General features: G+C 41.0%; 2 protein-coding genes and 1 long non-coding RNA gene across 5 annotated transcripts; 1 reads left to right on the top strand and 2 right to left on the bottom strand.

Annotated features, from left to right (window-relative positions):
• Positions 1-12,357: 12,357 nt before the first annotated feature.
• Positions 12,358-24,589, bottom strand: FKBP14 (FKBP prolyl isomerase 14). 2 transcript variants are annotated; one of them, XM_077775458.1, is made up of 4 exons: positions 24,241-24,589; positions 20,859-21,010; positions 17,260-17,387; positions 12,358-14,597 (listed from the first exon to the last, which is right to left on the bottom strand). In XM_077775458.1, the coding sequence occupies exons 1-4, from the start codon at positions 24,435-24,437 to the stop codon at positions 14,439-14,441; spliced, it is 636 nt and encodes a 211-aa protein (XP_077631584.1). In that variant the 5' UTR covers positions 24,438-24,589; the 3' UTR covers positions 12,358-14,438. The 2 variants fall into 2 exon arrangements, with proteins under 2 accessions (XP_077631584.1, XP_077631586.1); XM_077775460.1 differs by lacking the exon at positions 12,358-14,597 and adding an exon at positions 15,855-15,982.
• A 2,108-nt stretch (positions 24,590-26,697) lies between these two features.
• PLEKHA8 (pleckstrin homology domain containing A8) lies at positions 26,698-88,335 on the top strand. Of its 2 annotated transcripts, none has more exons than XR_013337892.1 (14): positions 26,698-26,738; positions 48,223-48,339; positions 49,590-49,745; positions 51,392-51,516; positions 55,110-55,268; positions 56,251-56,291; positions 57,932-58,089; positions 59,967-60,126; positions 60,522-60,607; positions 64,995-65,053; positions 65,941-66,030; positions 66,703-66,773; positions 77,166-77,227; positions 82,478-82,503. XR_013337892.1 is itself a non-coding variant. In XM_077775328.1 (14 exons), the coding sequence occupies exons 1-14, from the start codon at positions 26,699-26,701 to the stop codon at positions 82,673-82,675; spliced, it is 1,563 nt and encodes a 520-aa protein (XP_077631454.1). In that variant the 5' UTR covers position 26,698; the 3' UTR covers positions 82,676-88,335. The 2 variants fall into 2 exon arrangements, 1 of the variants encoding a protein (XP_077631454.1); XM_077775328.1 differs by having other exon boundaries at positions 65,941-66,071; positions 82,478-88,335.
• LOC144240905 (uncharacterized) lies at positions 54,986-73,294 on the bottom strand. Its single transcript, XR_013337893.1, has 4 exons — positions 73,128-73,294; positions 62,696-62,758; positions 56,170-56,320; positions 54,986-55,289 (listed from the first exon to the last, which is right to left on the bottom strand). It is a non-coding gene; the product is annotated as an uncharacterized LOC144240905 (long non-coding RNA).
• Positions 88,336-108,693: the final 20,358 nt, after the last annotated feature.

The raw sequence follows: 108,693 nt of genomic DNA, 5'->3' as shown, positions 1-108,693 counted from the left end.
CCCGGGAGGGGAGGGCGCCCGGGAGCAGGGGAGCGTCCGGGAGGGCGACCGTCGCCGCAGAAAGTAGCTCCCTCTTTGCTCGAATTTTATTTCTTGGTCACGTCCTGGGTTGCGGCTCTCTCTCAAAAGGGGGAACTCAGGCTTTAGGGAGCCAGGCCCCCACTCCCAGCCAGCGCACTCCCGGACTTGGCAGTTTGGTTGCTACGGGCGGGCCTCGGTGCCTAAGCACAATTTCCCCGCGGAAAAGAGTGCCCTGTACTTTGTTGACAAACATGTCCAAGCCGATTCTCTGGTTTTAAAGGTGCCTTCCTGCGCCCTGTTGATAAACGAGACCCCATCCTGGGTACTTGGACATAGAAACCCAAAGAGGTTCAGGAACCCGCCCAAGGTCACAAGGAAGTAGTAAAGCCCAGATCCCATACCTGGCTTAATAAATCCACAGACAGGTGACAGGTGTATCAAGGTCATTGGTCAGGACATGACTATCGTCTGTTATCAGAATACAGACTCTACCTTTTATAAATTGACAAAAGCCCAACTCAAAAGACATGAAGAGAGAATTCACAAGAAGAAAACAAATGCAATACCACTCAGGCACATGAAAAGATAGTCAAGCTCACTTAACTACAAATTAAGTGAGAATTTACACAAATTCAAATACACAAGGTAGAATTTTCCATCTATCAGATTCGCAAAAATAAAAAGCTTTTGTAAGCTCAATAGAGAACAATTTTGCAGTAACAAATAACAAAAAAACCCCACATATATATATAATCTTTAATCCAAGGATTCCACTTCTGTATTTTCCTAGAGATATACTGATACAGGCGTGAAATTATATGAGTACAAGGTCATCCATTACTACACTATTTGTGCTAGTGAAGACTCAAAGCAAATGTCCATCAATAAAGGACTGTTAAATATATCACAGCACATCAATATAATGGAATGAGAACCAGCTATAAAATTTTTTTAAATGGGAAGGATCTGGGACACCTGGGTGGCTCACTCTTGATTTCAGCTCAGGTTATGATCCCAGGGTCGTCATCCAGCCCCGAATAGGGCTCCACGCTGAACATAGAGCCTGCTTGAAATTTTCTCTCCCCTTCTGCCCCTCTCCTCCACTTGCTCTCTCTCTCTGTCTCAAATTAAAAATAATTTTTTTTAATGGAGAAAGTCTATCCCTATGTACTGATATAAAAGATTTCCAACCTATACCAAGGGAAGTAGGGAGTCAGGACCATGTGGAGAATATCATGAGTTATCATCTGGGGGTGGGGGGGGGAATATGCTTGTACTCCTATTTGCAACTTCATGGAAAATCTTTGGAAGAATTCATAAAAAACTGTAATAGAAGATGCCATCAGGGAAGAGAACTGACAGAATGAAGGGAAGGGGAGGAGATTTTTTTCATGTGTTTTGAATACTATTCGTCTGCTTGTGGTTTGCCACACAAGAGTGAATGGAGTGTGGGCGAAGGCTGAGGGAATCAGTGGGGACACACTGCAGGATAGAGCACTGGTCACACACACTTGGAGCACAAAAGGACCTTATTGCACATTTAGTCCAACCAAGGAAACTGTCCTGTTACTGTTAACATATTTCTGTCTTTATATTAGAGTAGGTGTTTTTTTTTTTTTTCCAAAGACATAATATAATTGGATCTTGCTTTTCATTCAGACACCCTTTGCCTTTGAATTGGAGCGTTTCCATCAGTGGCTCTTAACATTTGGCAATGTCCGCAGATATTTTTGGTTGTCAAAATGGCAGAGGTGGGGGAGGTCTCTACTCGTATCTAGGGCATAGAGGTCAGGGATGCTATTAAACACCCTAGGATGCAAAGCACAGTCTCCCAAAACCAAGACTTATTTGGCCCTAAACAGTACTGAGGTTAAGAAACTCTGATTCAAAAAAAAAAAAAAAAAGGAAACTCTGATTCAGGGGCGCCTGGGTGGCTCAGTCGGTTAAACGTCTGACTGCAGCTTAGGTCATGATCTCACGGTTCGTGGGTTCGAGCCCAGCGTCGGGGTCTGTGCTGACAGCTCATAGCCTGGAGCTTGTCTTCAGATTCTGTGTCTCCCTCTCTCTCTGACCCTCCCCTGCTCATGCTGTCTTTCTCTCTCTCTCTCTCTCTCTCAGAAATAAACAAAACATTAAAAAAATATTAAATAAAAAAAGAAACGCTGATTCAGATGATTGATATTTAATGTAATCATTGGTATGGTTAGTTATAAATGTAATATCTTGATATTTCCATTTGCTCCATCTGTTTTTTGTTTGTTTGTTTGTTTTCAATTTATTTGTTTATTTGAGAGAGACAGAGACAATGTGAATAGGGGAGGGGCAGAGAGAGAGAGAGAATCCCAAGCAAGCTCTGTGCTGGCAGCACAGAGCCCAGTGCAGGGCTTCAACTCATGAAACCATGAGATCATGACCTGAGATGAAACCAAGGGTCAGTTGCTCAACTGACTGAGCCACACAGGGACTTTTTACCTGCCTTCTTTTGAAGAATTGAGGTTCTTTTTAGTATTCTATTTTATATCCATTATTGGTTTACTAATCATACTGTGTGTTTTACTGTTTAAAACAATTCTTTTAATGTTTGTTTATTTTTTAGAGGGAGACAGAGAGACAGACCATGAGTAGGGAAGGGAGAGAGAGAGGGTGACACAGAATCTGAAGCAGGCTCCAGGCTCTGAGCCGTCAGCACATAATCTGATGTGGGGCTCAAACTCACTGCGACTTCATGAACTGAGCTGAAGTCAGACGCTTAACCTTCTGAGCCACCCAGGCATTCCTGTGGTTTTACTTTTCATTGCTCTAGGGTTTACAATACGCATCTTAAACCTATCACTATCTACCTTCAAATAATAGAATTTCAGGTACAATTGCAACAGTATCCTTCTATCCACCACCCCTCCTCACCTTTACTACCATTGCTGTCATTTATTGTAGGTGCAGGTTTGATGGTAGTGAACTCTCTCCAGCTTTGTCTGAAAAAGTCATTACACCATTTTCATTTTTGAGACAGTTTCATTGGGTATACAATTTTTGGCTGAGAGCTTTTTTTCTCTCAGCATTTTAAAGGTACCATTCTGTTTTCATAAGACATTGTCAGAAGACTTGCAAAGTTTCTGAAGAAAAGTCTGTGTTTGATTATCTTTCTTCCTCTGTACATAATATATCCTCCCCCCCCCCCCCCCGGCTGTTTTTAAGAGCTTTGTCTTTATAAATTTTTTTTTTAATGTTTTATTTATTTCTAGGAGAGAGAGAGCATGAGCAGGGGAGGGTCAGAGAGAGAGGGAGTCACAGACTGAAACAGGCTCCAGGCTCCGAGCTGGCAGTCAGCACAGAGCCCGACACGGGGCTCGAACCCACGAACCGCGAGATCATGACCTAAGCGAAAGTCGGACGCTTAACCGACTAAGCCACCCAGGCGCCCCAGAGCTTTGTCTTTAACAGAGGTTTTAAGCAAAATGATTATGATATACCTTAGTCTGTTTTATTTTTTTCCTATCTATCCCACTGTAGTTCATCAAGCTTCTTGAATCTGTAGGCTTATAGTTTTCATTCAGGTAGGAAAATTTTTGGCTGTTATTTCTATACATATTTTACCCATTGTACACTGCCACAGCCAAATGCAGGGACTGCAATTATAAACAGATATTAAACGGCTTGATGGGGGCGCCTGGGTGGCTTAGTCGGTTAAGCGTCCGACTTTCGCTTAGGTCATGATCTCGTGGTTTGTGGGTTCGAGCCCTGCGTCGGACTCTGTGCTGACTGCCAGCTCAGAGCCTGGAGCCTGTTTCAGAGTCTGTGTCTTCCTCTCTCTCTGACCCTCCCCTGCTCACGCTGTCTCTCTCTCTCCTAGAAATAAATAAAAATATTAAAAACAAACAAACAAAAAACGACTTGATGTTGTCCTACAAGTCATTAAGTTTCCGTACTGTGCCCCCCCACCCTGTCTTTTTTCTCTCTATGGTTTTGAATAATTTTTCTTAGTATTTCCTCAAGTTCATTTATCTTTTCTTCTACCGGCTCTAATCTACTGTTAATACCATCAGTGAAATTTTTATGTCAAATATTTTATTTTTCATCCCTTAGAGTTCTATTTGGCTCTTTTTATATCATGCATTTCTCTCATATACATTTTCTTTTAAATCTCTCATCATACTCCTATTTTAATAGCTGTTTTAAATTACTTGTATGCTAATTTCATCATCGGTCAATTTTTAATCGATTTGTATTTATCAATTTATCTCCTGCCTCTTTGTGTCTCTTGTAATTTTTCATTAGATAACAAACTTTGTGAATTTTCTGTTATTGAATAATGGATTTTTTTTTTTATTCCTCTAAAGATTGAATTTGTCCTGGCAGTCAGTTATTTAAGAATCAGCTTGACCTACATGAGACTTGTTTATAAACTGCTTAGGAGAGGTCTGGGGTAGATTTTTTTCAAGGTTTATTTATTTTTGAGAGAGACAGAGACAGAACACAAGCAGGGGAGGGGCAGAGAAAGAGGGAGATACAGAATCCAAAGCAGGCTCCAGGCTCTGAGCCGTCAGCCCAGATCCTGACACGGGTCTCTAACCCATGAGAGCTGTGAGATCATGACCTAAGCTGAAGTCGGACGCTCAGCCAGCCAACTGAGCCACCCAGGTTCTCCTGGGTTAACTTTAACTCTATGGCTACTTTAGCCCTTCTACTAAGGTATGACTCACATAGGGGCTCTAATAAATGTTCCATGCAATCAATAAGGTGATCCTGGTTAGTAAACACCTGAACAATTCCGTTTTGTGTGAGCTCTGCAAAGTTTTTGGTACACAGCTCCCAGTAGTTGTTCCTTCCTCAACCTTGTGGAGATTTATCATTCGTACGCATAGATTGGTATTCAGTCGATGACTAAAATGCAAATTTCTTTTTCTTTTTTAATTTTTATTAAAAAATTTTTTTCAATGTTTATTTTTGAGAGAGAAACAGAGGCAGAGTGTGAACAGGGGAGGGGCAGAGAGAGAGGGAGACACAGAATCCTAAGCAGGCTCCAGGCTCTGAGCTGTCACCACAGAGCCAGATGTGGGGCTCGAACTCATGAACTGTGAGATCATGACCTGAGCCAAAGTCAGGCACTTAACCAACTGAGCCACCCAGGTGCCACTAAAATGCAAATTTCTAAATTTCTTTTCCATTATAGTTTTCTGCAGAACTCTGCTCCACGTATTCTAACTGCTTTGACCTTCCTGAACTCTGATCACTCTTTCCACAACCCCACAAGACAACTGGGCTCTGTTTTTGTTTCCCTTGTCTTTGCCACATATGGTTCAGGAATTGCCTCCACATGCAGCGCTGAGGCAATTGTAGGTCTCATCTCATTTGTTTCCTTTCTCCTGAGAACACAGTGCTGCTCTGCCTGTTGACCAATGTCTGAGACATGCGGTCTCATCTATTTTGCCCAGTTTTCTAGTTGCTTACAATAGGATAGCAAGTCCCAGAAATTTTTCCTTCCTGGCAAGATGTGGAAGCCTAGGAACACTAATCTTAATACCTCTAAGGAACCAAATGGACAGATACAGAATCAACTAGGCCCATTATTTTATGAACTATAAATACGTAGTTTACTTATAGAAGTTTTCCAACATGTCTAATTTAACAAGAAACATTTATGGAACACCTGTAGCAGGAATTGTACTTTTGCTATGAAGATGTAAAAGGCATATCCTTTGCAGTCCCTCTTCTCAGGAAGTCGGAAGCAGGCAAGGAAATTAATTAAGCATAAAGGTAATATATGCATATATTCCACATTCCCATCAGGGTGACATAAGAGTTAGGCACAGGTAAATATGTTGATCTAGCATATTGGGAAATGTAAACAAGTATGAAAGATGATCATAAATGAGGTTATCCAAACATAAACCATCTAAAAGATTATTGATGACAATGTTGGCTTTTCTTCGAAGCAGGGTTGTTGTTTAAAGAACCCCATACAATGATTTTGAGGAGCTGAAGTGCATATGTAATTGAGAAACGCCTTTAACACATTACTTATAGAGGTATTTTCCACTTAGTGCTTCTTCTGGTGTATAATTGGAGCAGGAAGAAAGGATCTGTCACTGGGCAGATCTCATGGGGATGAAAAACAGGCAGTATTACGTGAATGAGACACTCACATATGGGTAAGAAAGCCTGTGTAATTGCTTTGTATGTAATCTTAGGAGAACCAGAAGAGCTGAGAGAAAAGCCATCAAAAATTGAGAAGGAAAACAGTAGTTAAGATTAGTGAGCCTCCTGCCTTAATTCTATGACGTTTGGGTTAGGTTTCTGACTTTGGTTACCATAGAAACAAACCTTTAGAATGCCCTTAAATCAATTTACAGAATCACTGCCCATATCGAGTATAGACAACACTGAGAGATTTTACGTATTAAAATCTATTTTCAAATCATTTCTAGAATTTAAATGATCCATCACGCTCTTTGACTACGTAATTTGGACTGCCATAAATTGTATTTTGGCAAAAGGTATAAAATCGTGTTTATTATATTTAGGTGATGGGCTTATAAATTCAATTATTCAAATGTGTCATTTCAATGAATATCTCCTCTTTAATTTGAAATAACAGTTCATAAATGTTCCGGATCTGGTTTTAAAATCAAATTATGTATGTGTCACTCTCATTACTGTACTGCTAGGAGTCATTCATGGGTTTAGTCACTGCACAGATAATTTAAAGGAGAATTGCTGAGACCTGGTCTTGTCATCATCAAAGAACAGACTAATGAATTCTATGATCAGACTGGGAGTTTCAACCTAATCCTGTCTTGCTGATGTTTTCCTAGTTTATGTGTGTGGAAAAGATCCACCCCATGCTACAAACAGTTTTAAAATAGAACTTGTATTTAATATTCTAGTGATACCTGAGGCCACCTTTTAACAGATGAGAGCTTATCCAGAATTGTACAAGTTGAGCCTCTTAGATCTGCAATTTTAACATCATTGCTCACTTGAGATAATATAGGATTTTCAACACAAGTTATTATTAGTGGGGCGCCTGGGTGGCTCAGTCGGCTAATCAACTGACTCTTGGCTCTGTCTCGGGTCATGATCTTGTGGTTTGTGAGATCAAGCTCCATGTTGGACTCTGTGCTGAAAGCATGAAGCCTGCTTGGGAATCTGTCTCTCTCTGCCCCTCCCCTGCTTTCGTGTGTGTGCTCTCTCTCAAAATAAATAAATAAACTTAAAAAAAAGTTATCATTAGTTATTTTCCACTCTTCCAAGAACTAAACAAAGTCTGTGTAAATCGCTGTGGGAATTTTGAATTCAGTTAAAGGAAGACTTATTTCATGCTACCAGTGATTGATTAAGCAGTGATCCTACCTATTGAGAGAATGTATAAAATTTCTGACTCCAGAGGAAGAGTATTTTGTTTTGGACATGCTTCTATTGTCCATGAATGAGCAGAAAATTGGTATAGTTTTGTTTCCTATTGGATTAATTACCTGGCTTCCAGAGAATTGGAAATAATCTAAGATATGGAGAGATTTCAGTTTTTAAATTCCTAATTATTCGTCCCTCTCCTTTCCATTGACTTTCTACTTTTCAGTCATAAACCAAGCTGTAGGTCCTTACTATTATTACATCCCTTATACCAGCTCTTACATGTGCAAAGGGTGTAACTTTTTGTGTACAAAGAGTGATTTATTCCTTGCATTTGGAATCTGTGTCTGGTTCATTTTGATTTTCAAAAAACATCTACCATATTTTTTTGAAACAAAAATTGAGCAGAAATTGTTTTGTCATATGAATTTCTCAGATAGTCAATTTTTCTTTACTGTGAATATAAAGAAAGGATTGAGCTTTAAGAACTAGTATGAAATTTCTAGAACAGGCAAATAAAGGAGATTGGTGATTGCTTAGGGAATTGGGGAAAAATGGGATTGACTACTTGGGTATGGGGGTTTCTTTTTGATAAGAAAAATGTTCTAAAATTGGCTGTGGTGATGGTTGCACAACTCCGTGAGTATGCTAAAATGTATTGAATTGTAAAAACATCATTGTATTACATATTTTTAGTTTTAAAAAATACCCTGCCTAAGAAAAAAAAAAAAAAAAGACAACCATTGAACATTGCCCAGCTCAGAGAAAATAGGTCAGTGATAAAGAATGAAGAGTTTTGGGGTGCCTGGGTGGCTCAGTCGGCTAAGCGTCTGACTTCGGCTCAGGTCATGATCTCACAGTTCGTGGGTTCGAGCCCCACGTCGGGCTCTGTGCTGACAGCTAGCTCAGAGCTTGGACCCTACTTCTGATTCTGTATCTTCCTCTCTCTGACCCTCCCCTGCTCATGCTGCCTCTCTCCCTCTCTCTCAGAAATAAATAAAACATTTTGAAAATTTAAAAAAAAAAGAATGAGGAGTTTTGAAGAATTATTGTCATAGTAGGAAACTGTTAGGAAAAAAGAATCCAAGGAGCAGAGTTGATTTACCATTCAGTCTTAATGTGAGCCAGAATCAATTAACTTTAGTAGGCTGCTTAATGTCCTTAAAAATTATGATACAAAACAGAAAACCTTGAATATTAATGCATGTGGCAAGGAAAGAAAAAAGGCACGTGACATTTTGTAAAAGATTATATACTTCATAAAATTTAGTCAAAACAATGCATGGAAAAACAAGAGAGAACAATTACACGGAGGGGAAATTTGGCAATTCAAATGGGGATTTCACTGTAAGATCCTTTTTAGTTCTTCCCTATTTTCCTACAAGTTAAAATATCTCTTATTTTAAAGCAAATCTCCTGTATTGATATTAGTTCTTTTCTTGGTTATTCTACACAAGTATATTACCCATTTAACTTAATTTAGCCTCTAACCTAAGACCTACTTTAAAAAAAATCTAGGAGTGCCTGGGTAGCTCAGTTGGTAAAGTAACTAACTCTAGATTTAGGTTCAGGTCTTAATCTCACAGTTTGTGAGTTTGAGACCCGTGTTGGGCTCTGATACTACAGAGCCTGCTTAGGATTCTCTCTCTGCCCCTCCCCTGTTCTCTCTCGCTCTCTCTCAAACACATAAACTTTAAAAAACATATAAAATAAGCAAATCTAGAATGTCTCAAGGAAAGTATTTTCTGCACAAAATAGCTTACACAACAATTCAAGATATGATCCTAACAGGAAAAGAAAAGAAAGACACCTGTACGTGGCTGAATGTTATAATATCCTAGCCTCCTGCCCAGAGGTAAAATTATTATCAGTTATAGTAACATAATATACATTCCAGCAGAGTAAGTCCAACAAACGAATGAGAAAATGTTCTGAGAAATTGGAATTAAAGTCCAAAGGGTCTCCCCTATCCTTACTTCATTCTTTATGAGAACTGTCCCTCAATACTTCAATTCACATTGTGTAGGAAATGTTCTTACCACAACTGTTTACCGGAAAAGAAATTACCTTTATCCTACAGCGGGGTGGAATTGTAAGTAAAGAAATGACTTATAAATTCCCAGAAATCCCCAAGTGAGATATAATTTAGCTGTTACTAAAAACCAAGGGGATAGCATTCACTTTACTCTAGATTTTTAGAGTAGAAAACCTCAGCAAACATCTCATGTGATTTGTTTTCAGATCATAAAATAAAATTAATGTTAGCCTAGCTCCTAGGCACTTAGATTGGCTTCGTAAATTATTGGCTGACTCATACTCACTACAGTCATACATTTTATGCCAGAGGCTTTATTAGCAGTACAGGAACACGAAGAAATGGTAAACAAAAAAATCCTTGGTTAGTGTGCTAGGTGTTTGCAGATCTCCAGAATCTTCCAACTGTTTGCATGCTTTTCTTTTCCTTAACCATAATCTATGTATATCAAAATGAGCCACTTAATCCCTTTGGTAAACCAAACCTTGAAGGGATTAAAAAAAGATTATTGGTTTTACATGGAGAACTACTAGGAAATTTTACCTAAATTATAACTGAAATATAGAAATATAGGCAAAGCACAGAAAGACAGATTCCGAATTGACCAAAAGGAAGTTTAACTGCATGGTATAGGCAGGTTTTCAGAGAGATCATGTACTAGAGAGGGCATTTCAATGACGGCTCTTTGATTCAAAACTATGTACATACATATTCAAATATATGGATAGTTTATTCATAATATACGTATATATTAAACATGGCACATAGTTTATACAGTATATCTTTTTTAAAATTTTTTTAATGTTTTCTTTCTTTCTGAGAGAGAGAGAGAGTCAGCATGAGCAGAGAGAAAGGGAGACACAGAATCTGAAGCAGGCTCCAGGCTCTGAGCTAGCTGTCAGCACAGAGCCTGACGCGGGGCTCGAACCCACGAACTGTGAGATTATGACCTGAGCCAAAGTCGGACGCCCAACCAATGAGCCACCCAGACGCCCCTATACACTATATCTGACACATACATATATACTTATTTTTGAAGAGAAATCGCTTGACTGTATATTCTTCTAAAGGTGCAGGCTATAGATAATCTTGAAAAAAACAATACAGAACACTAATTTTGGGAAAATCTGGGATCTTTTCTCTTTTCTGGTAGGGATGAAGAACATTTAACTTCTTGCTTTAAGAATTTAGAGTCATAAAAAATTCCTAACCCTAGGGAAAATAGCATCTCCACACAACTTATCCTTTCGACTGTATATTCAGTTTTAGGCATAATTAGTTTCTCCAATGACCAATGCTTTACAGAACGCAAGAAAGAATATTCAAACAAAAATACAGAAGACTGTGTATTCAAGGGCAGGAAATTAGTGACGTTAATCATCTCTCAAATTAAGAATCTTAGACCACGTGCATCAATATCATCTAGCAAGTGGGCTAAAATGCAGCTCCACGGGCCCAACCTAAGAATGAATCAGTATCTCTGGGGAAAGGGGTCAGGAGTCTGCATTTTTCACACACAGGCCACGCATTTTTGGTGTACGCTAATTCTGAGTCACTGCTACGTTTCTGTAACATTTAGGAAGCAAAGCATGCCTCTCATTGTATTTGAGGACGGAACTAGAAAACCAATGTTTACAAGGGCTTTGTCTTCTGTCAGCCTGGAGCAAGGAGCTGAAGGTGGCAGAGGCAAGGCTGAAAGCAAAGGCAAACCAATGTTTTAAAGAGACAAAAGAGTTTACCTTCAAATAAAGACTCCAAACCCATATGTAAGAATGTATGGATTTCATCGTACTAAAGAGAACATGCAAATCTTACTAAATAGAATGCTACAGATATTAAGAGAGAGAAGTACTAATTTTCATGTGTTCAGATGGGCATATGAATGTAGAATCATGCTTGACATTTAGGTTTCAATTCAAACAGAAGTTGGTAAGAAACAAAAATAAATCAAAACACACTTATGATCAAGTGTTCTGCATCTCTGGAAAATAAGTTCTTTGTTATTCCCCCCCCCCCAGGGTTATTATTACAATGATAATTCCCTTTTTTAACAAAAAGGAGAGACATGTATTTTTTTCCATAACATTCCACCAAGTCCCTTTTTCTCCTCTTGCAATTTCCAAACAACACTGAGAAATGATCCATATACTCAATCCAGTAAGGACAGATAGCATTCTCATATCTAATAGCACTGTAGGTATAGAGAATTTCCTATAGATCATGAGTGAGTACAGATTCATTTCCACAAGGAAAGATTCCAATGGCTGATTCCCCTTCTGAATCAGAAGTCATTGTTTCTTGTTATTTTTATTGCAACCCAGCATTTCATTTAATTACATAAGGTATTTTACAGTGCTCATTTACTCACTAGGAATTAATCATCATAATGTCCACCTGTGAAAAATAAAATCCCAAACCAAAACAATACTGAAAACTACCACCAAAACCAAACTAAATAAAACCCAATACATACACTTTCCAGTACCAAAATTCACTAGTAACTAGTGCCCACAGTTCTCAATGTTTAATGCTTATTTCAAAATAATTTAAACCAAACCACAGCTTTCCTTACACATATATCTAAACAGAGCAACAAGGGCACCTGGGTGGCCCAGTCAGTTGAGCGTCTGACTCTTAATATGGACTCAGGTTGTGGGATCGAGCCCCACATCAGGCTTCCCACTGAACACAGAGCCTGCCTGGGATGGTTTCTCCCTCTGCCCACTCGCACACTCTCTTTAAAAATAAAAATTAAAAAAGTTAATGTTTAAAAAACAAAATAAACAGAGCAGATAGTCAGAGGCACACTCCAAGTGTCACTACATCACTCTCCTACCACTATCTATCCATCTTCCCTGTCCAGTTTCAATATAAAACCTAGAATAACAGTTAAGAAAAATCCATAAAGCTGCTGAGGAAACTGGTACTTGAAGAATTTTTCACAAAACCAATCATTCCCCAAATAAAGTTTATTTTGAGAAGAATACAACATGGTCATATGAACTTAAATTGGGCATATCTAGCAATATTAATGAGTCAAATTATATTACAAGTGAGGTCACAGTTCATGTCTGGTTATTCCCACGAGCGGAAAGGCGTAAAAGTGTAGCCAAACCAAAGGCAGATACTTAAAAACAACCATAACCTGTTATAGGCTTTCATTTTGTGCTTGTGTCTATTTAGATGAAAACTGATGTAAATTCACATATCAAGAAATATGCTGCCCGAATAATCACAATTCGTTTTGCTTTGCCCGCTCTACCAGAGATAGCATTGCCAGGAATGTCTATAGAAGGTGGTACCATATGACAAGGTCTCTCTCCTTCCTAACGAACACAGCATAAGGCTTTCTATATTGTGGTTTATAACTCTTCCAGGTTGAGGAAAATAGTAGTGACAATTTAAAAGATTTTTACACATAGGTGATTTCATCAGAAAAAGGTTATATGTTCTTCCCGAGAACTTTATGTTTGGTGGGAGAAATGTCAACAGATAAGTGGCAAAAATAGCCTGTACATGATATAATAACTGTTTGAAATTCTCTAAAAACAAAAACAAAAACAAAAAACCTAGAGGTAAATAAGCATGAAAGGCCTAAGACACAGAAGCCTGGACCTTCTCACAGCACAGGGTTTTTGAGGCAATTCAGTGCTAACCCCAAGATTATTCAATGAAACCAGAGCCATTCGTAGATTAGGGGTAGAATCAACAGCCAGTTCACCATCTTCAAAGGATAAAGACCCAAAGACACAAAATGGAGTTAGTTGACTGCTTTGAGAGCAAAGCGATCGGTCCAAGGAGTTCAAAGGCAAGATTTGCTTTTTCAATAGGAGAGGGCAATACAAAGATACAGAACTTGGGGACTGTGATTTGTTTGCACAAGTTGGCTGTTGACCTCTGCAGAACAATCCATCTCTTTGAAGGATAATGTCCTCCTTTTTTAAGGCACATTAAGATCCACCAGAGTTTTTCACAGGGCTCAGAGCAATGAAAATCAAAGACAATGATGCACTTGAGATCACTGTGCAAGTGATAAAGAACTATTATGGAGATTTGGGAGCTTTTACCAATTTCAGGTAAAATTATAAAATCTTCCATTTTTTGACCCAAGACAGATTTCTATGCAATAGTAGCAGCTGTGGGTCCACGTCATTGTTTTGATGAGCAGAAATGGGAAATTTTCTATTGGCTTTCTAATTTCTCTCATGACACAATGTTATTGTAGTATAATACATCAGTAATAGATTGTATTCATTAATCAACCAGGAAGGGTAATCTGCTAGACTTAAACACTGACTAGATACAACTCTCTACCTCAGCAACAACATTTTGACACGTTATTACAAAACACCAGACACATAAATAATTTGTCCTATTTCTCATTATAGGTTATTAGTCACTAGGAACCAAGCTTTATATAACTTAAGCCCTGGGCAGAATGTTTCAGTGTATACATATTTATAAGTTATTAACTTCGTTATTCACTTTGGCATCACACATCTCCTCAGTAGAGCAGTAACTGTTAACAAGCCCAAACCAACGACCCTTTTCCTCCTTTCCTCAAGCAGAGACTCAAAGGCACTTAAAGACACACTGTTTCAATATAACATGAAAATAGTAAGCCTTGGGCTATTGCAAAAGGTTTCTCAAATGTCAGTATCTAACTTGGAGAAAATGGAGGCAAATAGAAATAGAGGGTGCTGATTTGTGTCATAACTTGGTTTTAACGTTGGGTGTGCTTCCTGCTGCAATATTTTAAAATTACAAGTAAGAAAGTAAAACATAAGGCTTCATATGTGAAAGTGGAAGATAGTCCAGCAGTCTCCTATTCAAAGACAAATTAATTTTTTCTTCCCAGTAAGTCACCAGAAAGAAATGGGCACTTAGGAATCCTAAGGGGTTCTTCAAATAATATTCAGAAAAACATATAAAAAAACAAAAACAAAAAAACAGAACAAGAAAATAAGACTTTCTTTCAAAATGTTGCCCTATCTTTAAGGATGGATGCCATATCAAATGGGCAGATGTATCTTTATAACTCATCATGTTTATATGTAAATTCTCTGGCAGATATAAATCCATCTTTGTCTTCATCTTCTTTATCAAAAATATCTTCCACCAAAACATCATGATGACTTTCATTCACCACTGCGCCATGCTTTTCAAACTCCTTCTTTAAATACACTTTAACCTACAAAATAATGGGTCTCATTAATAATTCTAAACATAAGATACCCACATCAAGCCAGTTAATATCACAGAGTGGATTGGTAGTTTATTTGATTATATGTAACAATGACCAACCAACTACTTTACAGTATATCATTAGATGTATTTCTGATGACAGTAAAGGAATTATGAGGAATTTTCTTCTCCTTAAAAATTTTGGCTATACTGCTACAGTTACAGACACAGAATATTGCTCAGAGGCAGAAATAAGGTTTCTATCATCCACTGGGGCTCCCGGGTGGCTCAGTTGGTTACACGGCCCAGTCTTATTTTGTCTCAGGTCATAATCTCAAAGTTCCTAGAATTAAGCGCAGAGTGGGGCTCTGTATTGACAGCTCAGAGACTGGCTGGGATTCTTTCTCTCCCTCCCTCTCTCTGCCTCTCCCCCACTCTCTCTCTTTCTCTCAAAATAAATAAATAAACTTTAAAAAAGAAAAAGAAAAAGTAAAGCACCAAGTGAAAGGATACATTCTGTTCTTTTTTTTTAATTTTAAAAAAAATTTTTTTAATGTTTTATTTATTTCTAGGAGAGAGAGAGAGACAGCGTGAGCAGGGGAGGGTCAGAGAGAGAGGGAGTCACAGACTCTGAAACAGGCTGCAGGCTCCGGGCTGGCTGTCAGCACAGAGCCCGAGGCAGGGCTCGAACCCACGAACCGTGAGATCATGACCTAAGCGAAAGTTGGACGCTTAACCGACTAAGCCACCCAGGCGCCCCGGATACATTCTGTTCTTAATCTTAGTCTAAATAAAGCCAACCATTTGAAAAACTAGTCTTTCATGCCATTGAATTATCCAGATCTCTGACAAGGGTCAGAATTCCAGGTATTTCTCTTAAAATCAGATTAAATAATGGCATTAAAAATTTATTTAAAATTTTTTTGCAATTTTATTTTTTAATTCCAGTATAATTAATATACAGTGTTACACTAATTTCTGATGTATAATACAGTGAGTGATTCAACAATTCTGTACATCACTCAGAGCTCATCATGATAAGTGTGCTCTTAATCCCCTTCACCTATTTCACCCATCCCCCCCACCTGCCTCTTCTCTCCTAATGGCATTTTTTAATTTAAGTAAGTGTCTGGTAATAGTCCATGCTGTGGATCTGGCTATGATCATGCCTCATGACCTCCCAATCTCAGAAATTAAAGCAAAATCCAGCCTGATGAGTGCCTACACTAAAAATTTCCACTCTCATTCAGAAATTTAAAGATATAAACAAAATACTGTTCCTAATTACCCACTGGATTTACCATAATGCAGTTTAACCTGTATTTTCATTTTTAATCAGATCTCTATTACTCCTTCGGTTAGATCAGTAATTTCAAATCCTCCTTCTTCCCCCTGTCGTCAATATACAAACATATGACATATTTATTTTTAAGATTAAGGAGATTTATTGCAGTTGTTTAAAAAAAATAGGATGATAAAGCTATGTAGATTAATGTAGAATATATCTCTAGGATATACTGTGAGAATAAAGCAAGACGCCAAATAGTATGTATATCATGCTATTTTTTGGTAAGTAAAGGGGAATAGGAATATGTATTCATGTTTGCTTATATTTGCATAAAGAAACACTGGAAAGATACATTAGAAACTAATAAAACTGGGTGCGGAAGGCGGTAGATCACATAGTAAGAGAGGATATGGGTGGGAGAGAGACTTCTTAATAAACACCTTTTTCAACTGGATTGATTTTTTTTAAACCATGTGAATGTGTTGCATATTTAAGGGTTTTTAAATGAAAGGTTATTAAAATTTAGCTTGGAGAGAAAAAAGTCCTATGATTGGTAATATTATAAGGTGTTATAAATTTAGTAGCTGTAGATCATGACCCTATGAGTTCACAATAACTTCACTTATTTAAGACAATCATTTCCTGGTCATTAGAATGAAATTGATCAAAACATAAAAAGGGACTTAATTTCTGACCAGCCAAGTCACAATGGAGAAAATGGGACAAGAAAAAAGACTGAGTAGGTATCTACCTCCAATTCTTCCCCTACAGCAGCCAGACTGAGACAGGTATGTGTAAAAATGACTGCGAAAGCCTAAATAAATTATAGAGAGAAAACTTCTTCCTTTCTCCTTACTCAAACACCCGAACTAAGAGGGGGCTGGGAAAGGTCAACAGCTCTAGAAAATCCAGACCAGAGTCTCCTTTCTCCAGATGCTACCCAGAACAAAAGAACCCAGCATGTGGGCTGTTTGCTGCTAATTGCTAGGAAATTACAACAAAGTGCATTTAACAGCCAGTTTACGGTTATAAACAGAAAACATCAACTGGAGATATTTCTCAGGAAGTGGATGTTTCTTATACAGCAACTCCAAAATGGGAATTGTCTTAGCAAAATGGATCTTTCAAAAATTCAGNCAGACCTAAAACATGGAGGGGAGGGGGGAGGGGGAAGCAAAAGAACGAATGGTGTTTTTTAAGTCTCAATATATCTCTCTCTGAAATAATGATTTCCTATTTTTTAAAAAGCCAATATTCAAAAAGCATCAGTATAAGAAAACTTATAAATAATATTTTATCTGAACAAAAATAAATTTTCTTAAAAAAAATTTTTTTTAATAGGTGAGAAGAAACAAACAGAGTAAGAGGAAGGAAAGATCACCTCAGCTTTAGAGAGTTTCCAGTCATCATTAAGATCCATTTCTTGGAATGACTCATGAGATCTTGGTCCATTTCGAATCTCTAAGAGATCAATGTTGAATATCAGTGTACTCTCTGGGGGAATTTTACCTGACATGAAAAGAGAGGGGAGGTTAAGTTTTATTTAAACAATCCCAAAGTTTTTGATGACAGAAAATGTATGACACTGAACAAAATATTCTTTTGATTGAATTAAATGAAGAGCCTTTCTAATATTATCACCTATGATGTAAATTACTTATAACTATGTTTTAAACAAATAGAATAAAGAAGGAATAATCCAAACTAGTAGATCCAAGGCAGTCTGTTTGGCTTTGCAATTACAAACTGTTTTGGGCAAACAAACACACACATATACATACAGATGTGCCTAATGGCCTGGTATTAAATTTCAAATATAATTAAGATATTATATATTACATGTCAAGAATGACTTAAAGGGCNACACATAGAACCGCCATTTCTACCACTAGGAGGCAGTATCTAACTGAGAGAGATCTAGTGTCCTACTAGCTGGTATTAAAGCTTAACCTTGCCCCTCTTTAAGCCTATTTTCTCATCTATAAAATGCAGAAATATGTTGGGAGGATGAAGGAAGATAAAGCCATGCAAAATATTTAGCATTCTGCTTCATAAATAGTAAGCTCTCAATGTATTACTAAGATACAATTCTCTTATAAGGTTTAAAAACAATACAGAAATGTTCAACAATTTCGGCGTTAGGAAACACCTGTTAGGAAACACCTCCTCTGATATAGAATATATTCTGAAGAAATTTCATGAGAGAGAAGAAATTAAAACAAATTTTTGAGGAGGGAGATAAAAATCTTTATAAAAAAAATGAAAAGAGGGGCACCTGGGTGGCTCAGTCGGTTAAGTGTCCAACTTTGGCTCAGGCCATGATCTCACGGTTCATGGGTTTGAGCCCCGTNACTCTTGAATGCCGAGAACAAACTGAGGACTGATGGATGTGGGGGGGAGGGGGGAGATGGGCATGGAGGAGGGCACTTGTAGGGATGAGCACTGGGTGTTATATGGAAACCAACGTGACAATAAACTACTTGTAAAAAAAACAAAAAATATATAAAAAATTAAAAAAGAGCTATCTTTTTGGGAAGGGTTTAAACCACAAAAAAAAAAAAAAGATACTCTCTGGGCAGAACGAACAATTTTTTTTTCAGTTTGTTTCTTTATAACCATATTTAACATAAAGGTCTGGGTAAACATTATAAATATTTCTTAGTCCCCCCCACCCAAATCCCACATATTTCCATGAAAGAGCATTTGCTAAGTATTAAAGAGAACAAAACTTACACTCTGTGCCCAAGCTTACCATTCCAGATCTAGACAGAGAAGGGGCATGCACTAGGTCGTTGATAACACTGGGGTGTTTCCAAAGGAGGCATGCAAACGTGGTACCAAATGACTACAAAATTAGTGTTAAATACATATTAGCAGAATTAGTTTCATGGCTCTCAGTTTGGAGGAAATGGCTCATATTTAGAACTTTACTTGTTATAAAGTAAAATTGAGCTAAATATAGTACGGAGTAAGAGCATTGGACTAATTCCACATGTATATTAAAGGCAACGCAATAGAGATCATCAGGAAAGTGAAAGAATACATTTGAACATCAGAGAAACATTTCCTAGATACTTGATTTTCTTCTCTAAAGAGATGATTACCATAAGAATTGAATTTGCTTAGTAAATTCCATTCTATGCATGAGATTCAAATAGCAAGTTCCATTTTAGAATATAATGTTACATGTAAGGCATTTACTTTCTTCTCAGGAAACTGGGGGTAGGATTCTCACTTTGTAACTGGTTATGTTTAGACCCAAGGATACTGTGAAGTCTGTTATTTCTACAGTATCAGAGTGGTTCCCTGTCTAGTTCTGATGACTGCTTAATAATTTTTTCTTCATTATGTAACACATGACCATTGTAGAAAATCTGGAAGAGACAGAACCAGAAATAAAAATAATCCCGACCCATCCATTATTATCATTCTTAATTATTTCCTTGTGATTCACTCCGTATGTGCGTATACTTTTTTTCTAACACTTACTGTTGGACATAGTACAGCTTTATTTTCCACTTTTATATATAACATTATCTTACACATTTGGATATAATTTTTTAATCTTTGAAATGCCATTTTTAATAACTGGGCCATATTTTATTTAGCTAAATCCTTTTCATTATACATTGAAATTGGTTTCAACATTTTTGCTATTAGAAACAATGTAGTGGGGCACCTGAGTGGCTCAGTCCATTAAGCTTCTGACTTTGGCTCAGGTCATGAATGTGCATGGTGAGTTTGAGCCCCACAAACACTTTGGATCCTCTGTCCCTCTCTCTCTGTCCCTTCACTACTTGTATGCTATCTCTCTCAAAAATAAACATTTTAAAACAATGTGATAATGGACATCCCTGTCCATAAATCTTTCTCCTGATAGCTGATTATTCCCTTAGGTTAAATTAGAAAGGAAATATATCCTGTGCAGGAAACGTCATCTGGCCTCTTGCAAATAGCCCTTTGGAAAGCTGCACGGCCCCCCACTCAAACAGCAGGTGTACATGCCTGGAACACACCAGCACAAAGTCTCCTGGAATCTGCTAGCCCATTTGCTTCTATTTTATTAAACTCATTTCATGAATCATTAAATATGATTCATTTATAAAACCTGTCGCTCCATCAGGTTTTATAAATGAATCATAAGAAAGTTATAAAACAACTTTAACACAAGAATGAAAACTCTCCCCCCCCAAAAAAAAGCTTTGTTACAGAAAACTTCAGTTGTGAATTCCCTGCAGCCCATATCTAAACCTCATTTAATACGTGAATAGTCTATATTTCACATGTTCAACTCATCAAAACACTTATGTGGAATAATCTTTCTTTTTGCATTGTTAAAATAAATTGGTGAGTTTCAGCTGGGGAGGATGAAAACATTCTGGAAGTGCAGAGTGGTGATGCTTGTATAAAAGAGTGTGAATGCTCGTAATGCCACTGAATTGTACAGTTAAAAATGGTTAAAATCTAAGGGTGCCTGAGTGGCTCAGTTGGTTAAGTGGCAGACTTCGGCTCAGGTCATGATCTCATGGTTTGTGGGTTTGAACCTTGGGCTCAGAGCCTGGAGCCTGCTTCAGATTCTGCGTCTCCCTCTCCCTCTACCCCTCCCCCACTCACAGTTTCTCTCTGTCTCTCAAAAAAGAAAAACATTAAAAAATTTTTTAACACGGTTAAAATAGGAACCATTATTTTGTGAGTATCGTGCCATAATTTGTTTAAAATCATTCTTTTGGTATATGGTAGTAAATTGTTAATGATAGAGTTGAAGCTTCCAAAACTTTTTATCAGTAGTTCAGCTGACCATTAAAATAGAATGGCTTTAATTTGGCCATCTCAAATGATAATCAAGACACAATCATACTTCAAAAAGACATCTTCTATTTACCTTTGGGGAAAAAAATACATAGTAGTTAACTCTGACTTCTGTCTCCTAACCCAGAGAAGAATTTCAGTGCTATAGTAAAAATGTGAAATTGTTATTACCTTTTCCTTCTTTTCCATAGCCCAGGGCGGGAGGAATGATGAGCTTTCTCTTCTCTCCTACACACATTCCCTTCAAGCCCTGATCCCAACCTTTGAGAGCCTCCAGGATGCCCAAGGTAAACCAAATAGGCTGACCATTGTTATGTTTGTGACTACAATAGAAAGAAAACATATTAGGACTCTTTAGTGACTTTATTTTTTTTATTGATGTGGCGTATTTTATTCCACTGATAAGTGATTCAATTTGGGAATTAACAAAAACAGCTATATGCGTACACACAAAACCAAATCAATTTTGTAATGATTTAATTACTGCCTATATTTCTTGATGCAAATTTCACACAATCGATTTAAGTAGAGAAGAGGAGAGGGAATAATAAAAACAGTTAATGATTATTTGAGATTTACTGTGTACCAGGTATTACCCCAAATTCTTTGCCTCTTTTAACTCTGACAGTGATCATATGAGGTATGTACCATCATTTCCCCATTGTACAGAGGAAGAAACTGAGGTTAAATGTGCCAGTAGTTGATCTAACTCCAAAGGTCAAGGTCTTAACCACAGCAATGCTGTCCCGGGAACGTCATTCCGGGCAGCAGAGGGAGGAAATCATGGAAAATGAGTGAGNAACTGAGGTTAAATGTGCCAGTAGTTGATCTAACTCCAAAGGTCAAGGTCTTAACCACAGCAGTGCTGTCCCGGGAACGTCATTCTGGCAGCAGAGGGAGGAAATCATGGAAAATGAGTGACTTTGGGAAGAAAGCGGAGAAGCTAAGGAGAATTTACTGCCAAGACATGTGGGTCCACACCCACATGGACATTGGAGAGTCAGGAGCACAGCATCTTCTAGGCTGCCTATAAACCCTACTGATATACAGTCTGGTGGTGGCTCTGACAGGTAGAAAAGGCTGCTCGTCAACCTGAACCCCACCTAGATAGATGCTGCCCGCAGGTATTTTCTGTGGGGTTGTGCAGGGAAACCTGAGGGGCGGGGGGTGGGGGGTGGCCCCTCAAGGACTCAGAAGGAAATGGTCAAAATACCCTGGCTTATGACCTGGAGAGAGGCCAGCCTAAGAAATCCAGCCTGCCAAGCTGCTGGGGGGCCTGAAGGCTGAGCAGTACCTGAGCCCCAGTTTGCTCCTTTTTTGGTACGTACGGAAAGTATTCTCAAGGATATCTTATAGGTGAGAATGAGAAATCACCCTACTAGGTTTCATGGGCACCATGGTTAGTTACTAAATCTAGGTAAAGGACAGAACTTCCTCTTTTCTTAATTTTACCCCCAGGACTAAAGAAACAAATTGCCAACTGTACAACACTTAGGAAGGCTAGAAAAGAATAAAGAAGGAAGAAAACAGTCTGCCACCCACTGACGACTACAATATTGGTACATTTCTTGTCACAGCTAAAGGATTTAAGCTATTTACCACACGGGTTATTATTCTAGAAATGGCAAACTTGCTTTAATGATCCATCAAATGGATCATTTGATGGTACTTCATAAAACTCAAGAGTTAGCAGTTTCTGACCATTTACACTGAGGCTGCATGACAATAGTCCCCTCATCAAGTACTAGAACTTTATTTAGTTATCTTTTTAATGTTTATTTATTTTGAGAGAGGGAGAGACATAGTACCGGTAGGGGGAGGGGCTGAGAGACAGGGAGACCCCAGTGGGAGCGGGAGAGAGGGCAGAGAGCTTAGAGGGTCTTAGAATCCGAAGCAGGCTCTGAGCTGTCATTAACACAGAGTCCAACGCGGGGCCATAACCCATGAACCCACTAGATCATGACCTGAGCTGAAGTCAGACGTTTAACCAACTGAGCCACCCAGGGGTCCCCCACCTTTTTTAATGGGTACTAGAACTTTGGTAGCAAACTGCTAAATAATGTTGTATGGCTCCCACCAAAGTCCAACACGTTTTTCATTCTGAGACCTGAAAGAAATCAGGCTGTATCTAAAAGAGTTCAGACTAAAAATAAAGATGTAATTGAAAATTTTAAATGCAAATCTTAATGTTGTTTAACATCCACTGTGGCACTGGCCTTGTCCATAAGAAAAATAGAGCTGTTGAGAATTCTGTGGCAGGCCACTGCTTCGGAAATTTTTGCAAAGAGTTCAGAGAAGAGTGCCATTCATTTCTCCAAAACCAGACAGACCAGGTCTGAATGCTCAATAAAGGTAGTTCATCTGAAAACGAGGTCTAGGATAGGCCACAAAGCTTTGCTACTTTAGTTCATGCCATTTTCTCTACCTGGAATGTCCTCCCTGCCCCCTTTCTCCACCTGGAAGGAACCCTGAACCCATCTTTCAAGGCCCATCTCAATTATGATCTCTGGGAAGTCTTACTCTTTCCCCATCTCTCAGAGCATAGTTAATTCTGGGCTTTGTTATGCTTTGCAAACACTTCGAACACTCTGTACTACATAGCGTGAGTTATTTACCTGTGGTCCTCCTCCCTGTAGATGATGTACTGCTGGAGGACAGTAGCTCACTCTTAGTCACCTTTGCATCCTCAAGGCCTGACTTGTGATCGCTCATTAAGGGTATGTTAGATGGACAGATAAATGAATGGACAAGGAAGGAGAAGCCAAAATATTTTAATCTCCCTAGTCTCAAGCACAGGGCCTAACATAAAAGAAATGCTCAATAAATACTTTTGGAATGGAATGAAGAGAATCAATGCCTAATTAGAAATCATTACACTTGTAAAACTTCTCCATGTTGCAAATTCTTTGTTCTATGGAACAGACATAACAATAGTGTGACCACCTGAAAATCATTCACTATAGTTATTGGATTAATCTTTCATGGCCATACCCATAGCCATCAACGAAATCTTTGAATTTCTAGAAAGAAATAATGAAACAAATCATGGTAGTGTGCCTTGACCGAAATGTCACTTGTACGAACAAAAATTAAATAGATCAATGGGCTAGCATTAGCATATCCTACAACAAGCAAATAAATGATTGTGTATTCGGCTCATGAGGTCCCTGCGAAACCACCTACACCATATTAAAAATGGAATTGAGTCATTTTCCCACGGGAATGGAGTTTGAGAAATGAAACTCCTTTACGGTTTTTTTTTCTACTCATTAGCCTAATCACACACCTAGATATTTCTGCAGTATTTCAAAGATTCTAGTTCAAATTTTTATAACAAAAATTAACCTCTTTATCCTTACCACACGTTTCCAATAAGAACTTCAAAGACGCCATTATATACGGTCGTCTTTAAACAATTTCCTTTCCCAAAGAAGGAAAGAACAGATTTCAGGTTTTCAAAAGAGAAGTAAAACGTGATACAGGCTACCTTTCCTGTCGGAGAGCTCGCATAGGTGGATGGGTTCTTCACTATCTGCGGGGTGCAATTACTTACGTGGAGTGAAATAAGGAGCCATCCTTTTCTAAGTAGCCTTCATAGTGGACCAACATCAAATCTCCTCCTTTGGTCTTGCGATGGCAGATGAATGGCTTCTGGAGCACTTCAATCTTCACTTCTGGTTCAGGGATCAGAGCCCCACTCAAAGAAGTGACCAGCAACGTCAGCACTGCGTTCCACAAAAAAAGCCTCATGCTGCTGGAGCAGGAAAGAAGTTCCTACAAAAACAGAGAGAGGGCCCCGGACCTCATAGAACTAAGACAGTACTTGAAAGTTTAAAGACAACGGCCTCTGGCAAGTTCATGACTGCCGCTTCCTAGCAGACGTGGCACACTTACTACGACAACTTTCCCACATAATTCGAACCCACCTCTAAGGAGTTAAACTCCAGACCCGGGCCTGACTGGCTCTCACAGGTTGGCGCTTGGGAAGGACGGCTCCCCATTGGCTAGCAGTGCAGTCCGCCGGAGCCTCTCAAGCCAATGATGCTGCAAGAATTACAGCTGGGCGGAGCCAGGCCCGGGTCAGGCTGCTAACCACACGGAGTGGTCCTAGAGCTCTGCGGATTAAAGAATTCCACAATCTCGGATTTTGGGAGATCCCCTGGCGAGCGCCACTAACCGGAAACTCCTCCGACAGATTTACATCTGTGAAGTACCCTGGCTGAGCTTGCTGGAAAGAGTCCCGGGGCTAAGTGAAAGGGTAGCTGTTATCCGGAATGTCTCATTTACTCTTGCAGACGTTGAGAGGTCACCCCCCCGCCCCCAGGATTCCACAGTCCTGCTATTGTTTTTACTATAATTTACAGTATAAACGATAAAGGCTTAAATATTTCTGTAGGGTTCGCAAAGCGCATTACCGTGCGTAAACCTGACTACACTGTCAGTAAGGCAGGTTCTTTAATCCCATTTAAATGATTAAGTGTGTCTGGGCTAGGAAAGGTTAAGTGTCCTGCTTAAAATTGTTCAGTCCCAAAGCATTTGAGCTCCGCCTTCGAACCAGGTCTTCTGATTCATTCTACAACATCGCATAACGTTATGGCTGCTAACAGTTTATTGCTTAGGTAGTGACTTTAATGTAGAGGGTCAATAATAGCTTCCGTAGACGATAAGGACGCGCAGACCTCCATTTTAAAAAAATGTTTATTTATTTCTGGGAGAGAGAGAGAGAGAGAGCGAGCGAGCAGGGGAGGGTTAGAGAGAGAGGGAGATACAGAATCTGAAACAGGCTCCAGGCTCTGAGCTAGCTGTCAGCATAGAGCCCAACGCGGGGCTCGAACCCACGAACCGTGAGATCATGACCTGAGCCGAAGTCGGACACTTCACCGACTGAGCCACCCAGGCGCCCCCAGACCTCCACTTTATAGAAGAAATAGTAATCACAGTTATGAGTTACACCGGCTTTACATTTTTCGCTTTATTTCAAAAGCAACACATGATCGTTAGAGTCGATTGGGAAAAAACTGGAAAGCACGAAAATAGGTTTTCTGGTTAAAATAAAGGAGCCGAATTAAATGCGAATTACGAAAAACAACGAATCCGTTGTTCTGTATTTTTGCTAAATCTGGCAATCTTACGCGAAAGAAAAAGAGGGGGAAAAAAAAGATCGCCTGTAGCGCCACCATCTACAAATAATCATCTTAACATTTTGGTTCACGCTTCTGTGATATATGCTTAAAATAATTTGGATCAGATTGTGCACTTTCTTTCGTAACTTGCTCTTTCCACTTAATCTGTTGTTACTATTTCCTATCGTCAAACATCCGTAGCACAGTACTTTCTCATACTTTAAAATGCTTAGGAATCCTCTAGAGAATCTGTTAAAATGCAAATTTCGACTCTGGAGGCCTGGGCTTGCCATGAGATCCTGCGATTTTGACAAGCTCCTAGGCGGTGCCAAATTTGCTGTCCATGGACCACACTTCCAAGAGCGAGGCCTTAGAGTTTAAACAACATGTTTACTACCTACACTGTATACTATCGTGAAATTTCCGTCAACTCCGTACGCTCTAGTGCTGGCTACCTCAATTTTGTGGGATCAATTACCCTTGAAATAAGAATTGGACCCTGGGGCTAGAACGCAGGAGGCACCCTAAGGGGCCACACTGACCCCCAAACATCGAGAGGTGGGACCGGCCCCAACTACGGTACCATTAACAGTCTGGACCGTGTCCCACTCTGGTCTCATGGGTCGCCCGTTTTTCCGAAGCAGCACCTACTCTCACGCCCACTTCCCAGGACTCAATTTCCCTGCCTGCAGTGCCCGCTACGTCAGCCGCGCCGCCGCCGCCGCCAAACCCCGGAGTGGATCTTGGGAACGTGCGTGCGAGCGGCGCAGTAGGCATGCGCGAACGGACCCCGGGCCCGGCGGGTCGAGGATTCGGGTAGCGCGCTGTGGCGCCGCCTGCGACCGGCTCCCTCGCTCTAGCGGCACCTTGGAGGNGGGAGAGGGAGACATGCAGGGGGTGCTGTACAAGTGGACCAACTATCTGAGCGGTGAGTGAGGGGCGCGCCGGGCGCGGGGTCCTTTGTTTGAGCGGCGGGAGGGCGGCGTCGGACGCGCGTCCTGGGGGTCGGGGTCACGGCCCCTCCTGAAAGCAGAGAGGCCTGCACGGGCCGGGGATACGTCCCCAAAGCTGTCCTCACGGGTCCGTGTCACCCTTGCCGTAAGGACACAGCCTGCCGCTGGGGCTGGGTGAGATCCGTGGCTGTCCTTCCACTTCAAGGGAAGCGACAAAATACTGAGGTTTGGGGTGACTGGAAAGGCACGACGCCCTCCGTGTCAGCGGGAAGGGGGCGCCGACTCCGCAGTGGGGTCTTCTAGGAGCCTGTCGAATTCCGGCGAAGGAGCAGGTCTCACCTGGCCTGCGGATAGGTTGGAAGGTTTCCAGGGAATGCCAGAGGTGACTTGGAATTCCAGAGGTGAAAGGTCCTTTTTCAGACCAAGTCCCCGGTGCAGACACTTTCCCTTTGTCACTTTCGGAGTCCTCGGCGTGCGGCTCAAGATATCAGAATTCCGTCTCTGCAGTCCCAGAGCTGCACAGTGCGTGCACGGTTTTTGCTTTTCTCTCTGGGCGTTCTTTTTGTTTTACAGACTCAGAAATGCCCACGAAATGAAACCGTGGCAACTGTTTGTGGCACGGCTGGGCAGGATGGCTTAAAAATAGTACCCCGCCCCCTTTCCAATGTGTGGAAGTGCGTTACTTCATATAGTGTGAGGTCATAACGATTCTCCAACTGTGAAGATGATCCAGAACAAGAATTTTTTTTCATTCGTGCAGCCAATATTTAGTAAAAGCCTTCTGCATGCTAGCAGCTGTGTTAGGCACCATTTTAGAATTAAACTTTATTATGGAGAATGAGCTGGGCACTTTTAATTTTCATAGCAGTGTATTTGAAGTAGCCTCAGTATCTCTTATAGTTGGGGAGATATATTTTCCCATCCTTTGACAGAACAGGACAGTTTTTAAAAACATTTTTTTAAATGTTTATTTTTGAGAGACAGAGCTCAAGCAAGGGAGGGGCAGAGAGAGAAAGAGAAAGAGACAGAATCCGAAGCAGGCTCCAGGCTCAGCTGTCAGCACAGAGCCCGATGCGTGGCTCAAACTTATGAACTGTGAGATCATGACCTGAGTCGAAGTTGGCCGCTCAACCAACTGAGCCACCCAGGCGCCCCAGGACAGGAAAATTATTTGAATATTTTAGCGTGGTCATGCTCTAGGGTAGTTTAAGGACTGATGTCTTTGGGAAGATCAGTTGGAATAGTGACTTTGATGAGGTTACACAGTACAGCCAAAAGTACACCTGTTGGCTGTACCCAAAATCTCTTCCTTTTGCAGACTGTGGTTAGAAGTGAGTTGTTTATTTTTCTTATATTCATTAGTGAAGACAGAGCGAAGAAAGGGGCTTTAGAAGGCCTGGCCTTTGGTTTTGAAGACTTTCTTTGATGTCAGATGATTAAATTAGGTGTGGGTAACTTATGGCTGGGCTTTGGTGAATGTCCGAGGCTGGTTAACAGCCTTCTAATCTAAAGGGAACATGCTTGATCAGGTAATTTTTCTTTGAGGCATCTCTGAGGCCTGAGATGTACGGATCTTAAGCCCTTGAGTGAAATTTAGTGCCTGGTCTTTTACCTTTTTAACTTTTTTCTTTCATCTTGAACATTCTTCCTCTCTTCCTTCTTTTCTGCCACCCCCCTCACCTGCCTTTTTTGGGGGGAGGGCCTCGCTTTTCTTCCTCTCATCCTCCTTTATATAGAAAGTTTAGTCTATGTGTATAATACCTGTTTCCTAGTTGTTTTCCCCCTGACTGTTTTTATGTATCTTTCAATACAGCAGAATTTCTCTAGAAGGATCCTTTGGAATCTTTATCATGTGATGCCTATACCATCTGTCCAGTTGGAAAAGAGTCTCCTTTTTTCTGACCCAAGGAGGAGAAGTTAATTCCNTCTAGAAGGATCCTTTGGAATCTTTATCATGTGATGCCTATACCATCTGTCCAGTTGGAAGAGTCTCCTTTTTTCTGACCCAAGGAGGAGAAGTTAATTCTGCAAGTGGTGCCAGGGTGGAAGCCCTAAAAAGGGGACGCTGGAGCCATTGCCAGAGGCAGCTGTCCTTACATGATGTTGCTTGTTCCCTTGACCCACATGCCACCTCATTGTGGGCTTTGTGTTCATAGAAGCCCATCATACCATTGGGTACTTTTCCTGGATATCCTTAGATTTTTTATTATTTTTTTTTTTTGAATTATTTTTTAGCACAGTCTTTCATCAGGAGATAAATTTACTTTGGAAAGAAATGGTATAGTCTAGGAGGAACACATTCCTGTTTCTTTCACCCTCCAATGTGAGTTAGTCTCCCGAAAGAAAGAGCATAGTGTGACTGTTAATGACAAGCTTAGATGAAGACATTACTACTTTTTCTTCTTCTGAAGCTTGTTTTTAAGTTACATTTTTTTTTGGGTCGCCTGGGTGGCTCAGTTGGTTAAGCATCTGACTCTTTTTTTTTTTTTTAACATTTTATTTTATTTGACAGAGACAGAGTGCAAGCAGGGGAGGAGCAGAGAGAGAGGGAGACACAGAATCCAAAGCAGGCTCCAAGCTTTCAGCACAGAGCCCAACACGGGGCTCGAACCCACAAACATGAGATCATGACCTGAGCCAAAGTCGGATGCTCAACTGACTCAGCCACTCAGGCAGCCCAAGAGTCTGACTCTTGATTTCAGCTCAGGTCATGATCTCATGGTTCATGTGATCGAGCCCAGCATCAGGCTCTCAGTGGTAACATGGAGCCTGCTTGGGAGTCTCTCCTCTCTCTCTCTCTGCCCTTCCCCTGTACTCTCTCTCTTTTTCTCTCTCAAAATAAATAAATGAACTTTTTTTAAAAAGTAACATTTTTCCTTAGGGTTTTGCACACAGTAATTTTAAAATACATCTAACCCCAGCCATAGTGTTTGTGCATTCTGAATTTTTCTCTAAATGGTTATACCTGTTTGTTTAATTTTGTCATGCCCACAGCTTGATATGGGAAGCCTTTGTCAAAAAGTTAGGAAATCAGTTTATTAGCTGATCATTTTAATGCTTGAAAGATATTGTTAATTTCATTCACCACCTACTGTGTGCTGGGCACTACTAAGTTAGGCACAGGGCAAGCAACATTGAACAAGACAGACACAGTCCCTGCCTTCCTTGAGGTTACAGTCTGATGGGGGAGAAAGACATTTATTGGAAGTACTTAGAAACATGTTCCAAGTGTGTGTGAACTGGGAGAGAGGGAGGAGACCAGCTAATTTGGGTCACTGGGAGGCTTCTCTGAAGAAAAGACTTAAGCTGAACCTGAAGGATAAATAGAAGCTAGCTTGTTGGCGAGGCAAGCAGAGGTGCAATTGGAGGCTGTGAGGAAGAACTTTTTAGCTACAGAGAATGTTGGTATGAAAGCCGTAAAGCAGGATAGAGACCAGTGAGTGAGGCAAGGAAGGAAGACCTGAAAGGCTGCAGAGCTCGGAGGGAGGCTCCCACAAGGCTGCAGGGGTGGGTAGGAAGCTTGAAAGGCCCCTGCGGGGTCTCTTATGCTGGAATGGTTGGAGTATGTGAAAGAGAGGAAATGATGAGGGAGGGTGTTTAAACACTTAACTTTGATTGCATTTATTGTGCTTTGCCAAATGCTGTAGTTATTTTGTGAGTTTCTCTTGCCTCTTTAATTAAACTGGTAGGTGTCATTTACTGAAAGTTTGAAACATCATCAAACCCAGAGAATAGCATTTAAACTGCTTGCATGAGTGTAGTACTAAAAAAATAGAAGCAGTCTCTTTTCCTAATACACTAGGCATACACAGGTACCCTGTGCTCCTTAAAAGGAAACTGAAAGGGGCGCCTGGGTGGCTTAGTCAGTTAAGCGTCCGACTTTCGCTTAGGTCATGATCTCGCGGTTCATGGGTTCGAGCCCCGCGCTGGGCTCTTTGCTGACTGCCAGCTCAGAGCCTGGAGCCTGTTTCAGAGTCTGTCTCCCCCTCTCTCTGACCCTCCCCTGCTCACGCTGTCTCTCTCTCTCTCCTAGAAATAAATAAAAATATTAAAAAAAAAAAAGGAAAATGAAAGAGAGAGAACTTACGTGTACTTTCTTTAACACCCCTGAGCCATCCTACTTTTTAAACGTCAGAACATTGGACAGTCTGGAATTTAGTGCCACACTTTGTCTTCTGATGTTAGAAGATTAAACCTGGAATGAAAAGAAATAGATCAAACATTTCACAAATCCCTATATTGTGTGAAACATAGAGCTAGGTGTTGTAGGTTTGTTATTCGTATCTTTTAAGCCCTAAAAGTTGGTCAAGGAATAGTATACATGCTCGGTTGTAAGTTAATACTCTGCAGTATAACCGTAATTGAGGTGTCGAAGAGACCTAAAATCTGATACCAGCTCTGTCACTGCCAGCTTCAGAGTCACTTTACCATTTGGAGCTTAACGACTTCCTCCATAAAAATGATGAGATTTACCAGTTAATAATTATAAAAATAGTAAAAGATTTAGCAATGTTTCAGGCACTATTCTAAACATTTTCCATGTATTAACTCATTTAGTCTTCACATCCCTTTTCCAGATGAAGATATTGAGACACAGAAAGGTGAAGGAACTGGCCCAGGGTCACAAAGTTAGTAAGTGGCTCCAGAGCCATTGCTCCATTATGTAATACTTTGAAAGGTCCTTCCTGCTTGATCATTATATAATTCGAGCTGATTCATAATGCACCTATATTTAAAATATGTTGACCTAGAATAGCAGACTCCATTTGGGGGTTGGAGGAAGGGAGGAGTTCAGGAGTGAGGAAGACTTTGTTCAGTATTGTGCATATGCTTTGTCACAGGGAAGTTCTCTCAGCTGTGCTGTGAGCTTTCTGCTTTGCCATCTTAGGTCTCTTCCCTGCCCATCCAGTAAACAGGAGGGCCGCTGCCCTGAGCTCTATCCAGCTGAGGCTCCGTGGGCCCGGCTAGCAGGTTAGGACCCAGCATACTGCAGTACTGCATTCCAGAAATAACAGAAACTTGCATCATGCTGACCAGATGATTGTCTGAGGAGGTGCTAGGATTCTGCTTACTGTCCCCTAACCCAGGTGGAGGAAGATGACTCTTTCCCATATACGTCTGTGCTGTGTGTACAGTACCAAAAGGACATCTGGAACTTGAGTGATCCAGAGCAGGATTCTCATGGTCTCATAACCACCGATCAGCATTTTGTCTTGCTGTTGTTTTAACATCTATATTGAGATAATAATTCACCCATCATAAATTTCACCCATTTAAAGTATGCTAGGTAGTTTTTAGTGTATTTACAGAGTGCTTTTAACACGGTCTCATAGCCCCCAATCAGTCAGTCATTCATTCACTGCGAATGAGTGGAACACTAAACATCAAGTTCTTACTAGACCCTGTGTGGATATTTGGGATACTGTTTTGAGTAAGACATGATCCTTGTTCTTAACTATGAAAAATGCCTTTCTAAATTCAACGCATTCATGAGTTTGCCCCTTAAGCCTTTACATGGTTGCTTCAAGGCTATGGCTTGACAAAGTTCAGAAAAGCCACATTGCATTTAGCTGGTCCCTAGGTGCAGGGGTTAGCTCTTACCTATCATCCTCTGGTGTCTTTATTGGAATTTTAAAGGCAAATTTGGAGCATCCCTGACAGGTTGGAATATTAAAGTCTTTGGTCATCCAGGTTGACATCACAAAGGTCCTTTTGCTTTTCTGCTTCTACTGGTCAGTATATACGACTTGGATGGAGACCAGCCCTTCATCTTCTGAAGCCAGTGTAAGCAGCCAGAAGTTATATAGAGAAGAAAGTAAGAATATGCATAAGGTATAAACCTGGTCTAAAGAGACAGGCATGCCTTTGTCAAGAAAAATGTAAGAATCCTTGGGAAGGAAGAAGGGAGAAAGGGAGGAAGGATGTAGGAATCCTTTTTCAGGCATGGTCAGGGAAAACTTCATGGAGCAGGTGGGACCAACAGGTGGGTGGGATTGACCTGGACAGAAGGGGAAGATGAGGGAACAGAAGTGACCTTCAGTGAGGAAACCAGCGGGACTAAGAAGGAGAGTTTTTTCCTGACAGCAGGAGGAAATACAGGGATGTTGTTGGGATCAGATTAGATTTTTTTTTTTTAATGTTTGTTTATTTTTGAGAGAGTGAGAGACACAGAGTGTGAGCAGGGGAGGGGTAGAGAGAGGGAGACACAGAATCTGAAGCAGGCTCCGGGCTCTGAGCTCTCAGCACAGAGCCTGGTGTGGCCCTCAAACTCATGAACCGTGAGATCGTGACCTGAGCTGAAATTGGATGCTTAACTGACTGAGCCACCAAGGTACCTCATGGAATAGGATTAGATTACTAAACCAAGCCACACCTGAGAGTTTCGAATTGGTGGGGAGTCACTTGGGGTTTCTGAAGAGGAAGAAAGAACAGGTAAAAGCAGTACGTCAGGAAGATTCAGCTAGCTAAAACGTGATAAGGGAGGAGGGAAAGCTAAAATAACAGGAACAAAATGATGATGGAAGGGGAGGGGGGGAGGCAGTATTCTCCATTTTACAGATGAATAAACCAAGGCTCATAAGATAAATAATTGACTTAGAATCACACAGCAAATACACCTTGAGCCAGGTCTGGCTGACTTTGTGTCCTTTTCATGATTTTACACCATATGCCTCAACACGGGCACAGTGTAACACTGAAGCCAAGAGTGGTACAGAGGGTGATTGGGAAAGACTTAGTGACTGACCTGGAGGAATGGGGCAGGAAGTGGCCCTCAGGTTTGGAGCTGGGGTAGTAAGAGGATGCTGGGTTTGTTAAGAGTGACGTTATAATCAGAAGGAAGATGACATGTTAAACCTTAGATACTCAGCTTCATCCATCTCTCTCAGGTTACAGATTGGAAAATAATGCCCAGAGGAATTAAGCGGCATGCTCAAGATGACACATCTAGATGTTATGAGTCTGGACTTGAACCAACATTTCCTATTTTCTTGAGTAAGGTGATGGTGGAACATATGAGAAACATTGCCCAAACAAATAAATATAACAGATATCCACACAACAGAGATAACGTACAGCAGTCTCCAATAGAAAGTTCTAAAGAGAATTTGAGGAGCGCCTGGGTGGCTTAGTCGGTTAAGCATCCGACTTTCGCTTAGGTCATGATCTCGCGGTTTGTGGGTTCGAGCCTGCGTCGGGCTCTGTGCTGACTGCCAGCTCAGAGCCTGGAGCCTGTTTCAGTCTGTGACTCCCTCTCTCTCTGACCTTCCCCTGCTCACGCTGTCTCTCTCTCTCTCCTAGAAATAAATAAAACATTAAAAAAAAATAAAGAGAATTTGATATAATATATTGTAGTTATTATAGTCTCCTCACCATCTGCATGCCTGACTCCCCNGGTCATGATCTCGCGGTTCGTGGGTTCGAGCCCCGCGTCGGGCTCTGTGCTGACTGCCAGCTCAGAGCCTGGAGCCTGTTTCAGTCTGTGACTCCCTCTCTCTCTGACCTTCCCCTGCTCACGCTGTCTCTCTCTCTCTCCTAGAAATAAATAAAACATTAAAAAAAAAATAAAGAGAATTTGATATAATATATTGTAATTATTATAGTCTCCTCACCATCTGCATGCCTGACTCCCCAGTAGACTGTCACTCCTTGAAGGCTGGGATTGTCTTCTCTCTACATCTCCAAGCCTGGCAAATTATAACTGCCGAAAAAATGCTTTGTGCATTAATTAATGGTAAATTAAGAAGCCTGTAATTTAGCTAGTGCTTGGTTATTATCTGTTACTATTAGGGATGTCTCTTCCTCCCTCCTTCCCAGCTGCAGCCAAACTCTCATGACTGACCTGGCAGAAGAGCGCACAGCCTCGTTATCCACTGTCCTGTCTGGGGCTCCCCTAGAAACGCTGAGCTCTGGGGAGGGGTCCTGATGAGGCAGCATATGGCAGAGTGCCCATAGCTGGACATGGAAAACACCGGACTGTGGAGGTCAGGGCTGAGTAACTGTGCTTTGCTTCAATTTAAAAATGACAGATTTTCACACAATTAACATATCTATAAAATACCTACAACATGATGTACTATAACCGTCATAAACTGTATATGGGTTATGAACACAGCAACCATTAATTTATGGTGAACAAATTAAGCCTTGACTCTCCACTTCAGAAAGATTGTTAATCCTGTGAAGAAATTTAATCTTTCTTGACTCTAGTTAATTTCTCCTGAAATAGATTCTGTGAAAGAACTGAGTTTCCTGTTACTTTTTTATTAAGGTAGAAGTTTACAGGTTTTGAAAGCTGAAAGAGACTATTGAACTCATGCTATAATTCTGTAGAAAAGGAAATTAAAGCCAAAGAAGTTAGAGTCAAATTCAGCCCTTTTGCTTCTTCTCTTCTGTTCCCATTTGATTATGGTCACTAGTGTTTTAAATCGCCTCTTGGGTTTTTCTGCATTTCTAAACAGCAGTATTTCATTATGGATTTTTAAAAATTCACAGTGTGTTCAAGTTTTTTTTTTATCGTGTTTTTATTTTCTGTTAAACAATAAGATTGTAATCTTCTGGTTTCCCATAACATTTAATTGGTAGAAGTTCTGAAGAAACTACGATCGGTTTATAGGTGAGGGAAGTACCCCAGCATAAAGTTAACATTTCACTTAGTGGGCATCTTACTAGCTCTATTTAAGAGTATTGTTACTGGGCCAAGATGGAGTACGTTCACTATAGTCTCTCTCCCACTGAACAAAGTAGTCAAGCACCTCGGAACTCTGAAAAGTAAATAATAGCAAGCAGACTGGGGAGAGAAGACAAACCTTAACAACCACCGTGGTAAAGATGAACACTCTTGAAACACGTGGAAAGGTATAGATTCTTTGCAGAGAAATATAAAATACTAAAAAGGGCTAAATGGACATTTTAGAACTAAAATGTATGATATCAATATTTTTAAAAACATCACTCAGTAGATGGGCTTAGTGAAATATAGATTACCCAGGAAAGAATCAGTGAACTTGAACATAAGTCAGTAGAAATTATCCAGTCTAAAGAACAGAGGAAAAAAATGGAGGAGGAAAAAAATAAATAAAACCTTAGGGGTACAAACCTTTACTTACAAATAAGTCCTGGGGATATAACATACAGCCCAGTAACTATAGTTAGTAATACTATGCTGTATATTTGAAAGTTGCTGAGAGAGTAAATCTTAAAAGTTCTCATTAGAAGAAAATAAATTTGTGACTCAATGTGGTAATAAATGTTAACTAAACTTATTGTGATCATTTTGCAATATATACATAAATCCTATTGTTGATGTTAAATGTCAGTTATACCTCAAAAAAAGAAAAGTAAAAACCTCAGTGACATGGGGGACAAGAACAAAACGTCTAACATTTAGTCATTGGAGAAAGAAGAAGGGTGAGGAGTAAGACATTGGTGAAGAAAATAGTCTTAAAAAGTAATAACTGAAAACTTCTCAAATTGGGGCAAATGCTACACATTTACAAATTCAAGATATTCATCAAACTCCAAGCAGTGTAAACTCAAAGACATACCATATATAATGAAACTGCTGAAAACTAAAAAAACAAAACAAAACTCAAAAGCAGCAAGAGTAGAAAGATACAGTACAATAGGGAAACAGTTTCAATGTCTGGGATTTCTTACCAGAAAATGTGGAGGCTAGAAGACAGTTTAAGAGTTAAGGCAAAATGAAAACATCCTTAGATGAAGGAAAATTAAAATGTTAAAAGCAGTTCTTGAAGCTAAAGAGAAATGATACCACAGAAACATAAAACATCAGGATTAAAGAACAAGCAACAAAAATTATAAATATCTATGTAAATGTAATAGACTCTTTTGCTTCTCTTAAGTTGATACGTGTGTGACTGTTGGAGGCAAAAATTATAACCTCATTGGGGGGGAGTGTTCGTTGTATGTGGACGTGATATATACAATAACTATAATATAACAAGAGACAGCTAAAAGGACTTCTTTGGTTTTAGATTTGCATATTTTACTTGAAATGGTAAAATATTAATTCTAAATAGGCTGAAAAGTTAGATGTCTATTTCTTAAGCCCTAGAGCAACTTAATGAAAAACACACCAAGAGATACAGCAGAAGATTGAGCAGATAAAATGGAATCATATAATCCAAATGTCAGGAAAGGGACGAACAAAGGAACCAAAAACAAAACAAGAAACAGAAAATTAATAAAGCAGTGGCCCTAATTCTACCTATGTTGATATTAACTCTAAGTGCTCTAAACAAGTAAAAGACACAGATTGTCGATAGAATGGAAAACAAGACCAAACTATAAACTGCCTTTGAGATCTTACTTTAAATATAAAGATACAGATTAAGAATGAAAGGATATACGAACAGGGATGCAAAAATCCTCAACAAAATATCAGCAAATTGAATCTAGAAGTGTATAAAAAGAATTGTACAGCATAACCAGTTAGAATTTATCCCAGATGTGCAAGGCTGGTTCAACATTTGAAAATTCATGAATGTAATCCATTCTATCAACGGACTAAAAAAGAAAAATCACATGATCATATCAATAGTTAGAAAAACCATTAAGCAAATCACCACTCATGATAGAAACTCTGTATACTAGGAATGGAGGAGAAGTTTTAAGGAGTACTTTTCAAAAATCTAGAGCTAAGGTGCACTGAGTGACTCAGTTGAGTGTCTGACTTTGGCTCAGGTCATGATCTCACAGTTCGTGAATTTGAGCCCCACAGTGGGCTCACTGCTTGTCAGCCTGCCAGCAGAGTCTGCTTCTGGTCCTCTATCCCCCTCTGTCTGGCCCTCCCCCACTTGTGCTTTCCCCAAAATAAATATTAAAAAAAAACACTACAGCTAGCATCATACTTTATTGTGAGAAACTAGAAACTTTCACACTAAAATCAGGTATAAAACAAGGATGTCTCCTTTTATATTCTTTTTAACATCACACTGGAAGCCCTTGCTTATACTGTAAGGCAAGAAAAGGAAATTAGAAGCATACAGATTTGGAAGGAAGACATAAGACTGTCTTTGTTCATAGGTGACATGATCGCCTATGTAGACAATCTGAAACAACTAACCAAAAAGTGGAACTAATAAGCAACCATTGCTGTCCTGTATACTAACAATGAACGAGTGGAATCTGAAATTTCAAACACAGTACCATTTACATTTAAACCCCAAAAATGAAATACTTAGGTATAAACCTAACAAAATATGTGTAATACCTGCATGAGGAAAACTACAAAACTGGAGAATGAAATCTAAGAAAAACTAAATAAATGAAGAGATATTCCATGTTCGTATGTGGGAAGACTCAATAATGTCAAGTTGTGAGTTTTTCCCAACTTGATCTATAAAGTCAATGCCATCCCAGTCTGAAGTCCCAAGAAATTATTTTATGGATGTCACCAAATTGATTCCAAAAGTCATTTGGAGAAGCAAAAGACCCAGAGTAGCTAACACTGTCTTGAAGGAGAACAAAGTTGAAGGATTGATGCTACCTGACTTAAAAACTTCCTGTAAAGCTATAGTAATCAACAATGTGTGGTATTGGTAAAAGAAAAGACAAATCATTGGGTGAAAAAATAGCCAAGAAGCAGTCCCACATAAATAAAATAAACTGGTTTTTGACAAAGAAAGACAACACAATGAAGCAGAGATAGTCTCTTCCACAAATAGTGCTGAACCAACTGGACATCCACATGCAGAAAATATTAATCTAGATACAGACCTAACAGCTGTCACCAAAATTAACTCAAAATGGATCATGGACCTAAATGTAAAACACAAAACTGTAAAACTCCTAGAAGATAACATAGGAGAAAACCTTGATGACCTTGGAAAATTTTTATGACTTTTTATTTATTTAAAAATTTTTTTAATTATTTATTTTTGAAGGAGAGAGAGAGAGAGTGCAAGTAGGGGAGGAGCAGAGAGAGAGGGAAACACAGAATCCAAAATGGGCTCCAGGCTCTGAGCTGTCAGCACAGAGCCCAATGTGGGGCTTGCACTCAACAAACCCCGAGATCATGACCTGAGCTGAAGTCAGATGCTTAACTGACTGAGCCACTCAGGCGCGCCTATTCCTTTTTAGATATAATCCCAAAGATACATTCCATGAAAGAAATAATTAGTAAACTGGACTTCATTACAATTAAAAACTGGTTCTGTGAAAGACAGTATCAAGAGAACTAGAAGAAACTTCACAGAGAAAATACCTGTGAAAGACATCAGATAAAAGGACTGTTATCCAAAATATACAAAAACTCTTAAGACTCAGCAATAAGAAAACCAACATAAAAATGAGCCTAAGAACAAAAGACATGAATAGACACTTCTCCAAAGAAGACATCCAGATGGCCAACCAACACATGAAAAAATGCTCAACATCACTCATCATCCGGGAAATACAAATCAAAACCACATCGAGATACCACCTCACACCTGTCAGAGTGGTAACATTAACAACTCAGGCAACAACAGATGTTGGTGAGGATGCAGAGAAAGAGAATCTCTTTTGCACTGCTGGTGGGAATGCAAACAGGTGCAGCCACTCTGGAAGACAGTATGGAGGTTCCTCAAAAAATTAAAAATAGAACTACCCTATGACCCAGCAATTGCACTGCTAGGTATTTATCCAGAGGATACAGGTGTGCTGTTTCAAAGGGACACATGCATCCCAATATTTATAGCAGTACTATTGACAATAGCAAAAGTATGGAAGAAGCCCAAAGAAATCCATCATGATGAATGGATAAAGAAGATGTACTCAGCAGTCAAAAAGAATGAAATCTTGCCATTTGCAGCTACGTGGATGGAACTAGAGGGTATTATGCTAAGTGAAATTAGAGAAAGACAAATATCGTATGACTTCACTCATATAAGGACGTTAAGATACAGAACAGGTAAACATAAGGGAAGGGAAGCAAAAATAATATAAAAACAGGGAGGAAGACCAAACAAAAGAGACTTTAAATATAGAGCACAAACAGAGGATTACGGGAGGGGTTTTGGAAGGGGGAGTGGGCTAAATGGGTAAAGGGCTTAAGGAATCTACCCCTGAAATCATTGTTGCACCATGTGCTAACTTGGATGTAAATTATAAAAAATAAATTATTAGATTGAAAAAAAATGAGCCTAAGGCCTTTACAGACACCTTACCAAGGAAGATATATGGATGGCAAATGAACTTATGAAAAGTAACTTCATATCATGTCATCATGGAAATGGCAGATTTAAGCAACAGTGAGAACCACTACATACCTATTAGAATAGCAAAATCTCAAACACACCACCAAATGCTAGGAGTTCTCACAAATTGCTTTACAATACAAAATGCACAGCCAGCCACTTTAGTAGAAAGTTTGCAGTCACTAAATTTTTTTAAAAAAATTTTTTAAATGTTTTATTTCTAGGAGAGAGAGAGAGACAGCGTGAACAGGGGAGGGTCAGAGAGAGAGGGAGTCACAGACTCTGAAACAGGCTCCAGGCTCTGAGCTGGCAGTCAGCACAGAGCCCGACGCAGGGCTCGAACCCACGAATCACGAGATCATGACCTAAGCGAAAGTCAGACGCTCAACCGACTAAGCCACCCAGGCGCCCCTGCAGTCGCTAAATTTTACCCAAAGGAGTAAAAAACTTACTACACAAAAGCCTGCACAAGGATCTTTATAGCAACTTTGTTCGTAATAGCAAAACTTGGAAGCAACAAGATGCCTTTCAGTAGGTTAACAGATAAACTGTGGTACACCTAGGCAAGGGAACCTTGTTCATTGCTTTAAAAAAGTGAGCTGTCAAGCCATGAAAAGGCATGAAAGATTCTTAAATCCGTATTACTAAGTGAAAGAAGCCAGTTTGAAAAGGCTACATACTGAATGATTACAATTATGTGACATTCTGGAAAAGAGGAAACTATGGAGACAATAAAAAGATGAGTGGTTGCTGTGTGGGATGGAGGGGTTGTGATGGGAAATGAATAATGATGGATACATATTATACATTTGTCCAAACCCATAAAGTATACAGCAGGAAGAGTGAACATTGTGGGGCTCCTGGGTGGCTCAGTCAGTTAAGCGTCTGACTTAGGCTCAGGTGATGATCTCATAGTTTGTGGGTTCAAGCCCCTCGTCGGGCTCTGTGCTGACAGCCAGCTCAGAGCCTGAAGCCTGTTTCAGATTCTCTGTCTCCCTCTCTCTCTGACCCTCCCCTGCTCATGCTGTCTCTCTCTCTCAGAAATAAATGAAAAACATTAAAAAAAAAAAAAGGAAGAGTGAACATTGAGATAAACTATGGACTCTGGGTGATTATTATGTGTCAATATAAATAGTAAAAAGATGTACCATTCTGATGAGTGATGTTGATAATGGGAAAGATTATGGTATGGGTCAGGGGGCTTATGGGGAGTCTCTACACCTTCTTCTCAGTTTTGTTTTAAACTTAAAACTGCTCCAAAAAATTAAAGTCTTTTAAAATATTAAAAAAATAAAAGGGAAAGGTACCATGGAAACACTAATCAAAAGCTGAATTGGCTATATTAATATCAGACAAGGTAGATTTCAGAACAGAGAAAATTGCAGGGGAAAAGGAAGACCCTGTGTAATTATTAAAGAGTTAATTCATCAAAAAGATATGGGAATCTTAAGTGTGTATATATCTAAAACCAGAACATCTAAATCTATGAAGCAAAAACTGATAGAACTGAAAGAAATAAATTTACAATTTTCCTTGGAAACTTCAACATTCTTCTGTCAGTAGTCCATCAAACAAGTAGGCAGTAAATCATCCGAAGATACAGAGATCTGAGCACTGTCAACTCACTTGACCTCATTGACATTTACAGAGTGATCCCTCGAACCCCAGCTGAATACTGTATGTTTTTCAAATGCACCTGGAACATTCACTAAGATCAGTTATACTCTGGGCTATAGTAGAAACCCTGTCCAGTTGAAAAGTGCTCCTGTCGTTATCAGAAGTAAACTAGCAATCAATGATAGAAAGATGTGGGAAATCCCCAAATATTAGGAAATTAAACAAGATGCTTCTGAGTAATCCTTGGGTCAAAGAGGAAGTCTTCAAGAAAATTGCAAAATGTTTTCCACTAAAATGAAAACACAAGAGTGGTTGGCCAGGGGTAGCGTGTATGGAGAGGGCTTGACTACAAAGGCACATCACAAGGGAATTTTGAGGGGAAGTAATGGAATTTTTCTGTATTTGTTATGATGGTTGTTAGAGGATTATGCATTTGTCAAAACTCAGAACTGTTAACCGAAGAAGAAATTTCACTACATGTAAATTTTAAAATATTTTGAAGAATTTAAGCCTTAAGTCAGCAGAGCATGTGATTCTTGATCTCGGGGTTGTGAGTTCAGGTGTCATGTTGGGGGTAGAGATTTCTTAAAAATAAAATCTTTGAAAAGAAGAATTTAAGTGTCTTTTTAATGGAGTACAGCTGTTTTTAGCGATCTGTTTGGATGAGTTACTTGTCACAAGTCTGCTGAGTAAGGGAGGTTACAGTAGTTTTTAGACATAGGTGTGACTCACAAGTAATCACTTTGGTTTCGATTTTTAAAGGAATAAAAACATCTCTAGAAATTTTGATTTTAAATGGTTGTTGTGAAATTAAAAAGGAAGAAACTATAGTATGAAGGTAACCTGAGCTATGCTATTTTAGATCCAAATACATGTACATTTTTTCGAGAAAACTATGCTCATTGAAAAAAATCCATACTGTTCAACATTAGTTGAGCTGAATAAAGTGAATTTTGCAAACAGTTGCCGTCAATGAAGTATAGATTAAGTGTAAAAAGATATTGCACTGTGTGAGAAAAGAACAAGCTGGTAGCATTTTGGAATAATGATCTTCTAGTCTTTAATTTCTTTGAATAATGTTTTATTGTTTTCAGAGTATAGGCTTCATACTTCTTTTGTTGAGTTTATTTCTTTTCTTTCTTTTTTTTTTTTACAAATAGTTTACTGTCAAATTAGTTTCCACATAACACCCAGTGCTCATGCCCACGAGTGCCCTCCTCCATGCCCATCCCCCCTCCCCCTACATCCATCAGTTCTCAGTTTTTGTCAGCATTCAAGAGTCTCTCATGGTTTGCCTCTCTCCCTTTCCCCCACCATTTCCCCCCCTTCTTCTCCCCCTTGGTCCTCTGTTAAGTTCCTCCTAATCCTCCTATATGTGCAAACATATGATATTTGTCCTTCTCTGCCTGACTTATTTCACTCAGCATAACACCCTTCAAGGTCCATCCATGTTGCTACACATGGCCAGATTTCATTGTTTCTCATTGCCATGTAGTATTCCATGGTATAGATAAACCACATCTTCTTGATCCATTTGTCCGTTGATGGACACTTAGGCTCTTTCCATGTTTTGGCTATTGTTGAGAGTGCTGCTATGAACTGTTGAGTTTATTTCTAACTATCATTCTTTTTGATTTTATTGTTAAAGGAACTGTTTCCTTAATTTCACTTTTCAGTTCATTGCAAATGTTTAGAAATACAGTTGGTATACGTATAGTGGTCTTCTATCTTGCAACCTTACTGAACTTATTTATTCTAAGAGTTTTTTTTAATTGAACTCCTTAGGTTTTTGCTTTGTTTTGTTTTGAAATCTATAAGAGCATGTCTACAAATGGAGGTAGATTTGCTTCTTCTTTTCCAATCTGGATAACTTTTATTTCATTTTTTACCCTAATTGCCCTGGCTAGGACCTCCAATAAAATATTGATTAGAAACAGGGAGAGGAAGCATCCTTATGTTGTCTCAGGGGAAATACCTCCAGTCTTTTGTCATTAAGTATGCTAATTGTGGGGGGATTTTTAGATGCTTTATCAGGGTGAAGAAGTTCCCTTCTCTTCCTAGTTTGTTGAGAATTTTTTTTTGTGAAAGAATATAATTACATTTTGTAAGTGCTTTTGGTTTTTCGACATTGAGTGAAGTTGATCATGTGATAGTTTGTAAATCTTTTATTTAGGAATAAATCCAATTTAGGCTTGAAGTTATAAAAAGGGATATTTATTGGCTCACTATTTGGCTCACTTAACTGAAAAAGTTCTTATCTAGGGGTATAATTTGGTCTTATTGTCGTGTTCAAAACTGCCATCTGGATGTGCTTCCTTTTCCTGCCTCCCTCAGGTCCTCCCATTCCCTCAGTGGGTGAACCGTATTTTGGTCCCGTGTGGCAGCAGAATGACTGCTGGCAGCTCCAGCAAACATCTCCAAGACCATAGCAAAAAGAGGCAGTCTCCGCTTCTTTCCGCCTTTCTCCAGACCCAGCCTAAGTCCCTGGTTTATCTCTGGTTGGCTCACTTGCCTGCTGCTGAGTGTATCATTGAGGACAGGGGCTGTGAAGTTCCATTTCTGCCTGAATCACGTGCCCCACCCGGAGCCAGTCAGTGCCTCTCACCCCCCAACCCCCAACAAGCTACATGGATAGAGTGTGGAGAAGTTCAGTGACAGAGATGTAGAACATGGATACCAGGTTGCCAAAAATAAATGTCCACTATACCTTCTATAGTGAAATAATGTAGTGCAATGTGAAATTGGCATTTAAATACTTTTATTTCCCTACCTCATTCCTGGCAGAGGTAACTTCTATAAGCTAAAACCTTTGTTTGCTCATTGAAATTTCTTGTCTAACCCCTACAAGCAGAGAGTTTGGCTGACACCACAGTCCATCTCCAATAGAGAATGGCCAAAAGGGGGGTGGGGGCGGCTACTGGGGTTGGACTAGAAGATTAATCCAATGGTAATCTAAGGGATCAAGGACTGGTTACACCCACAGTTTTCATCTGCTTGTTTGTCACCTTGAATATTTTTTCTTTAAAAAAACAGATACAATAGTATAAATAATTGTGTATGTATTATATATATGTATGTATGCATGTATTTGTAATATATGAAGAGATTATTTTTTTTAAGTATTTTTTTTTTTAAATTTTTTTAACATTTATTTATTTTTGAGGGACAGAGAGACAGAGCGTGAGCAGGGGTGAGGCAGAGAGAGAGGGAGACACAGAAACCAAAGCAGGCTCCAGGCTCTGAGCTGGCTGTCAGCACAGATCCCGAAGTGGGGCTCGAATTCACGAACCGCAAGATCATGACCTGAGCTAAAGTTGGCCGCTTAACCGACTGAGCCACCCAGGCGCCCCTGTATGAAGAGACTTATTATAAGAATTGGCACGTGCAGTTATGGAAAATGAGAAGTCCCATGATCTGCTGTCAGCAAGCTGGAGAACCAAGAAAGCTGGTGATGCAGTTCGGCCTCAGTTCAAAGGGCTGAGAGCTGGGGAGATGGATGGTGTTAAGTCCGGATCTGAGTCTACAGTCCTGAGGGCACCAGTGTCCCAGGGCAGGAGAAGTCGGATGTCTCATCTAGAAGAGAGAGCAGATTCTACATTCCTCTGCCTTTTTGTTCTACTCAGGCCCTCAGTGGGTTGGATGATACTCACCTGCATTGATGAGGGCACTCAACTCAGTCTGCTGATTCAAATGCTAATATCTACCGGAGACTCCCTCACAGACAAACTTAGAAAAAAGTGTTTTACCAGCTATCTGGGGATCCCTTAGCCCATCAAGTTGAAATATGAAATCAGCACATCAGTCAAAGTAACTGCAGATTAATTTGAAACAGGAAGCGGATTAATGGCCTCTTCATTCTCATACAGTTATTTCTGAGGTGTACCTGAGCTTCCTGGGAAATGGACATTGCGGAAGAGCAGTGCGTCGCAGCCCTCCTCTGGACTCCTCTTTGCTCTGCCTCTAAATTTCATATAACAGGAATAAGACTTCTGTGCTCTCTTAATGTGCCTTCTGAATTCCAGTAACTTTATGCTTTAAAGGAAAGTTATTTTTGGTCATGGTTTTTATAGTTACAAACTACAGGATAAAATAACAATATATAGAACTTCCCCTAGTATAATTATAACTTCTAGGCAAATATAGAACCTGTTACAGGGAAGGTGCTGTTTCAGTTGCTATTACAATTCACCAGCAACTTTCAAAACCTAACTGCAGCTGTGCTTTGTGTGTGTGTTAGGGGAGAGGGGGAGCTGTTCCACTTTTTTCACATTACTATAAGATAAACCTAGTTTAGTGCCACAGGTTTTCGATTTGTAGACATTTTTTTCACATTTCAGCAGCTGAAATCAGGAAGCAGAATCAGCCTGATGCCATTTGATTAATGGCCAAAATTGATTTTCTTGTGTTAAACAAAATAATAGTGTGTCTTAAAATTGATGGTGTGTGATGATTAATTTTATTTATTATTTTTTTAAAAATGTAAATCCAAGTTAGTTAACATATGATGTGATGATTAATTTCATGTGTCAGTGTGCCTGGGCCACGAGGTGCCTGGACATTTGGCCAAACATCTTTCTGGGTGTGTCTGTGAATGTGTTTCTAGATGAGATTGACTTTGGAATTGGTAGACTGAGTTGATCGCCTTCCCCAATATGAGTGGCTCTCATCTAATCAATCAATGACCTAAATAGAATAAAAAGGCTGAGAAAGGAGGACTTCTTCCTGCCTGACTGAGCTGGGACACTGGTCTTTTCCTGCTTTCTGACCTGGTTGGAAGCACAGCCCTTCTTGGGTCTCAGGCCTCTTGGTTTGTGTGAATCAGTCATAGGACATCTGTACCTAAGCAGCTCCTAGGGCTCTGCTCAAAGCTTTTACTGGCCTTCTCTCTGCCTCAGCCACAGAAGTCTCATGAGAAAAATGTATCCGTAAAGGGCGATGGCATTTCAGAGAAAGAAAAATATATATCTGACTGAGGAGACTGACAAGGTTTATGCAGAAATAGTCAGAGATGACATTTTAGAAAGAAGATCCAGCTCAGGCAAAAGCCCAGAAGCAGGAATATAGCAAATACGTTTGGGTTGCCTGGAATATAAATTGGTAAGAGGACTAGATAAGATGTATATTTCAACCAAATATGGTTTGTCTCCTGAAATTCTCCAAAGTAAAAGTCGTTAAGCCCTTGGATGTTTTAAGATTATTTCATTACAGTGGATCAGTACTAAGTAATAAGTCAGTTACCTTCTCCTAGGCTCATATGCGCCCCCCCCCACCCCCCGGCTTATTTGTACTCTGTAACTCTCTCTGACATTTAAAAGGCTGCAGGACACAGGATTGGAAGAGCACCTGGTCCTGGGGCCCCAAACAGACCAGGATCAGCCATTCACTGCTGACAAAATCCAAAGACAGAGATGAGTAGTGGTGACACAAGAAATTTATTTCAGTGAGGCCCACACTGGGAAGACAGTGGACTGGTATATCAAAGACTGTCCATAGTGCTGAAAATACTTGTGGGTTTCTTACATAAGGAAAATGTGGAGGAAAGGTCGGTGGGTACCTGTGCTGGGCAGTGCAAGTCAGGTCAGTCACTATCTTGGGGTCATTTGCACAGTGTCTTGCTGGAGTCAGGGCAGTAGTCAGTTGCTTGAGGAAGTAGTTTCAGTTCCCATCACCGGAGGCTTTGCCCGTGGGGGTGTTTTACCTGAGTTAAGAGATAAGCTAGAAAAGAACTTAATCAGAAAGTACCGACTGACTGAGCTCAAAATGGAGGTGGTTGAAGTCCTCTTTCAGAGCAATATAACCTTTGCCTTATTTCTAAGTTTGGGATAATTTTTCTTCACCATCTGAGAGGAAAGCATTATGAAAATGATCATGTTCATGGGGTGCCTGGGTAGTTCACTTGGGTTAAGGATCGGACTTTGACTCAGGTCATGATCTCATGGTCCATGAATTGAAGCCCCTCGCGTCAGGTTGTGTACTGACAGCTCAGAGCCTCAAGCCTACTTGTGCTCTGCCTATATCTCTCTATAAACATTTAAAAATAAATAAATACAAAAAAAATGATAATGTTCAGGAAACAATCTTTTATCTTAAAAAAATGAAAAATCATGGGTGCCAGGTTGGCTCAGTTGGTTGAGTGTCCGACTTCGACTTTGGCTCAGGTTATGATCTCACAGTTCATAGGTTCAAGCCCCACATCAGGCTCTGTGCTGACACCTGGAGCCTGCTTCAGATTCTGCCTTCCCTGTGCTTGCTCGCTGTCTCTCTCTTTTTCTCAAAAATAAACATTAAAATAAATTTTTAAAATCCGAGATTACTAGTTCTTTATTAGTGGAAAAAGGGAATAAAAGTCATTGGTAACCCTATTAACTTGAGAATCATGACTATATTTCTGATCCTTGCAGACTGCGTCTATACGTTATGTGACTAAAAATATATGGCCCTATGGGAGTTTGTTTCTAATTTTAAAAATGAGACCATGCATACTGGTATTTTCTAACCTATTTCTTTCCCTTAGAATTTCTCCTGGAATTTAAGCTCCTTGGAGCTGGGACCCAGCTTCCTTTATCAGGTCCCGTTCCTGTGTCCTGGGAGGCACCTCACATGCAGGCTGTAATTGAGACTGTGCTCTTGCTTTTGTTTTCAGGTTGGCAGCCTCGATGGTTCCTTCTCTGTGGGGGGATATTGTCCTACTATGATTCTCCTGAAGATGCCTGGAAAGGTTGCAAAGGGAGCATCCAAATGGCGGTCTGTGAAATCCAAGGTGAGAAACCAACGCATTTCTAAGTTTTCTTTTTCTTTGTCTCCCCCTCAAAATAAAAAAAAGACTGGCCTCTGCATACCTTTCTCTGCTGTTTTCTGTAGTACAAAGATACGTAGTGGTGTGTCCCAAAAGAAAGCTTTACAAATAAATAAGCCTTACAAATAAGACCAAAACTGCAGACAGTTTTTACAGGGAGGTTGTTTCAAAGGTATCAAAATAAATGAGAGCAGTGCGCTTCACCACACATCTAGTGCTCATTCTTTATTCACTGGCTCACCTGAAACCAGGGACTATTTTCAAAGTTTATGTAAGTCATTTTACTGCAGCATCAGTAAACATCAAACACTTCTTATGTATAAATCAGGACACACACACACACCTTCTCACCACCACCTCATTACTTAAAATAAGCAAATGCATAAAGAGCTGCAAATAGCCTTTACTTCTTGGTTTGGGGACATCTTGAGACATGCTGAGAAGATGAGACTCCAAAACAGAAGAATATTTTGAGGGTGAGGTAGGGGCTGAAAGAGAGTGTGGTTTACTTATTTCTTCTCCTGAATGTCTCCGAGGTAATTTTCACTCTTTTGTTCTAACTTGTGAAGGACAGTAGGAAAGGAAAAATAGAGTGTTCTTGATTGCTTTCCAATAAACACAAGAGGATCCAGAGGCACACTCTTCCTTACTGGCATGCAAGCCTTTATGGCCTCAGAGCAGCACACCTTACACACACAAAACAAAAGAAAGATGCTATTTCTATTCTGATAAGGAGAATTGATTGCTTCTTTTTTAGTCTTGGCGATACCTTGGAGCCAGGCAGCGTTTTTCCTTTTCATCAGCAGAGGCATCTAGGAAGAGAGAAATAAACTAAGGAAGGTGGTATTGGCTGGCATCCTCCCTAGGAAGAAGCCTTTAATGATCGGCATCAGTTGAGCTCAAGAACTGGGTGGGGTGGGGCACCAACTAGAGCTCTAAGTTTCTTTTATCTTTAATTTTTGTTTAATGTTTATTCTTAGAGAGAGAGAGAGAGAGAGACACAGCACGAGCGGAGGAGGGGCAGAGTGAGAGAGGGACACAGGGAATCTAAAGTGGGCTCCAGGCTCTGAGGTGTCTGCACAGAACCTGACACGGGGCTTGAACCCACAAGTGGCGAGATCATGACCTGAGCCAAAGTCAGACGCTTAACCAACTGAGCCACCAGGCACCCCCTACTCTTTGAAGTTTCTGACCTCCTCCTGCCTTGCTCCCAGTTCATTCTGTAGATAACACACGCATGGACCTGATAATCCCTGGAGAGCAGTATTTCTACCTGAAGGCCAGAAGTGTGGCTGAGAGACAGCGGTGGCTGGTAGCCCTGGGGTCAGCCAAGGCTTGCCTGACAGACAGTAGGACCCAGAAGGAAAAAGGCAAGTATTGACTGTCCTGTAGTCTGGGAACCTTGGGAATCATCCACTGGCATCTGTGGGTTCCCATATTTGTATCTTGCCTATGACCACCTAGCCAGCTTTTTGTATCCTACAAATGTCATATTTCTCTGGAATTTAAACCACGATTTGCATCTAACTCCTCTCTCTCAGCATCTTGTAGAATGAGTACAGGCTTTGGAGCCAAGTACAGCTGGATTCAAATCATGGCTTTGTAGGTATTTGCTTTTGACCTTGGGCATAGGTCACTTAATCTCTCTGATTCTCAGCTTCCTCATATTTTAAAAAGACATGAAAACCTACATTGGAAGGATTGCCATAGGATTCATAATTATACAAAACTGTCTAGTTCCCAGTCTGGCACAGAGTTGACCTTTGGTAAAGAATAGCTGAGCCTTGGATCAGAATGCTTTCTGAGTTAGACCCCACTTCTCCCCCTTTCCCTGGCGTGGGATGGATACTCACTTGTCAGGTTGCTGCTGCTTAATGCTCATTGACTTGACATCATTAGGACTACTGAGAACCATGGCACAACTTTCTATGTGGACTGTGGGAAGAGTGCCAGGGCTTACTGCCTGAGCCCTAACCACCACCTTCCCAGCCCCCTCCCCGTATATATACACCTGAAGAGATTGGCGGAGATTGGCGGGGGGCGGGGTTGCTCATGGCAGGTGTGGCAGATGTGCTTAACTCTTGAAGTGTACTCATTCAAGTACAATGGCCTCTTCCTTGGTTATTCTTTAATGCTAAATCAAGAGCAAATTCTAGATACCGTGAGCTTTGACTCAGATCAGGTTGTAACGTGCAGCTTTTTTTCATGGGACAAAAAGCAGGTGATAATGACTACCTGATCCCTCAGCGCCAGAGCAGCTGGCGCTGTGCTAATGAGGGTGCAACAGGTGCACAGAGGGTGCCATTAGCCTTGACAAATGGCATGCTGAACCAGTTCTATGAATTAACCAAGCCATCTTATTAGTGGTAATTGCACGTTACAGAACAGTTTCCCAGTTTTGAGTACTATTAGCAGGTAGATGGCTATGACCCCATTTTACAGATGGGAAAACTGTGTAGCAAATGAGACCAAAACTCTGAACTCTTGACTCTGCTCCCAGTTCTGACATGAAGGGATAATAGGTATGCTGTATCTTTCTTCCTGTACAGGTGATCATTCAGTAGTACATTGGCCCAACAAATAATATAGATTACAAAAGACCAGAAATCTCTTTTTTTCTGTTTTTCTTGCCCCCATACCTTCACATACATCCTATCTGTAACCCATACCATAAACATCTGACTTTATTATTTTTTTAATGTTTTATTTATTTCTGAGAGAGAGAGAGAGAGAGACAGTGTGAGCAGGGGAGGGTCAGAGAGAAAGGGAAATACAGAATCCAAAGCAGACTCCAGGCTCTGAGCTGACCGTCCTCACAGAGCCCGACACGGGGCTCGAACCCATGAACCGTGAGATAGGACCTGAGCCGAAGTCAGACACTCAACTGACTGAGCCATCCAGGCGCCCCATAAACATCTGACTTTAGATACAAGTTCTATATTCCACTCAATGGTATGCTAACTAGTAAATCGCTTATTCATCCTGGTAATTACATTATCATCATTTTGTTATTTAGAGTTTGCTGAAAACACTGAAAACTTGAAAACCAAAATGTCGGAACTAAGACTCTACTGTGACCTCCTTGTTCAGCAAGTAGATAAAACAAAAGAAGTGACCACAATTGGTGTGTCCAATTCTGAGGTAAAATATTACTTATCTTAGCCACATGAAAAGTAGTGCCAGATATTGCTTACAGGTAATGCTTAACTCTCGCACAGTCCCTGACTATTTTGGAATTTACTATTTTTCAGAGGAAAAAAGTAACAAAATTCAACAGAGAAGAAATGTGTGCATTTCAGTATATATTTTTCCTTCACAGAATGAATTCAGGATTAATTGATACCATTTGGAACCTTTAACATTGGTGCTGGTGTACTAAAACATGCTTCTCCTTGCATTCCTTTTTAAAATACGGCCTTACTGGTCTAGCACAGCTACCTCTATAGGTGTGGCTGCTAATGTGCCAGCATCATGTTTTTCGGTAATGTGTATCTGTCACCTTTGATGAGACTAACAAGATTTGATTTGATTTTGTGTAAGCTCTGTACCCAACATGGGGCTTGAACTCATGACCTGGAGATGAAGAGTTGCATGCTCTGCGGACTAAGCCAGCCAGGCACCCCTGTAACAGGATTTTATTGGTGAAATAGTAATTGTGCTTTAGGATAGACTCATGCTTTCAAAGATGGAGACACAGCTTTTTTTTCTGTCCATTTTCAGTAAGGATTGTGATTTTTTAATGTTTAATAAAGCTGTCATTCATGCATTCTAAAAATACATTAAAAGATCTGTCTGGTGTTAAGTTGTGTATTGAATGGCTCACACTACCCACAGAGGGTCTCTGTTCTACTCTCAGAATAGCAATAATCTGAACAACAATGCCTCAAAAATGAAGAACCTGTAGGTTCTAATTAATGGTTTTAGTAGAACATTATGCTACTAGTAGTATATGTGCTTTCAGTTTTTCTAAATAAGGGTGATTTAACTCATTTTCATTCACTTCCTTTTGGGTTCTCCTATTCATTCAGCAACTGTCTGTCGTATACCAGATGCTGTGCTGGGGGAGGGGAGAAGAGGGGTACCAAAAGAACATTTCAGTCCCGCTCTTGGGATGTCAGGAAATATTTCTGGTCGTCACAGCTGAAGGAGTGCTGTTGGCATCTACTGCATAGAGGCTGGGATGCTGCTTAACATCCTGCAGTGAGCAGGAGCACTCCCCCACCTTCTTCCCCCACTCCAGAATCAAGCCAGCCCCTCCTGTCAGTCGTGCCAAAGTAGGGAAGCCCTGGTCTAATGGGAAGGGAAAATGTGAACATAGCTATTTTTAATTCAAGGGTGCCTTGAGAATTTGCTCATGAAACTATGGTTGTGATATTGGAATTTATAATAAATATATATTTGGTCTTTGTAAGAAGTATGTATTTGGCAGAGATCCTAAAACCCTTGAAATCTCCTGTGATGAGAATGATTGAGTTATCATTTGTTATATTAATGAGGTGACTTTTGGAACGTGCCTAAGCCAGAGGGCTGGTTGACCTAGGACCCAACCTGTATGATAAGAGGGTTGGAACGGTTCAGACCCACTCACCCACCCCCACCTCATCTCCTGGGAAGGAAGAGGGGCTGAAGATTGAGGTTAATCCCAAGTGACCAATGATTTCATCAATATGTCTATGAATGAAAGAACAGGATCCAGAGAGCCCCTGAGTTGGTGAACACATGAAAATTCAGGGAAGGTAATCAGAGAGCGTGGAAGTTCTGAGCCTGTTCCCAGGTGCCTTGCCCTCTGCATGTTTCTGAGTTATACCCTTTTCTAATAAACTGGCAGTCCAGTGAGTGAAATGTTTCTCTGAGGTCTGTAAGCAGCTCTAGCAAATACATCAACTGAAAGGAGGGGGTGGAACCTCCAACCTATAGCAGGTCAGTCAGAAGCACAGGTGACAAGCTGGACTTGACATTGGTGTCTGAAGTGAGGGGTGGGGAGCAGCCCTATGGGACTGAGCCTTTAACCTTTGAAATCTGACACTTATCTTCAGGTAGATGGTGTCACAATGTAGTTGAATTGTAGACACCCACCTGCTGTCAAAGATTCACTTGGTGGTATGAGAAAGCCCATGCATGATAATCAGTGTCAGAATCCTAGTGGTCCAAAACCAGTAACATCACCTGCTAGCCTGTTAGAAATACAAAACTGAGGGAAATGTAGAGGCCACTCTTTTTTTTTTTTTAATAGTTTATTTATTTTCGAGACAGAGAGACAGAGCATGAGTGGGGGAGGGGCAGAGAGAGAGGGAGACACAGAATCCGAAACAGGCTCCAGGCTCTGAGCTGTCAGCACAGAGCTTGATGCGGGGCTCGAACCCACAAACTGAGATCTGACCTGAGCCGAAGTCGGATGCTTAACCAACTGAGCCACCAAGGCGCCCCTAGAGGCCACTCTTAAAGAGAAAAATTCAACTGAGTACATTTTAAAAATCTTACTGACTTTATTTAGCAGCTCATGAATCAGGCAGCATCCCATCTAACAGACAGAAAGGAGCTCTGAAAAGCTGTACAAGGCTCGAGATTTTCATAGACCAAAGTGAGCAGGGACAAGGAAGTTCTACTGGATATTTGCTTATTGGTTAAAGCAGGGTTAACTTTCCTCATGTGGAGCAAAGGGAAATTCTGGAGCTGGGTCAGGTAACTTGTGCTGATTGGTTGGCCCTAGGCCTGCATTGTCTAGGACAACCAGGCATAGAAACTGAAGTTTTTGGCTCTCTTTTTTTATTTTATTTTATTTTATTTTTTTTAAATGTTTTATTTTTTAGAGAGAGAGACAGCATGAGCAGAGGAGGGTCAGAGAGAGAGGGAGACACAGAATGTGAAACAGGCTCCAGGCTCTGAGCTGGCTGTCAGCACAGAGCCCGACGTGGGGCTCGAACCCACTAACTGTGAGATCATAACCCGAGCCGAAGTCAGATGCTTAACCAACTGAGCCACCCAGGCGCCCCTGAAGTTTTTGGCTCTCTAATGTGAGGCTTAGCATGAGAGACTCCATCTTGGGCCCAATCTAGTTTCTTTTATACCACTAAGATGTGTTTACTATACTCTCTAGTCAGGGTGTGGCCTCACTTTCCTGAACAACTTACTAATATCAATATTCAGAGGAAAAACACCCTGAGCAAGTAAAATAACTGGGGGGAAAATGATGTTCAGTAGAATTACAGTTGCTAAAACCTCTCAAACTCATCTGTACTAAAAGCCAAAAACCCCATTTGAAAGCAAACAATGAATAATTTATGGTCTCTAATGCTTCTATTCTAGACCCTCATTTTTACTCAGGCAGTGGGAGACATTTTTCCACTGATTAACACTGATCTTTAGTCTGTGTGATTCCCTGTTTCATGCCTGCCACCCCTTTACATAAGACTGGAGACTCCCTGAGGGCTCTGTGTCCAGCACCTGGCACAGTGGTAGCATCTAATACTATTGAATTGAAGGAATTTGTTGCCTTCATCTGGAGCAGGGAGTGTGAGTATGAAGGGTCAGACTGAAGATAAGGCTTGTCTATGGTTAGGAGATAAAATGGACTCACTTAGTATTTTTCTTTTGTAATTGATGTACGTATTTGTCCAGCAAAATAGGTGGGTACATTATTGCTATGTTGTGGACAAAAGCCTTTTAAGGACATTTCACAGTTAGGCGCTTTCTTTTTTGGCAAAGTAAAGAAGTCCTCCACTCTCGTTTCGTAGGAGGGAATCGATGTGGGAACTCTGCTGAAGTCAACCTGCAATACTTTCCTGAAGACTTTGGAAGAATGCATGCAGATCGCAAATGCAGCCTTCACCTCTGAACTGCTCTATCGCACTCCACCAGGTTCACCGCAGCTGGCTATGCTCAAGTCCAACAAGGTGAAGGCCAGCACAGGTTGGCTGCAGAAGGGCATGAAGAAAAGTTAAAAAGTGATATAGTGAACAGTGTTGTCCCTCACCCTTTAGTGACTAAGAAAGACACTGTTTTAATAGACTTCCCTTTATATCTAGTTATATATTTCGGTCCTCAGACCCCCATATCCCTTTGTTTTGGTCAGTTATCTGATGTCTCTGATGTAGCTAGCCTCTTTTCAGCCTCCTTGTCCAGTGAATCTTGCCAAGATCGGTGGTTGCCTTGTAACTAGTTGCTTTCAGCCTGACCTTCCAGGCAGCTGACAATATTTCCATTCATGCAGTATAAACTGGACCATTTTACCCTAAACCACTCCGTGCCTTCCTCTTTGCCAAAGGTTAAAGTCAGGACTTCTTAACCCCTTCCCACACTTCCAGCCTCTTTGTCATTACCTGGATGACCATACTAACAACATATATCTCCCCTGACATCTTTGCACCATTTCCCAGGGCCAAGAATGCTGTTCTTTCTCACTTATCTTTCCCTGGTTAGCACTTCCTCATCCTTCAAGATTTAGTCTCTCCTTCCCTGAATCTCTAAATTGGGCTGTGAGCTCCTCCTCTCTGCAAGTCCCTGTTTTAGCATTACTCTGTATAGAAATTACCTTAAGGGTAGGAACCTCCATACTGTTTATACTTTTAGTATTTGAAACAGTGCTGCATCATAATCTTAATTATGAGAACGCCAACCATGAAAGTTTGGCTATGTAATTAGATCCCTCAAAAGAGCCATCTTCCTTTTGCTTAGAAATTTGGGGATACTTCTTTGAAAAAATACAAAGGACTGGTTGAGATCAATGACTCCCTTTTGGGAACAATCTAAAATTGTTCCTGTTGAGGGAAGCAGTTATGTTGTGATCATATTTACCATTTTTACATGTGATAAGACTCTGAATATGCTCTGTTGGAAGTTTAACATGCAGCTTTCATTTTTTTGCTTCTTTTAAAGATGAAACATCCTATTATACCGATTCATAATTCATTGGAAAGGTACAGTAACTCTTGGTTTTTTCTTCTTCCTAAAAATAAAAAATAGTTTTTTATTGTTTGTTTTAAAAAACTGAAAATATTTTGATCATGATTTGGGGTGGCACCAGAAAGAAACAGTATCAGATCTTCCAGTTTGGGCTGAGCTTGAAGCAATGCAGATCTTTCAGCACTGACTCCCCAGGAAGATGTTTGCATTTTCCCTCATCTGTGGATGAATCTGCCCTCCACAGGTTATAACTTTTCATCTCTCTAATGTGCCGAGGGTCGTAGTTGCCTGTCTCATGGAGGTGCCAGACATTGACTTCAGTGTACTTTCATCCAGAAAACACAGTATGATTTTGTGTTATTTAAAAGTAAAAATCTTAGGTAGCTTTACAGGTTGAATAAAAAAACTTAATATCAAAATCCAAACTGTTCCTCTAAATGTGCCTTCGAATTTAGGGAAAAAGTACCCATTTCCATAGTTGTTTAGAACTTTATTCAGTTATTTTATATAAGCATTCCTGTATTTTTACTTACTCCCTATATTTGTCATTTCAAGTTACTATTTAACATCTCATCTTTTTTGTATACTATTATTTGCTTTAGTACAAGGATTATTCCAATTTGGTTAACATTTTTTTTCTTGTTCTAGATATTTCTACTAAGAATATCTTTGTAGATTTTTGTGTGTGACATTTCCTTAATATCCTCTTACGTTTTTAATTGCTAAGTTGAAATACGGCATTTCTTTAGAAAATGAATACTTTTCCTGGAATCACCATATAGCTTGGCCCCTTTCCCTTTGTTTTTATTAGGAAATATCTTTGTTCTTATTTGGCTAGATCTAATCACTTACAATAAGATGTTATGGTTGTCCCTTTAACAGAATCAGCTGTTCCACTTGCATGTTAAATACCTTTCCTGTTACCCCCAAAGGGCAGCCAGTGCTCAGGATGTATCCTGTGTTCTGGTGTTTTCTGTCAGACGTAACTTTTTAGGGAGTATTCTCCTCTGACCACAGCATGTAGCTTCTCCACAGTTAACTGCTAGGAAAATGCATACGAGTGGCCAGTGATTTTGAGAGCTGAAGAGACAGAGAAAGCTTCCCAGGGAGAAGCTGAGAAAAGCTAGTAAACTGTTAAATGGGTCCATGTAGAAAACTGATTAAAAACCAAAGAGCTGTCAATGACTGTTTCCTGTTGCTGGTGGGGAGCAGGCAGTGTGAATGGGCAGAGGCCCCTGAGAAGCCCGGAGTGGGCTCTTTGATTTCAGACCTCCAGTTGGCAGACAGGCCTGCTCCCGTCACAGGCCTGCCTCGGAGGCAGGAGGCTGAGAGATACGGCTGACTTAACAATAGTGGTTTCCACTGCTAAAAGTAGTTGTTGCTTGTGAACTCTTACTCTCTTTNAAGCCCAGAGTGGGCTCTTTGATTTCAGACCTCCAGTTGGCAGACAGGCCTGCTCCCGTCACAGGCCTGCCTCGGAGGCAGGAGGCTGAGAGATACGGCTGACTTAACAATAGTGGTTTCCAATCACTGCTAAAAGTAGTTGTTGCTTGTGAACTCTTACTCTCTTCCTTAAAGTAAGATCTAGCTGGGCAGCCTATTTAAGACCAAATAATTGGACTTTGTGGCTTTTTTCCTTATAAAAAATTTTCAGGCAAACGGAGTTAAACAATTGTGAAAATGGATCTTTACATATGGAAGTAAATGATGATGAAGAAATCCTAATGAAAAATAAGAGCTCCTTATATTTGAAACCTGCAGAGGCAGATTGCTGCATATCAAGTGAAGAAAATGCAGATGATAACGTAACAGGTAAAAACGAAAGTAAAGTCTGAAGCAAACCATCGAACGAACAGTAGGATCTCGAACAGCAGGATCTCGGGAGTTTGATTCTTTATCCATGATGTGACGCTTGATAGACATTCGCCTCAGACCTTAGCTGGCTAACACAGGTCACTGGACAACATTGTGCCGTCCCGTCTGACCCGGGGTTGGAAGGGCAGAATGAAGAGAGTTTTCACACTCACTGTTCTTACCTGTGACGTTCGTGGGCTGCAGCGAGCAGTGGTGAGCAGCAGCTGGCCCTGCTGACTTTTTAGAGAACATGAGTATTTCACTGGCCCCCTACTCTCAATCTCAAGATCCTTTGAACTTAAACTATGATGTCAGACTTAACAGAGTGTAAAGTTATGGCAGATCAGGTTGCTGCCCTCCTGGTTTCTGGTAAAGCCTGGGGATGTCACCATTCCCCCACCACCAGCAGGTTTTCACCCAGCCAGAGTCCCACACTTCAGGTCATAGCTTGTAGTTATGCCGCCCTTTCAAATTTGCTGATTCCCTTGTCTCTGAACACTAAAACTAACTTCAGATCAGTTCAAGATACTTGTATTAGAGCTTTTAATTGTGTTGTGTTTAATAAATATTTTGGAAATAAAATTTTAAATAAGTTTCTTGCTCATCTCCCCCGAAATAAAAAAGACCTTGTTTTTTCCAGATGAATTGGGGACAGAGAAGGTGCATTTTCATAGCTAATAATCTGAGGCAAGCCATCCACACATTGCTGATGTCTTATGCCTTGAATAAATAATAAAGACAGGAGAGTTTCTATGGAAACAGTACTGTAATTTACTTCACCCAATAATTTTACTTCTAGGAGTTTGTCTTCAGGGATAGTCAAGTTTAAGGACAGATATCGTGGACGGGGATGTTCTTTATGACATTACAGTGATTCTCATTATTCATGGTTGTTAGTAAAGTCACTGCAGACACTGAATTAGTAAATACTGAACCATTGCTCTCAGGGGAAATACTAAGTTAGGTTCCTGCAAACGTCTATTCACATTTTGGTTGACTGATCAATGTGTATAGCCTCGTTTTATGTGTGTTTCTGTTTAAAGACACCTTACATAATATGTATTGTTGAGTCATCAACATTGAACCCATGGCCAACAGTACTGTAATGGCAGTACGTCATTCGTGGCTGAATGAACTCACCTAACACATGTATGTTCTCCATCAGGCCCATCACAGCCTTCCTATGCTTAGGAATACTAGACAGCCCTGCACTTGGGGGCACTTGCAAACAGCACAATCAGTAACAAAATGCACAGAGCGTGACCCCATATAAACACACTTATGTATGGTGTGAGAACTGCAGCAAGAAGGCAGATTGTCACCTTGGTTGGCCTCAGCAGGGAACCTGTGTATCAGGCACCTCAAATTTTTCATCACTGTACACATGTCTACAAATGACTGCAAAAGCGCCACAAGCGTTGGTTTTAGGATCACCAGTAAACTTTAGCAAGAAGACAAATTCACAAATACAGAATACACTGATAACGAGGATCGACTCTGTTTATAGACACTGAAATTTTAGAAGCCACCTAAGAGCCCTCCACGTGAGCCTGATGCAGCATTTATATGGTCATTAAAGTGGTGTTTTAAAAAGTATTGAATGATAATGAAAATACTCATGATGAACTGTTGAGTGAAAACAGTTTACAAAGCTACGTGTATTGAAACCCAAGTTTGTTCGTGTGTGTGTGTGTGTTTGTGTCTGTGTGTGTATTATTTCACTGATTTTTATTTCTGTATATTTTTCTGTGTTTTAGAAATATTCAACCATGAATGTGTGTTAATTTTTATAATAAATAAATAGTAGGCTAGTAATAAATATCTCCTGTTTGCAGCCCAAGGTGAGATCATGAAGGAAGAAGGAGAGGACAGCCTGGAAAACCATGCCAGCAGCTTGGCACAGCCTGGATCAGACTCCTCAAGTAGCTCTCCAGAATCCCCATGGGAAGAAGGCCAAGAAGTTATCCCGACTTTCTTTAGTACCATGAATACCAGGTACTCCGTACTTCCTAAAATCACTGACAGTTGGACCCCAGCTCCCCTTCTGGAAAGTCAGTCCTGGCGCTCCTCTCAGATGATGGCGTACTGTAACAGAGTAGAGGAGATGGTGTACCATGGGTGTGCTTTTCTGCTTCCCCTGTCTGAAGCAGTGGGTGAGAAGGAATTGGATTGTGAGGCTAACTCTGTGAACAAACTTTAGCTTGCTTTCCTAGACTGTCTTTGGAAAATGACTTTATTGTACGATTTTATAATAGAAAAACAATCACTGAAATCAAGCCAAATGACTTGCCCTACAGAGGGGCAGCTGTTTTCACGACTACCTCTGAATTGCAGAAAGTGCTAATGTTGTATTTTCATTCTTTCCTCCTTGGTACCACCAAATTGTTTAGCTTTAGTGACATTGAACTTCTGGAAGACAGTGGCATTCCCACAGAAGCGTTCTTGGCATCATGTTATGCTGTGGTTCCAGTATTAGGTAAGGTTACTGCATTTGTCTTGAATTCATTAGTCTCTGGAATCTGTCTCACTGCTGTTATTTTGCAGTAGAAATATCCTGAACCGTATATACAATGAAGTGACCCTTCTTAGCTATCTCTGCATGTCACCAGCCACATATAGTTAAAACTGTATGACCTTAAGCATTATTACACATTTCCATTTTATTCCTACTTATGATCAAACATTGGCCACAGAGTAATGTAAGGAAAAAAGGGAATTTTGTGTTCCAGAAATCATATTTAAAAGCAAGAGTGGAAGTAGTTGAGGAACAGAACTTTAAATCCATGGGTACAATGAAGAACATTTTGCCAGTTAAAACATTTTTTTTCAAAGACTTAAAAATTGTATGTATAAATTTAAGCCCAAATTTACTTTTTATATAGAGCCAGTAGAACCAGGAATCACTAACGTGTTGAAATGTGCCTCATGACCTACTTAGCTATGCATCTTTTTTAATTCACCTTTTGAAATTTTATGTATCTTTTTTGAAATTGAGATATAACTTAAGGTAGAACTTAAGTGTTACGATTCAGTGATTTTTGACAAACACACCTATACCTATGTAATCCATATCCCCATCAAGACTAGCATGTCTTCATCACCCCAAGGCAACCATTTTATTCATTTCTGTCACCATAAATTAGTTTTTCTAATCTTTTTTAAAATCTCATGTAAGGGAAATCATATTATCTATTCTTTTGCATCTGGTTTTTTTCCTCAGTATTATGTTTTCATCCTTATTGTTACATGTGTCAGTAGTTCATTCTTTTTTATTGCTGAATTGTATTCTATTAAATGAATATATCATATTCATTCATATGATATCATATATCATAATTTTTAAATTCATTCTTCTATTGATGGACATTTGCGTAGTTTCTTGTTTGGGGCTATTATAAATGAAATCACTCTGAATATTGTGTCTGTGAGCATATTTTTTCATATCTTGAGTAAGTACGAAGGAGTAGAATTGGTGATTCGTTGGGTTCAGCTGTTTAACTTTATAAAAAGTGATTTCACGATTATACACTTCCAACAGCAATGTGGGAGTATTCTGGTTGCTTCACATCTTCACAAACACTTGATGGTATTGGGGATTTTTGATTCTGGCTATTCCTGTGAGTGTTTAGTGGTATCCTTGTGCCTTTAACTTGTGTTGGGGAGGATGAAATTTCTGTCCTTCAGCATCCTTCTAGCTGGTCCAAGAATCAGATTGACGTGAGACAGAGTTAACAGGAGAAAATCAAATGTAATTTCATACATATGGAGAATCCACACAGACGTGAAATTTCAAAGACAGCATGAGACTGACATGATATACTGACCTAAGGAAAGCGGCAGGGGTCTGGAGATGGTTGGAAAACCAAGGCTGCCCTGTTATGCAGATAAGTTTCTTAAGTAAAGAGGAATCTGCTAATTGCTCTCTTCCTGGGACAGGCTTTCTTTTCCAATGTAAATTTAGACAATCAAGGGGAGGGTAAAGAATTTTTCCTGAATCTGCTGGGTTTTGATTGTTTTTCACTCAAAATAATCTTCCTATCCCAAGTGGTCCATCTTGGTGTGGCCTACCTTTGACAGCTACACTTCCCTGATGACTAATGATGTTGAACATTTTTTAATATAATTCTTGGCCATTGCTCTCTCCTTCATTGTAAAATCTTTTCATATCTTTAATACATTTTTTTAAAAGTTGGTTAATGTTCAGGTCTCCTGGGTGGCTCAGTCAGTTAAGCCTCTGACTTTGACTCAGGTCATGATCTCATGGTCTGTGCGTTTGAGCCCCACATCCGGCTCTGTGCTGAAAGCTCAGAGCCTGGGGCCTGCTTCAGATTCTGTGTCTCCTCTCTCTCTGACCCTTCCCCACTCGTGCTGTGTCTCTCCTTCTCAAAAATAAACATTAAAAAAATTTTTTTAAGTCAGTTAATGTTCGTTATGCTGAATTGTAAGCATTCATTATATATTCTCAAAAACATTTCATTGTACATATGCATTATGAATATTTCCCCCCAGACTGTGGCTTGCCCATTTCTTTTCTTAATGATGTCTTTGAAGAGCAGATTCTTACATTCATGAAATCCAATTGTTATGCCCGAATCGCGAATCCCAGAGACCTCCAAGGAGCCAGCACCTATGCAAATACAAAAGGGTCTTTATTACAAACTCGAGCAGGGGCTCACCTGCCTACTGGTGTCAAGGTGAAACCCTGAACAATAGCGATCAGGGTTTTTATGGGGTAAGGGATGGGGATGTTACAGTGCACACGTTGTACATATAGCATCATCACATAAGCACCAGTCATAATTGTACAGGACCCATGGTAACAGTTTTGACCATTCAGTATCTGTGAGGCGCCCGTTACTTTTGGCGGGACCCAATCATGACCTTTGAGAATCCTTTGAAAATGACCAATTATGAGGTGAGTTCAAAGGGCCCACGTGGGGTTTTAGGCAAGAATCCTCAGTCCCTGACTCAGACCACAGGACCACAGGAATGTTACACATTTCTTTTGATTGCCAGGGTCCTGAGGGTGGCTTCAGCTGAACCTTTTCCTGGAACTGGGGCTACACGCAGCCCGAGGTTGCTCTTAATGGAGGCCTTAATTTCAGGCTCCTCACAGTGTATCTGTTTTCTTTCTTTTATAGTTAGTGCTTTTGGTGTCTTAAGAAATCTTTGTTTACTTCCAAGGTCATGAAGATATTCCCCTGTGTTTTTTTATACCCTTTACTTTTGATTTTATGTTACATTTATACATCTTGGACTTAGTTTTTGTATATGGTATAAGGTACAGTTGAGAGTCCTTGTTTTCCCTTGCGATAATATGGCAGTTCAAAAACCATTTCTTGAAAAAACATTATTTTCTCTTTTATATTATTTTGGCAGCTTTGTTGAAAATCATTGGACCTTTAAGGTGTGGGTCTATTTTTGTACCCTCTTTTGTTCCAATGATCTGTTTATTTTTTCTTATGCTAATACTTATATTGTCTGAATTACTGTGCCTTTATATTAAAGCTTGAAATCAGATAATGTAAGTCTTCCAATTTTAGTACTCTTTTTCAAGATTGTTTTGGCAATTCTAGGTCCTTTGCATGTCCAAATAAATTTTTGCTTTTCAATTTCTATTGAAAAGGATTTTGATTAAGATCATACTGAATCTGTAAACCAATTAGGAAATTCACATCTTAAACAACTTTGAGTCTTCTAATCTGGAAGCAGGCTGTATCTCTCCATTTACTTAGGTCTTTATTTTCATGTTTTGTATAGTTTTTAGTGTAGAGGCCTTATACATTTTTGTTAGGAATAAATTTTAGAGTTTTATGAGTTTTGATGCTATTGTAAAATGTATGTTATTTTTCCAATTGTTGATTGACAGCATACAGATACAATTGACTTTTGTGTATTGAGCAGTTTTTTATGATCATGAGTGAGTTAATTTTATAGAATACATATTCACCGTTTATTGAAGTTATGTCCTTTTTCCTGTACTTTTATTAATCTAGTGAATTACATTGTTTAGATGAATTTAAGTCTACTATCTTGCTCTTTCTGTCATCTTGCTGTTTATTTTCTATTTGTCCTGTCTGTTCCTTGTTTCTTTTTTATTCCTTCCTTGGATTCTAGCCAATTAATTAATTTTTTATTATTCTATTTTAAGCTTTTTAGCTTCCATTCTTTTTTCCTGCCTCTGCCTTTTTTTTTTTTTTTTTTTTTGATCAATCAGGTGCTTTTTAGAATTCCATTATTTTTTCTCTTCTGGCTTTTTAGCTCTACCCCTCCATTATTTTCTGTTGCTCCTGTTCCACAGAAATATCTGAACCACATATATGATTTTAAATTTTCTGGCAAGCACATTAAAATAGTAAAACAAAACAAGTAAAATGATTTTATAGCCAATTTTAATATTGCTTATATAGTCTATATCTAAAATATTATCTTAACTTGTAATCAATATAAAGAAATGGTTAATGAGATATTCTACATTCTTTTTTTGATACTGAGTCTTTGAAAACTAGTATTTTACACTTCCAGTACATTTCAGGTTGAAATAGCTACATTGCAAGTGCTGGGTGGCTTCATATCTAGTGGCTGCCATATTGGACAATGCAGCTGTAAAGATTACAATACGCACTGTGAACATACAAGGTCAGCCTCACATGACACTTATTATAGTTACCTCAGAGTGGGGTGTAATAGAAAAAGGTGATGGCAGTATCCTAGAAGCCTTTGAAGCTTATGTTTGGAAAATTATTTAAAAGCAAAAAATAAAAGTTTTGGGGAGAAAATCAGGCTAAATTTTGTCACTATAATAAATATTTTCCTCTCGAAATAATTGCTCTTTTAAAGATGTTTTCAATCTTTTCTTCTAGACAAACTTGGCCCTACAGTGTTTGCTCCTGTTAAAATGGATCTTGTTGGAAATATTAAGGTGAATATACAAGCTTGTCTCTACAGAGACCATATATTTGGAGGGAGTAGTGCATGAAATCTCATTCAGAAACACGTGATTTTGAGTTTTATACTCAGGATGTAAAGTATAAGCCAGCTGTAAGAAAAGTTCTGAGGCAGAAAAGAAATACTTCAGAAACAGTATTTTTAAAACCTTGAGACTATTTAATTCTAGCTTAAGCCTCATAAGAATTCTCAACAGAGGAGTGCCTAGGTGTCTCAGTGGGTTGAGCATATGACTCTTGATTTCAATTTAGGTCATGATCCCAGGATCATGGGTTCGAGCCCTACATCAGACTCTGCACTAAGTGTGGAACCTGCTTAAGATTACTCTCTCTCTCTCAGGGTGCCTGGACAGCTCATTCGATTAGGTATCTGACTACTGGTTTCAGCTCAGGTTATGATCTCATGGTTGATGGGTTCAAGCCCCACATTAGACTCTGCACTGAGAGTATGGAGCCTGCTTGGGATTCCCTATCTCCCTCTCTCTGCCCCTCTCCTGCTTCCTCTCTCTCTTCTTCAAAATAAATAAATATATTTTTAAAAAGGATTCGTTCTCTCTCTCTCTCCACCCCTCTCCCCTCATTCTTTCTCTAAAATAAAAAAATAAAAAAGATAATAAAATATATATTATAAAGTAATNCAATAAAGTAAAGTAATAAAAATAAAAGAAAAAATTTTAAATAAAAGTTTTAAAACAATTTTTCAATTTTCACATTACCTTGAAAACATAAGGAAAAAGGTAATAGAGGCTTAGTTTGATTTCTTAGAGGCCTGTTTGACAAGTTTATGAGTCTCAGTATTATACTGATTTACTGGATAGCTTTAGCATTTTTTTCTTAGATTGTTTCCCTGTTCTTCCTGCAGAAAGTAAATCAGAAGTATATAACCAACAAGGAAGAGTTCACCACCCTCCAGAAGATCGTGCTGCATGAAGTGGAGGCGGACGTAGCCCAGGTTAGGAACTCAGCTACAGAAGCCCTCTTGTGGCTGAAGAGGTGAGGCAGCTGGAATGGGGCAGTAGTTGAAATGCTACCAGCAAAAACAGTGGCATGCAAAGATGACTTCTGAGGGGAGGATCTAACCCAAAGCCTTTTCTAGAAGGCCTGATGAATAGAAAGGACACCAACTCTTTTTTTCCCCCCTCCCTTCTGATGATGAAGAACATTGTTAATATTAACAGTATATATAAGATATGGATATTCTAGGATGATAGACCTAACTGGTTCTCTCTAAGTCAGTGGTTCACAAACTTTGGTAGCATCCAAGTCACGTGGAGGGCTTTCTTAAAAACACGGACTGCTCTACTCCAAACTCAGAGTTTCTGACTCAGTAAGCCTAGAGTGGGGGCCCAGAACTAGCATTTCCAACAAATTCCCAGGTGGTACTGAAGCCACTGGTCGTGGGACCACATTTTGGAAGCCACTGTTTACTTATATCAGATGATAAGGGTCTAGAACAAACTAAAGGGAAATGACAGGGTAGAAAATCAGAAAGGATTGCCATGTACTTGACCTCTCTGTTGCCATGTCCAAGATATTATTGAAGAAGCTGATATCTGCCATTTCTTTATACCCATTCAACATAGTAGACTTTGAAAATAATATTTCTTCCTCTCTTTTGTTTTAGAGGTCTCAAATTTTTGAAGGGATTTTTGACAGAAGTGAAAAATGGAGAAAAGGATATCCAGACAGCCTTGAGTAAGTGTTCTTAAATTTTGATCCACTGAATAGGATTGGAATGGAGGCCCCTAGAGGAGGAGGCTGGGTGTCGGGGAAATTTCCACTTTTCCAAATTTCGTTTGATTTCTTTTCTATTTCATTATTATTGTTTGTTTTTTATATGCTCTTTTAAAAAAAGAACCCATGAGATAGTGTGACCTGGTAATCTAGATCTAGCTTATTAAAAATCATTATATCTTAAAGAAGAGCTAAATTAATGGAGAGCCATCTCTCAATAGGAAAGCCTAATATTTTCAAGAAGTGAGTTCTTCCTAAATCAGTCTTCAACTAGAGTGCAGTTCTATAGAAGTAGTAAGTATCCCAAGAGAAGCTAGTTTTGGAGACCATAACAGAGAGGGATTGGAGAACCCTGGGAATTTGGTCTAGAGCAAGATGAAAGATGGGTCGTCATCATCATCACCATCTTGTAGTCCTCAGATGCCTCATGTTTGTAGTGGTAGACCTGACACTAAGATGAAGGCCTTGGTCAAAGGAGATCACCCTGTGTCTCCAGCATCTTAATGCACTGGCTGGAATATTGTAGGTGCCTAGTAAACATTGGGTGGGTGGGTAGATAGGTGGTGGATCTATCAGATTAGTTTTGGAAAACACTAAAGACTCGGAAGCATCCTTATAGTGTTCTTGACAGAGTGGCTGAGCTCTCACTCTTAGCCTAAAGGAAGTTCTCCCAGCATGGGCCTTGAGGCATGATGGGTGGGAGTGGGGATTGAAATTACATATTAATTTGAAGCTCTATATTATTTTGATGTAGAGGAGTATGTTACCAAGCTCTAAGTAGCCATGATTATGAGTAATGAAATGAATGAATTAGATGCTTCTGTTTGGGAAAGGGAGCCACTGTTCACTGCAGCATTTTGTCAGTATCAGGAGTGAGCTCTTCCTTCTATTAATCTTCCCTCTGGGCCATAAGTCCTGAGGGATTCTAGCCCCTATGAGACATTTTTTTTTTTTTTTTTTTTTTTTTTTTTTTTACAAATAGTTTATTGTCAAGTTGGTTTTCCATATAACACTCAGTGCTCATCCCCACAAGTGCCCTCCTCCATGCCGATCTCCCCCCTCCCCCCCACACCCATCAGTCCTTTCTTAGGCCTTTCTATCTAGAAACTTGCTAATGTGCCATGAAACCAAAAAAAAAAGCTGTTTTTTTCATAACACTTTATGAAGAATTTAGACAACTTAATCCTTATAGCAGTCCATTTTTACAGGTTAGGCAACCAAAATTCTCAAAAATTAAAATACATACTATAGCCACAAAAGATCTGGAAGCAGAATCACTTTGGGTCCCCTGCATCAAAAGTCTTCATTTCTCCCACAAAAGGTCTTCTCTACCAACCCTGGGCTACCTGCATTTTTATCTTAGATCGTTTCCCTGCTCTTCCTGCAGAAAGTATATCAGAAGTATATAACCAGCAAGGAGGAGTTCACCACCCTCCTCTCATATATCCCTGAATTCTAGGGCAGTCTGTTATATTCTCCCCTGTGTGTCCTGATTTCAGTACTAAAAATATATTCACCATAACAATTCATGCTCCCAATCAATATCTATCAAACTTTATGACTTTTGGAATGATTAAGATCTTGGGCTCTCTGGATCCTAACACTTGATAGCAGCACTTTGGCAATTTATTAGCCTTTCTGTTTCTTGGTTTCCTCATCTGTAAAATGGGAATGATGATACCATTAACCTAAAAACATTGTTGCAATGATTAAATAGGTTCTTGCATACAAAAAGATTAGAAAAGTGGTACATAATAAACACTTAATAGAGAATAGCTTCTCTTGTTTATATTTTCATCATCATGACATGAAGTTGATAACCTGCCAGAAAATGGGGCTTATTTGTCCCAAATCAGAAACGAAAAGTTTACAAAGCTCTGGTGCCAAGCCAGAAATGGCTCTCTACACTAAATTCTTAGCGTGGAAAAAATGTCACACTGGGAGGTAGGTTCCTCCACTGCCATGGGATTCAGCAGTGTTCCTGGTGGGCTCTGCCTGTCACACGATGCTGTCACTTCGTTATGGCTGTCTGTGTGAGAGGCCAGGGCAGTGCTAACCTCCTTCAGCCCTCTGCTGGAGGCCTGAGAGAACCCAGCTGCTTACAGGACACACAAGTGAAGAAGAGGAGCTGGGCCCCCTGGAGGTAGGGAGGAAGTCAAGAATATCCCCTTTCTGCTCTATCTCTGCCCCGAAATCTGCCCTTTTTCTCCGCTACTTTTTACTTGAGTTGGACTCTGGACTCTCCCGAAGAGAGGGGAGCAAAGTTGCTTCAAAACCAAAATAAGCTTTTCCTTCCCTCTCTTCCCCTTCAGCACTGTTTTCAATGGGAAGGAAAAGAGGGCTGTAAATTTGAGATTTTCGTTCTGGTGTTCAAGATTATTTCAGAAGTTTTCATGATTTAAGTAATATCTTTGCCTGTAGGGATTCCCTAGTTTCCTGCTGCTGTTCAGTGTGAAGAGAAAGTTCCCCTAAGCAACCCACCCTCCCCTCCAGATGCAGATGCAGCAAGCTCTGTGCACACAGAGTGTTATAACAAGTGTTCACACATTAACTGCTTCGATCCGATAGTCCTTGATGCGGATTTCTTCTTGGTTAACAGCTTCTCTTCTCATTTTGAAAGCATTGCCTTTATAAGTAGAACTGATATCTTGCCTGAAATTTAGGAACATAGGTAAAAGAGAGGGTATATGCCTGTATTTATATAAGCAAATTAGCTTCCATGTTTTAAGTTCTAAAATTGAATTTGAGTGATTGTAGTAACAGTTACTATTTATAGAGCACACCGTGTAGGAATGACACCAGGATCTTGATAAATATTTCATTTAATCTTCCAAATACTCCTTTTTTTATGGTGAGTAAACTGAGGTCTAGAGAAGACAAGTACCTTCTCTAAGGTCTCAAACCTACATCAGTGGTTCTCAAAGTGGTCCAAGGAGGGCATCTTCATCACCTGCAAGCCTATTGGAAATGCGGACTGCCAGGCCCCACCCAGCACCTGCTGACAAAAGCCCAGGGGTGGGGCACAGCAGTCCATGTTAGCAGGTCCTCCTCCTAATCCATGGTCAAGTTTGGGACCCTCTCATCTAGAGCGAGGACATTGAAGGTACCTGTCACTAGGCTACATTTTGATTATTTGGGAATTCTGATTGCATCTGAGTGATTAATAAATATACTGAGATAAAAGTGCTGAGATTTTGCCATAGCACTAATCAGTTAATTTTGCCTCCTTTTCATGATAATTAGCTAGTTGTCCAAAGACAGGAAATTTTTCTTGATCTAGGAACAGCAAGATAATAGGGATAAATTAAGGATAAATCTTAACTAGTACTAGCAAATTTGAAAACATTCCTAAGAAAGGTTTTGAGGTAACTGTTCATAAAACTTATATGATCTTAGTCTTAAAAATGGGGGGTGATAGGGGCATCTGGGTGGCTCAGTCGGTTAAGCGTCTGACTTCGGCTCAGGTCATGATCTCATGGTTTGTGAGTTCGAGCCCCGTATCAGGCTCTGTGCTGACAGCAGAGCCTGGAGCCTGCTTCATATTTTGTGTTTCCATCTGTCTCTGCCCCTCCCCTCCTTGCGCTCTGTCTCTGTCTCTCTCAAAAATAAATAAATATATAAAAAAAAAATGGGAGGTGATACAGGGGCGCCTGGGTGGCTCACTCAGTTGGGCGTCCAATTTCAGTTCACATGATGATCTCACAGCTTGTGAGTTTGAGCCCTGTGTCTGGCTCCATGCTGATAGCTCAGAGCCTGGAGCCTGCCTCAGATTCTGTCTCCCTTGCTCTCTGCAGCTCCCCCACTCGTGCTCTGTCTCTCTCTCTCTCTTTCTCTCTCAAAAATAAACATTAAAAAAAATTTTTAAGGGGGGGTGATATATATATAATCCTAAACGACACAATGGAAGCCTTGACATGTGTTAACTGTCTGGAGGATGTAGGTGTAGTCATTGTGTTGCTGAAGTTCTGCGACCTGGAATGAGAATCCAGCGTCTGGAAGGAGGCCTTAGGCTTCACTTTGCCCCGTTTTGCATTTGAACCCTTACCTGGATTTCCTATCATGATGATCAGAGTGGATTGTTTCGGGTAGTCTCAACGTCAAGAGCTGCTCTTGAACCCATAGATGTCTAGGGCATTCTCTAGAGTTCATTCTAAGGGAAGAGTTAGGGCCACAAGGCAGGTATGTTGAATGATCCACCCATAGCTGAGCCCCTCCATTTGCAGATGCCACATCAAAATAGGCTTTTGGAAAGCCTTCTTGTAAGTAGAAGGCAGAAAAGTTGCTCTGGCATTTCATGCACCATTATGCTAAATGTTGCCTGCTCTGCGCTTGCCCCTAAGCAGGATAGCAGATTGCCGCATCCCTCACCTCAGAATGTTTCCGTAAGCGTCAGGTAGAACATGACCCAATCCAGATCTCTAGCACAGAATAAAAATGTTAACAGGGCATTCAGTTATATATTTAATATGAAAGGCTTCCACAGACAAGAAGAGCTGTGTTGTGAGAGCTAAAGTCAGAACTCACATCTGATAGTTAGCATCAAATCATAACTTGACTAGTTATTCTGAAAATACCATGGAGTAGTAATTAAGTCCTGCCCTCCCAAACTACTCACAGCATGTGCCTGTCTTGAATGCCAGGTTTGGCTTACAAAACGTGTTTTTGTCTTCATAATGCCTAGAGCTAACAAAGGGTGACTCAAGGGACTTGTTTCGCTTCTGTCATTGGTTATTGGTTTGGCTTTTCTTCATACATTCATTTTGCCTGATGCTTACTCACTATAAAAAATAAAAATAAAAAATAAATAAAATGGCATTTTCCAAAAATTAAAAAAAAAAAGAATTCAGTACTTCCTTAGTAGCTCAGTTTTTTGTTGTTGATTTTTTGTTTTATTATAAATATTTCGGACATTTAACAAATATCCACCATTTGACCAAATATATAAAATAGCTCAATACTGTACCCATGTACCCCCTGACCCCACTAGTCCTTATATTCTCCAGAGAAGATCTTCACCCTGAATTTGCTATTTATGGTCATACACGTTTTTTATACTTTTACTGTATATTTATGTATCTGTAAATAGTATCTAGGATTGTACTGCAGGTGTTAAACTCATAGACTGCACATTGTATACAGTGTGTCACATCCTATACATTCTTTTTCACTCAGGACTGTTTTTCAGATTTATTCACTTTCTAGTCTCTCTTGGTTCCTGATTCTTGCCAAGCACTTCATGGTCCATTTGCAAAGCTGAGATGATTGTCATCTCTTAAACTCCGTGAATGATTGATTCCACCATTCCCGGCTTTGCTTGTATACTTCAGACAATCTCTCTTAAAACTTAGATTTGCATTTCTCCTTTGTCTTCTCTGCAACCCAGAGTAACTTGACAAATTCTTACCAGTTACACATTGACAGTAGAGAACTCATGTATTCAGTTCCTGGACAGAAAGTTGTCTACCAGCAATTGTTGGTAATGGAAAAGTCGTTCTTTCTTCACATGCTATTACAGGTTTAGGCAAAATCAGTCTCTAAATACCTCAGCAAGTTTCTGAGGCGCCTGGCTGGCTCAGTCAGTGGAGCATGCGACTCTTAATCTCAGAGTTGTAGGTTTGAGCCCCACATTGGGTGTAGAGATTACTTAAAAATAAAATCTTTATTTTTTTTAAATGTTTATTTACTTTTGAGAGAGCACAAGCAGGGGAGGGAAAGAGGGAGAGAGGGAGACACAGAATCAGAAGCAGGCTCCACACTCTGAGCTGTCTGCATAGAGCCCGACACAGAGCTTGAACTCACAACCCTCACTGAGTCAAAGTCCACTTAACCCACTGAGCCACCCAGGCACCCCAAAAATAAAATCTTTAAAAAAAAATAAAAATAGGGGCGCCTGGGTGGCTCAGTCAGTTGAGCATCCGACTTCCGCTGAGGTCATGATCTCACGGTTCGTGAGTTCGAGCCCCGCGTCGGGCTCTGTGCTGACAGCTCAGAGCCTGGAGCCTGTCTTTAGATTCTGTGTCTCCCTCTCTCTCTGACCCTCCCCTGCTCATGCTGTCTCTCTCTCTCTCTCTCAAAAATAAATAAAACATTTAAAAACATTTAAAAAAATAAGTAAAAATAAGTAAATGTCTCGGCAAATTTCTGAGTTACCAGTAAAGAAATCAGATTTATTTTATTTCCACAAATAGAAAAAGGTTCTAATACTTGCTGGAAAAAGGACATTTTTCATTTTGGTTATTTTGTATCGCAAAAAGTACACACTAGTTTTTTAGCAGAATGGTTTGATGTGACAAGAAGAATGCCCCAAGTACTCACTGTGTTTAGCTTGGGCAAGTCACCATCTCTCCAGGTCTTCTGTTTCTTCTTTTGTAGAAGGAAAAGAACTGGGCAAGGTGATTATCGTGTCTTCCTACTCAGAAAGTTTGACTCCATCTCTGAGGAACTGACACATCTCAAAGATCTGGGAGAAGGGGATCATTTGTGTCTTTCAGAGGCCAGAAATACTTCCAGGTTCTAGAACATGCATTATGATAATGAATGGATATTACAGTGAAGATGAATGTGTTTCATTATCTAATCTTCTCTAGGTAACCAAAATAGGTCAGGCTTAGACTTCATTTTATTTTAATTCAGCCTCACGCGGCAGGGATATTTGCAGGCCTAGACATCAGCAAAGGACTGTGGCAAGACCTNACCCAACCGACTAAGCCACCCAGGCGCCCCTCATGTGTTCATTTTAAATTGGAATAGTGGTCTTCCAGGACCTGCGTCAAGACCCAGCCCAAATTCTCTGAGTCTTTCTTCTCCTATTAGACTAGCGGCGCACGTTTGGCCCCGTGGCGGAACTCTTCTCTGGCAAGGTGTGGGCACAGCAGGGAGCAGCCGTCTCCTCCAGGAGGGCCAGGCAGGAGGACACACGTCAGGCTGCTGTGCATGAACACTCCCCCTTCCTTAGACCAGGCTGCCCACATTGGGGCTTATAGCACCCGTCTTTTCCTGCTGTCCTACAGAAGCTGGCACAGACAAGGGTTTCTGGGCTTTTTTGAAGGGTTGACTCAAGTAGCAAGGTGTAGGAAAGGTGTAGAGTCCCTGAGGTTGGAGTAGCACTGGATCCAGAGCCTCTGAACAGGCAGTTTGTCCAGCCAGGGGCACTGGGGAGCCGAAGACTGAGGAACCCAGACAGCTTTGTTTGCAGCCTACCATAACGAAGTGCGAGCCTCACCTTGCTACTTCCCGACCACAGTTCCAAATCCAAGTGATCGTGACTGTTAGAAGAGAATAACACAGTGTGTATAGGAAAAGAGTGCCCACTGTGGTTATCTTTGGGAGGCATGCTGATAGGTTTCTTCACTTCCCTCCTTTTTGTCTTTTCCTTATTTTCAGCAGTGAGCATGCATTACTTGTGAAATTACAGAAAAGCAGTGAAGTGTTATTTTTTTTTTTAGAAGTGCCCCTGTGCCTCCAGGGGAAAGTTCAGAATATGAATCCTTGGCATATAGAAGCCCTTGCCTTTTGGCCCTCGCCGCAGTGGTCTTCAGCCCCAGTGAACTACTCCCCTGTACACTGTGCACCAAGGCCCCTCACAGCTCCTTGGTGCTTGCTGTCTCCTGCTNTTCTGTCCGCCCCTTCCCGCCTTTGGGACTCTTTTGGAGAATTCCTTGTTACATGTCTGCAGGCTGGGTTTGTTTCTGTTCTCACAGAAAGAACTGTACACGGATCTTCACTATAGCGGTTGGCAGTTTACATAGTAACACTTGGTTAAATGACTGGCTCTCATTAGCCCAGTAACTCCCCGAGGACAGTGGACTGACGGATTTCAAATCCCCTAAGGATTTCCCCTGCCTTGCACAGTGGGCATGTGGTAGACCTTCATTCCATCATGGGTCTACACTGGCAGATTTTAATGTCACTGAATTCTGTTTGTTGATGTATAACGGCATCTAATTCTTCACCCGGATTAAGATCACAAGAAATGAAGTGTTCTCACTGTCCTACCTCGGTGACTCACCTCAGCATGGAGCACCCATGGACCTGTACACTATCCTGCCAGCCCAAGTGGCTCCTTGGAAAGGATGGTGGAAAGTTGATTGTCTTCCTGATTTACTTCAGACGCTGTGCCTCGTATTTTCTGCCCATCTGCATTATACACTTAGTAGGCCAGCAACTCTTTCTTCACCAAGGCCTTATATACCATCTGCAGTGTCCCTGATACCATCCATCCCCTTGCGGAGTCAGAGTTTAAAAGAGTGCCTCAGATTGAAGACTTGTATCTGTGACCACGCCCTAGGTCTATTCAGACTTTTTTCTCCTAAGAAAAAAAAGTAATCTTCAGTTCTCCTTTAGGCTGTTTATAGGAGTCTTCTTCATACTTGAATTTATTGATTCTTTTATCATTTCTACTCTACCTTTACAAATTGGGCTGCTGGCATTTCCACCTGTTCCTAAAACTTTAGATAACCAGAGAAATCTATCATAGTTCAAATGTACAGTCTTTTATATCAAATATAAACTGTTCTTTATGCAAGCTTAAATTATATAAAATTGATAGTACGGTATGCTCAAAGTATTAATAAAGCCTCATCCAAGTTATAAAAATAAGAGTTGACACAAATTACATAATTTCAAAGCTAGAGGGCTTGAGTAAATTGTAAGATGCATTTAAGCTACAGCCACACGGCGGCACTGCTTGGTCCAGTAACATGCAGATACCTGATAACTTTCAGCAGCATTCTGTGAACCACGTTGCTGTTGACCACGTGACCTTGTGGTTATGGTCTTGGAGTCTGTTTTTCCGTTATTTTAACATCTCTTATTATAATTTGAAATATTTTTATATTCTATTATAATGCCCCCTAATCATTGATTAAATGGTGGTAGACTTGTATTGGTGCGGAAACTAGCTCATGAAAATAAATAAGTCTGGAGTAAAGTTTAGCTGTGGTAAAACATGCTGACGAGGGTCAAACAACCCCACGACCCCATGTGCTGTTATTTAGGAATGAGGCCTGAGAGCACTGGAGGCGCTGCCCAAAAATGAAATGGCGTTAATGTAAGTGCACTGTGGTAATGTAGATCTGTGCCTCCTGAGGATGCACTTACTCCCGGGGAAAGATCGGCTTTGAATTTTGCATATATTATTCATAGCCCTCAGGAACACATCCCTTGCATAACATGCAGTCATTTTGTTCTTCAGATTTTCTTGTAATTAAAATTAGTATGTGCAGGAGCTCCTGGGTGGCTCAGTCGGTTAAGTGACCAACTTCGGCTCAGGTCATGATCTTACAGTTTGTGGGTTCGAGCCCTGCGTCAGGCTCTGTGCTTAGAGCTAGCTCAGAGCCTGGAGCCAGTTTCAGATTCTGTGTTTCCCTCTCTCTCCGACCCTCCCCTGCTCTCTCTCTCTCTCTCAGAAATAAATAAAACATTAAAAAAAATAAAATAAAATTAGTATATGCAAGTTTTTAAATCTCATTTTAAAACACATTGGGACAAAATTCATAGGTTTTGATCTTTAAAGTCTAAAATATGAATGACTTTTATTAATAGGTCTCATCAAGTACTTTATAACTAGCTTAGTAACTTCAAGCCATTCTTTCCACAGTAGTTTTAAAGGTTTCTAGGTTTAATTCTGCATATCCAGGGTCATAGGGACATCTAGGACAAACATTTGACATCCTAGAATAGAATGTCAGAATTGAAAAGAAACTCAGAGGTTATAAAGAGGGAAACAGAGAGGACAGCTAAGGGACTGGCTAAGGGTCACGCAACATTCAGAGAACTGCATATTTATATTTTTTAAACATTTATTATTTATATTTGAGAGACAGCATGAGCAGGGTGGAGAGGGGAGAGCAGAGAGAGAGGGGACACAGAATCCAAAGCAGGTTCCAGGCTCTGAGTTGTCAGCACAGGGCCCAATACGGGGCTCAAACCCACGAACCATGAGATCATGACCTGAGCCAAAGTCGGACACTTAACTGACAGAGCCACCCAGGCACCCCTGCATTTTTATGTTCTTATAGTGTATTTCTATTTGTATTTAGTCTAGCTTTTCCAGTATCCTCTCCCCACTTTATATCCTGATATGTATGGGACTTTTCCCACCTTGATAATAAACTGAAGTTCAGGTACATTTACACAAGGTAAGAATGGAACTATCTGTTCTTCTTAGAAAAAAAAAAATTGTGTAAGGCTTTTTCCTACTCAAGACTTTTGGGGTACATACTCTTGTAATTAGACTTTTTTCATCAGCTCGTAATACTAATAGAATCATGCTACTGTGTGCATTAGAAAGGATGTGATAGCACATCACATTCTGGTGAAATTGTGGTTCATGGCATTTTTCTTCTTTTCAAGATAATGCATATGGTAAAACATTACGGCAGCACCACGGCTGGGTAGTTCGAGGGGTTTTTGCGGTAAGTGATCTTGCCTTATGATGTTCTGATGGTCACAGCAGGGTGTGTGTGTGTGTGTGTGTGTGTGTGTGTATAGCACTTCTGTTTGCTTTGTTCTCAAGAATAGGAACATAACGTTGTCTATTTAGTGTGTAAATGTTGGCCCCAAAAAAAAAAAGCATCTGCACTAGAAGACTGTTAATGTGCTTTTCCTTGTCCAAGTCCACTGACCATGTGGAAATTTGCCACAGAAGTGGTTGGCTTTCAGATAAGGTACTAAAGGGTATCAGTGCAGGGGTAGGCGGGAAGCTGCCAGATACCCCCACTGATGGAAGACGAGTGGGGCCTTCAAGCTCATAGCACCCTCTGCTGCCCATTGTATTCCATCCTGTTAATTCTAAGCTTAGTCGGATTTTTTCTTTGACTGGCTAAATTGGGTGTGTCAGCAGCTAGGGCTTCTTAGACCATCATTTTCATTGTTGGAGACCTTTGTCCTTGTGTGTTTTGGCTCCTGTTACTTCGTCATTTCTTCCTTGCCAGCATGGAAAGACCTAAGAACGCATGCCTAGAAACCGTAGTCTCCTGGACAGATCACTTAGCCTGCTTTGTAAAATAGCAGGAGTAGATAGGTGGCCCCTTTATGTCCTCAGTGGTACTCTGTGATTCTCCCATCTGAGGAGAGGTCAGCCTTAGTCAGGGACAGCTGTGAGAAGGCAGAGTCCCGGGTGGTGGTACACTAGCACGCACCTTAGTGCAGGTGTTCTGTGAAAGGTAGTAGGGTCAAAATAGCCTTGTATGTGTCTTTTACTAATTAAAGGATAGGACACATTATTTGCCTGAGGTAAGGACTGTTCAGGTCATGATTTATTAGGAGGCAGTTAAAGAAACTGGGAAAGATACAGTGGAGGAAATAAAATGTACTGAACTGGTTTGGAAAGCCTGGAGAGGACTCGGTGCACACCCCAGCACTCACTCAGTAGGAGCTAGGCAGGTCGCAGCCACAGAGTGCTCACACTTGCCTTCAGTGTGTGTTGCGTAATCATAGTAATAGCTACCGTTTGGCTGTTGGACACCTTTGTCTAGCAGGGACAGTGCCACGTACTGGCGCATTCAGCATCTTAAGTAACCTCAGGATTTACTCTCGCTGTTCTACAAGTTCAGAACTGTCCATTCGAGTCCCAGAGTCCCAGATTGAAGCTGTAGCAGAGCCGAGGCCTCAACCCGCTCTGCTGTCTCCAAGGCCACGTCGCCACTGTCTGCAGGGAAGACGACGCTGAGAGGCTGCCGCTGAGGGATTAGGCAGCGGACGCAGCTGCATTCACTCATCTCCCGGCGTGAACACTGACTGCTTGTAGGTGCTGGAAACCCCAGTTCCCTTGATTAGATGACAAGCCTGGGACACTGAGTTGCCCTGTTCACAAGGAACGTCAGTGTGTTGTAGTTGCTGTTACAGCATAGGAGTCAGAGTTTAATCCTGAAATACTCAGGATCCAGGAGATGTTGCCAACAGAAATGAAAATGTAGCAGAAAATTTAATATAAGGGTCTTTAAAAACACTTTTTGTAAATAATTTTTTTTCTTTTGCAAGTTTCTTTTTTTTTTTTTAGTGTTTATTTATTTTTAAAGGAGAGAGAGAGACAGAGCATGAGTGGGGGAAGAGCAGAGAGAGAGAGACACACAGAATCCAACGCAGGCTCCAGTCTCTGAGCTGTCAGCACAGAGCGCAGTGCGGGGCTCAAACTCACGAACTGTGAGATCATGACCTGAGCCAAAGTCAGACGCTTAACCGACTGAGCCACCCAGGCACCCCTAAAAACACTTTCTAATTTATAGCATTTTCCCCAGCATATAGGACTTGAGCATAAAAAAAAAGTAGAAATCATAGAAGAATACAAAGGGAAAAATTTTAATTGTCCATATTCTCACCACTCCATATATAATAACCATATTTAACATTTTTGTGTTTTACCTCTTACCTTTCATTTTTATATATATTTATGTATTCTTTTAAGAGTATTCTATTTAATTTTATGTTTATATATCTACTTACAGGTGTTTATATTTTTATATCTAAATGTTCTACATGTAAAATTATTTTTGCATACTCTATATGCATGTACATTTTTTAATATTTAGCTTGTAATAATTTTGTATTATTTTCCTCCCACTTAACAGAGGCAATCATGGCCATTTTTAAATGCCATAAGAGTTTTTGAAAATCATTATTTTTAGTGACTGCATAATATTTCTCTAGCTTGGAGATAACATGATTTATTTGCCCAGGCCTCTGTGTTAGAGACTTAAGCTGCCTCTGAGTCTGCTGTTAAAAATACAACAGCACTTGTTTATATGCATTTTTGACTAAAACATTTATTTCCTAAAAAATGGGCTCCTAGAAGTAGAATTGTTAGGGTTAATACCAAGAACTATTAGAACTTAGAATTTTGAGCACTTACTGTGTACCAAATGTTGTTTTAAGTGCTTCACATACATAAAATTATTAACCTCACTATTCCTAAGTATATTCTCACTTTCCCTGTTACAGACAAAGAAGTCACAGAGGGGAAGTAATACACCCGAAATTATAGGGGAAGAACATTTTGAAGGTTCTTGAGAGTATTGCCAATAATTTTTAAAGTTGCTGGTTTTTAAAAAAATAGATTATGATGAGCCTTTGACAACAGCCTCTACTGCTACTCTCCACGTCACCCCTGCTTTAGAAAGTGTATTGTTCCTCAGTGTGCCACGTAATTAGCAGGGGCAGATCTGTCTGACTACTCTCAGTTCCGCAGAGAAGCTCTTTTACATTCCAGCAATTTGATTCACATACCAGCCAAACAGCGAACTTCTATCTTCAGGCAGTTGTAATTTACAGCCCTGAAACCCAGGCTATGCTCTGCCTCCAGCGTCCACCCTACACTGGTCATTTGACCTCTTGGGTTTCCTCTTCAGTTGAGTTCTGTCGCTGGTTCGCAAGGAGACTTGACTGCACCCTAGTCCTGTAGGAACTTCTGAGAGAGACACAGTATGAGGCCCGGCGACGCTTTTCAAAAATTTTACTGTACCTAAATACATGTGCATAGGGCTTGATTTTTTTTTTTTTCTCAAAAAGTCCAAAAGTTATAACGAAAAAATAGCAGCCCCTGCCTTCTCTCCCCTCCTTTCCAGACTTACTCCAGAGAGGCTGCCGCCTTCAGCTGCTGTGACTGTTTCTTCCAGTACCTCTGTGATCCTAAACATGTTTACTGTTCTTTCTGGCCTTATCAGTGTTAGTCATTAATGTTGACTTTCTGTTATAGATTAGAATGTAGCTCTCTTTAGACCTTACTATCACGACCTCACTTCCCCTGCCTCCCCCTTCCCAATGTAATTATAGTACGAGTTAACATGAAGAAGATGAGCCAAAATTGTATAGGGGCAGGGAGTTGTTTTTTCTTATACAAGTTTTCTATTTTCCCCACATCATCAAATCTCAAATCACCACCATTCTGAACCCACAGATGTATCATACTCTCTTACTCTCTGTGTTGGCTGTTTTTCTTTGAGATTTCCCTTCCAGAACTTTCTAAACTCTGTGTCAGTCTTATTTGGTTGTTCAGGCCTGTTGAACTGCTGTGCCCTAGGACTCTTCCTTACAAGTTTTTCTGTACAGAATCCCCATCTCACACTAACTACCCAGGTTCTGTTACTTCTGTTTCTTGATCTAATCCCTTGTTTAATGTTGTCCCCTACTAGCTTCCAAAAAATGGTACAAGGGAGCTAAACTTCCGAGTTCCTGCATGCCTGAAGATGTCTTTATTCTGCCCTCCTTTACTAGAGTGATGCTCTCTCTGGCTTGTATAGATTCCAGGTTAATAATATTCCCTCAGAATTTTGAAGGCGTTCCTCTCTTGTCCTTAAGCTTCCACTGTTACTGCTGCAGAGTCTAATGAGCTCCTGCTCCATTACATAGAAACTGTTCCACACCCCTTTGGGTGCTTCCGGGATCTTTATCCTCACATTCTGAAATTGCACGACCTTCTCCTTTTGTCTTTATCCTTCACTATGCCAAGTACTGGGCAGGTCTTTACATCTGAAGACTCCTACCCTTCAGCTCCAGGAGATTTTCTCATGTCACGTTTTAGAGAATTGCCTTCCCTTCATTCTCTGTGCTCTCCTTTGTCTTCTACCATTACTTCAGTATTTGGTATGTGCCAGAAAGTGGGCTAAGCATGTCATATGTATTCCATTCATCTTTTCAAATAAGGAAAGTGGTACCAATCCTCTTCTACAGAGGAAATGCAGGTTCTAGGAGGTTTAGCACTTTGCTTAAATTTCTCAAGCTCATATGTGAAAGTTTGGGATCCGAGTCCGTGTCTCTTTCGCCCAAGCCTATGCTTTAACCACTGCGTGATAATCCCAGTCTCCCACTGCAGAAAGGGGGTGAGGTTTATTCCCAAAGACTTTTAAAGAATAAGAAAGCTCAGGAAAGAAAGTGTAGAGTAACTACAGCATTCCCAAGTCTCCAGAGGTCGCAGCAGAACCAGTCGAGTGGATGCCAAACAGCAGATTTTGGCAGCCTTACGGAACAGCTGGCCTACGAAAGGAAGAGAGCCGTCCGGGGCTTAGGAACTATTCTGTCGGGGAAGTGGTGTGGCGTGGTGTGGTGACGTGGAGTCGATCCTAAGTTCAGATCCTGGCCCTGGCACTTATTAGCTACATAATGTTCATCTGTAAACTAGGGCTATAAACTGTACAGGGTTCTTAAACAGATTGAGTGAGATAAAATATGTTACAGCCTTAGTGCACAAGCAGACAACAAATGTTAGCTCCCTTCTCTCTGAGAAAATACTCACAGGTGCAGAGAAAGTATTTCCCACATGGGGGGAAAGAGGGACAGGCAAAGAAACCTGCAGAGATGGGACACAAATAAGAGAGTGAGGTGCCATGGAAGGCTGGCCACGTGGGAACAAAGGCTGTGGGAGCACCATGCATGCAGGTGGATTCTGAAGACTCAGAGGGACGGTCTGGACCACACTGTGAATGAGAAGGAGGCTTTTCTCTGACTTTCCTCTCAACATTCCCAGATCCGTTGGCATCATTCATCCTCAACGTGGCCCGAGCACATACTTGTTTTCTCAGAGTCCGTGGATTGGAAGGGTGTATTGTGGCCCTCCTCATCTATGTGTGTGTGTGTGTGTGAGTGTATGTGTGCACGTATGTACTCCTGCATAAGAGGAAATCGTGCAAGAGCAAGAGGCATGCGGATTCTCACGGGCGGTTCTTTTACAGTTAGCTCTGAGGGCAGCTCCGTCCTACGAAGATTTTGTGGCCGCGTTAACCATCAAGGAAGGTGACCACCGGAAAGCGGCATTTAGTGCCGGGATGCAGAGGGACCTCGGCCTTTACCTCCCTGCCATGGAAAAGCAGCTGGCGATACTGGACACTTTGTACGAGGTCCACGGACTGGAGTCGGACGAGGTGGTATGACGTCTGCGGGACCGCGCTGCCTCCTCCCTTCAGGGAATAAAGTCTGCTAACGTGTTCTGTGGCCCTGCTTAATTTCCAGCAGCAGCTTCAAACCTCTCCAGCCCCTTACTTGGTGGGATGGAGAGAAGGAGGCAAAGCCTAGTGCTTTTATATATCATTTTTTTTAATGCGTATGTGTTTTGTGTGTTTAAAAATCAAGGTGCTATATATTTCAGTTCAAAGGGCCTCCTGGAAACCAAATCAGAGCGGTTATACTAGAATCGAACAGCAAGTTATAAGAGCAGATTTGACAAATGAATTCGTCGGTGTAGTGTTTTGTTTTTACCTTTTAATTTTAAAGGGCCTCCTGAGCCCCAGCTGAAAATGAGCAAATTCTGTACCAGGGACGGTAACGCATAGCCAGTGTTTCGGTCAACTTAGACTAAAAATTGGGGGGAAGGCTAAGCCCCTTTGTTGAAGCTACTGAAATGTAGAGTTGGTATTCCTAGATGTTCAGAGTATCCTCTCTTCCACAGCCCTGTGGGCAGGAAGCGCCTGTGTAGTCCCCGTGTTCAGGGCCTCGGTGCGGGCCTGTCAGTGTCAAGGAGGAAGACACAAACACGGAGTGCATCCCTGTCTCTGGCGGGGCGGGGGGGGGGGAGGGCTGAGTGGTGTGGCCTAACCCCAAGCAGGGAGACAGTCTGGCAGAGATGTGCAGGTCATCCGCGATGACCCCTCTCTAGGGCCCTCACTTCGCCGGCATGCGTTCCCATGCACCATCTGAATTGGACGTTACAATGAGACTGTGACATTCGGGGCTTACTGTCCCATTTCAGAAGTGAGGTTTAGAAGTTGAGGAGTTTTCGCACAGTCCTATATAGCTTCTGACCAGAGGAAGCTAATGATTGCAAAGTGTGATCTGGACTGCCTGTGCATCCAAATCATGCAGAGTGCTTTCTCAGAGAACGAATTCCCAGGCCTGCCCTGAAGACTAGTTGGGGGAGGGGGGGGAGGCGGTTGGGGGAGACTCAGGAATCTGCATTCGAGTAAACTTTCTAGTTAATTCTTGTGCACCCAGAGTTGGAGAAGCACAAGATGAAATTCTAGTTTAAATTCTAGTTTGCAGAACTCTTCTTCTGCATGAACTAAATGATGTGCCCCTTTTTTTTCCCCCAGAGAGGAGGAGACTTTCAGTGAAATAAAATAAAGGGAGGGTGAGAAGTAGAGCAAGTCTACTCACGATTTTCTTAATTGAGCCCACATCGGCGCCCACCATCAGGCGTGGGCATTGCGTTCAGGGACCGTGGTTCTGAATGTGCTCTCTGATCAATCTTGGTACCATCACCACTAGTACGAAGCAAACTAAATACAGCTGCTTATCAACCTCAAAAGCTTTGAGACTATATCAGAATTTAGAGGTACGATTTAAACTTGCACAAAACAACCTGGGTAGGCATTCTCCTGGAAAGTGTGTGACGCCAGGACTCTCCAGTAGGCCAAGCTGCCAAGGGTGGGCGAGGGAGGAAAGTCATCAAGGCTTCCCCACCGGAGGCTGCTTCCGCCTAGCAGCTGGAGGAGAAGGTCCCACAGAAGGTAGTGCCGCAGGGTAGAAGGTGAGGGCCTTTGAAGGGCACAGGTGCATGCTACCTGTGCAGCCCCAGGTGATTCTCCTCTGACAAAGAGAACCCTCTCCTTAGGCAGAGGCGCATGTCGGGAGGGGTTTTGATTTTGTCTTTTTATCTGTCTTTAAACAAATTGACATTTATGTAGCTCAGATTAATGAAGCAGGTATGCTACTCACGTAAGGACTTCTGGAAAATGCTTAAAGAAAAACAAATGTTTTAAGGCTGGGGGAAAGGTGCTAAAATAGTATCGATTCTCTTGTATTTTAGCACTTGTTACTGGCAACAGCCAAGGCGTGTGTGTCGTTTCCCCCGCCCCCACGAGCAGTCGTGTGGATCTCCTTCTCTGGCTAGTGTGAACGTGATGGCCGAGCTAGAGGCTACTTCACATTTCCTGGCCTCCACGTAGCTTCCTGAGAGGGAGAAACAAACATACAGCCAGTCTGTGCTTGAACCTTGAATGGAGGCACTTTAGGCATGTCCTGTTGCAAGGGGGTGCCACCGGGACACTGCAAGTGTCCCCTCTGAGCAGCTGCTGCCACTCTGTCACCCCCGGCAAACTCGGGAGGTCTCTTGGAGAGGGCATGGGCACACTGCACATGCCTCAGACTCGCCACCCAGGCTCTGGACACACATAGAAGCAAGGTGCTCGGTGTGGCCATTTCACATTTACAGAGGTACGGCCTTGGTTTCTATATGGGTTTTTATCGGGGATCATTGGAACACAGATCAGGATAGCTTGAATCTTGAATAAGTTACCTTTTGTACTCCCCCTTTCCCACCCCCAGAGAAATGCACAGTGTTTTTTGATAGATATTTTCCTCACCAGAGCATAAATGTGTTCAAGATGTATAAGGCTCACAGGGTCCTAAATAAAAGGAACTAGCAATTGAACCTCATACTAGATGATAAATTCATCTTGACCTGCAGTTTGGCACGGTCAACACTTTCTCCTGGACATACAGCGTTTGCTTTTAGTTTAAGTACTAATCTGTAGGTACCGTCTAAGATGGGAACAGAGAGAAAAGATAGTTAAGACCTTTTCTCCATAATCCTCCAAGGTTTCTGGGGTTGTTAAGCTTGCTGTCACCCAATTAGAGATGAGAAAACATTAGTATGCTTGTCGGCAGAGGAAGCATCTTGCTCTCATTGCCCAAAACATTTTTAGGATCCCTCCCTTGGAGTAACCTGTAGGGAGATCCTGCAGCAAAAGGTAATTTGTCTTGTAGGGATTAGTAGAAGCTGATAAGTAACATAACAGAGCGCTTGCGTATACGTAATTTCATCAGGTGTGCACTTCTACCCACAGGAGAAGCCCAGCTTTACACTCAGGAGGGATCGATAAACATTTGTCCAACTGAACAAAATCCTTTTGATGCTGGCAATCTTTTCTTTCCTATAGCAAATCCTGTTGAAAAACATTAAGTTGGAGGGGTACCTTCTGGGGGCAAAACCAACTTAGGAGTATGGGGTAGAGAGTAGAGGTGATTTTCTTGTCAGCTCTTGATCCAGCTCCATAGGGAGTTTTGGACACGGGGCTCTCAGGATGTGGCACATCTCAGTCCCCAGAGAATTGACTTTGAAAGGCAGTGTTCATTCAGACGTGTAAGTAGTGGCCTGAGGTACCTTGTCATCACTATTTGCATGTCATTCTGAACAGAGATCTTCCTCAAATGTCACTTTGCACAATAAGGGATATGTGAACTCCAGAACTCAGCCTTGCTGCTTTCTGTTACTGAAGATAGCCGGCAGGGCCCCCTCACAGCACCAGATCTACCCCCCGTCCCCCCGCATTCGTCAGCAGCCTCCTCTGATGCATACGTGGAGCCCCTGGTATGGACCTAGCCCAGGGTGCCTGGGGATTTGCTCCCCTCTTGGACTTGAGCTTCTTACAGGAGGGTTCTTACAGAACCCCGTTCCCATTAGTAGCTATAAAGCGGGTGACCACCCTGTGTGGAAAGTGACCCGTCATCAGATGAACGCCACTGGAAAAGTTGGTGGGCTTCTCTTTCTGATTATTCGTGGAGTACATGTATATATCCAAAAAGTCAGTGCTTTCAACTTTATATTTTCAGAACAGTGTTTTTAATTAGGAAAAATAGGTGGAAGGAGCCAATAAATAAAGTCACTTTTCTTTATTAAATTTGAAGGAAGTAAAAGAGCTGAAGTAAGAAGTCTTTTTAAGGGGACCTAATCTGATTATGAAAACCGTATATATGAAGAAATGCCGTTTGAGACAGTACAGAGTCAGAGGGTCGTGAGCAATATAAGATGATGTGAGGCAACTTTCTGGAAGACTTTATGTTCCTTTTCTCTTTAAACTAGTACATCCCACAAGAAGTTGGCTACTTAATGGTGCGTTTCTGAATCATTGATTAAAATCAGTTGCTTCTGGTTTTAGTCCTAGGTTTTACATAAGCTCTTCAGCTTCCCTGTTCTGATATTTTGTGGGTTGTTTTTTTTTTGTTTGTTTGTTTGTTTTAAGGTAAACTATCAACCTTTTTTACATTTTAGATTTAGAATTTGTAAGTAAAATACGTTTTTAGCCATTGTTCTGTTAGCTGACCTAATGTGTTTGGTCTTCAAGGGCCTGACTTCAGATGCCCTTTGTGATCTGGTACGGCCTGTATGCCAACGTCTGTGTACAGTAACCCTGTGTCCCTGTGAAGCGTATATGGAGGGCTCTCTTTAGAAATATGTCCTGCTTCTGGATGTCCCTTTGTAACCTGCAATTGCTTACTCAGGGGTTTCATAATAATGACATACAAAATACTCAGTAGCTGTCTAATCGTACTTTGAGACCACCTATCAGTTACAAGGTTGTTAGGGATCCGTTCAACAGTCCCATGACCAAACTGTTCACGAGACCTTCTCCGTAAATGTCCCCGGTCCCCACCCCGTTGGAGCCCGTTGTCCTGTGTATGGAGGCCGTTTGCATGATTTCCCTCGTCGCACTGCTGCACTAAGGCACCGCAGGGCATGATTTGGTGGTCACCGGCGGTACGCATGCATTGACCCCTCTCCTCCACTCTTCTTATACAGCCTTTCATTGAAAGGTAGAAATCTACCACTGCTCTGTAATGCAAAAGTTTGCAGGATTTTTTGGTTACGCTTTTTAATCACTTCGCTTTCAGAGTGAACAGATGTTTTCAGCTAAGCTATGTGAGAACATAAGGAAGAGATCCTGCTTGTTTTAAGCCCCATTCTTTCTATCGCATATATTTTAAAGTGTGGTCGCATGGTCAGTAATTCTTCCCTGTACTTTTATAAACAGCAGCCACCCTGGGACAGCTGGCACCCCTTGCAGAATGAAAGATCACAGACTCCCGTGTCCGTGTCTCTTCACAGGTGTGTGAGGAGTCAGTGATGACAAGGGCAACCTAGAAGTGTTCCGTCGCTTCCCAGAAGGCTGATGAGCCAGTGTCATGGCATGTTTGATGTCCGAGCCCCCAGTGCCGTGACAGTTTCACTAGAATGTCAGTAAGCAGCCCAACTACCTCATGTGAAATTGGCCGTGGATAGTCTGTGTCAGATGACACATGTAGTTAAGGTTGACTTAATCTGGTTAATAGATTGGACAGGATGGTGTCTCTCTAAAGAAAAAAAACCATTAGACCAGATGCCAAAGGCTACAATGTACATAGGTTTCCTGGGATTAATTTTTAACTCAGTGTTGAATTCCAGCCCCAGTATTCTTATCTTGAGTGGTTATGGTCTCAGAGATCCATGCACTTTGAATACCTGTCACATGCAGTCTTGTGTTAGCTATTGTTGTCCTAAAGTATTTTGAATGAGCAGCATAATGACAGTAGGAAGCCAGTGTCAAGTAGTTTGTTGATTTGTTCATTTTAATGGGCCTTTGCTTAGAATATAATGTGTTGGAGCCTTTGGGGACCAACCAGTGAATGAGAATTTCATGTCTGGTGTTCATGTAAAGACTCTGTCCAACTTCTTACTTTGTATCTTGTGGGGAGGGTTTTACTTTTTTTGCAAAAATGTTTGAAAACATCTGTCAGATTTTATATTCATTAGTTATAATAAACTTATTTTTAAAGTATATTGTCAAGTGCTTCTCTTATTTTTAAAAGTATTTTTATCAGGTTCATCTTTTAAAGATTTTTGCATGCACTTCTGAATTGACTGTGCCAGTAATAAGTCTCATTTGTGGAATGCATCCTGTTTGCCAGGCATCATTTTAATAAGCCCTTTCCCAACAGTAACACATTTAATCCTCCTACTCACTTTGTAAGGCCAGTGCTATTGTTATCCTCAAATTACAGATGAGAAAACGGGTGCAGATTGAGGAAGCCCCTTGCCTGAGATCCCACAACTGTTAGGGAAGAGAGCCAGGCTACGAACTCAAGCAGCCTAGCCCCGAAATCTTTGTAAAACTGGTTAAAACCTAGACAAATTAATTTTGAAGCATCAAAAGACCTCTGTAGTGGCATTGCACTGGGTGTGCCTAGCATTCTACAAAGACTAGCTCCTTTCACAGTGGCTCTGTTCTTTGGCCTGGTTGAATTCTGTTTTCAGAAAACCCACAAATGCAGAACAGATAGAGGAGTTTGCTATGCACAATTTTTGAATGGCTGTGTGACTAGAAAGTTCACGTTCAATAGGCAATACTTTTTTCTAAATCACTTGATGCCAAAGTAGGGTTGAACCTGTTGGGTTTTCTCTCTCGTATACTTGTTGGTGGATATTAAATACCTCCAGATAGATAGGTCTGCGTGGCTGGTGTGGGATGCCACACTGTCCATGGAGAAGCTTCCTGTCAGTTGCCCATGTGAGGCCTCCTCTCTAGCCACCTCTTTAAATTTTTTTAAAAATATTTATTAATTTTTGAAAGACAGAGAGACAGGCATGAGGAGGGGAGGGGCAGAGAGAAAGGGAGACACAGAATCTGAACCAGGCTCCAGGCTCTGAGCTGTCAGCACAGAGCCCGACGCGGAGCTTGAACTCAAACTTTGAGATCATGACCTGAGCTGAAGTCAGACACTTAACCGACTAAGCCACCATGGTGCCCCTTGGACAAATCTTAAAAAACAAAGTGGCCTACATTGAAGAACTATCACCATTGTCCCCCTTGCTGCATAAAACAGGAGTGCCTGTCCATACCTGAAGTCTGTATGAGCTCTCTGTTTACTCCAAGTTATGGGCACTTTCCCCACAGAACCCTAGGAGCTTTTTAATAATGGTTTAGTTCTTACAAAGCTTAAACTTCAGTACTGTTGGTCCTGTGTGAGGACTCGCTATCTCCTGCTCCATACCTACCAGGAGCAGTGCTATCAGACAGAAGTTGTGTGAAGCATCGGCTTTTGCCCCTTAACACCACCCTCCATAGTACTTGGGAGCCACGGAAAGATAAGCTTCCTGGGGGATGAACCAAGGTGTGTTCAGAAAGAGAACGTGTTTGAATTGAAGATCTGCCCTGAGTTCCAATGGGGAGGGGAGTAGAGTAGCCTCCTGTTCTCGAGGGACCAGCGGACAAGAGGCTATGTCTGCTTCTTGCTATTCTTCCAGAATCTGGGAATATGAGTACATTTCCTGTCTCTTCTGTTTTTCTACAATAAACACAGGTTCACCTGGAAAATCTGTGCTTAGAGGCCATGTTGGAGAAACCAAAAGAGCAATTCGGTAGGAATGGAACCATCCTAGAGTTGATATTTTTACTTGTTCTTACATTCATGTGTCGATTAGATGTTTGAGACCCTTAGCACAAGCACACATCACACCCTTTATACATTTACACACACACACACACACACACACACACACACACACACACCCTGACACAGTCCTCATCACCGTCATTCTTTCCAGAGGCGCAAAATGGAGATGCCGCCTTTGTAGCAGGGATGGTTCAGCTTGATAGAGAATCGATGAGTGCCAATGGCGTGACATCAGCGCTGGACTGGAGACACAAACCACATTTAGGTGGTTTGCTGTGGAATCACATCTCCTTTTTTTAGAGAACAGAATTGTCACATCTTCGCTAACGCTGAGTGTGTGGCCAATTTTAGGGCTTTCTGCTTTGGCTTGACAGTCCAAGTTGTTGAAAAGTTTTTAGAAGTTTTAAGTCAAATTTTGATTCAGAGTTCTGCATGAGATCGCCTTCAATATCCCCCCTGACCTTTCCACTGACCATGACATGTCCCTGACCAAACCTTCCCCCGGGTTCTGTGAATCACTAGGGCAGATGAGGTTCAGACTTTCTGCCTGGATCTTCCCGATTTAGACCTGGCTCTCTACTCCCTTCCCTGCAAACTTCTTAAGTTCATTCATCTCTAGATAGCAGCCTCAGATGCTTCTGAGATAGCAGACTCCATGCAGACAACCCTTAAATTACCTTCAAGTGTAGGGTGGTCACCTGGATTGTGGTCTTGGGCTCCAATCAGACCCACTTGCCTTCTGCTCTTCTATCCTTAGGTGACCTACCTTTGTCTGAAACCCCAACTCCAAACTCGGTCACCTCTTAAGGTTTGCCATTTAAGTGGGTGGCGTCACTGTTATTATAGTCACTCGGACAGGAAATTCCGACACTCTGAGCTCCTGCTTCATTTCTACTCTCTACCCAGTTGGTTATGAAGGCCTGCCTCAGACTCCACAGTCCAGTGGCTACAGCCTTGACCTCTGAATTCGGTGCTCTTTCAACCTGTCTCCCGCTGCCTTCCAAATCTGAAACCACTTTATGACTCCATGCCACGGTCCAGATTCTTTCACAAACTTGGATTGCCCTTTCCCTTCCCCTTCCTCAAGCCCAGATTGAACCTCGCCTCAAAAACTGCCCCACACAATAATCCCAGCCATCAGGTTCCCCTCTAAACACCTGCACTTCAAAACAATACCACATAAATTAGAACTTAGGGATGGGAAGCATGACTCCCAAGAGAACTAGACTAATTCTTTGATGTATCTTTTATTTATTGGTTATAGCACCTTCCTCACTAAATCACGAACTACACTTTATTCAAACCAGGGAGCCCAGCACCCAACAGTGCCTGCCTTGCCCCGGGGAAGATTAGAAGTTGGGCATTACCTCACACAGGTGCTCCCCTGGTTCTTTTAGCTGTGTTGGTTCCATTAACCAGCCAGATAAAAATATTCTGAATCAAAATCCTACATAATTGCTTCTTTCCTGCTTCCTCTGCGACTCAAGAAATACTCTGAGTGCCTGCCTGCTCAGTATAAATAATTTGTTTTTTATATCTTGCTGTGGGTTCGGCTTTGGGCTTTGCCCAGCAAAGCTGAGGTGGGCAGAAAGGCTTACTCAAGACTCTGTGCAAGTGAAGAGAGGTGAGAGGGAGGCTAAGGGAAGTCTCCCTGAGCTGATTTCAAGCTCCCGCATTTATTAAGCGTACATTCAGTGGGCTGCATATTGAAAGTGTGCAGGAAAACAAGGTGGTTCCCAAGACTACAAGAGGGCAGATGCAGAAAGCTGGGTGGAGAACAAGATAAGATATTCCATAGATAACATAGTCTAAGGAATTCTTGAGCACAGGCAGGACCCATCCCCTAAATACATGTTAACTAGACACTGGCCTGCTCTTTTCAGCAAGGCCAGAAAGCAGGGTTTTGCTCTGCAGTGTGTTCCCTATAATCTCCTAGCCCAGGACATAGCTATTTGCCTTTGTTAATGCAGGTATAAAATGTTTTTAAAATGGTGCTTATGTGTATCAAATTGTGAACAGTTAGACAAAGTCCAGTTCATAGTGTTTATTTTATTTTTTTTAATGGCTAAGGCATTTAGCTTTCTTTTTTTTTTCTAAATATTTTTATTTATTTCTAGGAGACAGAGAGAGAGAGAGAGAGAGAGAGCTGGAGCGGGGGAGGTCAGAGAGAGGGAGACACAGACTCTGAAATAGGCTCCAGGCTCTGAGCTGGCAGTCAGCACAGAGCCCGACACGGGGCTCAAACCCACGAACCGTGAGATCATGACCTAAGCAAAAGTCGGATGCTTAACCGACTAAGCCACCCAGGCGCCCCAGTTCAGTTCATAGTGTTTAGCTCTGTTTGTACATTTAAGTAAATGACTAGAAGCACTTAAAAACAAGCAAATAAAAACACGGATGTTTAAGCCCCTCCTGATCACTTAAATCAGTCTCTGGAAAGCAGCCTGACACTTGTATTGGTAAAATCTCTCCAGTGATTATAATATGCAGCCTGATCGAGAACCCAGAGTTGCTGGTTTTGACATTTAAAATGGTGCTTTTGGGGGGTGCCCGGCTGGCTCAGTCAGTAGAGCATACAATTTATAATCTCAGGGTCATGAGTTCAAGTCTCACATTGGGCATGGAGTCTAGTTAAAATTTAAAAAAATTTTTAAAAACCTTTTTTTAAAAAATAAATAAGATTGTGATTTGGGTTTTTTTTTTTTTAAGGATAAGTAAGAGCCGATCTTACAAACCTAACAAAATGAACTACCAAAATAAGTAAAAATTTTAAAGGTGAAAAGCAATTTAAAAAATTATAAACATATACATATGTATACATATGTATGTATGTATATGTATACATATACATATATGTGTGTGTGTATATATACATATTCACCAGCAACAAAGCAAGGGAAGGAGCCCAGCCTTGCCATTAAGCCCTAAACTTCAAAAGATGATCGCCAAAGCAAAAGACCAGATTTTCTGACAAGAATGAAAAGAGCTAATCCTGCCACCCTATTGAGGGCATTTGCAAAATCCAGAAGTCTCATTAAAATCTCAGGTTTTGGAAGGAAACTAATTGGAGAGTTGGAGCAAGATGAGTAGATGTCTCTTCCTTCCTCTGAGTAGGGCTGACGTGTGTGTGTGTGTGTGTGTGTGTGTGTGTGTGTGTGTCGGGGAAGGATGGGGGATTTCCTGGAGAGAGAGATGGGTGAAACATGAGAACAAGAAAAGGAACAACCAGCCTATCCCCCAATTAAGAGATAAAACCGCATCCCAAAGGTCTCCTCCTCCATGATGTAGCAGATTTGTCTCCTCTCCATTTGGAATTTACCCTGGTGCAGGACTTGATGCAAGTATCAGAAGACAGAGCAGAGTCCAATCCTTCCAGCAAAAAATGTGTACACACAGCTTCTTTTGCCCACATGCAGACACAGACACAGCCCAGCAGGTTGGTTTGGCTGGTACACACTGGTATGGCTGTGTTGGTCATTAAAACATCAAAATACTTCCAGACCAGGAAGTAAATGATCACTAACTGAAGCATCTCACACTGCTCTGGCCACCGCAGCCCCTCTCGCAAGAAACCCCCCAACTCCAGACCACCCCACAATCTGCCAACTAAAGAAGTAACATGTGGCCCGACATGGAGTCTGCGGGGCCCTGTCCCAGAGCTACGGCCACCCTCTGTTCTGTTTATTCGGTGTCTGTGTCATGCAGGTTATTAAGTACTTAGAAATCATCATCCATGCCAGAAAGTACATAGAACAGAAGCCTAGGAGAAGAGAAATGGTTGTCAAATAAGATGGCAAATGTGCCAACAGTATATCAAAGCAAATAAATCGTCTGTTCGGAGCTGCACCTTCCACATGAACAAATTTAAATAAAATGACCTAGTGACTACATAAATACACAGCCACTAGAAGGAGTGGTGTGGGGAACAGATGAAAGCAGTTGGGAAGAAAAGCTAACCTAAAAAAACAAAAATTCCCACAGTTCTACTATGTTCTCAAAAGAACTAAAAAGAGCATGAATCCAATAAGATGAAAGCCCATACATGAGCTGATTAAACACAGAATAAAATAAAAAGGAGACTGCATCGGGGTGCCTGGGTAGCTCAGCTAGCTGAGCATCTGGCTTCGGCTCAGGTCATGATCTCGTGGTTCATGAGTTTGAGTCCCGCATGGAGCTCTGTGCTGACAGCTTAGAGCTTGGAACCTGCTTTGGATTCTGTGTCTCCCTTGCTCTCTGTCCCTCCCCTGCGCACTCTGTCTCTCCCTCAGAAAAAGTTTTTTAATGTTTTATTTAGTTTTGAGAGAGACAGAGTGTGTGAAGGGGAGGGCCAGAGAGCAGAGGGAGACACAGAATCCAAAGCAGGCTCCAGGCTCTGAGCTGTCAGCACAGAGCCAGACACAGGGCTCAAACTCACAAACTGGGAGATCATGACCTGAGCTGAAGTCCAACAAACTGACTGAGCCACCCAGGTGCCCCCCACACCCCCACCCCAAAAAAATTTTAATTAAAAAAAAAAAAAGGCAGACTACAGAGCTAAGAAAACAGCTTGGCCAAAATAACACCATTCTAGAACAAATAAATGAATTAGAAATAGCAAGATACGTGGTTGAAAACTAGATAACATAGAAGAAAAGGCTTGAGGTTGAGGTGACTGCAAAAGCCAAAGTAATTCTCAAGATGATAATTGTAGGAAGACAGAGATCCTCTAGTATATGCGTACTTGGTGATTTAAAAAATGAACTGAAGAAAAGTCTTGAAAGATATAATACAGGAAAGTTCTCCTGAAATGAAGGAATGAATCTTCAGATTGAAAAAGTGTCCTATATTCTAGGAAATCTGAGAGAAAGCTCTTGACACCAAAACATAACCTGATGGAGTTAATGAACTTCAAGCCTGAAAAAAAAAAAAGAGGCGGAAAAACCACATCATCAAAGGGTCTTAAACTTCTTTACCACAAGATTCAATGCCGTGAGATAAGGGAGAAATATCTCCAAAGTTTGAAAAAGAGTGACTAAGTGTGTGATTGCCAGCCAAGTTGTCAAATATAATGTCAAGTACTCAGGTGTGCAAGAATTCAGGGAATAAGTCCTTCTTAAGGAAACCATTTGATAGGAGAGATGAATCAAATAGCTCAATAATGGAGGAGCTTGTCACAGAACAGCAGGTGGTGAGCATTGAATTTATATGAAGAACGAAGGCCAACCTGGGAATTGTAGATTCAGATGGCACATGACATAAGCCTCAATGATAGAACTAGTACATTGGGGGTGGGAACGGGAAATACAAGAACATCAGTCTCTTATTTTCATAATAGAGAGTTGATATCGTCTTAAAAAAAAAACATGACTAACCTCTTAAGTCTGTTGGTAACTTTAAAAAAAAAAAAAAGCTTGAATAGAGTTTTTAATACCTGTTGGGGAAAAACATTTTTTAAGTTTAGTAAATGTTTCAATTTACTTCGGTTTCTGTCTTAAATGCAAGCATGGGAGCCAAGTGTTATTTTTTTAAATAAATGTGATTAGAAATAAATATGAATGAAAATGAACATAAATCTATGATTATAAAGCCCCCCATCCTTCTATTTCTACTTCTGTAAAAAGGAAAAGTCAGAAGTGATATCCAATGAAAGTTAATGATGGTTATTGTTAGGTGGGTATTGATTTTGTTTTATTTTCTTCTTTTTTGTACCTTATTATATTGCTTGATTTTTATTTGAGAACCACGTTATCTTTTTATTTTAAATAGAGGAGGGGAGATATATATATATATTTTTTTAATTTTTTAATGTTTATTTTTGAGAGAGAGAGAGAGAGGGAAACAGAGCACGAGTGGGGAGGGACAGAGGGAGAAGAAGATACAGAATCGGAAACAGGCTCCAGGCTCTGAGCTGTCAGCACAGAGCCAAATACGGGGCTCAAACTCGCAAACAGTGAGATCATGACTTGAACCGAAGTTGGACACTCAACTGACTGAGCCACCAAGGTGCTCCAAGATATATATTTTTTAAATGTTTATTTATTTTTGAGAAAGAGACAGAGCGTGAGTGGGGAGAGGCAGAGAGGGAGACACAGAATCTGAAACAGGCTCCAGGCTCAGAGCTGTCAGCACAGAGCCCGACACGGGGCTCGAACTCACAAACCATGAGATCATGACCTGAGTGGAAGTCAGATGCTCAACTGACTGAGCAGGGTCCTGGGGGCGGGGGGGAGTTTAAAACAAGGTAAAAAACTATTGTATAGCGTAGGTGGGTACCTGGTTTATGCTGATTAAAGTAATGACATTGCTTTGTAACTCCTAGCAAGATACTTTAAGCTTTTAACTTAATCCCATCACACTTTCTTTTTTGGCACTGCTTATTTTTCACTCATAAGCCACCATCCCTTTAGGCACAAAGATACTACTCATCTAAAACTCCCATTTTATGCAACTCACAAGTGTTGGCATTCTTTTGGTGCTAACCAGAAAAACTGAACACCAGTCCGATACCTAGTGACCGCCCAGTACATCTGAAACCAATAAGAGATGGAAAAAGAGACTGTTAGGAGTGGCTGACAGTAAATCTTACAAGAAGGAAGCCGGAGAGACTCAGCACCATAGGAATGTTGCACATGCATTGGCTGCTGTCCATCCGAGGAACTGAGAGGTTTCTATCTTTGTGCCTCTGTGAGTTTGGAAAGAAAATGTCAACCTTCTCCCCACCCAACTGAAATCGCGGGGCAGTGGAGCCGAGCCATGCCAAGAGAGGGGCCATGTCGGCACCCTGGCCTTGGACTTCCAGCCCCCATCACTGGGAGAAATACACACCTGCTGGGTAAGCCACCCAGCCTGTGGCATTTGGTGTAGCAGCCAGAGCTGATGAAGACAATCCCTTTCTTCTCGGGTTACAAACGGATGGCACGAGAATGACTCATCCGCAGCCTGCCCCCCCCCCCGTTGGCTTTGAGGGGGTCTGCACTGGGAGGAAATGAGGGCAACAGAGAGAGCAGCACCCAGGGGCGGAGAGTGAGAGCAAGGGAGAATATGGGGGGCTGGATCAGACCATGCCTGGTGCCAGCTCCATGCCTGTCCTTCCCAGCGACACCAATCCCGTGCCTCCTCCTTTATTTAGATCTAATTGGAATTAAGTTTCTGTCACTTGTAACCGAAAGAAGCTTGAGAAAGTTTGAAATAAGTGCAAGACATTTGCCTTTGGCCAGATTGTCCTATTTCTCTCTCAATGCTTTCTGCTTCCACAGAATATATGGGCATGTTCTTTTGCGGTTGATAGAAATTGAGCAGCGTGCGAAAACTGGAGCCGCTGGGGGTCAGAGGAAGTCAGGACTATTTGGTACTGTGACAGCATCAGGACACTGGGGCTGACGCTCTGGTTTCTGCTAGCCTTTTACCTCCTTCCTGAATAACAGCAATAATGATGAGGGATATGTATGTACTACCCAGAACCGTGGGAACAACCTCACATAGCTGATCTCGTTTACCCCTCAGAACAACCATGAAGTATATGCTATTATTAGCACCATTAACATGGGGGTGGGGTGGGGGCTGAGACCTGGCAGTGTTGCTCTGTCTGCCCAGGGACCCCGTGTGTGCCAGGCGGAGGCGAGACTGGGCCAATGCAGGCTGACACCCGGGCCCACATCTTAACCGCCACACGCGGGACAGGCGAGCAGAGACTGGGACCAGCCAGACTTGGGCTCACATCCCAGCCCCGCCGCACCCCACCCACGGGGCTCTTCAGTGCCATCCCTACCTTCTCTGGGCTTCCCTTTCTCCACTGGAAACGAAGAGAAGGCGGTTACACCCCTGTTCATTAGATCCTTGTAAGGATTAAAGGAGGCAGCGTATGAAAATCACTCGGCACGTTGCCTCCCTCGCCTGGACAGGCACGCTCATGGTGGTGCTTTCATCGTAACCTGCGTTCAAGGGGTCAGAGAAGGCACCTGCTTCTGGCAGGTAGTCAGTGCACTCTCCGCTCACACCAGCTGTACCTAGACTCCAAGGAAATTACAGCCTTGGGAGGGACATCTTTAGACTGTTCATAAATGCCATCACTTACTTATATTACACTTTAAGCTTTTGCTTTTGGGGCGCCTGGGTGGCTCAGTCGGTTGAGCATCGGACTTCGGCTCAAGTCATGATCTCATCGTTCATGAGTTCAAGCCCGGCATCAGGCTCTGTGCTGACAGCTCAGAGCCTTCAGATTCTGTGTCACCCTCTCTCTCTGCCTCTACCCCCCTCACGCTCTATCTCTGTCTCTCAAAAATGAATAAAACCGTAAAAAAAATTTTTTTTAATTTTTAAAAAAGCTTTTTCTTTTCNACAGGATTGGCAGGAGAGGAAGTTTCTTTTTTTTAAAATAGAGGTTTTCCATTTTTAATTTTTTTAATGTCTATTTATTTTTGAGAGAGAGAGAGCATAAGCAGGGGAGGGACAGAGAGGGAGACACAGAATCCAAACCAGGCTGACAGCTCAGAGCCTGACGTGGGGCTCAAACTCACGAATCGGGAGACCATGACCTGAGTCGAAGTCAGATGCTTCAAGCGACTGAGCCACCCAGGCGCGCGTAGGAAGTTTCTCTTAAAAGAAAATTATTTGAAATGCGTCACATTTTAGAAAATAAGATATGTAATCATACACCAAAGCAGAGATCTCTGTCGAATACAACTTCTTGCCAGTCCCCGCATTGTGAAGCTGACTTCTGTCAGCAGAAATGTCTCCGCAATAGGGCGGGAAACAAAACACTGCAAACAAGCGAAAGCGTGTGGAATGCAAGCGTTGTGACGGGCGCCGTGCCCGCAGGAGTGACTCCCATACACGTCCCCGCTCTCCAGGAATTTGCAGTCTAGGAATGGAGATAAGGTGTGTTGTTGAAATAACTGGGCTATAAAACAGAATGTAATACAAGCCTCACAAGAAGTGTAAACAGAGGCGCCTGGCTGGCTCCGTGGGTAGAGTGTGCAACTCTTGATCTAGGGATTGTGAAATCAAGCCCCAAGTTGGTCATGGAGCCTACTTTAAAAAAAAAAAAAAAAAAAAAAAAAGCTTTAGGAGCCCAGAGCAGGGGGCACATCATTTTAGATGAGGGCATAGGACACAGGCTTCCGAGGGGGTCCCCGTGAAGTTGGGACGTAAGGAATGGTGTGGCAGTTAGCATTCTCTTGGCGGCAAGTGACTGGAGACCTGACAGGCAGCATCTGCCGCCTCACCTCCCTGACGGCTGTAGAGCACTACTTCCGGTCGCAGAACACACAGGGAGCATTCACCACGTTAGGCCACACGCTGGACCATAAAAAGTTTATTTTTTTTTAATTTTTAAAAATGTTTTATTTATTTCTGAGAGACAGCATGCGCAGGGGAGGGTCGGAGAGAGAGGGAGACACAGAATCTGAAACAGGCTCCAGGCTCTGAGCTGTCAGCACAGAGCCCGACGCGGGGCTCGAACCCACGAGCTGTGAGATCATGACCTGAGCCGAAGTCGGACGCCCAACCGACTGAGCCACCCAGGCGCCACATGGACCATAAACAATTTAAACCCACTGAGGTGAAGAGGGATTCTGGGAAGACGGGAGTGGCGGCAGTGTAATACTCAGTCTCTGAATTCCCACACAAGAACAGAACAACGAGATGGCAAGACCACAAGTTCACGAACAGCTTTTACCACAGAACTAGGCGTACTCGCTCCCTAGGGCAATGGCGACTCACCACAAACATGGTGGCTGAACACAGCCATCATTTATTCTCTCCATTCTGGTGTTAGCTGAGCCTTGCTCCCTCTCAAGGCTCTAGGGGAGAATGGCTCTTTACCTCTTGCTGGTTTCTGGTGGTTGTTAGCAATCCCTGGTGTGTCATGTCTTGGCTTGTGCCAGCGTAACTCCAGCGTCTGCCTGTATCTTCACATGGCTGTCCTTTCCCTACGTCTCCAAATCTCTCTCCTTACAAGAATACCAATCATTGGATTTAGGGCCCGTCCTAATCCTGTATGACCTCATCTTAACTTGCTTCTATAGCTGCAAAGACTCTATTTCCAAATAAGATCACATTCACAGATACTAGGAACTAGAATTTCGGAATTTAACTGTTATCTCTTGGAGGGACACAATTCAACCTGTAACGCTAGGTGGCATTATACCTAAGAATATAGTAACGAATGCTTCCCTGCTACAATCAGCAACAAGGTAAGGATGTGTGTGCTCAACACACTACTTCTATTCCTTATTGAAGCTGAGCTCCTAGCAATGCAGCAAGGCAAGAAAAGAAAAGAAAATGCGTACAGACTGAAAAGGAAGAAATAAAACCTTTTATCTGCAAGTGATATATGTAGAAAACCCTAAGGATTCTACAAAGCCTATTGGAATTAATAGCCCAATTTAGGATGTTCAATAGGAAACAAGATCAATATAGAAGAATAAGTTGTGTTTCTACACAGTTTTCTGGCAAAAAACAGAAAATGCAATTTTAAAAATAGTACCGCTTCAAATATTATAAAATCTATAAAAATAATCAAGAATAGGGATGCCTGGGTGGCTCAGATGGTTAAGCGTCCAACTCTTGATTTTGGCTCAGGTCATAATCTCGTGGTTGGTGAGATCAAGTGCCGCATGGAGCTCTGCACTTGGGATTCTCCTTCTCTGTCTGCCTCTTCCTCTCTCTTTCTCTCTCTCTCTCTCTCCTCTGTCTGCCCCTCCCCGAATAGAAATAAATAAGTATTTTTAGAAAATAATCAGGAATAAATTTAATAAAATGCGTACCAAACCTCTACACTGAAAACTATCAAACATATCTAAGACCTAAAATAAATTTTTAAAGGTATACCATGTTCATAGGTTGGAACATATGATAATGATAGAATGTCTCTGGTGTGTTAGGTCTTTGGTTTTCTTTTCCACTCCACCAAGCAATTCTCCAACACCAGTTGGTGTCCTACAACTCAACTCAATTCAGTTCTGCTATTATCTACCCACAGGAAGCATCAGGTCCCACAGGTTAAGGACTTCTTAATCCCTAACAAGGAGGGATTGTCACCCCTCCTTGAGATGCCAGTCGCAAGTCCAGGTTGTTACCTGTCCACCTACAGTTCAGAGGTTGGCACAACCCCCTTCTTGAGTTTGATTACTTTGCAAGAGTGGTTCTCAGAACTCAGAAAAATATTCTCTACATTGAACAGCTTATTATAAAAGGCTGTTGACCGCCATTGGTGATTGAACTCAATCTCCAGCACCTCTGGTCTCTCTGGAGGTCAAGGGTGGGGACTGAAGGTTCTAACCCACTAATTAAGTGATTGGGCCCCCTGGCAACCAGCCCCCGTCCTTAAGTGCTTTCTAAAAGTCATCTTATTAACATAAACTCAGGTGTGGCTGAGAGGGGTTTGTTATGAATATTAAAATGCCTTGGGGCACCTGGGTGATTCATAGGTTAGGCATCCAACTCTTGATTTTGGTGCTGACAGCCGGGAGCCTATATGACATTCTCTCTCCCTCTCTCTCTGCCCCTCCCCTGCGCTCTCTCTCTCTCACAAAATAAATAAACCTTAAAAAAAATTTTTTTAATAAAATGCCTTCTTGATCACTCTTATAATTTAGGAGATTCCATGGGCTCTACTATCTCTGTACCAGAAACAGAAAACCAAATATAGGTATATTATAAATTGTAGTATCACAATGTGATACTCATTCATCTAAAGATTCAGTACAATCTCAGTAAAAATACCATCGTGTAGATATGACATCAAAGGCATGAGCAACAGAAGAGACAACAGATTAATCGGACTTCATCAAAATTTAAAACTTGTGTGCATCAAAGATGTTGTTGAGAAAGTGAAAAGATAAACTATAGAACAGGAGAAAATATTGGTACGTCGTATGTCTGATTAGGTGTTGCAGGATCTTTTACCTCAATGCCCAGGGTTCGTTGTCTCACCACTTTGAAGAATGAAGAGGTGGACACCGAATGAGCAGCAGGCCAAAGTTTATTATTAGAGTAGAAGATTAGGAAGTAAGGACAGTATGAAAGCTCTCTTTGCAGAAAGGGAACATGCAAAGGTGAGTGCTTCCGGTCATAGGCAAGGGTCTTTTCTTTTATAGGGTTTGGGTTGGCCCCTTCCCTTCCTTCTTGTTCCTTCTCAGGTCTTACCTTTGTTGGCTTGATAACTCCAGGTGCTGGGTTGTCCATTCCAGTCCAGGTGGATTCCATTGTGTGAGGAGTCAGACTATGGTCATTCTGTCCCTTGTATAAAATCAGCTTTATGGTTTACTTATTTTAGTAAGGTATTTTGATTGTCAGATTCCTGAGGGGAACCTGTAAGGGAGTAGGTGGTGTCTGTTACATTCTTAAGAGGAACCTTACGCTCGAGGGGGTTTGCTATGATCAAATGCTGCCAGAATAGGTCCAAAATATGTTTTTCTCCACCGAGGGACCTCACATCCTAACCTTTCCCTTTCTGCCTCTTTTATACTATCTTTGCCCTGTCATGAAGGGACTCCTTTCAAGAATATACAAAGAACTTATATACTTATCACTCAACAACAAAAAGACTAACAGCCCAATTAAAACATGGGCAAAAGAGAAGTAGACACTTCTCCAGAGAAGATGTATAAATGGCCACTGAGCACATGAAAAGATGCCCAACTTCATTAGTCATTAGAGATATGCAGATCAAAGCAACAATGAGACACCACTTCACACCTACTCAAATGGCAAAAATGAAGAAACACACAAAAAAAGCAAAAAATAACACGGGTTGGTGAGAATAGGGAGAAATTGGAAGCTGTATGTTGCTGGTGGGAATGGAAACTGGTGTAGCTGCTATGGAAACGCTTTGAGTTTCTCAAAAACTGGACATAGAATTACTGTAGGACCGAGCGATTCTACACTCAGGCATAGACTCAAAAGAATTCAAAGCAGTGACTTGAAGAGACAGTTGTATGCCAATAGTTAGTGCAGGATATTCACAATAGCCTAAAGGTAGAAATAACCCAAGTGTCTATCAACAGATACATCAATAAACAAAATGTGTGTCTGTAGAAAGAATGGATTATTCAGCCATAAAAAAGAATGATGTTCTGATACACCCTAGAATGTGGATGAATCTTGAAAACATATACCAAATAAAATAAACCAGATGCAAAAGACATATGATCACACTTATCTGAAATATCTACAATAAGCAAATTCAGGGAACCTGGGTGGCTCAGTCCGTTAAGTGTCCGACTTCGGCTCAGGTCATGACATCCCAGTCCCTGGGCTCAAGCCCGGCATCAGACACTGTGCTAACATCTCAGAGCCTGGATGGAGCCTGCTTTGAATTCTGTGTCTGCCCTACCCCTGCTTGTACTCTGTCTCTCTCTCAAAAATAAATAAACATTAAAAAATTTAGAATAAGCAAATTCATAAAGACAGAAAGTGAATTAGAAACTACCATGAGTTGGGAGGAAGAAAAATAGGGAGTTACTGCATACTGGATATAGAGTTTCTGTTTGGGATGATGAAAATATTCCAGAACTAGATATTGGTGATGTCCATATTACACTGTGAATGTACTTAATGTCACTGAATTGTTTACCTAAAAATTATTAAAATTGCAAATTTGTGTTACATATATTTTACCACATTCTTTAAAAATTAGTAAGGTAGGAGCACCTAGGGGGCTCAGTTGGTTAAGCGTCCAACTTTGGCTCAGGTCATGATCTCACGATTCGTGAGTTCAAGCCCCATGTCAGGCTCTGTGCTGACAGCTCAGAGCCTGGAACCTGCTTCAGATTCTGTGTCTCTCTCTGCCCCTCCCCTGCTCTCACTGTGTCTCTCTTTCTCTCTTTTTCTAAAAAATTTTCTTGAATGTTTTTATTTATTTTTGAGAGAGAGAGAGACAGAGCAAGAAGGGGATGNGCACAGAGCCTGACACGGAGCTTAAACTCACAAACCATGAGATCATGACCTGAGCTGAAGTCAGATGCTCAACCGACTGAGCCACCCAGGTGCCCCAAAAAATATATCTCTTAAAAATCATATTTTATAGCTTTTGTTGCTGGTGAATAGCAATGTTACTGATTTTATATATCTTTTACATTCAGCAACCTCGATAAACCCTTGTTTCTAGTAATTTGTATATTCTTTTTAATTTTTAGTGTTTTTCCTTTCCAATCTTTATAACTTTTATTTCTTTTTCTTGTCTTATTACACTAGTGAAACACTCTAGTTCTGTGTTGAATAGAAGAGGTAGTAGAACAAATCATTGTGTTTCTGATCACGAAGGGAATACTTTTAACGTTTCACAATTTTACAATATTTTTGTAGTATAATTTTGAAAATCGCTAGAATTTTCATAGCTACCATTTACCAGACTAAGGAAGTTGCTTTTTTTTCTAGTGGCTATGAATATTAATAATGAAACCATGTTGCATATTTTTAGAAGGTTTTCTGCACTTATTGAGGTAATCATATGGTTTTCTCCTTTAACCAGTTAATACGTAAATCTCACTAATAGGCTTTCTAATTTGAACCATCTGTGCATTCCTAGGATAAATCCAACTTGTAATGATGTATTTTTTTAGTATTCATTTACTTACTTTTGAGAGAGCAGAGGATAGGCAGAGGCCAGGGGAGGGGAGAGAGAATCCCAAGCAGGCTCCAGGCTGTCTGTGCAGAGCCCTGTGTGGGTCTCAATCTCAGGAACTGCGAGATCATAACCTGAGCAGAAATCACAAGTTGGATGCTTAACGGACTGAGCCACCCAGGTGCCCTGGTAACAATGTATTTTTAATAGGTATTTCTGGAGTCAGTTGACTAACGTTTTATTTAGGATTTTTGCATCTCTGTTTAGAAGTAAGATTAGCCTTTAATAACTAGTTTCTAATCCTGCCCTTATCTAATTTTGTATCAGAATTATTTTTACTTCAGAGAATGAAGTGGGCAGTATGCCCTCATTTTATATTCACTGGAACAGTTTGCTTAAGATAACGATGATATGTTCTTTGAAGTTTGGGTCTGACTGGTAAAATCTTCTGAGCTTAATGGGTTGTTTTACTTTATTTTGTTTTTGAGGATGGATTTTTTAAAAATGTTTTATTTATTCCTGAGAGAGACAGCACAAACAGGGGAGGGTCAGAGAGAGAAGGAAATACAGAATTTGAAGCAGGCTGCAGGCTCTGAGCTAGCTGTCAGCACAGAGCCCGATGTGGGGCTTGAACTCACGAACTGTGAGATCATGACCTGAGCTGAAGTCGGATGCTTAACCAACTGAGCCACCCAGGCGCCCCAAGGATGGATTTTTAAACTCCTGATTCAAGTTATAAATGTAACCAAAATTATATTTCTTCTTGAGTAGTTTTATTAAGTTATATATATATAACTTTAAATATATATGTATGTATATTTATTATATATGTATATATATTAAATATATATATATTTAAACCGCATTTTGTGTTTGTTTTCAATTCACTGGTTCCAAATGTCAAGTAGAGCTGGGCACCGATGATGCTGAGAGCTTTCTCTGGGTAGAGTGGACTTGGCTTCCCACAGGACCAGGAGCTCCCTTCCTCTGGGTCCCCTCAGCACCTGCCCCCAGGTGTCTAGGGGCCGGGCAACCGGTTTCCGCAGCAACCGCTATAAACATCACTCTTCCCAGCCGTCTGTTTGCCTCCCATTGACAAGCCCATCACCAGGTCCTGTCATGACTCCCTACAATGATAGGAGGACAGTGAACCACATACCTTGTCTCTTCTGGCTGCCCCTCAACAGAGCCTGTTCCGGATCTCGATCTGTGTCACATTGTGAAATTCATCCTGAGCCCAGAGACCTGATAGGTGACAGTGAAGAAGCCTACCTTGCACAGCGCTGGTACATACTTATTCTTAGTACTGCAGTTAGATCCACACTATTTTTTAGTTTATATCCTGTGTGTCAGTTCTAGTTATTTATTCGTGCCTCCTCTCTCTCTTCCTCCCTTTCTCTCTGACTCACTGCATCAAAAGGTTTGCCATGGTTGTTTCTTACTTTGATTTTGGAGTCATTTCAGATTTACGGAAAAGTTGAATAATAATCCAGAGTTCCTATATCACCTTCACTCATCCTCTCTAATGTTAGCATCTCACCAAACCATGAGCATTTTGTAAAATTTGTTGATGTTTATTATTTTTTTTTTTGAGAGAGAGAAAGAGAGAGAGAGAGACAGAGTGTGAGCAGGGAAGGGTCAGAGAGAGACGGAGACACAGAATCTGAAGCAGGCTCCAGGCTCCGAGCTGTCAGTGCAGAGCCCTACGTGGGCCTCGAAATCACCCGCGAGATCATGACCTGAGCTGAAGTCGGCCACTCAACCGACTGAGTCACCCAGGCGCCCCCAAACCATGAGCATTTGTGAAGAAACTAACATTAGTACAATTGCTTTCGTACAACACTATTAACTACAGTACAAATGTTATTCAGATTTTGACCAGTTTTTTTTCCACTAATGCCTCCTTTCTGTTCCTTGATCCGATCCAGAATACCACACTGCATTTAATGTCATCTGACTTGATTTTTCAAAATGCAATTGTATTGGATAAAATTTACACACCACAAAGTTTACCCACTTAAAGCGTACAATTTAATGGTTTTTATTGTGTTGACAAAATTGTGCCATAGTCTAACTTTAGAACATTTGCATCATCCCAAAAGGACACCCTGTACCCATTAAGCAGTCACTCCCCATTCCACCCTCCTCCAACCCGAGGCAGCCACTAATCTGTTTTCTGTCTCCCTGAGTTTTTCTGTTTTGGACCTTTCATATAAATGGAATCATATACTACATGGTCTTTTATGACTGGCTTCTTTCACTTAGATGTTTTGGAGGTGCATGCATATTTTAGTGGATATCAGTACTTCATTCTGCTTGATTGCTAAAAAGTACTTTGCTGTATGGATATACATTTTGTTCACCCATTCATCAACTGATGAGCATTTAAATTGTTTCCATTTTTTTACTATTATGAATAATGCTGTGAGGTGTGTTCATGCAGCAGTTTCTGTGAGGCACATTATGTTTTCCTTTCCCTTGCATACGTACCTGGGAGCAGAATTATTTGCTCCTATGGTAACTCCATGTTTAACATTTCGAGGAACTGCCAAGCTGTTTTCTAAAGGGGTCACACCATGGTTTTTTGTTTGTTTTTATCCCACCAACGTATGAGGTTTCCAATTTCTCCACATCCTTAGCAACACTTGTTATTATCTGGCTTTGTAAAAAATTCTTATAGACGATTTAGTGGGTGTGAAGTGTTAGCTTGTGGTTTTGATTTGCATTTCCCTAATGACTAATGATGTGGAGTACCTTATCAAATGCTTATTGGCCATTTGTCTATCCTCAAAAGAGAAATGTCTGTTCATATCCTTTACCCAACTTTCGAGTTATTTATTTTCATATGTTGAGTTGTAAGTGTTCTTTATATATTCTGGATACAAGTCCCTTTTCAGATATATGACTTTTAAATATTTTCTCAGTCTATGGATTGCCATTTTACTTTTTGATGATATCATTTGAAGCACAATTTTTTAAAATTTCGATGAAGTCCAATATATCAAATTTTTATTTTATTGCTTGTGCTTTTTTAAAAAAAATTTATATCTGAGAGAGAAAGAGAAAGACAGTGTGAGCAGGGGAGGGTCAGAGAGAGAGAGGGAGACACAGAATCTGAAACAGGCTCCAGGCTCTGAGCTGGCAGTCAGCACTCACGAAGGGCTCAAACCCACAAGCCGTGAAATATGACCTGAGCCAAAGTCGGACGCTTAACCGACTGAGCCACCCAGGCGCCCCTTGTGCTTTTGTTACCGTATCTGAGAAGCCATTGTCTAAGATCATGAAGATTTACTCCTGTGTTTTCTTCTAAGAGTTTTATAGTGTTGATGTATGAATCATTTTGTTAATTTTCTTAATGTTTATTTATTTTTGAGAGAGTGAGAGAGACAGAGCGCGAGCAGGGGAGGGGCAGAGAGAGAAGGAGACACAGAACCCAAAGCAGGCTCCAGGCTCTGAGCTGTCAGCACAGAGCCCCACATGGGCTCAAACTCGTGAACCACCAGATCATGACCTGAGCTGAAGTCAGATGCTCAACCGACGTCACCCAGGTGCCCCAAGTTAAATTTTATATATGATGTAAGACAGGGGTCCTACTTCATCCTTCTGAGTGTGGGTACCTAGTTGTCCCGGCCTCACTTTTAGAAAAGACTATTCTCTCGCCATTGAATTTTCTTGGCATGTCTAACAGACATGCTTCAACTGACCGTTGATGTAACAGTTTATTAATGCCACACTGTCTTGATTGCTATAGCTTCGTTGTAAATTTTGAAGTTGGAAAGTGTAAGTCCTCCAGCTTCACTCTTTTTCAAGATGGGTCTGGCTATCCTACGTCACCTTATTTTAACTTTTTATTTTCTTTCTTGGTCTTGGGGTTTTTCTCTGTTGCTTCTAAGTTTTCCATTTTATTGCTTTCTGTATTTATTTCTATATTTATTTATTTATTATTTCCCAGCTTCTACTTTTCCTGGATTTGTCGTGTTTGTTTTCTAACTGGAAAATGGACATTTCTCTTACTATTTTTCAGGCTTTCTTCTCTTCTAATGTAGGCAGTGAAGGCCATAAACGATTCAAGTCCTACTTTGGTTCCATCCCATACATTCTATTATGTGACACTGTCATTGTCTTTTTTTTTTCCTTAATGTTTATTTAATTTTGAGAGAGAGAGAGATAGAGCACAAGTAGCAGAGATAGAGGGAGACA

The sequence above is a fragment of the Crocuta crocuta genome, unplaced genomic scaffold (assembly GCF_008692635.1).
Source record: "Crocuta crocuta isolate KB4526 unplaced genomic scaffold, BGI_CrCroc_1.0 scaffold197, whole genome shotgun sequence".
Lineage (NCBI taxonomy): Eukaryota > Metazoa > Chordata > Mammalia > Carnivora > Hyaenidae > Crocuta > Crocuta crocuta.
The sequence above is the reverse complement of the archived record's forward strand: the minus strand, read 5'-3'. Positions and strand labels throughout refer to the sequence as shown.

Excerpts from the sequence above, each read along its gene's own strand:
- FKBP14 (XM_077775458.1), bottom strand. The coding sequence starts at position 24,437 with ATGAGGCTTTTTTTGTGGAACGCAGTGCTGACGTTGCTGGTCACTTCT. Across the intron at positions 21,011-24,240 it reads GGCTCCTTATTTCACTCCAC|TCACAAACATAACAATGGTC; the intron begins GTAAGTAATTGC and ends TTTCTATTGTAG. Across the intron at positions 17,388-20,858 it reads CTATGGAAAAGAAGGAAAAG|GTAAAATTCCCCCAGAGAGT; the intron begins GTAATAACAATT and ends TTTTCATGTCAG.
- PLEKHA8 (XM_077775328.1), top strand. The coding sequence starts at position 26,699 with ATGCAGGGGGTGCTGTACAAGTGGACCAACTATCTGAGCG. Across the intron at positions 26,739-48,222 it reads GTGGACCAACTATCTGAGCG|GTTGGCAGCCTCGATGGTTC; the intron begins GTGAGTGAGGGG and ends TTTTGTTTTCAG. Across the intron at positions 66,774-77,165 it reads GGATATCCAGACAGCCTTGA|ATAATGCATATGGTAAAACA; the intron begins GTAAGTGTTCTT and ends CTTCTTTTCAAG.